A 131556-nucleotide genomic window follows, 5' to 3' on the forward strand; every position below is an offset into this window, starting at 1 on the left:
CCAAACTTTATTGGAGACAGCATGTTAATGGCTTACTAGATACAGAGAAGTTATTAGGGGACTATGCCAGTGTAACTTGCTAGTGATCTGTCCTCTAGAACTTTCGGGAAATCTACCCTCTAGTGCCAGAGAGAGCTGTTCATGGGGAAGTATCTCAATGGAAGGACACCTGAAAGGGGTGCCAGGGAAGTTGCTAACTGCCGGGTACTGGTGCCCAGCAGGCCCAGCTGGGCACTGGGGAGGCCAGGTGTGTGATAGGAACCTAGAAGGTGTGCACCCCTTCTGTAGGAGCCCGATTCCTCAAAAGTATGCCAGACACACCGGAACCAGGGAACAAAACCTTTACCTCCTGCAGTCTCTCTTTTCACCTTTTTATACAGTTCATGGGGTTCTCACTGCAAGTATACTGGGGTGGTTTGCATTCCCTCCTCTAAGGGATCATGTTTTGTCAGAACTTCCCACTATGACCCATCTGTCCTGGGTGACCCTGCACGTCACAACTCATAGCTTCACTGAGTTACACAAGCCCCTTCACCACGACAAGACAGTGATCCATGAAGGGATGGCATCACCGGTTGGATGGCATTACCAATTCAACAGACATGAACTTGCGCAAATTCTGGGAGAGGTGAGGGAAAGGGAAGCCTGGAGTTCTGTAGTCCACGGGCTTGCAAACAGTCGGACATGACTTGAAAACTGGATAACAACAACAATCTTTCTCTACTGTCCCCAACTGGCAAAGCTGAACATAGGACCACAGGCAAAGGAAAATTACTTAAAAGACCCAGTTCCATTTTCACAGAACAGAATGCTTAGAGGCAGTGGTTAATAGCATCAATTATTCTTGTCAGGGAATTCAGCCTGAACCCTGACCCACCCCTCTCCCCCTTTGCAGAAGCCTGCTGGTGCCTCGGCCAGAGTCTGGGCTTGGGCCTGTGAGTCCTAAGACGGGCATTTCTGTTACTCAAGGGATTATCCTTCAGTGGCGTCCTGTACGAAGTCATAGCCTGGTCTGAGCTGTCCTGTGAACAGCAAGAGAAGCAATCACTGATTGCACCCCATGGAGGTGTGGTACCCAGTAGGATGAGGGTGGGATTGTTGAGCTCAGCAGGATTAGCAGCCACATCCCGGTGACTAGAGCAGAGGGCCAGAAGCAAAGTCCAGAGGGATCAACCTGGGAGCACCCATGAGGTCAGCTCTTCTAAAGACTTCTGAATAATGGAGTTGGGGATTTTTCCAGGGTGAAGAGAAAGACTTAGCTCTAATCGTGTGAGTTTGGAAAGGAAGCAGAAAACAGTGACATGGGCCAAAGCTGGAGAAACGCAGGAAATACAGTGAGAAGAAAATAGCATTTGGATCTAACAGGTCAGTACAGTTATCAGAGAGGGAAATTTTTTTTTTTTAGTTTTTTGAATGTTGATTTTTAATTAATTAATTTTAATTGGAGGCTAATTACAGTATTGTAGTGGTTTTTGCTGTACATTGACATGTCAGCCATGGGTGTACATGTGTTCCCCATCCTCAACGCCCCTCCCACCTCCCTCCCCATCCCATCCCTCAGGGTCATCCCAGTGCACCAGCCCTGAGCACCCTGTCTCATGCATCAAACCTGGACTGGAGATCTATTTCACATATGATAATATACATGTTTCAATGCTATTCTCTCAAATCATCCCACCCTTGCCTTCTCCCACAGAGTCCAAAAGACTGTTCTTTATATCTGTGTCTCTTTTGCTATCTTGCCAGAGAAGGAAAAAATTTTAACTGTTTCTTTCCTTTCACATATCTGTAGTTTTATTTGTTGGTGCTGTGATAATCCAGGCTTGGAGCAATACTTTCAGAGTTGCCACATCAGACCACACTACAGAACTGAAAAAGGGAAGTGTTGCTTCAAATCATCTTTCTATCTGAGCCAGGAGCGAATTCCTGTGTGCAACACGTTTTAATAATTGCATGACATAATTATGACATAATTCTTGTGGATGGAAAATTTATTATTTTTATAAGCATCCTGGTTCTGTCACTAGCAAGCTTGTGATGTGGGCAACCTCTCTGAACCTCAGATTCTTTATCTATAATATGAGCAGAGGGATTAGTTGTGAAGCCTCCCCCACATCTATCACTGTTTTATCGTATTTCAGGGATAACTTGCAAACACTTAATTGTATAAATCAGATTAATTAAAGAGTAACGTATTTGCCTTACTAAACGATTTTTCATTTCTCAAGTGATTCACAATTGAATTTCTTCAAAAAGTATTTTATCTTTGGGTCTACAATGACTTAGTTGGCCCTGACATTTCAGAAATATGGGTATTAAAGAAAGAATAGGACAGCCTGTCTTAGTCTGTTTCAGTTGCTATAACAAAATACCACAGGCTGAACAGCTTAGGAACAACAGAAATTTATTCCTCACAGTACTGGAGGTTAGAAGGTCAAGAACAGAGTGACAACATGGTTGGGTTCTAGTCAAAGCCTTCTTTGGGTTACAGACTGCAATTTCTCTCTGTGTCCTCACTTGGCAAAGGCCAGGAAGCTCTGTCTAGCCAGCTTTACAAGGGCACGAACCCCAGGGCTCCACTTTCAAGATTTAAGCACCTCCCAATGGCCCCACCTCCTAACGTCATCACTTTGGGGATTAAGTTTCAACATATGAATTGGGGGACAAGTGCACAGACGTTCAGTATAGCACAGCCATAGTGTAAACAGTATAATGGCTTGTTTAAAATAGTCATGGATTCAGGATTCTGGCAGAACTTATTAAATTATCATTATTCACTTACACTTGCCTGGGGCCAGTGTTTCTTAAACCAAGAAAGTGTCCTTACCTGGTGAGATTTTATGGAGGATATTGAAGTCTCAGGCCCAGAGGAGAGCAAAGTGGAGATGCCCATTATTGCCTGACGTCACATCCTGAAGATTCACTCCTTTCACTTAAGGCGTTGATAGTTTCATAGCAATGTCTCTGGTGTGAAGAAAACTGTAATTTCTCCTCAGCTATTTACACCTCAGCGCGCCTGTGTTCATTAGCCGGTCCGGTGAGAAGTCTTGGAGAGCAAGGCCTTGGAGGCCTCTGCTGGAGTCTCCAGGTTGAAGAAAGACAAATGTGGGGGCACGCGTGGGTGAGGGGTGAAGTGGTATTGGGGCAACTACAATGTCTCTCCCGTATTAGACTACCTTAGGGCCACACACCCGGTGGCTGGCACTAGTGGTAAAAAACATGGCTACCAACGCAGAAGACAAAAGACACGGGGGTTAGATCCCTGGGTTGGGAAGATCCCCGCCTAGAGGAGGAAATGGGAACCGAACCGGGATCTTTGCCTTCAGAATACCATAGACACAGGAGCCTGGCGGGTTACAGTTCCTGCGGTGGAAAAGAGTCGGACACAACTGAGCGACTCAGCAGGCACGCACGCACCCAGTGGCTGACACGTGGTGGCGCTCAGTAGACAGTCCAGGAATGATTCTGGAGCTACATCCAGGCCAGCAGGAGGTGTTGGGCTGTGGGAACGCGCTCTGCAGAAAGGCGCGCCGCGGAGTGTAACCAAGTTTTGGGAGCTGGAGACCACGGCGGCTCCCACCGCCTGCCCTTGGTAAACTCGTGCAGATGCGAGCGCCCAGTCCCCCAAGGGACCCGACCCGCACACAGTGGGGTCAGGATCTGGCTGGGCAGCAGCCTTCGGGCTTTGGGAACTGGCTGGGTCCCGGGGCTGATGCGGAGGCCGAAGTCGAGCTGTAGACCGAGGGCAGCAGCGAAAGGGCAGGAGCGGGGACTCTGACGAGCGCCCCATGATCCGGCGCCCGGGAAATCGGCCGGGCGCGCTCTCAGTTCAGCGCGGCTGGGGACACTACGTGCAGCGGGTTTGCGCAGCGCGCTCTTCGGGTCACTGGGAGCGCGATCGATTCTGCAAAAATTTCTCGGGGGAACGGCGCGCGCGGCGGCGGGACCCCTTTAGAGCTCTGCAAACTTTGCCCAGCACGCTCGCCAGCTTTGCTCCGGGCGCCCTCCGGGGACGGCGCGCGCGACGCTCGGCCAGCGCGGCTAGGTGCGCTCTCCCCGATAGGGCGCGCGGAGGCACGGGTTCCTGCGCGCGGCCGACTGTATGGACCGCGGAGTCCGGAGTCGGAGGCGGCGCCCGCAGCCCCGCCTGGTCCGGGTCCAGCCCCGGGCGACTCCTCCCCCGGTTACGCTGTCGCTTTTAGTTTCGATTTCGTTCCAGCGGCCGCAGACCCTCGCAGCGGAGTGACGGAGACGTACGCCATCTCTGGCCGTCCGGTCGCCGTGGGAACGGTAACTTCGGCCCCCGTCTCCGCCGGGCGTCTCTCCCGTGGGCCGCCGCCCTTCCTTCTCCCGCTTTCCTCCCTTCCCGCCCGGCTGCCCTCTCGGTGTTGTTCCGAGCGCGTTCGTCGGGGGCCGGGTCCCTTCAGGCAAAGCAGTAAAACTCGGGAAAGAAGGCTCTCCCCACCCCCACTATCACCTACTTCGCTCAGTTTGTCCCCCCTTCCCTTCTAGCTCCCGGGCTCGGGACATCGGTGCTCTTCGGGATTCGGAAAAGAAGGAGGGATGGACCTGGGAGGGCGGGAGAGGACTCTCTGGAAGGGGAGAAGGCGGGTACCTGGGAGGGCGGGAGGGGTTTGTTCTCTCGTCTGGCTAACACAGGGTCCCGTGTCTGACAGCCCAGGGTTCCGGTCCCAGCGTCCGGCCTGTCAGCTGTGGGGCCTTGACCCTCTCTGTGCCTGTCTGTGAAATGGGTATGGTGGTGGGCCGGGAGGGTGAATGAGCTGATTGCAGTGCACAGCCGTGCCTCTGTCTGGGCTTAGCACACTACAGATAAACTTAAGCCGCTGTCATCCTGCGGAGCTCTTGATTCCTTGAGGAAGTGGAGAAAGGCAGGACTCTCCGTCTGCAACCTTTCACCCTTGTATGCAAGTTTGCCTTTTATGGGGCAGTAAAATTATTTGTGAGTGATTTTGAGTAATCCCCGGGCCTTTTCTGTTGAACTCCTGGGCTGGCCAAGGACGTGGCCCTAACCTTTGTTTACTTACAGGCCATTTTATTCCTTCAGGGTCTTATAGCCTGATGGCCATCCAGGTCGCCACCCACTGCCTGGTTTCATAGTCCACTTCTGCTTCCTGTTAGCTGTGTGGCTTTGGGCAGGTTTTTTAACCTCTCTGAAAAAACCAAAGTTTCTTCTGTAATAGGCTCCAGCTTCCTGGCAGTGCTGTGAGCAGCAGGGGACAGTAGAGTACTTCAGGGCCCAGCAGAAACCACTCCCCTCTCTCCTGCACAGGTGCTGGAGGTGAGCAGTGGAGGCACTCTGGGTGCCTTCTCTTTGAGCCTTTTAGAAAAATTGTCTTCATTGGGGCTAGGGTGAGGCACAAGTTAGATTATGTCACTTTTCAGGGGAAACAGCTGCAATAAAATTCAGATAATAGCTGGGAAATGATTTCTTACCACATATGTATGAGTCACTTAAACGTGAGTAGAAATAATCACTAGAGCAACTTTTTTTCAGTCTTCACAAAAGCTATTTAAAATATTAATGTGATTTTTTATTCATGCTTTGTAGCATTCTTTCTTTTTTAATTAAAAAAAAATTGTTTTTAACACCAAAATATTTTGGTGGGGTATAGCCAATTAACAATGTTGTGATAGTTTCAGGTGAACAGTAAACAGACTCAGCCATGCATATACATGTTTCTATTCTTTTTAAATACCAGTGAGAGTTGACAGGCGAGTGTTGTCTTAGTCTTGAGTTCTCCAGACAGTGGTGATAATAGGGAGTATTTATCGAACATTTAGACACCGTGAAATTAGAACATTTAGCATCTTACATGCATTGTTCCATTCATCCTCATAGCCATGTGTGACTTAGGCATCACTGTTTTCCCATTATACAGATGAAGAACTGAGGCTTAGAGACATTGAGTACTTTGTTCAAGTGCGTGCATCTGTGCTAAGTGGCTTCAGTCGTGTCTGATTCTTTGCAATCCTATGGCGCATAGCCCGCCAGGCTTTTCTGTCCATGGGATTCTCTAGGCAAGAATACTGGAGTGGGTTGCCATGCCCTCCTCCAGAACTTTGTTCAAGGTCCCATGGCTAATATAGGTGAAGGTGCTGATTTACACACCTGGCTTGCAGTTCACTGTGACTAGGCTCTCAGCCACCTTCCTGAGCCCCTTTGATTCCGTTGTCTGTCCCATGTCAACAATTTAGTCAGGGCCCTGAAGGATTTAAAATGTTTAAGTACATTTCAGTTGTGACGTTAATGAAGAAATATTTATTGAGTACCTGTTGTATACCTGGCACTTTTCTATGACTGAGTCAGAAAAAACATGATGATTAAGATAACTTCTCAAACGACAAATAAGAGTCCTAGTGGATAATACTAAGAGTAATAATAATAACTGAATGCCTGGCATTGCTAATGCTGTATGTATATTAAATATTAATTTATTAAAAAGAAGATAGATATGTTTGACAATTGAATAAGCTATATATTCCCCCAAATGACTGACTGGTCCTTGCAGCCTTAGCCTTACAGCAGGAATGAATACAAGAAAATGACTCCAGACATGCTCTCTCCAGTCATAGCCGACTGAGATAGGCCTGGATTATCTTGGGCTTCAAAGAGAAGCATAAATAAAAGGTCAACACCAAGCCTTGGCTTAACTGAAATGATGGGACCAAGAGCAGGCACCCCACTCGGTCACCACTCTCATTCTGGGTGAACTTTACTTCAACCAGAAATTAAGGCCCTCCTCAGAGGAATAAGACAGTCACTGAATGTTTAGCCTTACAGATGCAAGAATGAAGCTCCAGGACACCGCCTCGTTTTAGACACGTTCTAAATGTTGTTAGAAGGGTCTCTCAGTGGCCCCCTAGACAGTGTTCGGCCTCAGCCTAGAAAAATGCTATAGGTTTCAAACAGAAGACTTCCTGGCTTAAGTGTTTGCAAAGAAAACTCTGGAGATCTTCCTACCTCTGAGCTGTGGAAATCAGCCTGTCACTTAAGTCTAAAGCCCCTTTCAAGTGTCAGGGAGGGATGAGGGGTTTACGTTGCTCCCCTCTGTCGATGGAGCGTGTTGGGTGCTTGATGGGTATGCATTTCGATGCCTCCCTCACTTCCACCCTCTCTGCTTCCGCTTTTCAGACCTCAGGTCAAGAGTGAAAGTGTGAAAGTGTTATTCGCTCAGTCGTGTCCAGCTCTTTGAGACCCCAAGGACTGTAGTCTGCCAGGCTCTTCTGTCCATGGGATTCTTCAGGCGAGCCATACTGGAGTGGGTTGCCATTTCCTTCTCCAGGGGATCTTCCCGACTCAGGGAATGATCCCGGGTCTCCTGCACTGCAGGCTGACTCTTCACCGTCTGAACCACCGGAAATACCAGGTCAAGAGAACCCTCCCTGATTCCTTTGGGGCTTGGTCAGGTCCTTGCTCTGACCACAAGTGGCCCTGATCATGGTTGTCAACGTTCATGCTATGTGTCGATGCCTGTCTCTCAGCAAGGCAGGGCCAGGTCAGGTGTCTCCCAGACTCCTGGAACGCACCTGGTGCATTGAACTTCCAGGAACTTGTATCTATATACTGATACATAGATATAATGGTCTATATAATGGTCGCATTGTTTTATCATCATACATCCTAGGTTCATTCTTTAAGATTAGTGTTAGCATTAATATACGATTCTTTCTGACTTACTTCACTCTGTTTGACAATCTCTAGGACAAAAGACTTAAGGCTTCAACACCACATGTCAAAGGTATCTGTCTTTTTCTGGTGGATTTTGTATAACATTAACTTGTTAATTTTGAAAATATCTCCTTGCTTTACTAATAATGATCCACAAGTAACTAAGTCTGTGTGAAGGAGATGAAATACAAATGACTGAGTGTTTTCTACATGTCTATGCTGCTGCTGCTGCTGCTGCTAAGTCTCTTCAGTCGTGTCCGACTCTGTGCGACCCCATAGACGGCAGCCCACCAGGCTCCCCCGTCCCTGGGATTCTCCAGGCAAGAACACTGGAGTGGGTTGCCATTTCCTTCTCCAATGCATGAAAGTGAAAAGGGAAAGTGAAGTCACTCAGTCGTGCCCGACTCTTAGTGACCCCATGGACTGCAGCCCACCAGGCTCCTCCGTCCATGGGATTTTCCAGGCAAGAGTACTGGAGTGGGGTGCCATTGCCTTCTCCGACATGTCTATACTTAACATTAATTTCCTCTGGATATGGGTTTTCTCTGTTTTTGAGAAACGGTTTGGGTCCTAATCTGAAAAATCTTAACTGCCTCCCAGTCGGAAACAGTTTGGTGTCTATGGTGGGGTGTTCATTATGTGTTGAGGAACAAGATGGCCATCAGACTTCTCACTGTCTTTGTAGGGATCTGGTCACGGAACTCACTCTCCCTGTCACTTCTCACTGCCCAGCTGACCCCTAAATAAGCTGCAAGGTGACAGGATAATACCACTCAGGGCTACAGGGTCAGCGCTTTGCCATCTTGGACGCCTCCCCCCATCTAGATTCCTTCGGCCCCCTCCAAAAATCATTGCTTGTGCTCTGGGGCACAGTCAGATAGATGCCTTCTTATTTTCCAACTGGGTGAAAACTTCTGGGGGTGAGACTGATAGGAGTACAGACCTGCAGCTGCCACCTGTGACCCCATGATCGCTGAGACTGAAACCAGCAAGAATCAAAGTCTGGGGAGGTTTTGCTTTGTTACAAAAGGCCACGCCCTTTACAGGAAAGGACCCAGGACTTGGTATAGGAGAAAGAACTCTAGTACAGGCTCTGCTTCTGACCAGCTGTGTCTCTTTTAGCTAATTCTTTTCCTTGGGGTGTTTGTTTCTTCCAGCTTCCCATTCAATTAATATTTGTTTAGCAAATACTTTATGAGTGCCAGGCGCCTCTGTCATGGTGAACTTACATTGTTATGTTTGACAATGTCAAGCAATAAGTAGAGTGCTGATAATCAAGACAAATACAAGGAGTGTAAAGGGATTGGGGGAAGGGAAGGAGCTGGGGAGGTAGGTGTAATCAGGGAGGACCTCCCAGCAGAGGTCCCATTGAACCGAATTCTGAAGATGGAGAACTAGCCATCTGGCCAAAGATGGCTTGTCCAGCAAAGGTTTGGGTGATGACTTCCAGACTGAAAGAACCATAAGCCCTGATGGAGCATGGTGGGCCCAGGGATGCTCAGAGCCTGGGAGGCTGATTGGTATGTTGGTGAGGGCTGGGCTCTGAGTGTTGTTGCTGGCTTCAGTTCTGAGTTTGATTTACTAGTTGCTTAGCCTGGGGCCAGTTACTGACTTTTTCTAACCTCGTGTTCCTCATATGTCAAAGGCAGTGATCCTAGAGCTGATCTAATAGTATTTGTATGCACATGTGCTAAGTTGCTTCAGTCATATCTGACCCTTTATGACCCTATGGACTGTAGCCCCACCAGGCTCCTCTGTCCATGGGATTTTCCAGGCAGGAATACTGGGGTGGGTTGCCATGCCCTCCTCCAGGGGATCTTCTCAACCCAGGAATCCAACCCCCATCTCTTATGTCTCCTGCACTGGTAGGCAGGTTCTCTACCACTGGCATCACCTGGCAGATCCCAACATCATTTGGGAGAGTATTAAATAATACTTACAAAGCGATTAGCTCAGCAAATAATAAATGCGAGTTTTTATTTTTATTATCGTTAATTTTGCTTCTTAAAGTAAGGGAAGTAGTAGGTGAGTAGGAGATTCTATTGTTGTTTAGTTGCTTAGTTGTGTCTGACTCTATGCCAGTCCATGGACTGTAGCTCACCAGGCTCCTCTGTCCCTGGGATTTCCCAGGCAAGGATACTGGAGTGGGTTTCCATTTCCTCCTCCAGGGAATCTTTCCAACCCAGGGATCAAACCCCTTGTCTCCTGCTTTGGCACGTTGATTATTTACCTCTTGAGCCACCTAGGAAGTCCCAGGGGATCCTATTGGCTAGTAATTATCCTAGATCAGGGGTTAGCGAACCTTTTTTTAAAGGGCCAGGTGGTAAATATTTTAGGCACTTCAGGCCCCATGATGTCTGTCACAATCATTCAACTGTGGTTGTGGTGGGAAAGTAGCCACCAACAACATGTAAATGAATGGGTGTGACAGTGTTCCAATAAAACTTTATTTACAAAAACAGGTGGTGAGTACATAGAGTGAGATTTTTAGCACTGAACACCTGTATGTAGGAAAGAAGTAAAGGTCACAAATCAGTAACTTCAGCTTCAACCTTACACAATTAGAAAAAGGAAGAACAAATAAAACTTAGAATATCCCCAAACAAAAAAAAACAGATGGTAGACCATAGTTTGTCATCTATGCTAGTAATAGATGAGCTTCCCAGGTGGCTCAGTGGTAGAGTCTGCCTCCTGGTGCAGGAGACACAAGAGGCTTGGGTTTGATCCCTGGGTCAGGAAGATCCCCTGGAGAAGGAAATGGCAAGCCACTCCAGTATTCTTGCCTGGAAAATTCCACGGACCGAGGAGTCTGGCAGGCTACGGGACACAACTGAGCGACTAGTAAACCAGTACTAGATATTGAAGAGCCAAGGAGTTCAGTTTAAGATTTGAACTTTTAGATCGTAGGGATCTTGTGAAGATTCTCGAGCAGAAAAGTAAGTTGATGAAAATTTGTTTGGTAGAACTATGTAAAATCATCTGAAACAGCTTCATACTCCAGGTTGCTGCTGTTTTATTTATTTATTTTTTGGCTGTACTGGGTCTTCATTGGTGTGCACAGGTTTTCTCTACTTGTGGCAGCAGGCTTCTGATCACGGTGGCTTCTTATGTTGCAGAGCACCGGCTCTAGGGCATGTGAGCTAATGTTTTTTCAGCACCTAGGCTCTGTAGCTGTGGCTCCCAGGCTCTAGAGTACAGGCTCAGTAGTTGTGGTGCACAGACTTAGCTGCTCTGCAGCGTGTGGTATCTTCCCGGACCATGAATCAAACCGTGTCCCCTGCATTGGCAGGCGGATTCTTAACCAAGGAGCCACCAGGGTAGTCCCTGTTTTTTGAACTGGGCTTGAGGGATGCCAGGCAAAGGATGAACATCTTATAACCTGTCGGGAATTCTGGGGGAGTTCCTTGTTTTTACAGACCTTGATGAACTTTCCACAGTTTCTCCTACACAGTGAACATTTAACAAAATCATGAATGCTGGATTAGAAGCTCCCAGAGGGACAAGGACTTTGCTTTCTTTGCAGCTGTGTATCCAGACTCTGCAGGGAAGCCTGAAGTAGAGCTGGCACTCAAGCATTTGAATGAATTATTGGTACGGCAGCCCTGGAGCCCAGATAGGCAATACTGATCATCTCTAGGCTTAAATAAAAAATGTGTCACTGAATGAGTGTTATTTAAAACATCATGAGGCCAGTGATGCTACTGGGTACCAATTATCTGGTTGGTTTTTTTCCTTCCAGATGGCAGACGATCAAGGCCATATTGTGGAGCAGGGGGCTGAGGATCCCGCAAACGATGATACAGTTGATGCAAAGCCAGACCGGTCCTCTTTTGTCTCATCGATCTTGAGGTAAGTTTCCTTTCTCTCTGAGTTAAAGAGGAACCCTGGGTCACTTCAGCCTGTCACGCCTCTGTCATCTCCACTCACCCATGCAGAAGGGGGCCTTCAGGGGAGGAAGTCTGTACTGTGCATGGGAGATTTGTGCAGAATCCTGCTGCTGTGTATGACAACACTGGGGTCCCCCTGTGCACTCCCCTGTCTCCAGGGTAAGCCCAGGTGTGGGGGAGCCAAGCTCCCCATCAGAGGTAAATTGCAGCCAGCCTCCTTTGGGAAAAAGCATGGACTATTACTGCTGCCAGTTGGGACCAGGCTTGGCTGAAAGGCCGAACTGGGGACCATGGGATAGGAGATTTTACGGTAGCACCCTGCTGATTCCTACCATTTCCTTTTCCTTTTTTACTTCTTAAATCCTGAGCTTTACATTTAATAATAACAGCTTCCTTTATTAAGCCTTTGTATGCCAGCTCAGTATTGCATGTAATCCTCACAACCCCAGGAGATGATTCTGTTGTTACCATCACTTAACAGGTAGGTAAACTGAGGCATTATGAGATTTAGTAGCCTTCCATTGTGATGGCAGTGAATAAATGATAGAGCTGAGATTACAATCCAAGCAGTACCAGCACTGCTCACTTAACACCTCTGCTGTGCTTTCTACTTAAAAGTAGGGCTGCAGGGAAGTGGAGGAGCCCCTTACCTCCCCTCCTTAACGTTGGTTGGAGGGGCAGTGAGTGGGGCTGCCTGGCAAGAGGCAGGGATGGTCTGTGGTCAGAAGCATCAGCCTTCTTGCTAGCTCCTAAACCAAGCCCCACGTTGGAGAGACAGAGAGGGGGATAAAGTCTGAGGTTAGGGAATGCTCCCTAGAAGGGATCAGGAAAGGAACTGCTGGTGACAAGGGGCATGCTAGCTCCCTGCAACATCCCACAGAGAGCCTTGGGTCACATCATCCCAGACAAGGCTCAGAAAAGTGGGAAGACCTCAGCATCCTAAATCTGCATTCCACTGGCACTGGTTGCCATTTAGGGCCAAAGATATCCCATGAGATGACCAGAAAATACAGCTCCAATTGCTGAAAACTTTTCAAAGTCATGAGGTCAGGTGGTCCAGGCTAAACCATTCGCCAGTGCAGTGGCCTTCAAATGTTTCTGCTCACATACCCCCCAAATAATGTAAAACTAAGACACACACCTCCTCATACGCTTTAAGGTAACATATAAATTTCTTGTCAAAATAGTTGCAAAGGATGTAATAGTATTTCTGTTTTCCCATCTCCCTTGAGTATTCAGGTTAAGTAGATTGCCTCTAAGTAAAAGAGAAACTGGACTCGTGTAATAGTCATTTCATAAGTCTTAGTAAAGCCTTTTGTTATACTTCCCAGAAATTATGAAAATGAAAAGGGTGTTGTTAAGACTAACATTTAAAAATCATCCCTTTTAGTGTATGGAGTCTAATTCTTTAGTAATTTAACCCATTAGAAAGGTTCGTGAACAAACTGTCCTGCAACATCTGGAATTTTTCAAACCCTTTATTTCCACAGTATTTTATTCTGATGTAATAGATTTAGTTGCTTGAAAGTCTTTTATTGATCACCTCATCATACATTTCTTTAACATATATATGTATGCATATGTACATATACATAAGTTTGAAGACATTTTTCCAGGTTTTATGAGTATTAAAAGAAATTTCTCCTGAACTAAGTTCTTGGTTTTTATTGACAGTTGATCAGAACAAATAAATGTTGATAAATTGTTCAGTTCAGTTCAGTCGCTCAGTTGTGTCCGACTCTTTGCAACCCCATGAATTGCAGCATGCCAGGCCTCCCTGTCCATCACCAGCTCCCGGAGTTCACTCAGACTCACGTCCATTGAGTCCGTGATGCCATCCAGCCATCTCATCCTTGGTCATCCCCTTCTCCTCCTGGCCCCAATCCCTCCCAGCATCAGAGTCTTTTCCAATGAGTCAACTCTTTGCATGAGGTGGCTAAAATACTGGAGTTTCAGCTTTAGCATCAGTCCTTCCAAAGAAATCCCAGGGTTGATTTCCTTCAGAATGGACTGGTTGGATCTCCTTGCAGTCCAAGGGACTCTCAAGAGTCTTCTCCAACACCACAGTTCAAAAGCATCAATTCTTCGGCGCTCAGCCTTCTTCCCAGTCCAACTCTCACATCCATACATGACCACTGGAAAAACCATAGCCTTGACTAGACAGACCTTAGTCGGCAAAGTAATGTCTCTGCTTTTGAATATGCTATCTAGGTTGGTCATAACTTCTCTTCCAAGGAGTAAGCGTCTTCTAATTTCATGGCTGCAGTCACCATCTGCAGTGATTTTGGAGCCCCCAAAAATAAACCCTGACACTGTTTCCACTGTTTCTCCATCTATTTCCCGTGGATAAATTGTTAGTGCTGTTAAATAATTTTTCATAGAAATAATGATCAAATATGGGAGGGGAGGGCATTTAAAAAGCTAGTTTGTGATTAAATGGGCAAATAATACCTTTTGCTAGAATAAGAAAGAGTTTAGTATCATCATTTTTTCCTGTTTTTCATTTTTAGAGATAGACGTGCTGAGAAACTGTGAATAAGTACTTGGGATGGCAGCAGTTTTGTTATAATGTCACTTAATTCTTTCAGTTCCTTCTGAGTTCTGTGCCAAAAATGACAGCTCAATTAGCTCTTTCTTCAGTTGTATTGAAAATAAGGAATTGGAAAGTATCTGACTTACAAAATAAATTGTTATTCAACCCTTGAGACCTTTAATTTTTTTTCAGTTTCTGGGAAGTACACCAAAAAGACTTGATCAAAACTCCTCAAATAACTAATAATTCAACCCGTTTCTTTTTTACTTAAAGGCAACTTGTTTACCCCAAAATGCTCCAATAGATATAAGATAATTAAAATCTCATTAATAAATATTTGTCAGTATCATTTTGGTGAGATGTTTTTACACTGGATGCTATTTATTTATTTTTGAAAACTGGTCCTTTCTCCTCGTGAACTACTCTCCTTCTCTATTCTCCACCTGAGTTGTTGACACTGTTCTTCAACAGTCACCCAAAACCGAATGGAAATCAGGAAGGAAGGAAAGGGCACAGAGCCCAGTGCTGGGCTTTATTTATTCACTTATTTGTGATTAAGTGTTTACTTTGCTCTCCCAGGACTCTAGCTCAGAAGTGAGAGAGTCTTTGGGAATTATCAGGGTGTTAAAATCCTTAAATGAGAGTCACCCCCTCTCATTTCATCTTATCATGTGTATTTTAAAATATTTTTTGGTATATAATTGGATCTAAACAGTCCACTGTGGCCCCAAACAGCCCTGTTTCTAATGCCATCCTTCACCCTGATCAGACTCTTGTATGAGTGTTAATGATGAGCCCCTGCCTCCTACTTCAGCACACCTCAGTGCGAGCCAGGGAGACACAGGGACACTGGCGTTTGGCCCTTTGTTAGATCATGTGTGTGGCAGTCTCTCTGATCATCTCTCTGTGTCATCTAAGATTCAGGGTAGGTGAGAAGTCCACCCTTTCCTTCTGTTGGCGAGATGGGAGTTTGTAAAGGGGAGGTGGTATTGTACTCAAGCAGACCAGGTTTAGGAAAAATACAAATGGAAACTGAGGATCTGGCAATTCATTCACTTAAAAATGTCTTGTCTGCATCCCTCGGAAAGTCTTCGAGTACTCTGGTTGGACACCACTGCCTAGAAGACCCATCATCTTGCCCAAAATAGGTGTGGTCTTTGATGCAGAGGTTTTTTACCCCCCTAAATTCTTTGGAAAGGTAAATAAGCCTGGATATTACCTATATTCTAGTCTACTATACCTTTTTTATGTATTAATTTCTCAGTCGTGGTCAGACTTTTTGCAACCCCATGGACTGTAGCCCACCAGACTCCTCTATCCATGGAGTTCTCCAGGCAAGAGTACTGGAGTGGGTAGCCATTCCCTTACTCCAGGGGACCTTATCTTTTTTATAGTGTGGCTGATATTAACATCAGCCTTCATATTATCAAAATAAACAGTAAGTACCCTTGCAAAATATTTAAATTAAATTCCATCTTCTGAACTGCTTATTTTAGTTGTATGAATTGCATCCATAATTGTTGACTTACTAAACAGTATTCAAGCTACATTAAATGTCAATTTAATGTTGTCTTCATCCGGGTTGTGAAATAGTAGTTGCTTATTTTCTCTGCCTTCACTCAGATCTGACCTGTACCCATATGTTAGATAATACACGAGCCACCTACCAAAGAGACAGTTAAAATTCAAGTAAAATGTGTGACTTTTCTCCCTTTTTTGGTTTGATTTTTGTTGTTGTTATTTAACTTTAATAGGATAGATGTTTCTTTCATCTAGTAAAGTATCTTTAAAATTAGCCACTTGAGATACCATTTTGGTCACTAGTTGATTATTTCATTTGTTGATTCATTTTTTAAAAACTTATTACTTATTTTTGGCTGTGCTGGGTTTCCACTGGGAGGTAGTTCTGGTTGCAGTGTGTGGGTTTCTCCTTGCAGTGGCCTCTCCTGTTGTGGAGCACAGACTCTACACACGTGGGCTTCAGGAGCTGTGGCACACGAGCTCTGTTACTCCACCACGTGTGGAATCATCCTGGACCAGGGATCGAACCAGTGTCCCCTGCATTGGCAGACAGATTCTTATCCGCTGAGCCACCAGGGAAGTCCCATTCAGTAGATATTTATGGAGTGACTGAGAGAACGTAAGTCCCTTGTAGCAAATCCCATAGTTGACTAGTGGCAGAGCCAGGATTTGAACCTCTACTCACCTGCCTCTCAAACCGAGCTCTCAACCACCACTCTCAGTTGCCACCTTTACGTGCCAGGTCCTGTGTTTGGCCCTGGGTTTGCATCCGGCAAGCAGACCAACATGATCAGTGTGGTCTCTGCCTCAGACACTCACACTCTGGTAGGGAAACCACACATGGAACCAGTAACTGAAGTGTGATGGTGTCAGGAGTGGGCAGAGCAGAGATGGGGGACGGGGAGATTGGCTGAGCCGGATTTTAGAAGGAGTTGTCTACAGGTCACAGAAAGGATCTGGAATTGGTTCTAAGGATGGGGAGGTCACCAAAGGGTTTAAGTCATAGAGGGACTTGATCGATGATACCTACAGAAACCCACAAGATCACCCAAGCTGCAGCACGGAGAGGGATGCTCTGAAGAGGGGTTTGTGAGGAGAGGAAGCAGGTTAGGAGTTCCCCAGGCAGAGTGGATGGTGTAGATGGAGCGGGACGGGGTCCTCCAGAGCTTCTGAGAGGTAGAAGTTGTCAAACTTTGACTGAATGGAAGGAGAAGCCAGAGAAGAGGTTGACAAGAGGATAGTGACACCTGGGTCCCAGGGAGTGTTGAAGGTGGCTCATGCCCACTGAGCCCTCCAGCTCGGCAAAGGGGTAAAGCCCTTTCTATTTCCAGTGTCACAGTGAGAGCACTGTGGCAGCACTTGCTGCCTTTCAGTGCTTCCCTGACCATGCCTGCTGCCTGTGGCTTTGCTGACCAAAACCTCGTGAGAAACTTGGATGGTGTCAGAGACCTCGTATATGATGGGGTGAAACTCCAAGTGTGATTAAGACAGGATACTCTAAAGCAAAGAGGAGTGTCCCTTATCACACCTGGCCTATGGACACCCACACTTACCCTCTGTGCTTTACGGATTCTGACTGGGGTTGTAATTCTATAGCTGTAAATCTAATTCTGACCTGAACACAGCCCTGGATACTGGTTGTTTCCTGAAAGTCTGGCAGGTGTGTGGCAGCCCCTCTGTGGTTCCCTCTGCAGAATGCGGGGAACTTTGCATCCCTCATGCCAGAGGCGTGGGTGCAGCCTGCGGTGTGGGAGTGTTGCTGCTGCTCTGGGTGCTCCCTGCAGCTGATGGCAGGCACCTTCCCTCCTGGCCCATCCCCAGCTCCCTTCTCTAGGTGTCAGAATTGCAGGAAGGTAAGGCAGTGGACTCGATGGACATGAGTTTGAGCAAGCTCCAGGAATTGGTGATGGACAGGGAAGTCTGGCGTTCTGCAGTCCATGGAGTCACAAAGAGTTGGGCACAACTGAGCAACTGAACCGAACTGAAGGCAGTGGAAGGAGCAGTAGCACCCCATCTGTCTCTAATTGAGGACCCTCACCCTCCACTGGAAACCCCAAGGACTCCGGGAAACAAAAAGACCTCTCTTTCTCCCCCAAATGTCTGATGGGATGGACGCAGTGACCTAGGTGGTCCCAGGCCTAGACTTGTCTTGGTTTTTTTGTCTCACTGCCACTAGATGGCATGACAGCATCGTTTTATTTCCATTTCATTGCGTTCATGCTCAGTCATGTCTGACTCTTTGCAACCCCATGGACTATAGCCTGCCAGGCTCCTCTGTCCATGGGATTTTCCAGGCAAGAGCACTGGAGTGGGTTGCCATTTCCTCCTCCAGGGGAAATCTTTCGGACCCAGGGATCGAACCCAGGCCTCTTGAACCATTGGGGAAGCCCATTTTCTTTTTTTTCTTTTTTTATTTGTTGGGGTTTTTTTTTTTTTTTTTATGGGGGGGAAGCCCATTTTATTGGGCCCTGAGTAAGTGAAGTCGCTCAGTTGTATCCGATTCTTTGTGGCCCCACGGACTGTAGCCTACCAGGGTCCTCCTACCAGGTTGCCATTTCTTTCTCCAGAGTAAACCAGACTGTTCCTTAATTCATATTTCTTAAAATGCAAAACTTTATTAAAATGTCTTTTACTTATCTGATTACTGAAGTATACTTGGAAAAGAACGAGAACCTCAAAGTAAAAATATTTAGAATGTAAAATTTAAATTAGTAAAATGCTTGGACTTAGTAACTATATTCCAAGAAATTTTTAAAATAAAAATAGAAAAAGTTCCATAAAAAAATTGTTTTAAATGAGTTAGAAGAAGTAAGTGCTGTGTGCCCTCTGTTCTGTACCTGTGAATCTAACCAACTGTGGATTGAAAATATTGGAAGTTCCAGAAAGTTTCAAAAAGCAAAATGGATTTGTAAAGTGCCAGCAACTATTTACACAGCATTTATATTGTTTTAACAATGGCACCCCACTCCAGTACTCTTGCCTGGAAAATCCCATGGATGGAGGAGCCTGGTAGGCTGCAGTCCATGGGGTCGCTAAGAGTCGGACACGACTGAGCGACTTCACTTTCATGCATTGGAGAAGGAAATGGCAACCCACTCCAGTGTTCTTGCCTGGAGAATCCCAGGAACGGGGGGAGCCTGATGGGCTGCCGTCTGTGGGGTCGCACAGAGTCGGACATGACTAAAGCGACTTAGCAGCAGCAGCAGCAGCAGCAGCAACAGGTATTATATAAGTAATCTAAGGATAATTTAAAGTATAAGGGAGGATATGCCTATATTATATGCACACAGTGCTAAGCCGCTCCAGTCATGTTGGACTCTTTGCAACCTCCTGGACTGTAGCCCATCAGGTTCCTCCGTCCATAGGATTCTCGAGGTAAGAATACTGGAGTGGGTTGCCATTCCCTTCTCCAGGGGATCTTCCCAACCAGGGATTGAATCTTCATTTCTTAGGTCTCTTGCTTTGGCAGGCAGGTTCTTTACCACTGTTGCCACCTGGGAAGCCCTATATGCAAATACTGCTGCTGCTAAGTCGCTTCAGTTGTGTCCGACTCTGTGCAACCCCATAGACGGCAGTCCACCAGGCTCCCCTGTCCCTGGGATTCTCCAAGCAAGAACACTGGAGTGGGTTGCCATTTCCTTCTCCAATGCATGAAAGTGAAAAGTGAAAGTGAAGACACTCAGTTGTGTCCGACTCTCAGCGACCCCATGGACTGCAGCCTACCAGGCTCCTCTGTCCATGGGATTTTCCAGGCAAGAGTACTGGAGTGGGTTGCCATTGCCTTCTCCGATATGCAAATACTACCCCGTTTTAAACACCGAACTTGAGCATCCAAGGATTTTGGTATCCTCAGGGGTTCCAGAACCAATAGCCCTCAGATACGAAGGGACAACTGTGTGTGTACCATCTATGTTCATTATGAGCCATCATTTTTGAATAAGACTTCATGTCATCTGAGCACTGGAAGAAGGATCTCTGTTGATATTAACAGTAACCCTAGATCCTAGCCCAGGTTACCCGCCATCCGTGTTAACGATGTGGTCCCTGCTCTGGATATAAACTCAAGTTCTTAATGAATATCTAGGCACAGCTGAAATAGCTAGTAACCGGGAAGAGCTGTTCACAGAATTGTAGAGTATTGGGAGCTGCATGAGGCTGGGAAAGGAAGGATGGGGGCAAGCTGGAGGAGGAGGGACTTGTCAGAGAATTGACAGTGGGTTATCAGGGGACTGGAAGAGCCTGCCTGGCGGGGAGTGGGGGGTGGGGCGCAAAGCCGCAGGGGAGTGATGGTCAGGCTAGGCCACACAGCACAGGTCTCAGTGGAGGCCCTTGAACAGGGTGCGTTTTGTCCCAGTGGCACCCCTGGAAGCCATGTCGGATACAAAACCAAGCCCTGCCCAGTAGCCTGGAAGATACCCCCTCCCGGCAACACTGTAGCTGAGAAATCAAAGACTCCTTTCCGAGCTCTGCTCAAGGTCACTATTAAAGGAAATTAAAAACGCAGAAAACAGATTGCACAGGCTCTCAAATTTCCCCGGGGCCTTGGTGGAGCCGGGGGTGTCCCTGCCAAGGGGTGTGTTTATCCTTCCAGTTCCTGAGTGAGGAGGGCAGGAGAAAAGGTTTGTTTTTGAAGCTTGATAAACTCCCTACTTTTGAGGCTCTGGCTCAGATCCCATGGGCTTTCCCCTCTGTGTCATCTCTGTGGTCCAACTTTTGTCCTTCCTGGAGTATGTTTCATAAATAGCACTTGGTTGTAATCCTTCTTTCTCCTGGGCTGCAGCTTGAGTTGCTCCACCAGTAAGTGTTATATGTAAACAGGTCCCTATTTTGTTTTAAAAAAGTGTTATTTGTGTGAAAGATCCAGGTGGCCTGCCTGGTTTGGAGGGGGGATGGGCGGATTGGAGAAAAGAAGGGACAAAGCAGACATTAACTCATTCCAGAGACTGTGTCCCTAATTAAGCAAAAGTCATTCAGTCATGCTCGTTGATTGAAAGAGACCAGGTCCAAGCGCCCTAAGAGAAAAGGAACTTTAAAATAAACCCAGGCAGTTTACGTTTTCAGTAAAGGTAGCCTTCAAATTCAGACCCTGGAATACTGGAGGCCTGTCTCCCAATTTTTTATATAAAGAGTAATCATGGTTTAATGATGTAGTTGAAGCAGTGATGGTGTTGCTTCAAATGACAGCTGTGCTGGTGTAGAGTTGGACAACTCAGGTTCAGATCCTGGCCCTTGGTTCCCACTCTAGTTGAGCGACTAGAGCAAATGTTTTGGCTTTCTTGAGCCTCAGTTTCCTCATCTGTGTGGTAGAAATATCAATACCATCCACTGGGTTGTTTGTGAGAATTAAAGGACCTGATGAGGGAGAAATCTTAGAACCGTAATTTCAAAGCAGAGAACTCCTTGAAAGGTAATTTATCCAGTTCCCCTTCTGTAATGATCAAAGAAAGTGAAGACCAGAGAGGTAAAGTCTGTTCACAGTCACCCAGCAAGACCAAGACCCAGGTCTAACTTGGGGTCATTACATCAAGTGCCATCCACAAGTGCAGTGGCATCGAGCTATTCAACCATATTAATCCACCAGCGGGGCGGTTTTTTTCTTCCACCCAAGTGGGTCAGCAAATTTAATTCTTCATTGAAACTGCTCCCTTTCTGCTTCACTTCAGCTGAGGGATGGTATACAGACAGCATTTCAACAGGGCTAGCGATGGGCTTTCTGATAAAGGGGGCCATGTGACCGTTTCAGGAGCAGCGAGCCACACCTCTGAAACATGATCAGGCAGTCTAAAACTTTAAAGCCGTAACTTCTACATGTATAGATGATTGCTCTTCTAGAAGAGAAATAACAAAGCTATAAAGTTAACAGAAAGAGTGAGGAAGGAGTTTGGGAGAGAATGGATACATGTATATGTATGGCCAAACCCCTTCGCTGTTCACCTGAATAGCGTTGTTCATTGGCTATACCCCAAGACAAAACAAGAGGTTTAAAAAAAAGTGAGAAAGGCAGGTAAATAGTAATAGAACTTTTCAAACACCGTTAGCACAGAAGCCCAGTAATAGAAAAGTGCTATGAGAATAAGACCCATTGTTTCTCAAGGGAACTTGTAGTCACAGTAAGAAATATGCATTATGGCCTTGCATGATCAAACCCCAGCTCACTGGTGCTTAGGGCTTTCTATCTGGCCTACAGCTGGTAAGATGACTCTGTAAACTCCACGGCTGAAAGTGGAAAAGGTAGATGAAGTGCTTGTAAGAGAATCAAAATGAAGTGTCTGAGCTGTTCTCAGTTCTGGAGCCTGCAGCCACAATACAGATACCATTGTGTCTCCCACTTTGTTCTAGGCTATTTAAAGAGAATTCAGTCCTTATTTCCCCTGAATGATTTTTTTTAAGTCATTTATCAGTTTTTATTGCCAGAGGTCTCTATTCTTTTTTTAAAGGAGGAAGTTGGAAATACTGAGGCTGATAATTCTTCTCCTTAGCCTGACTTTAAACTGACTTTGTTTCCCAATGTAAGTGTATTTTTGCAAACGTAGTTTCACAGAAGGAATGGAGCCAGTTTCCTCTCCTTCACAAACCTGAGGATGGCAAGTGATTAGGAGGTTTGCCCAGGAGAGCAGATGTTGTAACTCGACTTCATCAGCTTCACACCTGTCACTGACTGTGACCTTGAACCAGGAAATTGAGAACAGCACTGCTGAGCTGTTTGCTTAATAATGTGGGTTTTTCCGTGTTCGCCTCTTCCTCATTGCATCTGGAGGAGTGAAATGGGAAAAGGGTAGTCATTTCCTGAACCATTTGCTCTTTTCAGGACCCTTGAAAAGTGATTATGTGCCTTTTTTGAAAATTAAGGTGCTTGTGGTCTTTTGTTTTATTACTTATAGTACTATCTTGAGTATCTTGATAAGGAAAAAAATAACCGTAATGAATTTGAACTCTGATGGAACACACATTCACTTCCTACTTTCACTCACTCACATAAAATTTTCCGTCTTTTCGCAGTTCGTGTGTGTGCTGTTTTGCCACCTTTTTGTGCATTTGGCACTTCGGTGGGTTGCCTGCATCTGCGTGCTCATCACTTTAAATAGCTGTGTAGTATTTTATTCTCCCTATCCTCTGTCCCTTGCTCAGCCATTGCCTCATCGTTTCTAGTTTTTCACTCTTATAGATGGTGCTGCTGGCTGCATCTTCGTGGAAGTGTGTGGGTTTTCCCTTGGGACCCCAAGTTCCTAGAAAGTCACTTTTTCCTCTAGGGAGCCGTCCGGGAATGGGGAGGAGGCAGCCACGTGGAGCCTGGGCATTTCTGCCGGTCAGCAGAGAAGGGGGAGGCCAGTGTGATGTTCCCAGCCCCAGTGTGAATGGTCCTGTGGAAAAGTCCAGCGTGCAGTTCACTGCTGATTCAGTCACAGGCCTTCAGGGCCGGGCGGACTGTGCCAGTCTCCTGCCCCTGCTGAGCTCCGAGCATGTTGAGTTTTTATTATTTCAGGGAAGAAGGAAACTCGCTGCCGGTCATCGCAGGGCGAAGCGTAGTTCTGATGCAGAGGGGGGTGCTTTCGGATGGAGACATGAGGTACCACCTTCACTCTTTTCCTTCCTGTCGGTCTTATTCTGTGCCTTGGTGTGTCCCAACCTGGGGATGCCCTCTCCTTAAATCTTGAAACATGAATGAATCATCGCAAAAATATTTAGACAAAGCAGCTATGAAAACCAGAGCTCTGGTTCCGATTGAAGCAGCCCTAGGGAATTGTGTGCCTGGTGGTGTGTTTACTTTGGTGCTGATGAATGTCTGCAAACAGAGCTACTGGGAATCCTATTCATGGAGACACTTTAGAAAATAAATAGGAGCGGGTTTGGGTGCTTATATATTCCCTTCCAAATATAGAAAGGTATAATTCACATTTTGAGCAGCCTAGGGGATCTGTAAGAAGATAAAACCTGTATTTATTCACTCCGGTGATGGGGAAAATAATACTTGTGCCGAGTGTATTATAAAAATTTATTGTGTGCCTTCTGAGGTTTTTTACTTCTTTGTAAAGTAGGCACAGTATTTTTATCCTATAATGTTTTCTGGTACGAGTGACTGTGGATTCTTCAAGGAAATCTTTTTGTATAAATAACCATCGGAGCTTGGTTGTAATTCTTTGCCTCTTGATGTTGCTGAAATGACTGAGTTGGCTGTGTACTGTGAAATTTGAGGTTCTGAAAAATGGCTCTCAATCTAAGAGGTTAGAATTATCTAGTTCCTTCCTGATAATCAGTGCTGGCATTAGCTGTGTTCCTCGCAGAGATTTGAGCTTACCAGAATGCATCTGGAAGTTGAAGACAGTGGTCCTTCCCCATATGAGCGAGGAACCACCACAGCAGGCAGCATGAAGGATGGTGAGGAAGCACCATAGTCAGCCAGCCTGCTTCTGTAAACTAGCTGCTCATCGTATCTGAGTGCGCACTTGAACGCACTTCCTAAGTCAGTCCTTCTGCGAGGCCTTCTTGGCTCTTGTGATCTTGCTTGTCTGGCCCCAATTAAGCATGGTGATTTTGTGGTCAGATTTGGGTTTTTTTTTTTTTAAATCTGCAGCCAGTTGTGTAACACATGAGCTTTTAAGAGGATTTTGGAACTTTTAATTCAATGGTTTATCAGAGCCTTGCACTTAACTGCAGGGTTCAAAACCAGAATCCGGTGTTTCTCCTCAGCGCAGTAATCTTGGCAGTGTGTTCAGAATGTAGAAAGGTCAAGTTAGAGACTAAGTTTATCAGCACAAAATCAGCAAAGGGAGGGGACAGAATGGGGCCTGGGGAGGGTAGAAGGGGAAGGCATAGAATCTGGCTTTAAAAGTACCCTGGCTGGTCTTTATTTGTTAGATCCTTTCATACCTCTCATTTGTACTTTGTAGAACAAATGTGGGTAATGATTATTAACAGACTTCATTAAAGCATTAAAACACTATTTAAAAATACTAATGGAACAACAAGGCCCTACTGTAGAGCATAGGGGACTGTATTCTTCCATAATGGAAGAACATATGAAAAAAAGAATATATATATATTTAGATATGTGTATCTGAATCACTTTGCTGCACAACATTGTAAATCAACTATAGTTCAAAAAAATAAATTTAAAAAATATATCAATGATCCTTGTTCCTGGTGACTTGGGGGATATCTGAAGTAGTTCCTCCACCATTTATGCCATTTGTCAGATTCAGGAGAAGGGTTGGTTTCCATTGATTTGTACTGGAACAAAGTGCAAGTGTCCACCTCTTGGGGTCTGTGTAGTAGCTGTTTTCACATGTGGTAGCATCTCCTGCAGAAAAGCTAAATAAACCTGAGAAGACAAGAACAGCCACTTTAGAAAATCTTATCTTCAGGGGAGGATAGTCAGCTGAAGAAGTTTTTAATCTGGATCCTTGAAAGCTTCTTATCACCCTATTTGTTCCCTCCCCGGCCCCCCACCTTTCAAGAACCTGCTGAGGTGTGGACCAGACCACCTTCATCTCTGTGCACTTGGCTGATGGATTAGTACAATCTCTTTGGAGCTTTTGAAGGTCTTATGATTCTGTCCCACAGCAGTTGTTTATCTAACAATCTGCTTGGGTCCGGCCATTGATCTCCAGACAGTAATTTTATGAGCTGCTAACGCTGGGATGGCAGAGCTGCCCTCCCCACACTGTGCTGATATGAGTTATGAGGCCACCAAGGCAGTGCTGGAGACTCGCTCAAACGTTGTGCAAACACGGGCACATCAGGATGGCCTTGCTTGCACAGAGGCGTTTCCTGGAAGTGTCTCAGTTGTTGCTGTTTATTTCGGTTTAATGTTCAGCTCAGCTGTCACCTCTGTCACCTTGCAGATTTCACGGAGAGCCATAAATCCCACACGTGAACCCAAATATAGCCATGCTGCTGGCCCAGGGTGCCTTCCACAAGGCGGTGCTCCCCCGAGGCATATCTCCTGTGACCTTCTGGCCCAGAGCTAAGGGGCCCAAAGGCTGCAGCCCTGTGAAGAGTGGCATTTGATAGGGTGGACGAGCTGGTGCTTCCTACCTTGTTTAGGAGGGAGAGGCACTGGTCTACCCCCCAGGACTGGGACCTCTGCTTCCACTGGCTCTGGAAGTAACCAAGAGGCTTAAAGCAAGAGCAGAGACAGGAGTGAAAGGTCAAGGTCAAAAGAGTCCAGACTAGTGCTGAGGCCCTCAGGCTTCAGAGGGTGTGAGTGTCTCCAAGAAAACACCCAGGCCTGGGGATCAGAGCCTGGATTTAGGGCGAAGCCTGGGAATCTGTTTTAACAGAGAAACCCTGGAATAAGGTGTTAGACCACAGAATAAACTTGGGCACTGCCACTGTCTAACTTTGTGATCTTGGACAAGTTAATGCAATCTCTTCTATGAGTTATGGGGTTAATGCCTCATAGAGTTATTGTAAAGATTACATGAGATATAATATGTAAAGCAGCAAGTGTTCAAAAAGTGGTACTTAGTAGAACTACATTTATTATTGTTGTTACTATTGACACATAGAGGAAGAAGTTTAAAAAGTTAGGGAAAGAGGTGAAATTGCAGTAGAAAACAGAAAAATGGGGTATTCAGGGACATCTCTCAACAATTGCACAAAAAAAGTATGAATCCAAAAATTTCAAAAAAGTGATGTTCAAAACAGACCCAATCTTGAAATTCATTTGCAGCAAGTGTTTTTAACTAGTAAATAATAACTTTTAAAAATCTTTGAATAGGTAACTTATTCATAGATACAAAAAGAGATATACAGTCAAAATTCTTCCTCCTTCCTACTATCCTACCCTTGGCCTCTAGAACACAGCTAATCACTTCTGATGCTACTTAATACATAACATGGACTTCCCAGGTGTCACTAGTGGTAAAGAGCCCACCTGGCATTGCAGGAGATGGAGAGGTAAGACTCAGTTTGGATCCCTGGATCGGGAAGATCCCCTGGAGGAGGGCGTGGCAACCGACTCCGTACTTCTGCTTGGAGAATCCCATGGACCAGAGGAGCCTGGCAGGCTATGGTCCATAGGGTCGCAGAGAGTCAGATATGACTAAAGAGACTTGACAGGCATACATGTGATAAATAACATGAGTAATAATAATGACATTTATTTACAGCTTGCTGCTGCTGCTAAGTCGCTTCAGTCGTGTCCAACTCTGTGCGACTCCATAGACGGCAGCCCATCAGGCTCCCCCGTCCCTGGGATTCTCCAGGCAAGAACATTGGAGTGGGTTGCCATTTCCTTCTCCAATGCAGGAAAGTGAAAGTGAAGTCGCTCAGTCATGTCTGACTCTCAGCAACCCCACAGACTGCAGCCTACCAGGTTCCTCCATCCATGGGATTTTCCAGGCAAGAGCAGGGGTGGAGTCGGGTGCCATACATGCCAAACACAGTTCTAAGTGCTTTGTGGGTATTAACTTGTTTACTAGCTTTGGGGCAGAGGCTGTTATTGTTGTTTTGACAAATAAGGAAACTGAAGCACAGAGAGGTTAGGTAAAGTAACTTGCCCACGATCATTCAGCAATGTGCTGGAGCAGGGTTTCCAACCCAAGCAGTCCAGTCCCAGAATCTGTGGATTTATCCTGTGTATCATCCTGCAGGAGTCTCTTTATGCAAATCCAAGCGAGATACTAATTTTTCCTGACAGGTAGCACAGCATTCTCACTGTTCTACTGCTTTGTTTTGCTCTTCCCTTAACGGTACTTATTGGAAATCATGCCACAGCAAGACAGAGAGAGCCTCCCTATTCTTTTTTAACAATACTGTTTGATTTGGATTCAAGACCCTCTCTTTTAGAGTCCATCCAGGAAGTAGAGACCAAATTGGATCTTGATACTTGCCCTGCTGGTTATTATAAGAGGGAGTGGCTAATTGAATAAACTTAGGTCTGCCAGCCAGGTCTTTTCAAGGAGACTTGCTATTATTAAGTTTCAAAATTGGAAATGGGAACAGTGGAGGGGAAAAAAAATGAAAGAGAACTTGTCCAAAAGTATTTCCAAACAATGTTAGGTGTCAGACACAAAAGAAAGACTTAAGCACAATGATTGTCCTGTGTCCTGCGGAATCAGCGACTGGGGCTTCCTAACATAAGCCCCTCTCAGGAGTCAGTCCCCTTCCTACGTGTGAGGCTGTGTTCAATTCATGTCTCTGCCACAGCCTGGCAGCAGTAACTGGCAGAGTGGGAGAGATGGCACAAGAAGGACAATGGGGTGGAAGGGAGCTAGATAATCCCCAGGAAGAGGGAGCCTGAAGCCTCACAACTAGTAGGTGGTAGACTCTAGCCTCTTGGACTCTTTCATGCAGAATATATCCATAGGCAACAGTCTTTAGTCCACTTGGGTTTTGTGTTTTAGTTTTTTGGTTTTTGCTTTTTGTTGCTTTTGGCTGGGCTGGGTCTTCATTGCTATATGAAGACTTTCTCTGATTGAGTCAAGTGAGGGCTTCTCTCTAGTTGCAGGGCAAGGGCTTCTCATTGCATGGCTTCTCTTGCTGCAGAGCACAGGCTCTAGGTGTGTAGGCTCAGTAGTCATGGCACACGGGCTTAGTTTCTCCTAGGAGGCATGTGAAATCTTCCCCAAGGAGGGATCAAACCCATGTCCTTTCCATTGGCAGGCGGAGTCTTAACCACTGGACCACCAGGAAAGTCCAGTCCAATTGGTTTCTCCCTGGCTTTTTTCCCCTGGTGACTTCTCAATGATCGTTTCTTCCTCTTACTTGTCTTTTGTTACATAGTCTAATCGTGAGGGTTTGCTTCCCCAGACTTAAGCTACAGGTGGAGTTTTCTCAAAGCCTGTGCCTCTTAGCGGGACTTCCCTGGTGCCTCTTGGCAAGATGAACTCGATGGGAGTGAGTTGATAATCAGTCTTTGATACACATCTTTGGTAGAGAAAGACCTGGGTTTCACAATAGGTTTTTTAACAAAAACCTGTTTGGGTTAGGAGGAAAATGAATAGGGACTGACTCAAATCCAGAAGGAGGAAGCAGATCTGAAGTTCATTTTGAAAATGAGATTTCAGTTTAGGGGAAGAATGTTGTTGTTCTTGTTCAGTCCCTAAGTTGTGTGTGACTCTTTGTGACCCCATGAACTGCAACACTGCCTGTCCCTCACTGTCTCCTGGAGTTTGCCCAGGTTCATGTCATTGAATCAGTGATGCTATCCAATCATTTCTTCCTCTGCTGCCCTCTTCTCCTTTTGCCTTCCATCTTTCCCAGCATCAGGGTCTTTTCCAATGAGTCAGCTGTTTCCATCAGGTGGCCAGATTATTGGAGCTTCAGCCTTAGCATCGGTCCTTCCAATGAGTATTCAGGGTTATTTCCTTTAGGATTGACTGGTTTGATCTCCTTGCAGTCCAAGGGACTCTCCAACTCCAAGAGTCTTCTCTGGCCACACAATTGGAAAGCAGCAATTCTTTGGTGCTCAGCCTTCTTTTTGGGGAAAGAGTAAGAAAGGGAAGTTGTCCTTACCTCCCTTAAGAGATTTAATTGGGATGAGAATCATATTTCATATTCATTTTTAAGGTACTTTTTAGAACCATGGAAAGTATTTTCTTTAAAGTGTGTATCTTTACATGCATACTTTTGTGTTCCTATTTTTAAAGCAGTTTATTTCCCAAATTCTGTTCTGAGAGAAACTGAGTCCTTTTCTTTATGTAACTTATAGCTGAGCCTGTTTTTCTTTTTTTCTCTTTGGCTGTGCTGTGGCTTACAGGATCTCAGTTCTCTGACCAGGGATCAAACCCCTCACCCTCAGCATGGATAGTGCAGAGTCCTAACCACTGGATGGCCAGGGAATCCCCAGAGCCTGTTTTCCTTATAAAAGATTCTTGCTAGTGTAGTTTTACTTATCACCCCTGAGGTTGGGTTAATGGCAGCCTAAAGATATCACAGCTTGATTATTATTTGGATATCATTGTACAGATTGCTTGAAAATAATCTATATTTTAGAAAACAAAAGTAAAATTTTATCTCTTAAAGGGCTTAAACTTGACCTCCAGCCTGTCAGACTTAATGCTTCTCTTGTTAGGGTCTTTGTTGTTTAGCCGCTAGGTTGTGTCCAACTCTTTTGCAACCCCATGGACTGTGGCCATAAGTTAGCTAAAGACCTGTCAGGAGTCAGTGAGAAAATGCAGATTCGAGAATTTTATCAAGATAGCAGCCCATGAGAAATACTGACAGACGCTAATTATTGTTATTATTACATGTAAAATGGGTGTGATTATATCCCATCCTTCTACCTCAGAGGTGTCAGTTGAAGACCAGAGAGTCTGTAAATGTGTGAAATATGGTGTAGATATTTTAACTTGCACAGAGAACACCATCCATGGAGGTCACTGACACAGTGGCAATAAGGAAACCAGTTCTGCTCCTCCCCAAATGGGGTGTCCTTGACCAGTACAGAAACACATTTGCTGACACTCATCTCTGAGCTTTTATGGAGGCTTTAGAGTGGGAGAAGACGCCACAGGAAGACCTGCTGTCACCGAAACTCCCCACTGTTTTGTGACAGTCACAGAGGCCCCAGGGAATTCAAGAGAGGAAGCCGATGCTCTGTGAAAGCAGAGACTCACCGACCCAGGGCACACGGGATAATGCAGACCTCTGTCTGACCCCAAGTCCAGGGCTCTTTTGTACTGCCTCTCTAGGGGAAATTGTTTAATCACTCAGTCGGGTCCGACTCTTTGCGACCCTATGGACTGTAGCCCACCAGGCTCCTCTGTTCATGGGATTCTCCAGGCAAGAATACTGGATTGGGTTACCATTTCCTTCTCCAGGGAATCTTCCCGACCGAGGTATTGAAGCCATGTCTCCCTCATTGAAGACGGATTCTTTACCACTGAGCCACCAGGGAACCCTGGGGGAAGTAGGATGAAGGAAGATTACTGTCACCCCTGTAAACACAGGAAACAAAGGAGAGGGGGAGTCTTTAGAAGGTAGGAGACCAGACCGAGGACATTTCTCTTTTAGAAATAAAATGATACAACAGAAGAAATTTGACCTTATAAAAGTAGAAGATAAAGTCACGTTGAAGCTGAAAACAGTGATAAGGAATCTGAATGTTGAACTTACAAAACTCATCTGTAATGTAGGCCAAAGTAGGAGGGGAAAGGCCACCTCCTTTCAGATTCTGATAAACTCAAGTAACATTGAGTGAAGATTCAGAGTAAATGACCCTTGGACCAGGGAACAAACTCAGCTTTCACTTTACTTATCCCAACTTAAAAAAAAAAAAATTTGTTTTAATATGAACCATTTTTAAAGTCTTTATTGAATTTGCTACAGCGTTGCTTCTGTTTTGTTTTGGGTTTTGGCTGCAAGGCATGTGGGAGCTTAGATCTCTGACCAGGAATCGAAACCTCATCCCCTGCATTAAAGTCTTAACCACTTAACCACCAAAGAAGCTCCTTCTTCCAACTTTTGATCAAAGTTTTGGGAGGATGGTAGACACATCACTCTAACAAATACTCAAGGGCATAGGGCTCTGGAACTCTGACATGAAGGAGACCTGGGATGGTCCCACTCTGCCGATATCTAGCTGGGTGACCTTGAACAACTCCCTGCCTTTCTGTGGACCTCAGTTTCCAGATCTGCCAAAGGAGCAAACAAAACCTGTTTCATTCATTCATATGACACTTTTTTAATCCTGATTGTCTCAACTAAAACTTTTCTTGCAGTATTTAGTAGAAGTGGCAAGAGTGGATGTATTTGACTTTTTCCTGATCTCAAATGGGCAGCATTCAGCCTTTTAGTTAACTATCAAGTCAGAAAAAACAGGAATTTTGAAACTTGAGAATTGTGCTGCGGGAAGCAGATTCACAGAAAGCTCTGAGAACTGCTCTACCTGTTAGAAGTCAAAGGCAAAATTAAATACATTTTTGAGACATAGGATCATACATCGAAATTGCATACTGGGGATTTTGGTGGTCCAGTGGTGAAGAATTCACCTTGTGATTCAGAGGACACGAGTTCAATCCCTAGTCGAGAAACTAAAGTCCCATATGCCGTGGAGCACCTAAGCCCTTACCCTACAACTACTGAGCCTTCGTGCCTCAACAAAGATTCCACATGCCACAACTAAGACCCAAAGCAGCCAAATAAGTAACTTAATTTTGTAAAACAATGACATACTGGTATTTCACATGAAGTTCACCAAAGACACATAGTCCAGGTTCAGTTCAGTTCAGTTCAGTTCAGTTCAGTTCAGTTGCTCAGTCGTGTCTGACTTTTTGCGACCCCATGAATTGCAGCACGCCAGGCCTCCCTGTCCATCACCAACTCCCGGAGTTCACTCAAACTCACGTCCATCGAGTTGGTGATGCCATCCAGCCATCTCATCCTCTGTTGTCCCCTTCTCCTCCTGCCCCCAATCCCTCTCAGCATCAGAGTCTTTTCCAATGAGTCAACTGTTCGCATGAGGTGGCCAAAGTACTGGAGTTTCAGCTTCAGCATCAGTCCTTCCAAAGAACATCCAGGACTGATCTCCTTTAGAACGGACTGGTTGGATCTCCTTGCAGTCCAAGGGACTCTCAAGAGTCTTCTCCAACACCACAGTTCAAAAGCATCAGTTCTTCGGCACTCAGCTTTCTTCACAGTCCAACTCTCCCCTCCATACATGACCACTGGAAAAACCATAGCCTTGACTAGATGGACCTTTGTTGGCAAAGTAATGTCTCTGCTTTTTAATATGCTGTCTAGGTTGATCATAACTTTCCTTCCAAGGAGTAAGCGTTTTTTAATTTCATGGCTGCAGTCACCATCTGCAGTGATTTTGGAGCCCCCCAAAATAAAGTCTGACACTGTTTCCACTGTTTCCCCATCTATTTCCCATGAAGTGATGGGACCAGATACCATGATCTTCATTTTCTGAATGTTGAGCTTTAAGCCAACTTTTTCACTCTCCTCTTTCACTCTCATCAGAGGCTTTTAAGTTCCTCTTCACTTTCTGCCATAAGGGTGGTATCATCTGCATATCTGAGGTTATTGATATTTCTCCCGGCAATCTTGATTCCAGCTTATGCTTCATTCAGCCTGGCATTTCTCATGATGTACTCTGCATATAAGTTAAATAAGCAAGGTGACAAAATACAGCCTTGATGTACTCCTTTCCTGATTTGGAACCAGTCTGTTGTTCCATGTCCAGTTCTAACTGTTGCTTCTTGACCTGCATAGAGATTTCTTAGGAGGCAGGTAAGGTGGTCTGGTATTCCCATCTCTTTAAGAGTTTTCCAGTTTGTTGTGATCCACAGAGTCAAAGACTTTAATGTAGTCAATAAAGCAGAGGTAGATGTTTTTCTGGAACTCTTTGGCTTTTTCGATGATCCAGAGGATGTTGGCAATTTGATCTCTGGTTCCTCTGCCTTTTCTAAATCCAGCTTGAACATCTGGAAGTTCACAGTTCACATACTGTTGAAGCCTGGCTTGGAGAATTTTGAACATTACTTTGCTAGCGTGTGAAATGAGTGCAATTGTGCAATAGTTTGAGCATTCTTTGGCACTGCCTTTCTTTGGGATTGGAATGAAAACTGACCTTTTCCAGGTGGTCACTGCTGAGTTTTCCAGATTTGTTGGCATATTGAGTGCAGCACTTTCACAGCATCATCTTTTAGGATTTGAAATAACTCAATTGGAATTCCATTACCTCCAGCTTTGTTCGTAGTGATGCTTCCTAAGGCCCATTTGACTTCTCATCCTAGGGTGTCTGGTTCTAGGTGAGTGGTCACACCATTGTGGTTATCTGGTTCATGAAGATCTTTTTTGTACAGTTCTTCCGTGTATTCTTGCCACCTCACCTTAATGTCTTCTGCTTCTGTTAAGTTCATACCATTTCTATCCTTTATTGTGCCCATCTTTGCATGAAATGTTCCCTTAGTAGCTCTAATTTTCTTGAGGAGATCTCTAGTCTTTCCCACTCTATTGTTTTCCTCTATTTCTTTGCACTGATCACTGAGAAAGGCTTTCTTATCTCTCCTTGCTCTTCTTTGGAATTCTGCATTCAAATGGGTGTATCTTTCCTTGACTCCTTTGCCTTTCACTTCTCTTCTTTTCTCAGCTATTTGTAAGGCCTCTTCAGACAACCATTTTGCCTTTTTGCATTTCTTTTTCTTGGGGATGGTCTTGATCACTGCCTCCTGTACAGAGTCACAAACTTCTATCCATAGTTCTTCTGGCACTCTGTCTATCAGATCTAATTCTTTGAATCTATTTCTCACTTCCACTGTATAATCATAAGGGATTTGATTTAGATCATACCTGAATGCTCTAGTGGTTTTCCTTACTTTATTCAGTTTAAGTCTGAATTTGGCAATAAGGAGTTCATGATCAGAGCCACAGTCGGCTCCCAGACTTGTTTTTGCTGACTATATAGAGCTTCTCCATCTTTGGCTGCAAAGAATATAATCAATCTGATTTCTTTATTGACCACCTGGTGATGTCCATGTGTAGAATCTTCTCTTGTGTTGTTGGAAGAGGGTGTTTGCTATGACCAGCGTGTTCTCTTGGCAAAACTGTATTAGCTTTTGCCCTGCTTCATTCCGTACTCCAAGGCCAAATTTGCCTGTTATTCCATGTGTTTCTTGACTTCCTACTTTTGCATTCCAGTCCCCTATAATGAAAAGGACATCTTCTTTGGGTGTTAGTCTAGAAGGCCTTGTAGGTCTTCATAGAACTGTTTAACTTCAGCTTCTTCAGCGTTACTGGTTGGGGCATAGACTTGGATTACTGTGATATTAAATGATTTGCCTTAGAAAGGAACAGAGATCATTCTGTTGTCTTTGAGATTGCATCCAAGTACTGCATTTGTACTCTTTTGTTGATTATGAGGGCTACTCCATTTCTTCTAAGGGATTCTTATCTCCATCATAGTTTGGCCTCAGGTCAAACAACAGGGAGGGAACACAGCCCCACCCATCAACAGAAAATTGGATTAGAGATTTACTGAGCATGGCCCTGCCCATCAGAACAAGACCCAGTTTCCCCCTCAGTCAGTCTCTCCCATTAGGAAGCTTCCATAAGCCTCTTATCTTTATCCATCAGAGGGCAGACAGAATGAAGACCACAATCACAGAAAACTAATCAAACTGATCACATGGACCACAGCCTTGTCTGACTCAATGAAACTATGAGCCATGCCCTGTAGGGCCACCCAAGATAGACAGGTCATGGTGGAGAGTTCTGACAAAACTTGGTCCACTGGAGAAGGGAATGGCAAACCACTTCAGCATTCTTGCCTTGAGAACCCCATGAACAGTTTGAAAAGGCAAAAAGATAGGACACTGAAAGAGGAACTCCCCAGGTTAGCAGATGCCCAATATGCTACTTGAGATCAATGGAGAAATGACCCCAGAAAGAATGAAGAGACGGAGCCAAAGCAAAAACAACACCCAGTTATGGATGTGACTGAGCATGGAAGTAAAGTCCGATGCTGTAAAGAGCAATATTGCATAGGAACCTGGAATGTTCGGGATATGAATCAAGGTCAATTGGAAGTGGTCAAACAGGAGATGGCAAGAGTGAACATCAACATTTTAAGAATCAGTGAACTAAAATGGACTAGAGTGGGTGAATTTAACTCAGCAGGGTATTGGGTTTTGTCAAATGCTTTTTTGCACCAACTGAGTTTATCACATAGGTTTTGTCATTTATTCTGTTAATATGATGGATTATATAGATTGATTTTTGGATGTTAAATTGACCTTGTGTTCATGGGATCAATCATACTTGGTCATGGTGTATAATCCTATTTAGAGATTGCAGAATTGGCTTCTAAGATTTCATCAAGGATTTTTGCATCTATATTCATGAAGGATATTGATCTGTAGCTTATAGCAAAATATTTATTGAGCAACTTACAAGCTAGGCATTGTTCTAGGTATTGGGGATTCTGCAATTTTTCAGAAGAGATTTTATTTTCAGAATATATATATATGATAAATATGTATATATATATGATGAAATATATATTTTCTCTCATGGAATTTACATTTAGGTGGGTGACTAGCGATGCAGCTCCCTACTCAATCTGATGTTTTTTTCCTCCTCTCTCTCATCAATGTCCCAGGTTCCAGCTTCAGTGCCTGTGTGCCTGACTCATAGAAAACTGGATGGTCAGTGTCTGGAGATTGGAAGGGGCCTACTTTCCGTTTTAAGTTACTATTCCTTTTTCCCCCTTTAATGGAAATGTTAATTGAATAATAGCATGCATATCGAGAAGTGCACACACTTATGTACCCTTTTGTGTCTAGGTTCTTTCACTCAGTATTATATGTTCGAGATGCATCCACATGGGCTCTGTGTTGTCATAGTTTATTCATCTCGTTTTTGTAGGCATGTCTTTTAATGCACTCTATTCATAACATCACAGATTTTTTCTTTTTACAAATTGAAGGCTGGTGACAAACCCTATGTTGTCAGTTGATGGTCAGAGTTTTTTAGCAGTTTTTTAAATTATGTATTAGTTTATTTGGCGGTGCCAAGCGTTGGTTGCAGTGGGATCTTTAGTCTTCCTTGTGGCACGCAGGCTCTTCTATTGTGGCATGTGGCATCTACTTCCCTGACCAGGGGTCAGACCCAGGCCCCCAGCATTTGGGAGAGTCTTAGCCATTAGGCCACCAGGGAAGTCAGCAATAAAGTACTTTTTAATAAAGGTACACCTACTTTTTTTTTTTTTTTAAGAAATAATGCCGTTGCACACAGTAGACTACAGTATAGTGTAAACATAACTTTTATATACACTGGGAAACCAAAAAAAAAAAAAATCATCTGACTCACTTTATTGTAATATTTGCTTGATTGCAGTGGTCTGAACCCACATCTCCATGTCTGTAGTGTTGCACTATACGAATATTCCGCAGTTAATCCATTCTACTGCAAATGGACATTTGGATTACTCCCTGTTTGGAGCTGTTACTAAATAGTACTGCTGTGCACAAGCGTGTGGCTCTGTCCTTAGATAAACATCTGCTCTCCTTTGGGCTGGATACCCAGGAGGGAAATGGGTCTCTCAAAGGATATGTTTAAGTTCAGTTTTAGTAGATTCTGCCAGTTTCCACAGAGGGATGTACAAAGTGGCCTCCCCCAGCAACGAATAGTAACTCCAGGTGCTGAACGCCCTGTAGTACTCTAAGGTATAGTCACCAACAGCCTAGAGCACTTGTAAGGAGCATACTGGTATCACATTATGATTGCAGTTGGCATTTCTGTAGCATCTAATGAAATTAAGCAGGAGATCCTACTCATTTTAAACATGACAGTTAAACAGAACAATCTGTCCACCCCAGGTCTTTTCTTTTTTTTTCCCCACAGACATTGCAGCTTTCTTAAGCATCCCTTGTATGCTAGTAGTAAAATCAAGAAGTCATTACTGTCTTGACATCTTCGATAGCCCCTGACCGGCTTTATATTTCCCCAGTAAGAAGAAGAAAAGTGACTCAGGGAAATCAGTCAACACCCCGCGGGACCGAGTGCCTACGTATCAGTATAACATGAATTTCGAGAAGGTGGGCAAATGTATCATCATAAACAACAAGAACTTCGACAGAATGACAGGTGGGCGCTGGGGGCACGGGCTCAGCCCTTCTGTTCCCTTCCAGTTCCTTCAGCTTCGTTCAGACTGGTATCAGACATTCGTCAGAAGACTGTCTACCTGCTATAGTAGACAGCCCCTCCGCAGGTGGCGTCACGAGTCCAGGAGAGAGGGATGAGGGGAAACTGGGAACTTTCAGTTTGAGATTCCCATCATGTGGATTGGCAGATGTGGGACTTGGACCAAAGGACTCAGGATGAAGGTGGGGGCGGGCTGTTTGGCGTTGGCCGAGCCAGGTGATGGGGCTTCCCAGGTGGTGCTAGTGGTAAAGAATCTGCCTGCCAGCGCAGGAGCCACAGGAGACGGAGGTTCGATCCCTGGGTGGGGAAGATCCCCTGGAGGAGGAAATGGCAACCCACCCCAGTATTCTTGCCTGGAGGGTCCCCATGCACAGAGGAACCTGGTGGGCTGCAGACCATGGGGCAGCAGAGTCATACATGACTGAGCATGAGTACAAGCCACGTGAAGGGGCTTACCTTTTGGTGGGGGAGTGGGGGGGCTTCACCTTCTGTGCATGTGGCGCCCATCAGTGAACTCGGCACTCGATTCCCACAGGAATGGGTGTCCGCAACGGCACAGACAAAGACGCAGAGGCTCTTTTCAAGTGCTTCCGGAGCCTGGGTTTCGATGTGGCTGTCTATAACGACTGCTCTTGTGCCAAGATGCAAGATCTACTGAAAAAAGGTACACTCCTGCCCCTCCTCCTTCAGCCATCTTCCTGCTCCCCAGTGGAGCCGGGCCCCACTTGTCTGAGAAGCTGCCTTCACGTGACGGGGGGTGGAATCTCAGCATGGGAGGCCTTTCCTTCCTCCAGGTGACTGCATACCTGTCTCCAGGACACCTGTCTCTCTTGGTAAACTTAGATTTCCCCCTCAAAGGAGGAAAGCAGCTTGCCTCACATCAATAGGTTCTGTAGCTACAGAACAGGCTCAACTTCAAAAGGCTAATAAAGTAGCAAATCTTACCTTTCTGTCCAGAACAGGGTTTAAATTTTCACTGGTGGCAGATAGAGAATAATAAATCCCCATACACTTCAGAACTACCTTACTTTTTACACAACATGTTCACAGAATTGTTTCTTTAGATCTTTAATGGAACCCCTGCTGTGTTGGCCAACATCATCACACCCATTTCATAAATGTAGGGACAGAGCTTTAGAGAGAGAATAAGGGTCATACTGAAGGCAGTTAGGAGGAGCAGAACCAAAATCCAAGTATTAACTAGTTCCAGAACAATTATGTTTTCTATTACCCCACACCTATCTAGTGGAAGCTACCTATGATATTCTCACATTTAGGGCAAATAATTGAAAGTAACACCCTCCCAACCTGTTAGACAGTGACCCATGGGCAGAGGGTAGACAGTTTCAACCACTGCTGCTTTTCTTAGATGTGCAGCTAAACAAGAAAAAGATCCCTCCTCCCACCTTATAACGCTCTCTCTTAAGTACCCATCTCTTACATTTTTAAAAACCAGGGATCTTTTCCTTACTTCTTCAAACAAGGATCTTAAGAGCCGACCTTCCGTACCCTAGTAGGCCACACGGTAGAGCGGACTGGAAATCACAAGTACACGTTTGGGGTCTAGTCCAAGTTTGAGCAGTCCAAGGGTGAGCAAGGCAGGGTGTCTATGCCCTCCTGGTTTTTTGCTTTCCTGAAATGTGGATCATGATACAGCAAGTCCTGCTTCTTGGGGTTGCAATTAGCGTTAGCTGAGGGAAAGCTTGTGAGCATGATTTGAGAAGGGTAATGCCCTATACAGATGTAAAGACTTGTCCCAATGGTAGTTTCTGTTCTTATGAAAAGTGAGTTATACTGGGACTTCCCTGGCGGTCAGGTGGCTTAAGACTGCATGCTCCCAATGCAGGGGGCCCAGGTTCAATCCCTGGTCAGGGAATTATTTCCCACATGCCACAACTAAGACTTCTTATGCCACAACTAAAAAGTTCCCACATTCCACAAGGAAGATTGAAGTTCCACATGCTGCTACTAGGATTCCACACAGCCAAATAAGTAAATAAAAATAAATATTTTTAAAAAAGCAGATTTTACCACCTAAGCCCAGGTCATGTCAGGATCACAGAATTCTCATTTATCGTCCTATTGAAATAGTAACGTGGTGATTTTTCTTGACAGGGCAAAGTTCTAGGACGTCTCTGAGATGCCATTTTTTATCAGTGAAATAAAAATAAATGAGGCCTACTTCAAGGGGCTCTTGTAGAGATTAAGTAAGGTAGCTCGGGCAAAGTACCTAGATCACTGCTGCAGTAGGTGTTCAGGAAATTCTTTTACTACTATTATTTTTTTGGCCACATCACAGCTTGTGGAATTTTAGCTCCCCAACCAGGAATCAAACCCAGGCCCTCAGCAGTGAGAGCATGGAGTCCTAACCACTTGACTGCCAGGGAATTAAGAAATTCTAAATCTTACTCTTCTCTCATCACTGATGAAGAGAAGAGAAGAAGAAAGGTTATAGTACATAGTTCTAGTTGGCTAGTTAGTTAGAACCGTGGAATCTTAGATGAGATCAAGCTAAGCCAACTTACTGGGGCTTCCCAGGTGGCGCTAGTGGTAAAGAACCCGCCTGCCAATGCAGGAGAGAGGTAAGAGATCCACATTTGATCGGATCTCCTGGTCGGGAAGATCCCCTGGAGGAGGGCGTAGCAAGCCACTCCAGTATTCTTGCCTGAAGAATCCTGTGGACAGAGGAACCTGGTGGGCTACAGTTCACGGGATCTCAAAGAGTTGGACACAGCTGAGCGACTAACACTTTCTTTCTTTCTTTTCTTTTCAGTAAAAGTAATACATTCACCTTGTTTGGCAACCACCACCACCCACCTCCAGAAGAACTCTTTTCATCTTGCACAACTGAAACTCTGTCCCCATTAAACCCTAAGGCCCCACTTCCCATCCCCTCAACCCCTGGTAACCACCATTCTGCTTCTGCCTTGGTGAACCTGATTACCCTAAGAACCTCATATACGTGAAATCATAGAGCATCTTTGCTTCAGTCAGTGTCTTGTTTCACCTAGCATGTTTTATTTTCTTTAACAAATACTTGCTTGATACTCATGTGGTCTGCTTTGCAAATATCAACCCATTTAATGGATAGCTCCATTTTACAGACAAGAAAACCAAGACACAAAATGGTTAAGCAGCTTGCCCAATGTCACAGACCTAACCAAGGCCCCAGCCTTTAGCAGCCCAATATGCTGTCCCAGGAGCTGCCTGAAGCCCGCTTGCCTGTGGGATTCTCTTCCACGTGAGGCAGCCTCGTTCTGGTTTCAGACTCAGTGGGAATTCTAGAATTCTCCCTCTAACCTCTCCTCAGGGTCATACAGGGGTGCTCCTCCACCCTCTGCCTGTCCCTCTTCGTCAGTGGCAGCTGCCAGACTGGAAGGGAATAGTACCTCTGAGGTCCCACACCCAGGAGTCATATTTTAACTTTTCAATGTTTCGATGGCTTGCAGCTTCTGAAGAAGACCACAGAAATTCAGCCTGCTTCGCCTGCATCTTATTAAGCCATGGAGAAGAAAATTTAATTTATGGAACAGATGGCAAGACAGCAATAAAGGATTTAACAGCCCATTTTAGGGGGGATCGATGCAAAACCCTGTTAGAGAAACCCAAACTCTTCTTCATTCAGGTAATCCCTTTGCGGAGTCTATAGAGAGACTTCCCTGGTAGTCCAGTGGCTAAGACTCTGCACTCCCAATGCCAGGGGCCCAGGTTCAATCCCTGGTCGGGGAACTGGATCCCACATGTCATAACTAAGTGCAACTAAGCTGCAGCTAAGACCCAGCACAGACAAATAAATTAATTTTCTTTATGAAAATAATTTTAAAAAAAGAAGTCAATAGAAATGAAAAAAGATTACAGAGTGACTTGGCTTGTATCATTTTTTACAACTCTACATGCTGTTTCCATTGGGGTATGCAAATTTAGGTTGTATTTTTCTACCTCTAATGCTTGGCATCTATATTTGCATTGGATCACAAATTATCTGAGTTTAAGACATTATAGTCTTTTTATTTGCTCTGCTTACTAATTCAACACATCTTCAGATTATCTTGGACATCATTGTGTTGTTGGTACATGCCAAGCACAGTTCTAGGACTGCATTGGGATACAGCTGTGAATAACACACGTGTTCCTATTCTCAGCTTCATGCAGCCATCTCTGCTTTGATTTTAGGCTTGCCGGGGGACAGAGCTCGATGACGGGATCCAGGCCGACTCAGGACCGATCAATGACACTGATGCTAATCCCCGATATAAGATCCCAGTTGAAGCCGACTTTCTCTTTGCCTATTCCACTGTTCCAGGTATCAAGTCCCTTGGCTGCTAACCACACTGTGCATCCCACTTTCGAAATGGAGACTTGGAGCTGTGTTAGTTTCCTATTGCTGCAGTGATAAATCGCGCCAAACATGGTGGCTGAACCCACACAAATGTATCCTCTTACAGTTTTGCAGGTCAGAATTCCAGAATGGACAGCAGTTCCCTCTAGAGACTGTAGGGGGCGCAAATCCACAGCCTTGCTTTCCCAGCATGTTGAGAACTGCCTGCATTCCTTGGCCTGTGGCCCCCTTCCCCCAGCTTCAAAGCCGGCAGCCTCATACCTGACCCTCCTTCCATCCTTACGTTGTTCTCTCTGACCCTTTTGTAAGGGCTCCTGGGGTTAGATTAGTCCCGTCTGGATAATCCCAGGATAATTTCTCCATCTTGTTTCCTTGACCTCAGCCCCATCTGTGAAGTTCCCACCTTTTTGGCACCAGGGACATGATTCATGGAAAATAGGTTTTCCATGGACCAGGGTGGGGGTGGATGGTTTCCAGATGAGTCAAGCACATTACATGTATTGTGCACTTTATTTCTATGATTATTACATCAGCTCCACCTCAGGTCATCAGGCATTAGATCCTGAGGACCCCTGCTTTATGGCATGAGCATTTCTGAGGGCCACTGTTCTGCTTACCATGGGGATATAGACACTTTTCTCTCCAAAAGAAAGCTGAATTCTCTCATTTATGATGATTATTATTATTGGCAATTATAAGAACAAGCATGCCTATGGTACCTATTTACTGAGTGTTTTTCATGTCTTTTACCCTGAAATAATTGTGTAGTAGTTAGGAAAGGTGTTACTTCTGTCCTCATTTTACAGATAGAAAAACAAATTGAGCTTGAGTAAGTTTAAGTGACCTGCCCAAGGTCCTATAGAGATTTTCATACATAATAGAGTTATATAGCTCAGACCAGGATTCCTTTAAACAAGCCTGTAAACAAGCACCAGAAATGCCAGCAGCAAGCAAGCCTCCCTCTTGTTTGGGTTTGCCTGAGCAAGTTCAGTGAAGCTCCATTGTTTGGGGTAAAAACCATCACTCAGACTTCTCCCACCCATGATAGTAGGTTGTCCAGTGCTTGGTATAGAAGTACTGGTTACAGTAAGTTGGCTGTTGTGTTTGGAAAACCAGCTCTGGCAAGATGTACAGATGGGATTTTGTGAGAATGAAAACTTCCCAGTTTTAAGAATCCTGTAAAAAAGAAATTTGGTTCCTGCCCTTGAGAGGAAGGCAGAGTCATAAGAGCATATAGTTGTATGATCCAACCTGTCAGTCGAGTTGGAGGGGCCCTAAGCCAGGTCTGGCAGAACTGAAGGAAGAAGGGTGAACTCTAAGGGTGACTTCTGGGGAGGCAGGTGAGAGAGGCTTCCGAAGAAAGAACTTCTATAACCAAGTCTTAAAAAATCAAATAACAGGAGGAAGGTTGAAATGGCTTATCAGACAGAGTGCCAGGGGCAGGTGGCTCAGTGCATTGGTAAAACTCAAGAGCCGGACCACAGGGTGTGTTAGTCTTTTCAGGCAGCTCTAACATAAGTCCACAGGCTAGGGAGCAGAAGTTCATTTTTCACAGTTCTGGAGGTTGAGATCAAGGTGCCAGGCATTGTGGCTTCTGATGAGAGCTGCTACCCTAGCTTGTAGACCACTGCCTCTTCATTGACGTGGCCCAGGGAGGGGAGAGAGGCCGTAGCATGGGGTATGACTGGGCATGTTGTTGTTGTTGTTCATTAGCCAAGTTGTGTCCAACTGTTCATGACCCCATGGACTGCAGGACTGGGCATGAACAAGGTTCAATCCTAGACAGGGAAATGGGGACCCAGTTGTGGTGGGCCCTGCAGGATGTGCTAAGCAGCCTAAATTTCACCCTCATATAGAAGGAACCATTTTAGGTGAGAGAGTGATGTCAACTTAAAAAATATTCACAACCTAAAACTTGAGAGTTATGTTTGATTACATGGAAATTTTTAGGACTTAAGCCCTGGAGATAGCATCTCAGGTAATCTTGGAAGAACTCCAAGGAGACAAGGGAAGGAGCCAGGTTATATAGAAGTTTTGCAACAAAAGGGCAGGTAGTTTGAACATCAAAAGGCTATTGTTAATTAAAGAAAACCAGATAACCCAAATTAATCTAATGCTTCTCTAAGTATGGGAAGATGCAAGCGTCTGAACTGCCTGAAATCACTGCTTTCGTCTGCATCAACTACTGGGGCCAGTATCCTGTGTTTTTCACAGCCTGAGCTCCCTTGAAGCTCACCATCAGGAGTGGCTGCAGTCTGATGGCTGCTAGATCACAGGGATTCTTCTCCTTCCTGAGTGCCCTTTGGGCTCACCAGCTTACATCGGAGAGCTGCAGTCACTGATGACTATGACATCCTCGTTTACTGAGCAGGAAATATTCCGTTTCTCACGGACAACATGAGATCTGTGTTTTAGAATGATTCCCTGTAGTACAGAGTTTGGAGGACACCTATCCAGTATGGGTAAGTGGGGACTGCTGTCATTTCAGAAGAGCACATGTGAAGGCCCCAGTCACAAACAGCTCCTTCTGGGTAGTGAGCAAAGCAGCAGCCAGGTCAGCTGACTTCATCTCCTTTCTCTTCTCCCACTGAAGGCTATTATTCATGGAGGAACCCAGGGAGTGGCTCCTGGTTTGTGCAGGCCCTCTGCTCCATCCTGAATGAGCATGGGAAGAGCCTGGAGATCTTGCAGATCCTCACCCGGGTGAATGACAGGGTGGCCAGGCACTTTGAATCCCAGTCTGATGACCCACGCTTCCACGAGAAGAAGCAGATTCCATGTGTGGTCTCCATGCTCACCAAGGAACTCTACTTCTGAAGATAATTCATTCCAGGGGTGCATTCCAGCTGAGAAGCTACAGATCATTTGTTGATGAATCAGAAAATTTTTTTTGGTAATGCTCTTAAAAGATCCAGAAATTCTAAAAGATTTTAATTTCAGGAAAATTATTGATTCAACGGGAAAGAAACTCTATGGTGCTGTCTTACGGTCTCTGACTTTTCAGAGACTTTTTTTTTTACATTGTTATCCATTTGATGACTTTTTCTCTTAAGATTCATTTTGTTTGTCTTTCTCCTTGTTGTTGCACTTAGTACATACAACAAAAATGACCTCTGCAGATGACTTTTGACTGTGTCCACCATGACTGGTGGTGACTTTGGTAGACTGTCAGAGTCATATTCGTACCTGGCAAAGAGAGTCCTTGACAAAAAACAGCCAAAGGAATATTCATTCGCCTGTATTGCAGAAAGTGGAATATCGAATGTGGTTTGAGTGAATTTTTCATTGACTTAGGGAAGATTCTTGTGCAAAAATTCCCAGATATGTTAAGGGGGGGGGGGAATAAAATGATTCTAATATGTAGTAGTCAGGATCCAGTCAAGAAAACGGAAACCATTCTAGGTATTTCAGTAGAGGGAATTTAATAGAGGAAATTGACATACGTAGATGATGAAAGATAAGATAAATGAAAGGAAGCTGTAACCCAGGTGGCACTAGTGATGAAGAACCCGCCTGCCAGTGCAGGAGAGGTAAGATCCCTGGGTCAGGAAGGTTCCCCTGGAGGAGAGCATAGCAACCCACTCCAGTATTCTTGCCTGGAGAATCCCATGAACAGAGGAGCCTGGTGGGCTATAGGCCACAGAGTCACAGAGTCAGACACGACAGAGGTGACTTGACGTGCACATGCTTAGGGTTATGAGGAGGTGTGGTTCCTTAAGTCTGGAAACTGGGATCCTGCACAGGAGCTGGAACCATGGTGGGGCTGCCTGGTGGGAGCTGGACCACCCGGGAGTTGTAGGAAATGAAGCAATGGCACGGACAAAGCCACTGCCCAAGATGAAGCAACACCAGATGAGTCAGACCTGGAAAAATTCCTGATTTTTTCCACCTCTCCTCCTGCCCTGTAGTCTTCCTTCAACACCTTACCCTTCCAGCTCTACCGGAAGCCATCTGGCAACGGTCCTTGGGAGTGTGATTTCCTGCAATACAGAGCCTAGCCAGGCATAGTGAGGCAGAGAAGGAACGAGAAATGGTTACAGGCCTGGCTCACAATGTGAACAGAAGGAATTCTATTCCCTGTGTTCAGCGATTCATCCATTCAGTCATTTATTCATTGAGTTGTCAGACAATCTGTGTATTACCTGCTATGTGCAAAATCATCTGTTTTAGCTTAATAATCTACCTGGAACTTTTTAGGTTATCCCAAGCCTTATTCTGAGTAAATTTTTGTTACCTCTAATTCTCTAAGTGGAGAAAGGTTTATGGTGAAAATGTTTGCCCTGTGTTTTCAAGGTGATGTTCTCTTTTGAATTCTTGATAAGTACTGTTTTATTTTGCCTAGTAACTTGTTAACAAGTGTTTATATTTATTGATTAAAATGTGGTTGTTTAATTCCTAATCTGCTCAGTTTGCTTTCCTTTTGAAGTTTTTGTTTGTTTCTTTTTTTATGGCAGTTGGAAAATGAGAAAACAGGATAAGAACTGACCCTATGACTTGACCTCAACACAAAACGTAATTCCATGATTTCTTTTGAAGCTAGGACACTAATAAAACAACAAGTAAATAATCACTTAGGAAGCTGCAAATTTTCACATAAACGGCTAATGAACCTGTAAAACTATTTGTGATGGACTGGCATTTATTAATCTGGCAACAAAATCAGATCGTGTAAAAGTATCTTCTTTCAATGAAAGAACTAATTTAAGGCCAGTTTCTTAGACCTGTCCCTGGTTTCCTGCCATCTAAAATATACCAAATGTTCACAACGTAAGTGGTGAACATGAATCAAGACAATCAACAACCATCTACCCCACTGTTCTCAGAATTCACTGGCTGTTCTTTGGGAAATAGGCCATCCTATTAAAGTTCCCTATGTTAGAATGCCCAAGTGCATTGTAATTTGAAGTAAATATCATAGCACTCTAGTTATTTGCCTTGTAATCTTCATTAAATAAGCAGACGTGATCAGCATTAATGTCAGCATTAATTTTTTTTTTTTTTAGTTCTCTGAGCAGTCATAGGTATTAAGTTTATAAATTATGAATATTACCTCATGCTTCTTAGTCCCAAGATATAAATCACCGTTAGAAAATAGCCTTTGTCTTGGAGTACGTCATGGGGTAGATGCTCTCATTTACCAAGATCCTATCTCAAGTTGTTTATGTATTCATACCCATCTCCATTCTTAAACTTTTTGATCTCTTTATAATCTGAAATTCTGATGAAAAATTACTCTTAAGGAGAACTCAATCCTGGTGAATACACATTCCTGGTTATTGTTACTTAGAGTCCGAGCTTCCTCCTTGCAAAAATAACAAGCAGAGTGCTGACGTCTATGAGGAAGATGCTTCCCTTGGCAACATAGGCTCAAGTCTGGGTTTCTATTTGCTTTTTCTCAAGATGCCACTGGCCTATTTTAAGTACCAGCTTTAGGCTCTGCCCTGAGCTTTTTCCTCTGAGCAAACTTCCATAAACCATCAGAAGCTGATGATATTTGTAAATTGCCCAAAATAGGTCTCTCTACTAGGATGCAGTGTATTCAGCATGGTTTAAGACCTCAAGGAAACCAAGAAAGAAGATAATGTTCACTGAAAGGACATGGACACTTGTCCAGCCTTGCAGTGCATCACCCGAAATCTTTGGTCTAGATATTCTGGGCACCGAGGATTGCCTCTTGACTTCCTAGAAACACCCTTCTGTCTGGCTTTCCATCTGGCAGGTTCTTTTCCATCAGATGTCTGGACAGGTGAGAAGCTGTGGTGGTCACCAATTTAAAGCAGCAGCAGTGCATCTGATCTTTAGGCAGGGACACAAAGAACAGTAGCCCCAGGTAGCACGCATTTCTGAAGGAAAGTTATCCTTTAGAGTTCTGCAAAGAACTTCAGAGTTCTTTGCAAAAATGTGCAAGGTCAAAAGGTTCTTTTACACTGTTTTGCCTTATAAATGTTTTTGCCTTGTAAATACAATGTCTGTGCCCTACAACATCCACATCCCCTGGGGGCTTGTCAGAAATGCAGAATCCCAGGCCCTGCCCCAGACATGTTCAACAAGAACTTAAATTTTAACCCAGAGCCCCAGGGGTCCACATGCATGTGACAGTTTGAGAAACTCAGTTTTGACGGCAAGGATGACTTGTTTACACCTTCCCCTGTGCCCTGAAGCTGGAGTTTCATAATATTTTTCTGTTTTTTGATCACTAAGTCGTGTCCAACACTTTGTGACCCCATGGACTGCAGCACACCAGGCTACTCTGTCCTCCACTGTCTCCCAGAGTTTGCTCATATTCACGTCCATTGAGTCAGTGATGCTATATAACCGCCTCATCCTCGGCTGCTTGCCTCTCCTTTTGCCTTCAGTCTTTCGCAGCATCAGGGACTTTTCCAATGAGTTGGCTCTTTGCATCAGGTGGCCAAAGTATTGGAACTTCAGCTTCAGCATCAGTCTTTCCAATGAATATTAAGGGTTGATTTCAGGGAATGGCTACTCTCCAGTATTCTGGCCTGGAGAACTCCATGGGGTCACAAAGAGTCAGACATGACTGAGCCACTTTCACTCTCATGTTCCCTTTAGGATTGACTGATTTGATCTCCTTGCTATCCAAGGGACTCTCAAGAGTCTTCTCCAGCACCACAATTTGAAAGCATCAATTCTGCGGCGCTCAGCCTTCTTCCTAGTCCAGCTCTTACATCCATACATGACTAATGGAAAAACCATAACTTTGAGTATACAGACATTTGTCAGGAAAGTGATGTCTTTAGTTTTTTATATGCTGTCTAGGTTTGTATAGCTTTCCTTCCAAGGACCAAGCGTATTTTAATGTCATGGCTCATGGATGATTTCTTTTAGGATTGACTGGTTTGGTCTCCTTGTAGTCCAAGGGACTCCCAAGAGTCTTCTCTAGCACCATGTGCCTAAAAAGAATTCATGAAAGAACATAACATGTTTTGGAGCTTTCACAGAAGACATGTTTCAAGCATGTTTTAATCTTCAGCAAAATCTTGGAAAATTATACAATGCCATTAATCTCCATGGTATTCTTTCTATGCCCATCTCCATTTTAAGTGCACCTTCTGCTGAATAATACAATAAGATTGTTTACATGTTCTCAAAGTATTTGAGAATGTGAATTGCAGGCTTTAAAATGTCTCATAGACTGAATGGGATTAAGGGAGCCATTCTTTGCATGGTTTTGTCACAGGCACAAGTTGTTGTGCACTGAAACCACAGATCCTTTCTCTTCCCACCTGTCCTCCCAGTCGAGAGAATAATTGCCTCTCCCTGCCAGTGTGCTCTCAGGCCATAGATCACCCTTGATAGATTTCAGTACTTTGCTTTGGATCAGATGGTAAATAATTCTGATTCATAAATCATTAGCACAGACACACTAAGCACACATTTGGAAGGTCCCAGCCAGCACCACAGTGTTGGTGTGGACATGGAAACACCATTAGCTTGCAAGTTCATGCTTGACTAACCATCTAAAAGCACACAATCAACACCTGAAAAGCCAAAAGCCAGATATGATAAGTTGACTTTAGCGTGAACTTTGGTTTATATAAATATTAATGACACCACAATTTTCTAATAAATTTGTTTTAAGCATTTAAAGCCAAACTGTCAAAGGATTTACGTTTGGAAGGCACTTGGGCTTATAAAAGCAGGAATACAAGCCAGGCATTTCTTGAGCTTTGATGGCCAGATCCAGGTAGATGGCATGAGGTTCAGAAAGAATTTGGGAGAAAGGGAGGTAGAAACAGTCTGATAGGTTTGGTCTAAACTGCTAGTTCCAGGGAGTTGCCAACTGGTCTAATGGTTTGCAACTCCATGCTTTCACTGCTGTGGCCTTAAGTTCAGTCCCTGGTGGGGGAACTGAGATCCCACAAGCTGTGCAGCACAGCCAAAGAGTAAAAACGAAATAAAATAAGTTGCTAGTTCCAGCTTCAGTTGTTTGAGGCATATCTCAGTCCTCACAACATCAAATTCTTTCTTATGAGTCAGCATTAGCAGAGGTGCTTTTAACCATCAATATTAAGAAACGGCTCTGGATGCTTCCCTAGTGGTTGAGAATTTGCCTTGCAATGCAAGAGACACCAGATCCATCCCTGGTCCAGGAGGACCCCACATGCCACAGAGCATGTGCCACAGCTACCAAGCCCACATGCTCCAGCTACTGAAACCCACATGCCTAGAGTCCGTGCTCTGAAACGAGAAGCCACCAAATGAGAAGTCCGTGCATCCGCAAGTAGAGTTGCATTCCAGACAAAACTTGTGTGCAGCAACAAAGACCCACCACAGCAAAAAAAAAAAGAGAAAAAGTAGGTAAATAACTAACTAACTAAATAATAAATAGATCTTTGAAATAAAGAAACTTGGCTCTGAGTCCCATTAAAAGATAAACTGAGGCAAACTAAAATTTTAGGAATTTATTTAAGCCAAAGGGGAAGTGGTTAGAAGTGCTCCCTAAAGGGAGCTGGGGCAAATCTTTTACAGGGAAAAAGTGGAAGCAAAGTAAGGAAATTCTTGATTGGCTGTAGCTTAAACCCAGGTTGGCTGTGATTGGTTGCCCTTAGCTTTCTCTTTCCTAAACCTGAGATGCTTATAGGCTTAGATTTTGATTTGCTTATGTCGGTGCAGCAGCACAGTTACTCAACCACTCAGTTGTGTCTGACTCTGCGTGACCCCATGGACTGCAGCACTCCAGGCTTCCCTGTCCTTCACTATCTCCCAGAGTTTGCTCAAACTCATGTCCGTTGAATTGGTGATGCCATCCAACCATCTCATCCTTTGTTGTCCCCTTCTCCTCCTGCCCTCAATCTTTCCCAGCATCAGGGTCTTTTCCAATGAGTCTGCTCTTCGTATCAGGTGGCCAATGTATTGGAGCTTCAGCTTCAGCATCAGTCTTTCCAATGAATATTCAGGGTTGATTTCCTTTAGGATTGACTGGTTTGATCTCCTTGCTGTCCAAGATACCAAGAGTCTTCCCCAGCACCACGGTTCAAAAGCATCAATTCTTCAGTGCTCAGCCTCCTTTATGGTCCAACTCTCATATCCATACATGACTACTGGAAAAACCATAGCTTTGGTTTTATGAACCATTGTTGGCAAAGTGATGTCTCTGATTTTTAATGTGCTCTCTAGGTTTGTCTGAGGTCTCCCAAGTACAGGCATGACACCAAACATTGATTTATGCAGCAAACATTTAAAGAGCACTGCTAAATCCCAGATGTTTTATTAGGGGTGCAGCTAAAAAGATGGCCAAGAAATGATACTTACCCCAGAGGAGGCAAAGAAATCACTCCAGTAAAATAGTGACTTATTTTTGTTTATTAATTGAGCTGTGCATTCATTACTCTGGGAGGTTGGTCCTGGGTGTTCATTGGAAGGACTGATACTGAAGCTGAATGATACAATAAGATTTTTTACATGTTCTCAAAGTATTTGAGAATGTGAATTGCAGGCTTTAATAGGCATAGAGGTATCCCTCTGCCTAGGAATTCAGAGGGGTTCCCAGAGGATATATGTAACTGTCTTCCATTTTAGCCTCCCAACAAGGCTGAGAGGAGGCAGCAGACACAGGAAACGAAGGTCAGTAGGTAGAAAATGTTTACTTTCACTTCAGTTCAGTTCAGTTGCTCAGTCATGTCCGACTCTTTGCAACAACATGGACTGCAGCACTCCAGGCTTCCCTGTCCATCACCAACTCCCCAAGTTCACTCAAACTCATGTCCATTGAGTCAGTGATGCCATCCAACCATCTCATCCTCTGTCTTCCCCTTCTCCTCCCGCCTTCAATCTTTCCAGCATCAGGATCTTTTCCAATGAGTTGGTTCTTCACATCAGGTAGCAAAAGTATTGGAATTTCAGCTTCAATATCAGTCCTTCCAATGAACACCCAGGACCAATCTCCTTTAGGATGGACTGGTTGGATCTCCTTGCAGTCCAAGGGACTCTCAAGAGTCTTCTCCAACACCACAGTCCAAAATCATCAATTCTTTGTGCTCAGCTTTCTTTACTGTAGTGATTCTCAAGTATTAGGTGCCTGAAAACCCTGGAGGATCTGTGTTTGAAGCGGTTTCTTGCACCCCTCTTCACTTCTATTGTAATTCAGCATTTCTGGGTTGGAGATCAGGAATGTGCACATTTAACAAAAGTGCCTGGAGATCCTGATGTAGGTGGTCCAAGGACAGTGTACTCTATACTGATATTAAAAGATTCCCTTGCAGATCAGCATGAGTGGCAGTAAAACCTCAATTAAACATCTAGGAAAAACCATGAAAGGTACAGCCATTCATTGGCTATAATCATATCTGGTGACTTAGTCACTTTGGACTGCTGACAAATTTCTATAGAATGAGAGGCTTAAACAACATTTATTTCTCACAAATCTGGGGTCTATAAAGTCCAAGATCAAGGTACCAGCAGATTTGATGTCTGGTGTAAACCTGCTTTCTAGTTCAAAGATGGCTACCTTCTCACTGTATCCTCACATGGCAGAATGAGCAAGAGAATTCTCTGGGAGTCTCTCCTATAAGGGCACTAATCCCATTCATGAGGGCTTCACCCTCATGACCTAATCATCTCCCTCAAAGCCCCCTTCCTAGAGAAGGATCAAATCAACAAAATTAGAAATGAAAAATGAGAGGTTACAACAGACAATGCAGAAATACGAAGAATTCAGTTCAGTTCAGTTGCTCAGTCGTGTCCGACTCTTTGCGACCCCATGGACTACAGCATGCCAGCCTTCCCTGTCCATCACCAACTCCCAGAGTTTACTCAAACTCATGTCCATCGAGTCAGTGATGCCATCCAGCCATCACATCCTCTGTTGTCCCCTTCCTCTCCTGCCTTCAATCTTTCCCAGCATCAAGGTCTTTTCAAATGAGTCAGTTTTTCACATCAGGTGGACAAAGTATTGGAGTTTCAGCTTCAGGATCAGTCCTTCCAATGAATATTCAGGACTGATTTCCTTTAGGATGGACTGGTTGGATCTCCTTGCAGTCCAAGGGACTTTCAAGAGTCTTCTCCAACACCACAGTTCAAAAGCATCAATTCTTCAGCTCTCAGCTTTCTTTATAGTCCAACTCTCACATCCATCCATGACTATTGGAAAAACCATAGCTTTGAGTAGACAGACCTTTGTTCACAAAGTAATGTCTCTGCTTTTGAATATGCTGTCTAGGTTGGTCATAACTTTTCTTCCAAGGAGCAAGCATCTTTTAATTTCATGGCTGCAGTCATCATCTGCAGTGATTTTGGAGCCCCAAAACATAAAGTCTGTCACTATTTCCACTGTTTCCCCATATATTTGCCATGAAAGGATGGGACCAAATGCCATGATCTTACTTTTCTGAATGTTGAGTTTTAACAACTTTTCCACTCCTCTTTCACTTTCATCGAGAGGCTCTTTAGTTCTCTTTCACTTTCTGCCAAAAGAGTGGTCATCTGTATACCTGAGATTATTGGTATTTCTCCCGGCAATCTTGATTCCAGCTTGTGCTTCATCCAGCCCAGCATTTCTCATGATGTACTCTGCATAGAAGTTAAATAAGTAAGGTGACAAAATACAGCCTTAACATACTCCTTTCCCAATTTGGAACCAGTCTGTTGTTCCATGTCTAGTTCTAACTGTTGCTTCTTGACCTGCATACAGATTTCTCAGGAGGCAAGTAAGGTGGTCTGGCATTCCCATCTCTTTAAGAATTTTCCATATTTTCTTCTGATCCACAGAGTCAAAGACTTTAATGTAGTCAATAAAGCAGAAGTAGATGTTTTTCTGGAACTCTTTAGCTTTTTCGATGATCCAGAGGATGTTGGCAATTTGATCTCTGTTTCCTCTGCCTTTTCTAAATCCAGCTTGAACATCTGGAAGTTCACAGTTCACATACTGTTGAAGCCTGGCTTGGAGAATTTTGAGCATTACTTTGCTAGCATGTGAAACAAGTGCAATTGTGTGGTAGTTTGAGCATTCTTTGGCATTGCCTTTCTTTGGGATTGGAATGAAAATTGACCTTTTCCAGTCCTGTGGCCACTGCTGAGTTTTACAGATTTGCTGGCATATTGAGTGCAGCACTTTCACAGCATCATTTTTTAGGATTTGAAATAGCTCAGCTGGAATTCCGTCACCTCCACTAGCTTTGCTCGTAGTGATGCTTCCTAAGGCCCATTTGACTTCTCATTCCAGGATGTCTGGTTCTGGGTGAGTGATCACACCATCGTGATTATATGGGTCATGAAGATCTTTTTTGTACAATTCTTCTGTGTATTCTTTCCTCCTCTTCTTAATATCTTCTGCTTCTGTTAGGTCCCTACCATTTCTGTCCTTTATTGTGCTCATCTTTGCATGAAATGTTCCCTTGGTATCTCTAATTTTCTAGACGAGATTTCTAGTCTTTCCCATTCTATTATTTTCCTCTGTTTCTCTGCATTGATCACTGAGGAAGGCTTTCTTATCTCTCCTTGCTATTTCTTTGGAACTCTGCATTCAAATGGGTATATCTTGCCTTTTCTCCTTTGCTTTTCACTTCTTTTCTTTTCATAGCTATTTTTAAGGCCTCCTCATACAACCATTTTGCCTTTTTGCATTTCTTTTTCTTGGGCATGGTCTTGATCACTGCCTCCTGTACAATGTAATGAACCTCTGTCCATAGCTCTTCAGGCATTCTGTCTGTCAGATCTAGTCCCTTGAATCTATTTGTCACTTCCACTGTATAATCATAAGGGATTTGATTTAGGTCATATCTGAATGGTCTAATGGCTTTCCCTACTTTCTTCAATTTAAGTCTGAATTTGGCAATGAGTTCATGATCTGAGTCACAGTCAGTTCCTTGTCTTGTTTTTGCTGATTGTGAACGTGAACGTGAAGTTGCTCAGTCGTGTCTGACTCTTTGCGACCCCATGGACTGTAGCCTACCAGGCTCCTCTGTTCATGGGATTTTCCAGGCAATAGTACTGGAGTGGATTGCCATTTCCTTCTCCAAGGAATCTTCCCGACCCAGGGATCAAACCCGAGTCTCCCACATCGTAGACAGACGCCTTACCATCTGCAATCTCAGCCAAAAGGCCGAGAAGCAATTTGCCTGCAAAGAATATAATCAATCTGATTTCGGTACTGACCATCGGGTGATGTCCACGTGTAGAGTCTACTCTTGTGTTGTTGGAAGAAGGTGTTTGCTATGACCAGTGCGTTCTCTTGGCAAAACTATTAGCCTTTGCCCTGCTTCATTCTGGACTCCAAGGCCAGATTTGCCTGTTACTCCAGGTATTTCTTGACTTCCTACTTTTGCATTCCAATCCCCTGTAATGGAAAGGACAACTTTTTTGGCTGTTAATTCTAGAAGGTCTTGTAGGTGTTCAGCATTACTAGTTGGGGCATAGACTTGGATTACTGTGATATTGAATAATTTGCCTTGGAAATGAACAGAGATCATTCTGCCATTTTTGAGATTGTATCCAAGTACTGCATTTTGTACTCTTTTGTTGACTATGAGGGCTACTCCAATTCTAAGGGATTCTTTGCTCACAGTAGTAGATATAATGGTCATCTGAGTTAAATTTACCCATTCCAGTCCATTTTAGTTCGCTGATTCCTAGAATGTCGATGTTCACTCTTGCCATCTCCTGTTTGACCACTTCCAATTTGCCTTGATTCATGGACCTAACATTCCAGGTTCCTATGCAATATTGCTCTTTACAGCACCAGACTTTGCTTCCATCACCAGTCCCATCCACAACTGGGTGCTGTTCTTGTTTTGGCTCCATCTCTTCATTCTTTCTGGAGTTATTTCTCCACTGATCTTCAGTAACATATTGGGCACTTACTGACCTGGGGAGTTCCTCTTTCAGTGTCCTATCTTTTTGCCTTTTCATACTGTTCATGTGGTTCTCAAGGCAAGAATACTGAATAGTTGCCGTTCCCTTTTCCAGTGGACCATGAAGGATTATAAGAGACTATTATAAACAGCTATATGGCAACAAAATGGATATCCTGGGAGAAACAGACAGATTCCTAGAAAAGTTCAATCTTCCAAGACTGAACCTGGAAGGAATAGAAATTTTGAACAGCCCAATTACAAGCAATGAAATTGAAGCTGTGATCAAAAAATCTCCCAAAAAACAAAAGCCCAGGACCAGATGGCTTCACAGCAGAATTCTATCAAACATTTAGAGAAGAGCTATTGCCTATCCTTCAAAAAAAATTTTTTTTTAATTGCAGAAGAAGGAATTCTTCCAAAGTCATTCTGCAAGGTCGCCATCACCCTGATACCAAAACCAGAGAAAGACAACAGAAAGAAAAGTAAACTACAGGCCAATATCACTGATGAATATAGATGCAAAAATTCTCCACAAAATTTTAGCAAACAGAATTCAGCAACACATCAAAAAGCTCATACACCATAATCAAGTTGGGTTTATTCCAGGGATGCAAGAATTCTTCAATATACACAAAGTAATCAATGTGGTACACCATATTAACAAATTGAAAGATAAAAACCATATGATAATCTCAATAGATGCAGAAAAAACCTTTGACAAAATTTAGCACCCATTTATGATTAAAAATCTTCCCATAAAATGGGCACAGAAGGAAGCTACCTCAACATAGTAAAGGCCATATATGAGAAGCCTACAGCAAACATTATTCTCAATGGTGAAAAACTGAAATCATTCCCCCTAAGATTGGGAACAGAAACAGAGTGTCCACTTTCATCATATTTATTCAACATAGTTCTAGAAGTCCTAGCTACAGCAATCAGAGAAGAAAAAGAAATAAAAGGAATCTAGATCAGAAAAGAAGAAGTAAAGCTCTCACTGCAGATGACATAATACTGTACATAGAAAACCCTAAAGATAGTATCAGAAAATTACTAGAGCCAATCAGTGAATTTAGCAAAGTTGCAGGATACAAAATCAATACACAGAAATCACTTGCATTTCTATATACTAACAATGAAAAATTAGAAAGAGAAATTAAGGACTCAATCCCATTCACCATTGGAACAAGAAGAATTAAATATTTAGGAATAAACTTACCTAAGGAGATAACTGTACACAGAAATTTATAAGACACTAATGAAAGAAATCAAAGAAGACATAAATAGATGGAGAGATATTCCATGTTCCTAGGTAGGAAGAATCAATATTGTGAAAATGACTATACTACCAAATGCAATCTACAGATTCAATGCAATCCCTATCAAATTACCAATGGCATTTTTCACAGAACTAGAACAAAAAATTTCACACCTCATATGGAAACACAAAAGCAGTCTTGAGAAAGAAGAATGGGGCTAGAGTAATCAACCTTCCTGAATAGCCAAAGCAGTCTTGAGAAAGAAGAATGGGGCTGGAGTAATCAACCTTCCTGAATTCAGATTATACTACAAAGCTACAGTCATCAAGACAGTATGGTCCTGGCACAAAAACAGAAATATAGACCAATGGAACAAGATAAAAGCCAGAAATAAACCCATGCACCCATGGGTACCTTTTTTTTTTTTTACAAAGGAGGCAAGAATATACAATGCGGCAAAGACAGCCTCTTCAATAAATGGTGCTGGGAAAACAAGACAGCTATGTGTAAAAGAATGAAATTAGAACACTTCCTAACACCATCAGTTCAGTTCAATCACTCAGTCACATCCGACTCTTTGCAACCCCATGAATCACAGCACATCAGGCCTCCCTGTCCATCACCAACTCCCAGAGTTTACTCAGACTCGTGTCCATCGAGTTGGTGAGGCCATCCAGCCATCTCATCCTCTGTCATCCCCTTCTCTGCCTGCCCCTAATCCCACCCAGCATCAGGGTCTTTTCAAATGAGTCAACTCTTTGCATCAGGTGGCAAAAGAATTGCAGTTTCAGCTTTAGCCTCAGTCCTTCCAAAGAACACCCAGGACTGATCTCCTTTAGGATGGACTGGTTGGACCTTCTTGAAGTCAGAGGGACTCTCAAGAGTCTTCTCCAACACCACAATTCAAAAGCATCAGTTATTCGGCACTCAGCTTTCTTCACAGTCTAACTCTCCCCTCCATACATGACCACTGGAAAAACCATAGACTTGACTAAATGGACCTTTGTTGGCAAAGTAATGTCTCTGCTTTTCAATATGCTGTCTAGGCTGGTCATAACTTTCCTTTCAAGGAGTAAGCATCTTTTAATTTCATGGCTGCAATCACCATCTGCAGTGATTTTGGAACCCAAAAAAATAAACTCTGTCACTATTTCCACTGTTTCCCCAACTATTTGCCATGAAGTGATGGGACCAGATGCCATGATCTTTGTTTTCTGAATGTTGAGCTTTAAGCCAACTTTTTCACTCTCCTCTTTCACTGTCATCAACAGGCTTTTTAATTCTTCTTCACTTTCTGTTATAAGGGTGGTGTCATCTGCATATCTGAGGTTACTGATATTTCTCCCAGCAATCTTGGTTCCAGCTTGTGCTTCTTCCAGCCCAGCGTTTCTCATGATGTATTCTGCATATAAGTTAAATAAGTAAGGTGACAATATACAGCCTTGATGCACTCCTTTTCCTATTTGGAACCAGTCTGTTTTTCCATGTCCAGTTCTAACTGTTGCTTCCTGACCTGCATACAGGTTTCTCAAGAGGCAGGTCAGGTGGTCTGGTATTTCCACCTCTTTCAGAATTTTCCATAGTTTATTGTAATCCACACAGTTAAAGGCTTTGGCATAGTCAATAAAGCAGAAATAGATGTTTTTCTGGAACTCTCTTGCTTTTTTGATGATCCAGCAGATGTTGGCGATTAGATCTCTGGTTCCTCTGCCTTTTCTAAAACCAGCTTGAACATCTGGAAGTTCACGGTTCGCGTATTGCTGAAGCCTGACTTGGAGAATTTTGAGCATTACTTTACTAGTGTGTGAGATGAGTGCAATTGTGCGGTAGTTTGAGCATTCTTTGGCATTGCCTTTCTTTGGGATTGGAATGAAAACTGACCTTTTCCAGTCCTGTGGCCACTACTGAGTTTTCCAAATTTGTTGGCATACTGAGTGCAGCACTTTCACAGCATCATCTTTCAGATTTGAAATAGCTCAACTGGAATTCCATCACCTCTACTAGCTTTGTTTGTAGTGATGCTTTCTAAGGCCCATTTGACTTCACATTCCAGGATGTCTGGCTCTAGGTGAGTGATCACACCTTCGTGATTATCTGGTTCATGAAGATCTTTTTTGTACAGTTCTTCTGTGTATTCTTGCCACCTCTTCTTAATATCTTCTGCTTCTGTTAGGTCCAGACCATTTCTGTCCTTTATCGAGCCCATCTTTGCATGAAATGTTCCCTTGGTATCTCTAATTTCTTGAAGAGATCTCTAGTCTTTCCCATTCTATTGTTTTCCTCTATTTCTTTGCATTGATCGCTGAGGAAGGCTTTCTTATCACTCCTTGCTATTCTTTGAAACTCTGCATTCAGATGCTTATATCTTTCCTTTTCTCCTTTGTTTTTCGCCTCTCTTCTTTTCACAGCTATTTGTAAGGCCTCCCCAGACAGCCATTTTGCTTTTTTGCATTTCTTTTCCATGGGGATGGTCCTCATCCCTGTCTCCTGTACAATGTCACAAACCTCCATCCGTAGTTCATCAGGCACTCTATCTGTCAGATCTAGGCCCTTAAATCTATTTCTCAATTCCACTGTGTAATCATAAGGGATTTAATTTAGGTCATACCTGAATGTCTAGTGGTTTTCCCTACTTTCTTCAATTTAAGTCTGAATTTGGCAATAAGGAGTTCATGATCTGAGCCACAGTCAGCTCCCGGTCTTGTTTTTGCTGACTATATAGAGCTTCTCCATCTTTGGCTGCAAAGAATATAGTCAATCTGATTTTGGTGTTGACCATCTGGTGATGTCCATGTGTAGAGTCTTCTCTTGTGTTGTTGGCAGATGGTGTTTGCTATGACCAGTGCATTTTCTTGGCAAAACTCTATTAGCCTTTGCCCTGCTTCACTCTGTATTCCATGGCCAAATTTGCCTGTTACCCCAGGTGTTTCTTGACTTCCTAATTTTGCATTCCAGTCCCCTATAATGAAAAGGACATCTTTTTAGGTGTTAGTTCTAAAAGGTGTTGTAGGTCTTCATAGAACCGTTCAACTTCAGTTTCTTCAGTGTTACTGGTTGGGGAATAGGCTTGGATTACTGTAATATTGAATGGTTTGTCTTGGAAACAAACAGAGATCATTCTGTCGTTTTTCAGATTGCATCCAAGTACTGCTTTCAGACTCTTTTGTTGACCATGAGGGCTACTCCATTTCTTCTAAGGGATTCTTGCTCACAGTAGTAGATATAACAGTCATCTGAGTTGAATTCACCCATTCCAGTCCATTTTAGTTCGCTGATTCCTAGAATGTTGACGTTCACTCTTGCCGTCTCCTGTTTGACCACTTCCAATTTGCCTTGATTCATGGACCTGACATTCCAGGTTCCTATGCAATATTGCTCTTTACAGCATCAGACCTTGCTTCTATCACCAGTCCCATCCACAACTGGGTATTGTTTTTGCTTTGGTTCCATCCCTTCATTCTTTCTGGGCTTATTTCTCCACTGATCTCCAGTAGCATATTGGGTACCTACTGACCTGGGGAGTTCCTCTTTCAGTATCCTCTCATTTTGCTTTTTCATACTGTTCATGTGGTTCTCAAGGCAAGAATACTGAATGGTTGCTGTTCCCTTTTCCAGTGGAGCACATTCTGTCAGACCTCTCCACCATGACCCACCCGTCTTGGTTGGCCCCACATGGCATGGCTTAGTTTCACTGAGTTAGACAAGGCTGTGGTCCATGTGATCAGACTGACTAGTTTTCTGTGATTATGTTTTCAGTGTGTCTGCCCTCTGATGCCCTCTCGCAACACCTACCATCTTACTTGGGTTTCTCTTACCTTGGACGTGGGGTATCTCTTCATGGCTGCTCCAGGAAAGCGCAGCTGCTGCTTCTTACCTTGGACGAGGGGTATCTCCTCACAGCCACCCCTCCTAACCTTGAATGTGGAGATAAATTAAAAATGGATTAAAGACCTAAATGTAAAACCAGAAACTATAAAACTCTTAGAGGAAAACATAGGCAGAACACTCAGTGACATAAATCAAAGCAAGATCCTCTATGACCCACCTCCTAGACTTATAGAAATAAAAACAAAAGTAAGCAAGTGGGACCTGATTAAGCTTAAAAGCTTTTGCACAGCAATGGAAACTGTAAGCAAGGTGAAAAGGCAACCCTCAGAATGGGAGAAAATAATAGCAAATGAAACAGCTGACAAAGGATTATTTTCCAAAATATACAAGCAGCTTATACAACTCAATACCAGAAAAACAAACAACCCAATCAAAAAGTGGTTATAAGACCTAAACAGGCATTTCTCCAAAGAAAGCATACAGATGGCTAACAAACACATGAAAAGATGCTCAACATTGCTTATTGTGAGAGAAATGCAAATCAAAAGTACAATGAGATATCACTTCACACCAGTCAGAATGGCCATCATCAAAAAGTCTGCAAACAATAAATGCTGGAGAAGGTGTGGAGAAAAGGGAATGCTTTTGCACTGTTGGTGGGAATGTAAATTGATACAGCCACTATGGAAGATGGTATGGAGATTCCTTTAAAAACTAGGAATAAAAGCACCATTTGACCCAGCAATCCCACTCCTAGGCATATACCCTGAGGAAACCAAAATTGAAAAAGATACATGTATCCCATTGTTCACTGCAGCACTATTTGCAATAACTAGGACATGGAAGCAACCTAGATGTCCATTGACAGATGAATGGATAAAGAAGTTGTGGTACATATACACAGTGGGATATTACTCAGCCATAAAAAGGAATGCATTTGAGTCAGTTCTAGTGAGGTGAATGAACCTAGAACCTATTATACAGAGTGAAGTAAGTCAGAAAGAGAAAGATAAATATCGTATCCTAACGCATATATATGGAATCTAGAAAAATGATACTGAAGAATTTATTTACAGGGCAGCAGTGGAGAAACAGACATAGAGAACAGACTTATGGACATAGAGAGAAGGGAGGAGAGGGTGAGATGTATGAAAAGAGGAACTTGGAAACTTACATTGCTGCTGCTGCTGCTGTTAAGTCGCTTCAGTCGTGTCTGACTCTGTGCGACCCCATAGACGGCAGCTCACCAGGCTTCCCCGTCCCTTGGATTCTCCAGGCAAGAACACTGGAGAGGGTTGCCATTTCCTTCTCCAATGCATGAAAGTGAAAAGTGAAAGTGAAGACACTCAGTTGTGTCCGACTCTTAGCGACCCCATGGACTGCAGCCTACCAGGCTTCTCTGTCCATGGGATTTTCCAGGCAAGAGTACTGGAGTGGGGTGCCATTGCAAAATAGATAGCCAGCAGGAATTTGCTGTATGGCTCAGGAAACTCAAACAGGGGCTCTGTATCAACCTAGAGGGGTGGGAGAGGAAGAGAGATGGGAGGGAGGTTCACAAGGGAGGGGATATATGTACACCTATGGCTGATTCATGTTGAGGTTTGACAGAAAACAACATTCTGTAAAGCCATTATGCTTCAATAAAAAATGAATAAATTTTTACAAAAAGCCCCCCTTCCTAACATTATCACATTTCAAGGGGTTAACATTTCAATATATGAATTTAGGGAGGGGCACAACATTCAGTCCGTAACACCCAGCTAGCCATCCTATCCCAATACCAAATGTGCTCAGATCTAGAAAATACTTGACCAGGTACTTCCTGAAGCTGAACAGGAACTTCAAGCCCCGGGTAACTTTTGGAGGAAGCTTGGGGAGTGTGAGGGAGTTTGCAGTGAGTGGGTCCAGATGCACAGGCTTCTCCAGCTGGTATCTGCAGGCACACCTCTTTCCTCTTCCTCTCAAATCACTTAGGCAGTCATTTCTAGGCAAGATGGGCCACTCGTGTTTCCCCTATCCTCTCACTTCTCGTAGGTACACAGTGAAAAATACTCCCTTTAACAACATTACTGACAGTTTAAAAGGAACTTTTCTCTCCCATGTCTTTCCTAATTAATGTCAACCAGGTTAATGTTAAGAAGAGGAAAAATTAATTCTCAAGCGAATGTTTTTCTATACCAGAGTGTAGGACCAACTCTTAAAAAACAGGAAAATCAGCTTTTGCAAATTATCTTTTCTGAAGCTTCCAGCTGTATTAAGTGCTGACAGTTTTTAAGCACTGAGATGAAAGAGACAAATTCTTTTGCTTTTGTGTTGCTAATTACGATTTCGCTTGGCGTTATGAAGCCTGCATTTCTCCTGAGACGTTTGCCAGCATACATTAACTACACAAATATTTACAGACTAAAGCATAGGGGCAGCTTATACCAAAAAAGATATGGAACACTTGAAAAAAAAAAGTCTCTCTGACACAGTATATTTGCAGCCCGTTACCCAGAATCAGCACAAACTATTTGCCCCTTAGCCTCAGCAAATGTGTTTAAAGAGCGGAGTCCCGGGTTGACCGTTTACTTTGCTGGCAATGGATGCTGAAGCCTTTCTTCAAGAGCCTTGTGGGTGACACATTTTTTTTTCTAGAGTTAAAAATAAAGTTTCCCAAAATATGTATGCATCTTATGGATTGCTACATTGTCAACACTTATCATCTCCTAGGCCACCCACGTGGGGCGGAAGAGGTTTATCCAGTGGTTGTTCTAAATCCCAGGAGCTTCAGAAAGCTAAATTGAACAAGCTGGAAAATTGGAACAGCAAAGCCACAAAGCTCTCTGTACCTTTTCCGTTTCCTAGTGTGCTAGTTGAGAACAAAGACTCTGGAGGAAGAGCCCTGTTGCATAACCTTGAGGAATCTTTCAAGCTCTCTAAACCTCAGTTTCTCCATCTTAAAATGGAAATAGCCACGTGTAGGTACCTAGGCTATGTGGAAGAAGGGCATGGCAACCCACTCCAGTATTCTTGCCTGGAGAACCCCATGGACAGAGGAGCCTGGCAGGCTACAGTCCATAGGATCTCAAAGAGTTGGACACGACTTGAAGAGACTTAGCATGCATGCACACGCATAGGTTCCTAGGAAATGATGTCTACCTTGAAGAGTCTTGTGAGAAGTAAATGGAATAATGAGTATAAAGCCCTTAACACAATGCCTGACACACAGAAAGTACTCAGTGAATGTTTAACTATGTTTTTAAACCGTGGGAGTTCCCTGGCATTCCAGTGGTTAAGACTCTGAGCTTCCAATGCAGGAACTAAGATGCCACATGCTGGACAGTGTGGCCAAAAAATAAAACAAACAAGCAAACAACCCAACCTGACCTTATTAATAATTTAGGACACAGAAAGGAGATTAGGAATGGGGAGAAAAGGAAGTGCAAATGGACTCTAATCTACAGAAGAGGCTTTCTGAGAATTATGGCTACCCATGCAGAGGAGAGGAAGGACAAAGGCAGGAGCTGGCTGTCAAGGTCCTGGGACAATACAGGAAGGCAAAAGAATGGCGGAGCCAATAGCCTGAGCTTCAGAAGAGGAATGGGCACTGAGTGTAGAGATGCCCAATAGAAAACAAGGTGTCAGTTACATTGGAATTTCAGATAGAACAATTTTTTTTTTTTTTAGTGTAAGTATGTCCCAAATATTCCATGAAATAAACTTATCCTGAAAAATCATATGTGGCTGATATAGACTTCCAGTTTAACTGGGTATCCTGTTTTTATGGGGTTATTTTTTTATTGTATTTGTTTATATGTTTTGCTCAGTCTGCCTGCCCCAGCCCTAACTCTGAAGATCCTCGTTATAGCTGCCGTCATCTCCTCTTGGTCCTGAATACCCACCTCACCTGGATGTTAGGAGGAGTTAGAGTAAAAATGTGTGGACAGCGTTTTGCAAGCTCCAAAGAACTATAAAATCAAGTAAGGAGACATTTCCTTTGGTGGGTGTTGTTATGAATCATCAAGCAAAAGCCACGTCTTTGGGAATTTAAAGAGATAAATGGAAAATTCCAGGGAGTTTAAGTAGAAGCAGGTGGGTTGGGGGGAGTTCTAAAGACCCTAATGAGAGGGACTAGATGTGATGGTTCTCAGTGGTGGCTACATCCTAGAATCATCTGGAGATCTTTTCCAGTCCAAGAGCCTGGGCAGCATCCCAGACCAGTTCGGTCAGGATCTCTGAGGGTGGGACCAGGAATCAGTGCTGTTAAACACTGATTCCAGTTTGCAGCCAAACTTTAAACCAGTGGTAGAATGCACCCTAGGAAGAGGTGACAGTTGAAGTTGAACAGTTTAGAAATTTTGGAGCCCAGAGAGGGTTCTAAGGCATAGCTACACTCTTCAGTGAGACTGAGAGTAAGAAGGAGAGGAGGGAAAAAAAAAAAAAACAGAAAAAGAAGACAGGAAGGAATTGTAAAGATAGATATATTCTATCTGCTAAACTGTTAAAAAATAATATAAGTTCCAAGAGCAAATGCATACGCTAATTTTAAAATCAGAAGATTTGGGTGTGTGCTGGAAGCAGGGATTAGGTAAGAATACCAAGCAAGAATTTTCAGTAATTAATCAACCAGTGCCTAAAAGCCACATAGCTGATGTGAACAGCGGTCCCTCTCAGTTGAGAGGGCAAGACGGTCCATTTGTGACTGAAGAGGGTAGTTGGAGGATTTGTATTTTCAGCGAAGTCACAGCTAGTTCACAATTTTTCTTCCAACTTAGGACTTGTGGGAACTGAAAACCGATTTCTCTTTCAGGCATAGAGATCTGGAAGGTGTGGGTGGATATGTAAAAATGCACGACTTTGTGTTCTGGGTAAACTGCAGCTATATAGGAAGCCACCACTTGTCTTTGACTAATCATGATAGATACCAAAAAGGAAATAGCCTTTTGTATACTTTTTTTTCCCCTCAATCAACTGATATTTACTGATCTGTGCTAAGCACTGTTCTTAAAATTGGGGAAAGAACAGTCAACAAAACAGTCTTTGGCCTCATAGAATTTATATTTTAGTGCAGAAGAGAGATGGTTAATATGATTTCATGCAGTGAAAAGTATGAAGAAATTAAGCAGGATAAGATGCTCAGGAGGGACTTCCATGCTGGTCCAGTGGTTAAGAATCCGCTTGCCAATATAGGGGATGCGGGTTCTATCCTTGCTCTGAGCAGGCTCCACATGCCGTGGGGCAACTAAGCCCAGACACCACAACTACTGAGCCTGTGCACGCTAAAGCCGGTGCTCCACAACAAAAGAAGCCACTGTGATGAGAAGCCTGTGCACTGCAACTAGAGAAAGCCCACATGCAGCAACAAAGACCCTCTGCAGCCAAAAATAAATTAATAAATTAAAAACAAATTTTTTTAAGCAGCTCAAAAATGGTGAGGTAGGTGAGAAGAAGGTTGATTTAGGTAGAATGACTGGGAAAGACCTCTCCCAGGCCTATATCCGTGTAGAGTGATGGGGTAGGCCTTGTGGACTTGCAAAGAAGGAATTTTTTTAGGCAGAGCAAGCAGCGAGTGCAAAGGCCCTGAGGCAGCTACCACCTGGGCCTATTTGAGAAACCAGAAAGCCAGTGCTGCAGAGTGGGATGCTGGGAAATAAGGATGAAAAATGGGCAGGGCCTGACTGTGTAGGACCCCCAACCATGGTGAGCACATGGATTTCATTCTAATATAACAAATGGGAAGCTGTTCAACGGATTTGAGCGGGGAAGTGATGGGATCTGATGAACGATTTATTGTCAAAGATACTCTAGAGATTAAACTGAAGAGTAGAAGCAGGGAGCCCAGGTTTTCAGAAGCAGCCGAGGTGAGAGATGATGGCACACTGGCATGGCCAGGGATGTCATGTCAGACGTGGGCTTTATCTTGAAGGCAGAGGCAGAAGGATTGGCTGGCGGGTTTGGAGCAGGGATGTGCAAAAAGACAAAACCGGGTTGATTCAGGTTTATAGGCTAAGCAGGTAAATGAAATGGTGCTGTTTCCTGGGTCTGGAAAGAGGAGGTGGGAGGCGGGGAAAATGTGAAAATCAAGGTTTCCGTTTCGCACAAGTTATTTGAGCTACCTACTGAACTTCGATGCTAGACCCTGGGGTTAACCCATCCAGTATCCATTCTCTCTGCATTAGTTTCTAATTACTGCTGTAACAAATTACTATGAATGTCATGGCTTAAAACAATACTAATTTATTCTCTTGGAGTTATGAAGTTCAGAAATATAAAACTGAGGCATCAGCAGGGCTGTGTTCCACCTGGAGGTTTCAGGGGGAATCTATTCCCTTGCTGTTTCCAGCTTCTAGAGGCTTTATATTCCTTGGCCGTGGGCGCCCACCCCTACCTCCCCAGAAACACTTATTGCCACCTCCAGACACCACACCCTCTTGGATTTTCACTTGCTCCTTTTCACTCTCCTCTTTCACTTTCATCAAGAGGCTCTTTAGTTCTTCACTTTCTGCCATAATGGTGGTGTCATCTGCATATCTGAAGTTATTGATTTTTCTCCCAGCAATCTCGATTCGTTTGTGCTTCATCCAGCTCAGCATTTCGCATGATGTATACTCTGCATATAAGTTAAATAAGAGGGGTGACAATATTCAGCCTTGACATACTCCTTTCCCGATTTGGAACCAGTGTAACTTATCTGATATCAAACATTTTTTATCAGCTGCCTTCCCTTCTTGGGAATAATACCTGCCCTGCTTCTCTCGCAAGATTTTTATGCAAGCAGAAGGAGACTCTGCATAAGTATTTTGTAACTGGTAAACCAAAGAATCAGCTTAACTGGTACATACCCCACTCCTCCAGAGGGAAAAAGGGGACAAACCCAAGGTCTTCCAGTAAATTGAAGCAGACCAGAAGCATAAACTTGGTATCCTGATTCTAGGTCTGGCAGGTTTCAACTCTGTCATGATGTTTATTACCAGATGACTCTTAGATGATTACTGAGCCTCCTGTGGCCTCTATTTACTGATGTGAAACATGGAAAGAATGACATCACACCCCCAGTGCCACTATAAAGTGCTTTGGAGAGTCTTTAAACCCAGAGGGGAGGCTTCAGTTCAGCTTAGTTCAGTTGTTCAGTTGTGTCCAACTCTTTGCAACCCCACGGACTGCAGCACGCCAGGCCTCCCTGTCCATCACCAACTCCCAGAGTTTACTCAAACTCATGTCCATTGAGTCAGTGATGCCATCCAACCATCTCATCCTCTGTTATCCCCTTCTCCTCCTGCCTTCAATCTTTCCCAGCATCAAGGTCTTTTCAAATGAGTCAGTTCTTTGCATCAGGTGGCCAAAGGATTGGAGTTTCAGCTTCAGGATCAGTCCTTCCAATGAAAATTCAGGACCGATTACCTTTAGGATGGACTGGTTGGATCTCCTTGCAGTCCAAGGGACTCTCAAGAGTCTTCTCCAACACCACAGTTCAAAAGCATCAATTCTTCTGTGCTCAGATTTCTTTATAGTCCAACTCTCACATCTATACATGACTACTGGAAAAACCATAGCCTTGACTAGACGGACCTTTGTCGGCAAATTAATGTCTCTGCTTTTTAATATGCTTTCTAGGTTAGTCAGCTTTTCTTCCAAGAAGCAAGTGTCTCCTAATTTCATGGCTGCAGTCACCATCTGCAGTGATTTTGGAGCCCCAAAACATAAACTCTGTCACTGTTTCCACTGTTTCCCCATCTATTTGCCATGAAGTGATGGGACCAAATGCCATGATCTTAGTTTTCTGAATGTTGAGCTTTAAGCCAACTTTTTCACTCTCTACTTTCACTGTCATCAAGAAACTCTTTAGTTCTTTGCTTTCTGTGTAAGTGTGGTGTCATCTGCATATCTGAGGTGATTGCTATTTCTAGCCCCTCCCATTAGAGGTGTGACTCCTATGCAAACTCATTTATAAGTTAAATTCCACACACTATGCCCCTGACTTATTTGACAAACACATAAAGTGCTTACTGTGGGCCAAGCACTTTGCAAATAAATATCTGCTCATTTTGTTCTTGTAACAACTCTATCAAGTTGGTACTATTATCGTTCTCATTTAAAGACAAGGAAACTAAGGCACAGAAGAGCTAAGTGACATCTCCAAGAGTACAGAGCATTAATAATGAACTCCAGAACTCTAGAACTCTGACTCTATGCTTGAAAATACTATGCTAGGACTTTCCTGGTGGTCCAGTGGTTGGGAGGCTGCCTGCCAGTGCTGGAGACACAGGTTTGATCTCTGGTCCAAGAAGATCTCATATGCCTCGAGGCAACTAAACCCAGAAGCCGCAGCTACTGAGAGCACACACCTAGAACCTGTTCTCTGCAACAGGAGAAGCCACCACAATGAGAAGCCCAAGCACCGCATTGAGGACCCAGTGCAGCCAAAAAATCAAATCGTTTTAAAAAATAAATATTACCTTAAAAAAAGAAAGAAAGAAAATACTATGCTGTGCTCAGTCATCTTCTTTTTCACCTTGCCTTTCCGATCCTTTTTCTCCTATAAACTCTCTCCTTATCTCTATCCCTAGGGAAGTTCCACATCTTCAAATCATAACACACCTCAATCAAAATGACTTCCATTTGCACAAAACAAACAATTTAATGCAACCTGATTTCAACAGTCAAGGGAATTTCCGTTTCTTCTGACAGGAAAGTCCAGAGGAAGGATGAAATTCAAACACAGTTTAATCCAAAGTTTACCAAGCCATCAAGATAGCGGCTCTATCTCTGTGATCCTTTCAGCTCTGCCCTTTCCCTGCGTCATCTGCATTATCAGGCTGGCTTCCCCTCGAGGAAGCAAAATGCTTTCCTTTCGACACACTGTGCTGTCCAGAGAAAGAGAAGGAGCCTTTGGCCCAGAATCCCACTCACAAGCCTTGAGATTCCCTCAGCCTCTGAACCAGCAGCTGAGGCTATGCTGGAGCCCAGTGAGTCCATTATCCAAGAGTCACATGGGTCCCAGAGACCACTGGGAAGTGGGAGAGGGGGCAGATTTTAAGACCCAGCTGAAGTATCACCTCTTCCGTGAAGCCTCCCTTGGTTTCCTCCTCTTCCCTCTCTGGAAGAACAGCTGTTTCCTCTGAATTCCTGTGACTCTTGATCTGCAGCCATCACTCTGCATAATCCTCACTGGACTCCTCCTGGCCCATCTTCACTTGCCCCTCCAGGGCCCCTCTCCACTATTCTGTTCTTTTCAGCCCTGCTCTGGGCCCAACCAAATGAACCCTTTCTCCCTGTCTCACAATAGTGAAGAGGAAGGGACAAGCAGAGTAGAAAGGAGACTCCCAAACTGGGGACCCCCTGCAGGAGTCTCTTTCCCAAAGCCCGTCACGTGCATAGTGCGTGTGTGCTAAGTTGCTTCAGTCGTGTCCGACTCTTCATGACCCCATGTACTGTAGCCCGCCACGCTCCTCGTCCATGGGATTCTCCAGGCAAGGGTACTGGAGTGGGTTGCCATGCCCTTCTCCAAATGTATAGGATGGGGTGTAATTACTGATGCCTTAAGTTTGGAGAAGGAAATGGCAATCCACTCCAGCACTCTTACCTGGAAAATCCCATGGATGGAGGAGCCTGATAGGCTACAGTCCATGGGGTCGCAAAGAGTCGGACACAACTGAGAGACTTCATTTAGGTTTGTCCATTGGTCTGTAGTGGGGCTTCCCTGCCACTCTAGATCTCACAGCTGCCCACTTTATTTGTACTGGATCTTCTATTGTAATAGAAGTGACCATCTTTTATTTATGGAGCTGGAGAAGAAAGAGCATGTTCCACATGGATTTTGTATGAATAGTGAATTTGAGGAATCAGGTGAAGCCCATAAAATCAGCATTGAATGGCATTTCATTCTTCTGTCTTTTGTCCTGGAGGATGCATAAACATTTAAAATGCTTTTATCCCTTTCCCCTCCTATTGAAGTTGAAGGCAGTTAATAAGAAAGAATATTTTATTTCAGCATTTATTAGTACCAGTTGCATAAGGGTTCCTATTAGGAATTAAAAAAAACAAAACTTAAAACTAAGATGCCATCAGACTTTCCCCTCGACACCACTCTCCCAAGATAGCTCTTGGCAAGGCCATGATGACCTCCGTGTTGCCCAATCTGGCGGTCAGTTCTCAGTCTTCATCCTCCTCCTCCTGGCAGGGTTGGGTGTGGCTGATGCCTCCTGCCCCCTGAAACACTTACTGCCACTTCCAGACACCACACGTTCGCGGCCTTTCACTTGCTCCTCTGACTGCTCCCTTTTGATCTCATTCGCCGGCTTCTCTCCATCCACCCCTATCCATCCCTGTTCTCTGCATGCAGAACCTTGGTTTTGACTGTGGCTATGCTCTGTCCCCGTCCTACAGCCAACTGCTCCTGTACCATGGTGTCTCTCCAGTAGCTACAGCCTGGAGGAAGATCTGCTCACACTGCTCCCTCCTCATATCCCAGCAGGGCTAGAGGGGGTAAAAGTTACTGCTAGACCCTGTGTGCTTCACCAACTCTTGGGCTCTCTTAATCCAGCTGCATGCATGCTAAGCCACTTCAGTTCTCTCTGACTCTTTGTGACCCCATGGACTATAGTCTACCAGGCTCCTCTGTCCATGGGATTCTCCAGGCAAGAATGCTGGAGTGGATTGCCATGCCTTCCTCCAGGGACTGTTCCTGACCCAGGGATCAAACCTCCATCTCGCGTCTCCTGGATTGGCAGATGGGTTCTTCACCACTGCGCCAACCTGGGAAGGCCCTTAAGCCAGCTACACCTCTGTAAATAGTCCCTTTGGTAACTCTCTTCCATAAATCCTTTGAGTGTCCTGTTCCCCGCTGGGACCCTGATGGACACACTGCTTGCTTTTGTATGTTGCTCATCTCCCATATTAGCTTGTAAGGTCCTAAGCGCAAGGACTTAGTTCTCCCTTTATTCCTAGAGATGACTGTTATACAATTGGTACCAATAAATGTCAAAACAAAATATTCTTTCATATTAACTGCCTTCAACTTAAATAGGAAGTGAAAGAGATAAATGCATTAAAAATGTTTATACAACCCCCAAGACAAAAGGCAGAAGGATGAAAGAATGCTAGTTGCTGATTTTATGGGCTTTGCCTGATTCCTCAAATTCACAGTTCATACAAAATTCATGTGGAACATGCTCTTTCTCCTCCAAGTCCATAAATGAAAGACGGTTACTTCTATTGCAATAGAATTGAAGTACAAATAAACTGGGCAGATGATGAAATCCAGAGGGGCAAGGAAGCCAGCAGAGGACCAGCGGAGGGATCTCACCTAGGGTGCCAGTAAATACGCTACATTCTATACATGTGATGGGCTTTGAGAAACTGGCTATGCATGGGGTCCCCACTTTGGGAGGGGTCTCCTTTCTACTCTGCTTGTCCTGCCCTCTTCACTGTTGTAAACTGCACTGCCACTCCTTCCCTACCAACTCTGATCCCACTGCCCCAGTGCCAACCAAGTGGGCAATATAAGGATTCAGTGCAACAAGAGGAAAGTAACGGAAGAAAACAGAAGCAGCTCTCCTCATCTTCCCACTGGCCCCAGAGGTGGTCTTTTTGGCTCTCCCCAGCCTACAACCTTAAGGTAATCTTCTATCACCTATACACATTCCCCAATCCCTAGAAACTGGACCCAAATGTTCTTGTGAAACAAAGAAGCTTCGGACTTCAATCATCTATGGATCCAAGGGTCCTCCTTGTAACAAATGTTTCAACATTTGTGTCTACGTTTGCTTTGACAAATGAATTCAACTATTAAAATGGACACTGATGTATGTATGTTAGGGGAAGTGGGCAGAGATGATTAACTTCATTCTGTTTTTAATTTCTAAAAAATTTAGAGAATTTCAAAAGTATTTTGTTCCATAAACTAGACATTCATGTGGATGATCAAGCATCTTAGCCATTAAGTTCCTTGACCTCCTCATTGCCAATGACCTTCTTATACACTGTAACTCAGCCATCCCCTCCCTGCAACTGTTCTCCTTTTAAGATCATCAGTCAATCATACTCTCTCCAAGGATCACCTCGTACCCTTCTACCCAGCTTATTCTACCTGTCTTCAGTCTCACCTTTACTTCCTCTCCAGGAGGCCCTCCTACCTTCTCTTGCCTCCGTATGCCTCTCTGATTGTGTGGTTCATCATTTTGGGCACCCTTTTGCAAGTAACCTAAGCTGCCCTGCTCTTTTGTCCTTCCGTGGCATCTCCCCAGCAAAAATGCTAACCCAGAATGAACCTCAGCACCTGGCTTCCCCACATCTGCTACTAAACAGCTGGTGCTGCTGTAGAAAATCACACATTGGGCAGATGGGAATCTTGCCGGATTTATGGTCACCAACCTCAATGAACCCTCAACAGTTCTAGCATCAAAAAGTGCTTGAAGAGTGGGTAAATTTCTAGGGAAGGAATGCTGGGGATTCTGAAATGTAAGGATTGCACAGGGAGAGAAGTGAACAAAAGAGACGAATTTAGATCCGCAGAGATGAGAGCCAGAAGAAAAAGTAGCTTGGAAGTAAGGGAAAGAGATGTTCAACAAAGCTTCACTAACTGCCATTTTCTCTTTTGAGCACATCTCTTTGTGTCACCAGCCACTAGCCAACCCAACAGAAGGGTGGCTCTAGGATCACCTGCTCACCTGATCCAAAGCCCGGGTTGGCTCATCTCCTTTGACAGGGAGTTGAGGAATGTCAGTTTCAGCTAGAAAAGGTCACTGATCACAACAGACGTGTGGAGGTATGAGGAAAGGTCAAGAATCTTGAGGGTTTGGAGAGGCTGGATAACAGGTTTGGTTGAAGTAAGAAATGGTAGAAGGATGGGAAGTTACAGTCAGAAGACGGGATACCAGAATTTTAATGTGATCAAAGGCCAGACAGGTATGGGTAATTACAAAGTTCCAAGTGTGGCCGTGGGACTAGGGTATGAAAGTGGAGCAGACATATCACTGGAGTATTAGAGCTCGTTGTCTCTGGCCTCCACGGCCATATTAAGAGCTCTCAAAAGACATTCATCTTTTAACCCATAAAATAACACCTTGCATATGGTAGGCCCACAGTAAATGAAGACTGGGAGAAGCTTCTAATCTAGCTACTGGGGATGCAGTGGTCAGCAGAAGTCAACGTGATACTAATAATTCTCATGGATTTTGCAGCCCTGTGGAGGGAGAGACAGACATTAATCAAATAATCAGGCAAATGAAGATAGAATCACAAATGGGAAAGTGTGTTCTGAAGTTAACACAGCACCATGATAATGTACCAAGAGAATCTGGCCTTATCTAGGGGAAAGAGGGAATCCCTGGGAAGTGGAGAAATTATCCAGGTGAAGAGATGAAAGAAGAATGAATCAGAGAGAGGGAACAGTAAGTACACAGGTAAAGATGCCTAGAGGGCGGGGAGCACAAGTGGGAATTCTCAGAGGTAATCTTGGAGAGGGAGTCAGGGACCAGGTCAATATCAACAGACATTCTGCATCCTCTATCTTCCTGATAACTGTTCCTCAATTTTGTTCAGATGCTAAGGAAAAGGATCATGATTGGTCCAAGCCAACCCAGGAAATCGTATTTCCTCTTGGTCCACAATAGACCTTGAGGAGACACAAGACCTATTTTGCACAATTTGATGTAAGGAGAAGTCTTCTGCAGGTTTTGTAAGAAATGTTTTTCCTCCTTAAAGTGCAAGGTACATAAAAAGAATCTTCCTTTTCCCTCAACCCTTCTTTGCTGCTTGAGATGCTGTCTTGTGAAACTGTGATGCTTCTGACAGCAAATGTATGGCCATATAGACAAAAATCAAGAAAATCAGAGGCATGAATTCAACCATCTAACATCACTGAATCATCAAACCAACTCTGAGTCTGGTTCACTTCAGACATCTTACCTGATATATGATAAGCAAATTATAAGTCACTATTGTTGACTACTTTTTTTTCACTTGCAGCCAAAAGCAATCCTAACTGTGTGGCAATTCTCAGTCATAGAAGAGAATGATAGAAAACACTTTATATTATTGATCCTGTACTCTTTGCAAGTTTAAGATGATTTAGATTGCCACGAAATAGGCTGTTAAAAGTAGATTTTCATCTATTATCATTTTAACACAATCTAAAAGGCACCCGAGTTGTTATTCTTTTTTCCTGTGTACAACTTTCCCCTTGCTTCCCTTGGAGTCCTTGTTCTAAAGAAGAGGTACAGCAAGGATATCCTTAAGTGATGTGATTGATGTCACTCCTTCACTTGTGACGTCAGCAAAGGCATATATACTATCCGCTTGGAGAACAAGCATGTAACATGCAATGAGACAGCCTGCATGTTGATGAGTCATTGGCATTGGCTCAAGGGCATCATCATAATCAGAACTGAATGGGTACTTGGAGCTCCTTAACAAAAGGACAGCAATGGGGTTAGGAGGCCCAGAAAGTATCAGCCTATGTAGGGTCACACAGTTGGTGGAGGAACAGGCCAAGAGTCCGGGCTGACTGATCCCAGCCTAGGATTCAACACAGTAGAGGGTACAAAGGGCACATATAAGCTTAATAATCAAGACAGTCTTATTTCTTGTGGTCTACATGTTAGCTGTATGACTTTGAGCAAGTTGATTTTTTCTCTCTAAATTTCAATTTCCTCTTTTCAAAAATAAGGCATCACAACACTTATCTTACAAAATTGTTGGGATTAAATAATATATTATATGTAAAAGAAAAATTCCCAAGTGTTAGGTCATATAAGAGAAACTGTTCAGTTGTGTTTTGCTTAAAAGGCAGCAGAGATAAGCACCTCTTTCATGATAGAAAAGCACAACTGGCAAAATCAGGAAATAATTTACCTGATATTTCAAATGAACAAGTGAGTGGCCTTTTGCAACAAGTATTTCACTGATCTCTTGTTTACAGGTCACTGAAGATAATGAAGGAAACTATACTTGCTTTTCATAAGTATGGTCAGTTTTTACAAGCTTAGTATTTGGTGTCTACTTGCCATTTAAAAAAATTTTCTAGATGGCATCTACAGTACAAATAGCTCTCATAGGCACCTGTAAGATATATTGAGCCTTTTCTTCAAAGGGCTTTATAATACTGTTAGGAAAATATGATGAAAAAACCTAGAACAAGGTGAACTGGGTGGGTAGATATTTGAATGGATACACAGATGGATGAATGGATGGATGGGGAGTTCCTTTGTCTGTTTAACTGGTTTTATAGCCTTTCCAAAGGAATGCAGTCTTAAAGTAATTCTCTCTCCTCTGCTTTTTGTTAAGTCCCTGGATTATGAGGTACTGTCTGTAGCTTTATAGTTCTGAGTAAGTAGAGAGCAGCACAAGATTTTCAAGAGCTGCTTAGAGCAAAAACTAATGATATCTGGTCAAAAATCAAATGTAAAGAGACTAAAGACTATTTTTAGAGTAGTCAAAACCTGGCCTAAGGAAACATCTAGAGAAATACATTCCAAGAAATTATTTCTTCTCACTCAAGCAAAACCTGTCCCATGCAGGAAGTAACCTATAAAATACTCACTTCTGCATTTCTGAAATTCATCTGTTTGCTAAATGAAGTATTACCTGCATCCTCCATAAGGTACCAAAAGGGAAAGCAGAGAAATAACTACTGTTGAATGCTTACCATGGATCAAGCACTGGGCTATAGGGTTTTTATGGTGAAATCTTCATTTTTAAAAGATCCTGTGATGTTAGCATTATCGGCCTCACTTTTCAAATGAGGAAGCAGACTCAGAGAACTTGAGTAACTGGCCAAAACCATTCAGTGAATACCTGGTAGAGCTGGTTCAAATGCAGCTACACTAGTGAAGACAAAGATTAAAATTATGTACTTTTACTTCTGAAGGTGTTATAAGAAGTTAAGTCATTTGCCACTTCCTCTTTCCCCTAAAAACAATTTAATAGAAGTGAAAATATATCTAGAGCCCTTTGGTGACCAGATATAACTAAGAATGACCAGTCATGGTGGCCTGCTTTTTTTTTTTTTAATAACTAATAATTATTGAAGGTTATAATTGTACAATATGGAGAAGTATAGAACAAAATACAATTATTGGGGAAAAGTTGCTCTACAATATTCTGTTGGCCTCTGCTATACATCAACACGGATCAGCCATGGGTATACATAGGTCTCCTCCCTCCTGAACCCCACTCCCATCTCCCACCCCATCCTATGCCTCTAGATTGTCACAGAATACTGGGTTGAGCTCCCTGTTTCACAAATTCTTTTGCTGTCTGTTTTACATATGGTAACGTACATGTTTCCATGCTACTCGCTCAAGTCGTCTCACTCTCTGCTTCCCCCAAGGTGGCCACAAGGCTAGTCTCTATTTCTGCATCTCCATTATTTTTAAGAGTTGTTGGAGGCTGTGCAAGATATTCAAGACAGCTTGCCCAGTGCGATGCTGTCGATGACCCTCCGTTAGGGATATATAAGCAAATCTTCAGGAAGACCCTTGGCACGTGCAAATGTGTTGGAGAAGCCAGGCTTTTGTTTCTTCATCTGGTATAAAAGAACCCTTCCTAACTTCCCTAGGAGGTTTGGGGAGGGTTTGGATGGGTGGGTAGCAAAGGAATTGTTTCACTGGTGGTCGCCTCAGGAGGTCAAGACTGAGCTGGCACTGTTTTCAATACCAGCCATTGTGATCATGGTCCAAAGTCTGGCAGGAACTTTTATATGTTTGCTTTCGTTTTGTTGTTAGACACCTGGAATGCCAAGGGCAGTTCTCTGCCAAACCACAAGAAGAATGAAAGCTCAGGACTTCCCTCAGGTCACCAGCTTCCTTCAGCTTGGGGCAAGAGTAAAATCTGCCCGAAGGTAGAAGTTTGGGAATTTCCCGTTGGCTCACATTTCAAACAAAGCTTGTACTTAATCCTCAAAGCTCAGAGTGAGCAGGGGTGAGTTCAAGAGACACAGGAACAGTGCACTCTGCTGAGAAACACACTAGCGACCACCTGGCTTCTAGTAAGTACTGCTTGACATGATGAGTTTGGGTTCTCAAGGCTGTGCCAATCTGGGCTGTCATGACTTTTTCTTCATAACCTTCTTGGGCTGGGAAGGAGGGAAGTCAGAGGGAAATAGGACCTCTTGGGATCACACCATCAGATTTCATTATAATGAACAGGTTAGGCAACAAGACTGGATCGAGTCTCCTGAATAAGATCAAAGAGCTAAATCTGAAAAGCTTTTTTGTTTGGGGTCAATGACAAGAAATAAAAGCCGAACTATGAACAGATTTAATTCTTTTTTTCTCAGATAAAAGGAGGAGAAAAGTAGTTCAGACACCAGCTCTCAAGTTATGATTCTGACTCTGCTTTTTCTTAGTTATGTGATCAAAAGCAAATTAATCTCTCCGGTAACAGTTTCCTAGTCTGTAAAATGGATATTGTATCACTGTAAGAATAATGAAAACTTTATAGTATTGTTGTATCTCATTATTACGTTATGTTGAATCTCATTAGATTTCATATATGTGTAGATAATATTAAAGTTTTGCTTATATAAGCAGAGTTTATATAATAGACTTTATGTTTTCATGTGCATGTAATAGTAGATTTCATATATATGTATACATATGCTGGATTTCATAAAAATAATTTGAATTTGATATAATAGAAATTAAATTGCATGTATATAATATGCAATATATGTTATATGAAATCCAGATATGTATACATATATATGAAATCCATTGACATACATAAACATATAAAATCTGTTTTACAGGTTTTGCTTAAAAGTGCTTGGAATGTATTAAACACTTAGTACATGCCAGTCATTATGAAGCAATCATAGACTCTCTGAACTGGACATGACCTAACAAGCAGCACTTGTTAAGCACCTATAAATTACTGAACGCTCCTTGCCAGATTATCTCAAGTAATGCTGACAAATCCTATGAGGGTGGTGATAGTATCACTTCCATTTTATAGATGAAGAAACAGAGGTGTAGAGAGGTTAACATGTACATACGTACACACATATAATACACATCCATACATATAGTATACTATGTTTGTTTGTATATGTGGAGAGTATAGTATACAGTACATAGTATATAGGATTCCCCGGTTGTTCAGCTGGTAAAGAATCAGCCTGCCAATGGAGGATCCACAAGAGAGGTGGTTCTGATCCCTGGGTCAGGAAGATCCCCTGGAGGAGGAAATGGCACCCCACTCCAATATTCTTGCCCGGAAAATTCCATGGACAGAGGAGCCTGATCGGTTACAGTCCATGGGGTCGCAAAAGAGTCAGACATGACTGAGAACACACACACACAGCAAGCAGCACACAGGGATGGTAAGGGACAAAGTGCTTTTCAAATACGTTCATCCTTCACCCGTGAGTTATTTAATGAATAACTGCGTGTGTGATATGAATATATATCTTTCCAGAATTTCTATAAGTCATTTATATCATTTATACCCTGGGAGGAATGAGAGTTTATGCTGGAGAAAGGGAGCACTCAGGAGAGGAGGAATGATCTGATGCCAACCAGATAGTAAAGGACCCTTTGCCTCCTCCCATTTACTGGGATGACCCTGGCACCGCCCTGTTCAGTGCTTCCTCCCATTTGAGAGTCCTATGAATTCAAGGTGAAAATTTGATCCCTGATATAAAGATCACACCTGCCCCTTGGGCTTTCATCCTGTGGGACCCCTCTACTCACAGGGCCTCATGTCAGTCACAGGATTGCCAGCAGATGTGTGCAGGAAAGGACTTGACCTCTAGAGTCAGGTTGATCATATCAGCCTGAGCTCCTAGGGCTGGGCAGCCGTGGGAACAGGCCTCTCGGGTGGCAGAGGCAGTTTAAGGACAGGGGTGTGCCCTGGTTCTTGCTCTCAGGTTTCCCTCTAGAGAAAATGAGTTCCTGGCACAGAGAAGAGCTTATCTTGGGCTTCCTTTCAGCCAGGAATGCTTTATCCGCTGCATTTGGTCTATAGCATCCTGCCCTCTGCCCTTTTCTTGTCTCCCTTGTTTGGTGTTTCTGTCTCCAGGGGCTCTCTTGTCAGAGCCACTTAAGAGGCAGAAATGGAGAAAGTCCAGGGAAGATGCTTCTTCAGTCATCCAGCAACACTCCCACAGAACTGCCACTTGGTGAGCACAGGCCACTGGGATGGTCCTCGTTACCATGACTGCTATCAGCCTCAAGGGCAGAATGGGAAGAGGGGCTGATGACCCATCTCACCAACATTCGAGAGCGCCATTCTGGCACTTGGTGACTGAGTGGCTATCAGTGAAGTATACTGTTGTTTGGGGACTAACACTTAGTCCTTTTTCGCAGGTGAGAACAGACAGCCATAATGGAGCGCAAACCTCAGAAGAGTTCAGGTAAAGGGGCATACTCTCAGAAGGAAAAACCTTTTTATTGGAAATAGTTATCAATTCCCATAAAAGTAGACAGGATACAGAAGATGGTTTTAGTAAGGATAATGGGTGGCATTCTAGGGTAATGATTGTTGATATGGAGAATGTAGCAGAGACTGTTAGATTCAGTTAATTATTTTATAAGAGCTCACTTATCTAGAACTTTGGCATTTTCCAACTTTTATGGATCAAATGTTTTATGGAGATGGTATTGATATTAACAGCACACTATAGCCCTGAGAAGACTGGAAAATATTTCCTTAATTTTACAGGAAACTCTCACTTGGACAGAAACTGCCTAAATTGTTACCAAAGTTTATTATGTGGATAGATTAAGAGGCATCATTCAGATGTTCTTGCTTCACGCTCATATGCCTCACCATGTAAATGACTGGACAGAAGAGTCAGATTTAGGATGAAGTAACTTAGAAATCAAACTATCCAATTCAATTAAAAAATACATATTAATGAATAATTATTCAAAGCACCTATTATTAGTAAGTTACAGTACTTCCTATTGCAGAAGGATGTACAGCCTAGTTAGTAAGAGTCTTTGCTCTCAATGAACTTGTAATTTCATTTGGAAGTTAAGATAAACACATCTGAGTAGCTATACTAAGACGTTAAGATAAGCACATACAATCAGGATCAGGTTATGAAAGGTAAGAGCAAAATGCTGTAAAGTTTGAAGACAAAGGAAAAAAAAAAAAAAGCCACACACACAGTTGTGGCAATCCAGAGGTTTTATGGAAAAGGCATTTGAATTGGATCCGAAACGATCCAATCGAGTTTCAAAAGAGATTGGGAAAGAGAGCATAGCTCCGCAGGAAGGGATGGTTTGACCAAAAGCAATGAAGTAGGTTAGAGGCAGGTTGTGTTCAAGGAGAATATGGCTGTAAAATAGGACGGGAGAGAATAGACTGGTGCCAGGAATTGACCTCGTAGAACCCTGGCAATCCTTGAAGAATTTCAAGCCCGGAAAAGGTATCATCAAATATGCTTTGGAGATTGCTCATATTTTGAGAAAGATAGCTTTACTGTGGTATAACTGACATACAATCAACTGCACATATTTTAAATGGTTTGTGTGTATATGCCTTGGAAATGATCACCACAGCAAGAGATGATCACCAGCATCACTCCCAGTAATCTTCTTGTGCCTTTTATAATTCTTCCCTCCAGGAACCAGTTCTACTCCCTGCAGTTCCGTTTTCTGTCATTCTAAGTTCATTTGTACTTACTGGAGCTTTACACAAATGGAATCTTACTGAATGAATTCTTTGGTTTCTTTCACTCAACTTAATTCTTTTGAGATTCACCTATATTGTTGTTACATATATCAAGTTTTTTGTCTAGACAGTCAATTGAATTTTTATCTTTTAAATACTAAGGAAAATATTCCACATATTTATCCTTGCCATTACCACTTCAACGTTCATCATTCACTTGTATAAATTCAGATTTCCATCTGGTGTTATTTTTTCACCCGAAGGATTTCCTTTAACATATCTTATAAAGCAGTCCTCCTACTTCTTTCAACTTTTGTAGGTCTGAATATGTCTTGAAACTGCCTTCATTTCTGAAAGATATGTTTGCTGCATATAAAATTCTAAAATGACCTCTTTTTCTTTCAATAGTTTAAGCATCTTGTTCCACTGGTTTTTGTTATTATTGTTGCTTGCTTGCATTGTTTCTGATGAGAAATCTAATGTCATCTGTATTTTTTCTTCTCTGTGCATAATGTCTTTTATCCTCCTCTGATGGTTTTTAAGATTTTTCCTTATCACTGATTTTGAGCAATTTGATATGATGTTCCTTATCAGTTTTCTTAATATATTTTGTGTTTGGAGTTCCTGAGCTGCTTAGATTTCCGAGACAGTTTTCTTTAAATTTGTGAAATTTTCAGCATTATTTCTTCAAATATTTTTTCTTTCTCCCCTGCTTCAGGGACTCCAGTTACTTTAAATTGTTGTTGTTATTCAATTGCTAAATTGAGTCTGATTCTTTTCAACCTCATGGACTACAGCACACCAGGCTTCTCTGTCCTCCACACTCTCCCAAACTTTGCTCAAATTATATCCATTGAGTCAGGTCACTTGAAATTGTCCCACAATGCACTGGTGCTTTTTTAATGTTTGGGGTTCTTTTTTTTTTTTTTTTTGCTTTTCACTCTGCATTTGTTTTGGTAGTCCTGGTAATCTCATCTGGTATTGCTGTTTTTCTGAGACATTGTAGTTTTCATCTCTAGTTCACTTTGGATCTTTTCTATATCTTCTGTATATCTAATTTATTGAATGTGCAAAATGCAATTAATAATGCTGGTTTTAATGAACTCCTCTATTAATTCTCATATCTGTGTCAGTTCTACACCTGGTTTGAAGGATTGATGATTATCCACATTATGGATAAGGCTTTCCTGCCTCTTTGCATAGCTGGTAACTTTTGATTGGTTGCCAGATCTTGCAAATTTTACCTTGTTGGGTACTGGATATTTTTGTATTTCCATGGAAAAAAAAAAAAGATCTTAATGACCCAGATAAATGTGATGATGTGATCACTTAGCTAGAGCCAAACATCCTGGAATGAGAAATCAAGTAGGCCTTAGGAAGCATCACTGCAAATGAAGCCAGTGGCAGTGAAGGAATTCCAGCTGAGCTATTTCAAATCGTAAAATATGATGCTATTAAAGTGTGGCACTCAATGTGCCAGCAAATTTGGGAAACTCAGCAATGGCCACAGGACTGGAAAAGGTCAGTTTTCATTCCAATCCCAAAGAAAGGCAATGCCAAAGAATGCTCAAACTACCACACAATTGCACTTGTTTCACATGCTAGCAAAGTAATGTTCAAAATTCTCCAAGCCAGGCTTCAATAGTACGTGAACCGTGAACTTTTAGTTGTTCAAGCTGAATTTAGAAAAGGCAGAGGAACCAGAGATCAAATTGCCAACATCCACTGGATCATCGAAAAAGCAAGAGAGTTCCAGAAAAACATCTACTTCTGCTTTATTGAATATGCCAAAGCCTTTGACTGTGTGGATCACAATAAACTGTGGAAAATTCTGAAAGAGATGAAAATACCAGACCACCCTGACCTGCCTCTTGAGAAACCTGTATGCAGGTCAGGAAGCAACAGTTAGAACTGGACGTGAACAACAGACTGGTTCCAAATAGGAAAAGGAGTACGTCAAGGCTGTATATTGTCACCCTGCTTATCTAACTTCTATGCAGAGTACATCATGAGAAACGCTGGGCTGGAAGAAGCACAAGCTGGAATCAAGATTGCTGGGAGAAATATCAATAACCTCAGATATGCAGATGACACCACCCTTATGGCAGAAAGTGAAGAGGAACTAAAAAGCCTCTTGATGACAGTGAAAGAGGAGAGTGAAAACGTTGGCTTAAAGCTCAACATTCAGAAAACCAAGATCATGGCCTCTGGTCCCATCACTTCATGACAAGTAGATGGGGAAACAATGGAAACATTGAGAGACTATTTTCTTGGACTTTGAAATCACTGCAGATGGTGACTTCAGCCATGAAATTAAAAGATGCTTGCTCCTTGGAAGAAAAGCTATGGCAAACCTAGACAGCATATTAAAAAGCAGAGACATGACTTTGCCAACAAAGGTCCATATACTCAAAGCTGTGGTTTTTCTGGTAGACCTGTATAGATGTGAGCGTTGGAGCATAAAAAAAGCTGAGCGCTGAAGACTTGATGCTTTTGAACTGTGGTGTTGGAGAAGACTCTTGAGAGTCCCTCGGACTGCAAGGAGATCAAACCAATCAATCCTAAAGGCAATCAGTCCTAAATAGTCACTGCAAGGACTGATGCTGAAGCTGAAGCACCAATACTTTGGCCACCTGATATAAAGAGCCAAGTCATTATAAAAGACTCTGCTGCTGAAAAGATTGAAGGCAGGAGAAGGGGACAACAGAGGATGAGATGGTTGAATGGCATCACCGACTCAAGGGACATGAGTTTGAATAAGCTCCAGGAGATGGTGAAGGACAGAGAAGCTTGGCATGCTGCAGTCCATGGGGTCACAAAATATTAGACACAACTGAGCAACTGAACAAACAAAAAATAAACCTTGAGCATTTTTATTGGGATGCAGTTAAGTTTCTTGCAAGCAATTCAGTCCTTTTAAGACTTGCTTTTCTGATTTGCTAGATCTGGAGCAGTCCTCACTACTGAGGAATGACTTTCCTGAGTACTCTTCCCAAAACTCCATAAATGATCAGTTTTGCTAGTTTAGCTGGAGGGAACAAGCACTTTCTCTGGCCCATCAGAACACTGGGCATTATTTCCTCTAATTTTTTCTAATGGTTCTGCGTCTGGCCTTGGGTAATTTTCCCACACACATATACTGATAAATATTCTTGAATCTTGAAAGTGAAGTCACTCAGTCATGTCGGACTCTTTGCGACCCCATGGACAGTAGCCTGCACTAGGCTCCTCCATCCATGGGATTTTCTAGTACTGGAGTGGGTTGCCATTTCCTTCTCCAGGGAATCTTCCCGACTGAGGGACTGAACCCAGGTCTCCTGCATTGTAGACTAGATGCTTTACCATCTGAGCCACGAGGGAAGTCCTATGAATATTTGAGGGGGACCTTATTAATGTCTCTGGGATTCTCTCTCATGTAGCTCTTTCCTCTGTCTTGTGAGCTCTAGCTGCCTTTATCTCCCCGAACCCTCATCTTTCTTCCCCCAATTCAGGGGCCCACCTGGTCCCACCTCAGTTCCCCTTTTCTGTGCTGTGGGCTGGAAACTCCATCAAGGAAATTGTGGGGCTCACCTAGTTTTTTCCTGTCTCTTAAAGGTCCATTGACTTTTATTGCCTATGACCAGTGTCTTGAAAACCACTATTTTATATATTTTGTTTATTTTAAACAGGAGAGTAAATCCAATTTGGTCAGATTTGGCATGGGTTTGATCCCTGGGTTGGAAAGACCCCCTAAAGTAGAAAATGGCAACCCACTCCAGTATTCTTGCCTGGAAAATCCCATGGACAGAGGAGCCTGGTGGGCTACAGTCCATGGGGGTCACAAAAAATTGAATATGGCTGAGCACAAGCACAAACAGATTCTTTAGTAAAGGCTATCTTTTACCAAACCCATGGATGAAATAGAATTTTAGCCTGGATGTAAAAGCAAAGTCAAAGTCTTCTTTTCAAAGTAAATTCTATTTTAGCAACATTAATTTTTTTCTAAATAATGAAAGTAGTTCATATTTCTTGCAGACATTCTCAAAAAATATAGGAAAAATCGAAACTGCCTCTACATTTCAATCCTTACAGAGAAGTAGTTAACAATTTGGAAACCTCTTATTTAATGACTTTGCCACCTTATTTTCAATAACAGGTCATTTTGCTTTCATTTGGTAAGTCAAAGGGCAAGGCAGAATTATCTGGCTGTGGCTGGTGCTTCAACAGAAATGGAGACAAATCTTTGTTCACATCTAGAGAGCCAATAGCCTCCTCCAGAGACGGGGAGCCAGACAGGTGTGAGCTGAATTAAAGAGCTTCTAAATGTCATCTGAATGAAGGTCCTAACCGTGGATGAATAAGTATCACACACGTGGTCCTGAGGTTTTTGTTCTCTTGGCCTATGATAGATGTTCTTTTCCATAACTGAATAATTTGAAGACCTTTCCAGAGGTAAACAGTGTTTTTCAATTGAATCATTTCTTCTCAGAAATTTATAGAGAAGAGATTGAGTCCTGTTCACTTTCTTTTATTAGGCAAACAATTTACATTCTATTATGAAAATGAAGTCTGCAAACAAGATTACTTTATTAAATCACCACCTCCTCAGCTTTTCTTCTCTGCGGTAAGTATTCACAAAAATTTAACAGGCCTCCCACCAGCCTCATGAGCATTTTTTAAATCCTTTCTTTTCCTCTGAGATTTAACTGAGATGCAAAGTGTTTTCATTTTTCAGACCTCTTGGAAAAAGCGGCTTTTCATTCTGTCAAAGAGTGGGGAAAAGGACTTTAGTCTTTCGTATTACAAAGACCATCACCATCGAGGTTCTATTGAAATTGACCGGTGTGTATCCAATCAAGAAAATGTTTATAACAACAAATACTAACACGTTGCATGCAAATTAGAAAAAGAATTAGCAAACGTTAATTTGTGGAACCAAGACTCAAACTGAAATATGAATTTTTCAGTTAAGTTTTAAGCTGAACAAAGTATTTTTAATCAGTGATAAACCAGATCTAAACTTATTTTCTAAAACTATTGGACAATTTTCAAAGCATTGATTAAACAGATCTAAAGTTTTATTCAGCTGGGATCTTAACAGTTGAAAAATATTAGCCAGTTTTCTTCCTAATTTTGTATTTGCATCTGTTTAATACTTTATATCTACTAGAAATTCCAGTGTAGAAGTTGGCATCAGAAGCCATGAAAAAATGCAGTCTGTACAGAAGATGTTTAAATGTCACCCTGATGAAGTGATGTCCATCAAGACCACTAACAGGGAATACTTCCTCATTGGCTGTGACAGGTAAGCAGTAAGATGACACGGAGTGTCTCTGGTATGTAGAATAAAAATATTTTAAAACAATAAATATGCCCTGAATAGAAACCAACGGCCATAACCTTATAATCAGCTATGCATGCATGCATTCTAAGTCGCTTCAGTCATGTCTGACACTGTGCGACCCTGCGGACTGTAGCCTGCCAGACTCCTCTGTCCATGGGACTCTCCAGGTAAGAATACTGGAGTGGGTTGCCATGCCCTCCTTCAGGGGATCTTCCCCACCCAGGGATCGAATCCACATCTCTTACATCTCCTGCATCGGCAGGCATGTTCTTTACCTCTAGTGCCACCTGGGAATACAAAATAAAATACAAAAAAAAAAAAAAGAAACCCATGACCACAACCCTAAAAACCATCTTGCAGTCTTTTTCTTTATTGTGGTTTACTTAGGCTGTGCTGGGTCTTCGCTGCTGCACGGAGTTTTCTCTAGTTTCAGTCTGCAGGCTTCTCGTTGCCATGGCTTCTCTTGTGGAGCACGGGCTCTAGGGTGCGTGGGCTTCTGGGCTCTAGAGCACAGACTCATAGTTCTGGCTCATGGGCTTAGTTGCTTCGTGGCATATGGGATATTCCCAGACCAGGAATCAAACCTATCTCCTGTACTGGGAGGCAGACTCTTCACCAGTAAAGTCCCTTAGCATTCTTTATTATGATTTTAGTCTTTATTATGCCCCTTGACACATCACAGTATTCATTTCCTACGGCTGCCATAACAATGTGCCATAAACTGGGTGGCTTAAAACAACAGAAATTTGTTATCTCACTGTTCTAGAGGCTAGGAGCCTGAAATTGAGGTGTCATGGGCCACAACAGTTCTAGAGGTTCTAGAGAAGATCTGTTCCAGGCCTAATTCCTAACTTCTGGTAGTTTCTTGGCCTGCGGCAGCAAACCTCCAACTTTTACATGGTGTTCTTCCTATGTGCACAACTCTGGGTCCAAATTTCTCCTTTTTATAAGAACACTAGTCATCTTGGATTAGGACGCCCTACTCCAGTCTGACCTCATCTTCACTAATTACATCTAGAACAACCCGACCTGATTTCCAAATAAGGTCACATTCCAAGGTACTGAGGACTGGGATTTCAGCGCATGAATTTAGAGGGGAACAATTCAGCCCATAACAATCACCATCACCTCAGAGGCACTTTATTGCAAGAACCCAGTATACAAACGTCTGTGCAAGCTACATATATTAGGGAGGGGGTGTGCTCATCCCTGAAGGAGTCTTCAGTTTTTAAGAGGGGCTTCTGGTGCTGGCAAAGATGCCTAATGGATCCTTTGTAGATGATTATCTGCTGGACAGAGAGGCTAAAGTCGGGGGAGAAAGAAGTATGGAGGAGGCAGCGAACGCTCAAGCCAGCGTATGAAGAAACTTGATCTGCTGTAGATCAACCCCAAGGCGAAAAGCTTTCTTTTCAACCATCCCAAGAGTCAACAGAAAAGGAGGTGTGATTGATATACATTCGTTCAAACACATCCGTCATAAACACACGCACTCCCTAACGGGAGACACACCTGGAGAGCTACAAAAAATGGCACGGACAGATTAAGGGGCCGCTTGAGAACACAAAAGAAATACAAGTCAAAGCCCAAAGCTCCAAACCCTGTGATTACACTGCTACCTCCCACTTTTCTCCCCATTTCTCTGAGCTTTCCTCACAGAGGTGGCATGAGGGTTAATTCTAGTGTGTGAGTGTGGAGGTGGTGAGGAGCCGGGGCTGGGCATTTAAACTACTTGGGGAAAAAGTCCTTGTCTGCCTGGTACCTACCCCCATTGCCTGTTCCAGTGTTCAAAAAAGACTCATTCTCTGGTTCAGAAGGAGTGCAGGCACCACTGTTGCCACATGCCAGCTGAAAGTTTATTTCTTTCAACAGGGAGAAGATTAAAGACTGGGTCTCCTTCTTGTCATCACTCTGCCGGAATATAAAGGCAGCGCACCAGAATACAGAGGTGACTCCATATCACTAATAAAATCGCAGAGCCCCTGAACACAGCCCTCTTTCCCAAGGGAACAATGCAAGCTTTTTTTCCCCCGCTTGGCAACTGGCATTCACAAGGAATAAATAAGTGAGAGAATGTACATCCTTGTAATTTTTATGATTAACAATCGAAAAAAATTCTTTTGTGTTTTACAAGAAAGCTAAAATACAGACACTTCAGATTTTCATTACTGGAGTAGGAGGGGTAAATTTTAACTGTGGCATTTTTTTAATAGTAGCTGAAACTACAGTATTTTCCATCATTGTTATTCAAAGTACATAACAGCTACCTTTGGAATGACTAAGTCCAGGGTGGTTTCTATAGAAATGCGTTTCACCTGTCTTGCATTTTCAACAGAATGTTTCTGTGATGTAAATGCTAGCAATTTTAAGTTGTTTACTTGCTTCGTAAAACCTTTGCTAAATTTGCCTAAGTCCTTTCTTAAGATAGGTTCCCCTTGTGGCTCAGCTGGTAAAGACTCCACCTGCAATGTGGGAGACCTGGGTTCGATCCCTGGGTGGGGAAGATGCCCTAGAGAAGGGAAAGGCTACCCACCCCAGTATTCTGGCCTGGACTATACAGCCCATAGGGTCTCAAAGAGTCGGACATGACTGAGCAACTTTCACTTCTCAATTCACTTTTCTTAAGTCAGACCTTTATTAATGAAACTGGCCTCTAGGTACCATTTTGACATGGTTTCTAGGTTGTCCTATGCTTACAGCAAAAGCAGAGGCCAAGGAGAAAGGAAAAGCAAGGGTGTGTCTGTAAGTACTCAGATAATTAGAGAGAAGGGGCTGGGTACAGAAGGATGCAGGGTTGAAAAGACAGGGAAACTCAGAGCATCTCTGAAAGCCAGGCTGGAAGTCCTCAAGGGTTTGGGAACAGGAGAGGGACAAGATCAGCTTTAATCTTAATGGGAGCAGGCTGACCAGCAGTATAAATGCTAGTGGTCAAAGACTGGGAGCAAAGACCCCAAGACCAGGCTGTTGTTTCATTCTAGACCAGGGATCAGTTGTGCCCTGATTCCAATATTCCTTTTCCATAAGCAGGAGAAACTCTCATCAGGTGATAAAAGGCCCTCTTCAGACCCTCTCCTTGGACCTTTCCGCATGCCAGAGGCTGTCAGCGCCACCATAACAAGAAACAGTCTTCCAGACATGGTAATCAGATTTACCTCTCTTTGTTAGGACACCATGCCTGGAGCTAGCTGATTCAGAAGTCAATTGTATTTGACATCTTCCTCAAAGCCTAACCCGTCATGAATGATTCTTGGTCCTAGGATCTATCCTATATTTAGTCTGTTTCACCTACCATGATAAGCCTCACTGCTTGCCCTGCCTACCTCTAAATCTATTCTTTCATTTTGGATGCTCTTTGATACACATCCAGGTACCTATCCACATTGGGTGGAGATCCTTCAGCTAAACAAAAGCCTGGCTGGCAACCTCCTCTTTCCTTTCACCCACAGGGCAAAGATTACTTCTGAAAAAAAAAAAAAAAAATCTCCAAACACCACTTGACCATTTGTACTCCTGAGGCAAAATCAGATTCTTATTAATTTTGTGTATTCACCCAAATCAGTCTTACTTCTGTGTGTGTGTGACTTCAACTTCATTTCTAATGAAATCCACTTGAGAAAAAAATTATACTACATCTGCCCCTTGAAAGTGATTTGTAATTATGCCTCAGCTTTCTTAGATTTGCAGGCTGACTAGTTTTGGATATTATTAACAAACAGGCTGAGTGTTTTTTTCTTCTGCCATGGATGCTATTTTGCGCCTTAGAGATGTAACCATTGGCATTCTCTTTTTTTCCCCTTTTTTACCCCTGGGTACCAGGCACATCTCAACAGGGCCTAGCTTCCTGTTTTATCTAGTTGGAGGCTCTCCAACTATTTTAAAAGCTTTTTGTAGCATATCAAATGCACCAGGCAAAATATTTCACTTGGGATTTGTAGTAAGGGTGATAGGAATCAAGACTGAGAAGGATAACTCTTTTCCAAAAATGCCTCTTGCCCTCCTGCTTTTCAACTTCCATACCCTTCTCTCTAAAGATAATGTTATTGGTCATTTTGTCTGTTCATGTGGTGTATTCCAACCAGTTCCCGTTAAGGGTGCCACCTACATTGTTGGGAGCTGCTGTGGTTGTTGTTTCCAAAATAGAATGGGAAACCTTCCTCATCCTCAATTCAGCATGGCCTGGCTCCATGAGCTTAGAGCTAGAAAAATGGACCCAACTTAAATACATCTTTTTTAAAAAAAAGTCACTTTCTTTCAAGGCCTTCCTAGAGAACATTCAGGGCTTTTTTTTTTTTTCAAACCCACCTCCCCCACTCTTGCTCTAAGGCATTGTTCTTGAAAGAACTGAATTATACTTATAACAATTTTTCTGCCAGGCAAAGCAGCTTCTTTGCAGAATGTCCTGTATCTATGAGGAAGGGAAGCAATAATCGGTAGAACCTAGATCACCTTGAAACCTTATAATTCATACTATCACAAGATCAAAGCTAAAAAATTGCATTGGAAACAATAGAGGTATAGAAGCAGAACACAGAAGAGGAATATTGAGCAGAAAGGGAAAAGATACAGTATCTTGACTCTAGGCTGCTTACCTTCTCAGATGGCACTGGGTGAAAGGCAGGAAAAGATAAGAGTGAGGATTCTGTGGCAGAGCTTAGTGACCTAGAACACCAAGCACCAGAGAGAATCACTTGTTCTGAGTTCCAGGACCCAATAGTAGAGAAAAGCCTGAAAGATGAGCTTATAATTTTCTATCAGTGGTGACCCAAACTCAAGAAGCAGATTTAAGTCATATGGGCTTCTGGATATAACCCCGGAAGATCCTCGGATGTTCTCAACCCAATTACTCTATTATGCCTTTTCCAGAAAACATGTGGTTTAATTCCATCTCTTGCAAAGAAAAAGAAAACGCATTAATTCTGTCTTGATCTCTTGATTCAGCGTTTAGTGAAAGAACATTCTCCAGGACTCAGAGAAGCTCACCTATCGCATGACTTCTCATCAGAAATCTCTCAAGATTCAGAAGAAGACAGCCATTATATTAGTCCTCGGAGCATTCTTTTAGAGGTAACCTCTCCCACCCATTAGTCATTTATTCCTTTTACAAATATTTACTGAGCCCCTACCAGGCACTCAGACTAGGTTCTGAATCAGACACAGGTGACGCGCTCATAGCGTTGACACTTTGATAGGCGCTAACCAGGACACACAACAGAAAAGTCTCCATGCTGAAGAGAGATGCTTATAAAATGCTCAGGGGCCTGAGGGGTGGCAGGCAGGGGGAGCTGACTTTCAGACAGAGGCCAGGGAATTTCCATGGAGATGACATTTGGCCTAATATACCAGGTGAAATTTAGACTTGAGGGATTGACCTGAGGAGTCTTTCTGGATAGAAACAATAAATACGAACAGACACAATATTCTTGGGTGAGAAACTGTGTGGTATGTGCCAATCAGTACATTGATCATTCGGAAGCCCCTACTGAGAGCCTTCTGTGTGCTAATTCAGTCCTGTGCTAGGCATCATGCCTGCCCCCCTTCCCCCGCCGAATTCACAGTCTTACCAGTCTTGCAGAACGATGCTTCAGCAGAGGTGTGGTCAAAGAGCTCTGGAAGCAAACAGCAAGGCCCTATAGTAGAGCACAGGGAACTGTATTCAATAACCTGTGATAAACCATGAAGGTAAAGAATATGAAAAAGAATGTATTTATATAATATATAACTGAATCACTTTGCTGTCCAGTAGAAATTAACATAACATTGCAAATCAGCTATATGTCAATAAAAATTTTTTTTTAAAAAAAAAGAGCCCTGGAGGCAATAGGAAAAAAAAAAAAGATTTTCTCCACTGGCGTCAGGGAAAGCTTCAAGATACAAAATGGCATTTGATATGGGTGTGATGAATAGTTTAGCTGAGCTCTAACCTAACACTAACAAGTGACCTATTAGGGGAAAACACACAAAAACCAGTAAAAAGACTCAGTCAGACCATGATGGATTATGAATGCCAAGTTGACTTCATGCTACAGGCAACACAGGGGGCAGTAGCAGCTTCTCAGTCAGGAAAGAGCAAAACTGAATTATCTTCTAGGACTGCTAACCCCGGGCTTCCCAGGTGGCTCGGTGGTAAAGAATCCACCTGCCAATGCAGGAGACACAGGTCCAACCCCTGGGTCTGGATGATCCCCTGGAGTAGGAAATAGCAGCCCACTCCAGTATTCTTGCCTGGAAAATTCCATGGACAGAGGAGCCTGGAAGGCTACAGTCCCTGGGGTCGCAAAGAGTCGGACACAACTGAGCACTCACTATTAAGCTAGCAGCTATATTCAAGGTGGACAATGGAGAGAAGAGAGTGGAAACAGAAGGTCGGAAGACAGAACTGGGGGGAGGGGGCAGCAGTTCTCAAACCAGGGATGATGACATGTGTTCATATGAAGGAAGCATTCTGAGCTCAAGTAAGTTCTAGAAACAGTAAAGTTAATTTACACAAGCTTCTTTTGCTGTAGAATTCTCTGCGCCTTTAGTATGCACTGGTGGATTATAAATAGCCAAGCAGAATACAACACATAGCATGTGACCACAGGACTCTGCTTTACCCCAGATTTTTTCACAGCCGTGTTCTCTGGGACACAGTGATGGCAACTAGTCTTTTCATGACAGTTGATCCAACCAGTCAGGTGATATGAATACTAAGCTATAATGTCCGGCATTTTCTAGGTACTTTATGAGATGCAAGGTCTAGTAAGGCAAATAAAACTAAGCTGGTGACTTCCCTAGCAGTCCAGTGGTTAAGACTTCACCTTCCAGTGAAGGGAGTGTGGGTTCTAGCCCTGATCGGGAGCTAGGATCCCAAGTGCCTTGCGGCCAAAAAAACAAAACATAAAACAGAAACAATATTGTAACAAATTCACCAAAGACTTTAAAAACAGTCCCCCTCAAAAAAAAAAAAATCTTAAAAAGCAAACTGGAAGACCTTTACAAAAATTAAGTGCAACACTGTGCCATAGAAGTTTAGAGAAGGGAAAATTTGGCAGCGGCTAATGTGGTCAGAAAGACCTCAGGGCAGGCCTGAGTACAGCATCAGTAGACAGAAGGGAGGGCTTCCCAGGTGGAGCTAGTGGTAAAGAATCTGCCTGCTAATACAGGAGATATAAGAGACTCGGGTTTGATTCCTGGGTTGGGAGGATCCCCTGGAAGGGGGCATGGCAACCCATTCCAGTATTCTTGCCTGTAGAATGCCATGGACAGAGGAGCCTGGCAGGGTCTCAAAGATCAGACATGACGGAAGCGACTTAGCACGCACACGGACAGAGGGGAAAGAGGGGTGCTCCAGGCAAAGAAAACAGCATGAAATGGGCACTAGAAAAACACTGTAAGGGGCATAGTGGGAAGACTGGCTTGTCTGGAATGAAGTGTTCCAATAATGGTTGATAGTTTTTCAGGTAGGCCATCGGAAGCCCTTAGGGAATTTTGAGAAACCATTGCCCCAAATGACTCAGTTCTGACCACCTTGGTGGGAAGGCCCCAGAGGGCAGTATTTTCTAGGACCTTCACAGCCCCTTGAAGCAATTTGCCTGCCTGTGAGCATAGTAGCCTGCTCTCTACAGAAAGAGGCCAGCCCTGCATTGTGTCAGAGCCTTTGACCCAGGTGATATTATTCTATAATAGCACTGGTTGGGAGAAAAAGAGTTCATGTCATTAACTGCCTAGTGATGAAATGAAAAAATAAATAGCAATTTAGTCCAGTAGTGCACTTGTATCAGGAGCGTGGGGAACCCAAGAGAAGAAAACAAACTCTGAGTCTGCAGAAACAGTGCTGGTTCATTCTCCCAGAACAAGCACCGCTGTTCATTGAATGGTAGACGTACTTACGGTTTCAGGGACCAGAGCCATCAAGGAGGGGGCAACAAGGTACCTGGCTTATTGGTAGACTTGCGTCCTTACATCTCTGCCTCTTTTCTATAGTTGGATAATATTATTGCTCCCAATGATTCTGGTGAACTCACGGACCCCATTGTACCTTGTAGTCCAGACACGGTCTCCAAGACAGCTGAGGGTCATTACTTGTCAATGAAATCCTGGTAAGTAAAACTACCATACTCTAAAATTTGCTCTTAGCTAATGTACTGTTCAAGAACAACTACTGTCAGTTCATTTCAAGGGTTGATATAATAACACAGATGCACTACTGTGGACCAAGCTCAGCATATTATTCATCTCAAAACAAGAAAAAGTGGGAATGGTGTCCCTACCTATAGAAAACAGTTAGTGACATCCTTGGGACATTTTCTGTCTTGTGGGGCAGTTCTTTCCTATTTTGCATTTATATCTCTCACACTCTGACTTCTGTCTCCAAACCGTCCCAATATAAAGAGCTATTTTGATTCCATATCCATTTTTAGAAGGAAATTCTATTGGATTTAATTCTGACTGTGGTTGGGATTCTGCTGGTTGGATATACTTCAAACACTTAATTTTTACACGGCTGTGAGCTACTTAAATCTGATTCACACACCGTGGAAATTTGTAGACAGACATGCTGAGAAAGCTTTTGTGTTAACTTCTTATGCTCTAGTCTTCTCAAAGAGCTGTCCCTTGAGTCTGTTGATGGCAAAGAGGAATTTCAGCCCCTGGAAGAGATCCAGAATGGGGAGCTTCATCAGCAAGAACAAGCCTCAGGAACTCACTTTTATCTTCCACCTGCCAATTCCGAAGCACAGACCACGAATGACACAAAGCAGTCGGCCTCACTAACTGTTGTGCAATTGTCTATATTAATCAAGTAAAGTCTTCATCTCTAAAACTTTATGGGCCCATAGAGCAAGGCAAACTTTCTTTTGTAGTCAGAACTCACATTTTCAAGCAGTTCCTAAAAATCTCCAACTCAACCAAGAATCTGACCTTGGCCACTGAAGTGGTGGCTAAGGACAGTAAGTACCAGAGCTAGGAATACAGTGGTTCTTGGGCTGTGGGTGGTGGTTTCAAATACTTAAAAAAATTTTTTTGTTAGCTGGTTTTTCAGATTCTGGCATTTTGGATCATTCTGATCAGGTTAGCACATCACCCAGATTTTACTATTAAAATTATGGGCATGCAAGCCATGTCAGGTTTGGTTATAGACTAGGAGGGGGGATCAATTAGGTTTTAAGTGATGCCAAGAACAATTTGATGAGATTGCTCTCAATTTTAACTCTTTTTGGTGTCTCCTTCAGTGGAAAAATGTGCAATCTGGTGTGATATGTAATGAATTTAGTCCAATTTTTACTTCTTTTTTATTGTCTACCATCATGAACCCATTCCAGGAGGGATGAGGGAAGGCATTAATGAGGAACTTAAATCTATGTTCTTCTCCAAATGTTTTAGATAATCTTTAACTGGACAATACCATCTCAGGTGTCAGAGGCCAAGTCCACTCAGAAAGTACAGATCAGAGCCTGTGATAGCTGCCTGATTTTTGCAAACATCTTATCTTACAGTAATATCCCAGATGAAAGCCAAGTGCAGAAACTAAACGTGTTCCTTTCTCTTCTTGACATCAAAAATTATCTTGTTCTCAAAGAAGCTGCAGGACAGATATGGTAGGTAGGAGATGTGAGGGTTATTGGTTATAAATGGGGTTGGATGATATGAAAACAAGAATTATATCTTGAAGTACTGGACGTGGCAAAACTGACTGGAGAACTTGGACTTGTGTCACTGTTGTTGTGCATGAGCGCTGAGACCCTTCAGTCATGCCTGACTCTGTGCAAACCTGTGGACTATTGCCTGCCAGGCTCCTCTGTCCATGGGATTCTCCAGGCAAGGACACTGGAGTGGGTGGCCATGTCTTCCTCCATGCTATTGTCATAAAGGGCCTTTGATTGAGAATATGACTGTATAGGAGAGTCAGCTGAGGGTGGGTGGGTATAGAAGGACCCAACGTTCCAGGAAACAGTAAATGTCTGCTGTTTTGAGTAGGCAGGGATATGTATGGTCCAAGGAAATCACTGTCAATCAATGACCAGTGATCGTTTTATGAATGAATGAAGTTACTGAGGTCAACAAGAATCTAAGATCTAAAAGAAAACGGCATGCCAGGGTAGAAGATGTCCAGACATCAGCTAAACACCTGCTGGTCAGGAAACTCAGACACAGAAGACTGTGTGGCAGAGAATTTCCTTAGAATGGCCACTGTTTATTTGACTCTATATTCTTTTTAAGACTTTGTAACTCATTTTGATGGAAGATGAGTTTTATAAGAGAAAAAAGCTTGCTAACGTAAACATCACATGTCAACTGTCTTATAATTTTATTAGAGGGCAGGAATCATAGCTTGCCATTTTTCCAGACGTCCCACAATCCAAGGCTCAACACAGTATTTGACAGGAACTACAGACTTCTCTGTGTCTGAGCTTGCTCGTCTGTTAATTCATTTACGTGTTCATTGGCCATTCATTGTGTAATCATTATGTGCCCACTTTCAATAAATACTTAGCATCTTCTGTTTATAGGATTATAAAAATATTTTAACGGTGGTACCACATGCCTAGGGTCTCAAAGCCTGGTGGAAAAGACAGCTACATAAACAAGTAAATATAAAATAGCATTTTATTTAAATATAAAATAAGTGAGGGGCTCACATGATACAGTAGAAACCCAGAGGCAGGAGAGATTAATTAAGCTAAAGGAAGTGTGATGAGGGCTTTGTAGAGGTAGCATATTTTGGAGTAGGACTTTGGAAGAAGGTTCAGGCTGGTAGAGTAATGATAGAGGAATAAATATTCCAAATAGAAAAAGGAGTTTGATTGTTTCAGATATGGTGAAACACAGCTAAAGAAATTAGTAACAGTAGTGGTAGAATAGACTAGAGTGAGGAGCCCAATCTGTGTCCCCATCTGTGCCCGGCATTCCCAGCGGGCACCGTCTCATACTTGTGTTGGATGCTGTACCTTCATTGCAGTGTGGCTCAGTGGGATGCCCCCCCACGTCTGGGATGCTTATTTTTTCATGGAGATCACCTTTTGGCCGTGAATGACCTGAAGCCCCAGAGCCTGGAGGAGGTCTCCTTGTTTCTCAGCCGGTCCATCCAGAGGGAGGTGAGTGTTGCTGATTGGCTCTGGGCAGGGCAAGAAAGAACAAGATCAAGGCCTCGGTTGACATCTGAACAATACTCTGAAGACAAATGTGATGTTTCAGTCCTCAGCCGCCGAATGTAAATAAGAGAATCAGAAGTGTAAATAACACTTCATACTACACATCTAAATAACAAGAATGTTATTTTAGGACCCTTTTAAAATTCTTTCGTATAAAGGAGTATTTGGAGGGAGCCCTGGGCTAGGAGACTGAAACAGCTGGGTTCAAGACCTCAGACTCAGCATGACCTGGCAAAAAAGAGTTGCAGGGAAATCAGACAGGCCTTACATCCCACATCCTTCAACCAAATGGTGCTTCAATTTTCTCTTCTGTGAAATTAGGGATAATGATAATACTAATTGGGCTTCCCAGGTGGCACTAGTGGTAAAAAACCCACCAGCCAGTGTAGGAGGTGCAGGAAATGTAGGTTCAATCCCTGGATCGGGATGATCCCCTGGAGTAGGAAATGACAACCCTCTCCAGTGTTCTTGTCTGGAAAATACCATGGGACAGAAGAGCCTGGCAGACTACAGTCCATGGGGTCACATGTACATATGTTTTTAAAAGGCTCATCATGTTTCTGTCTGTTTGTAAGTCCCAGTATTGTTATCCCTTTCCTGGTCTTATTTGATTTCTCATGAGCCACATGACCTTGGGAAAGCCACTTCCTTCTCTGACAAGTGAATTTGAGTTTCTTCTCTCTGAAGTGAGAGAGGGTTGATTTTCAAACTGTACTTCTTGAACCCCTGAGAAAAAGACAGGAGGAGAGGAGAGGAAAGGGACAGTGTTCAGGACCTCAACTAGAGAGAGTAGGGTATATTTGCCAGAGTCCAGCTCCAGCAGCCAGGAAATCAGCCTGAAGGGGTGAGCGGTGTCAATGGCAGATGATGTAGCCTCTGACTCAAAGTATGGGACTACATGTTTATTTCAAGCTTCAGGTTTTCTTTTATATTTTGACAAAAGCATTAGATCAGAGGTTTGACATTTTTAGTTTCCCCCACCCAGATTTATTGTCTCCAAAAATCATTGTTGCCCTACAAACAGAGTTCCTGCTTCATCGATTGGCTTTACTATCTATTATCTACTTCCTCTTATGTGTCCTATACTTAACTTGTGATTACATTGTAACTCATGCTACATTCCTCAGTTTATTTCTTATCTTTCTAAATCCTGTTTGCCCTAGCATCTTAAGATCACTATCTCCTAAAAAGGCTTCTAGCTATTCTTAATTATTCCTAAACCCTAAGCTCAGCAAACTTCTTTTGCCATAAACATTCCCCTCACAAACAGGTCTCAGAAAACAATCCTTCCCATGGCCTCAAGCTGTGCTCATCCTGGAACATTCTTTGTAAAGATCCTTGAACAAATGTCAATGGTTACTTTATAGATTATTTTCTGGGCACAACTGCAAAAGGCTTTGTGCCTTCTCATACTCCTCTCAAGAATAAGCATGTTGACATTCTTTCCAGCCAACTCAACCGAAGAAAGGAAAGAACAAGTCAGAATCTTAAGGCCTAACTCCTTCATCCCTGGTCCGTGCCTGTGGGACAAGGAGAGGGGGTTGGGGGCCATGCCTCCATTTTGTCAGTAATGCCTAATGCGGCTCCTGACATATATTTATCATTATTTTTTCATGTTTGAATTTCCTGTTACCTTACTTTGAGGAAATAGTGACTTGGCTTAAAATTTCTAAAAACTGCTCTATTGGAAGATCTCTCAAATTTCTTCCAGCTCTGAGAGTTATGATTAAATATGTCTTATCTCATCTGCATCACACAATAACTTTGTTGGTTAGACAAATTGTACTGCCCCTACTGTCTAAATAGGGAAACTTAGTAAGAATGAGTAAGTTGTTTACAATGCACAAATAGTTAGAGCAAGGACTCATTCGTTCCTTCATTCATTTCCTCAGTCACCATTTATTGAACATCTATTGTATGCTAGATTCTCTGCTAGGTCCTAGAGCTACAAAAATGATCTTTGAGTTTAAAGAGCTTGCAGATTAGTGGATAAAACAAGTATGTGCTAGTTACAGGTACAGTGTGTGCCTTGAGATATGAGCAGAAGGCCATGGGATCACAGAGGAAAAATGAAGTTAATCTATTTGAGGGAGTCCAGAAAGGTGTCTCAGAGAAAGGGATGCTTGGCTTGAGTTTATGAAGTTAATCTATTTGAGGGAGGCCAGAAAGGTGTCTCAGAGAAAGGGATGCTTGGCTTGGGTTTTGAAGCCTAGGATAGGAGTTTGTGTGGTGGAAAAAGAGGGAGCTTTCAGGAGTCCAGCCCAACAATATAGTAACTGTGATATATTTCCTCTGCCAAAAACCCACACTGAGGCCACGTGTTTAATATAATCTTCTGAAAGTTACCAAACAACACTCTGATCCAGAGACCCAGGCATCAGCTCCGAAGCCAAGAAAAAGGTTTTTGTCTGGGAGCAGATCCAGGAACTCCACCTGGGCATCGCTGACTGCAGTTTATCAAGACTGCCTTCTACACTATGCACTCACTTGCAGAAGAGTGGCGGACAATGTTTGTTTTGGGCCCGTTCTGCCTCCTCACTTTCTCCTGTGTGCTATTGAGAAACACAGGGTGTTCACTGACATGATTATTGGAAGGTCAAAAAATTCCCCAACTTGCTCACCCCACCATTCCTTTATGTTAAAAATGAATACTGGGTCCTTTTTAAAATTCAAACAGCTGGTCCCTGGAAGGAAAATAACTTTGGAAGAGGGGAAATGTGGAACCAAAAGTGTGTGTGTGTGTGTGTGTGTGTGTGTGTGTGAGTCTCTCAGCAGTGTCTAACTCTTTGGAACCCCATGGACTGTAGCCCACCAGGCTCCTCTGTCCATGGAATTCTCCAGGCAAAAATACTGGAGTGGCTAGCCATTCCCTTCTCCAGGGGATCTTCCCAACAAGGATCAAATCTGGGTCTCGTCCACGGGCAGGCAGATTCTTTACGCTCTGGGCCATAAGGGAAGCCTAGAGAGGGAGGTCAAAGACTGATAATGTCTTAGAATAGTTGAACCAAGCAGATGCGTATTCCATCCTTGAGACATGAAGTTGATGGAAATAGGAATTTGGGGTGAGCAGGGGCTGGGGTCAGGGAGGGGAGAGAATATGTGAGTGTAGAAGGGGAGGACGTGCTAGATTGCAGGAAAAACACAGAGAGATTCAGTTTCCTCTCAGTTTTGTCAGAGTCTGGTCCTGTCCAGTGCTCTGGTTTCAAGAGCCTTTTTAATTCTTGGTACAAATGGGCCTTTCTGGGCAGGATTAATGTATTCTGATTGTGTGTGTGTGTTCAGTTGCTCAGTCATGTCTGATCCTTTGCGACCCCATGGACTGTAGCCCCCAGGCTCCTCTTGTGGATGGAATTTTTCAGGCACTAATACTATAATGGGTTGCATTTTCCTCCTCCAGGGCATCTTCCCAACCCAGGGATCGAACCCGCATCTCTTGCATCTCCTGCATTGGCAGGCAGATTCTTTACCACCAGCACCACCCAGGAAACCCCAGTGTACTCTGGAATCTGCCCTGAAGTCTCAGGCCAGTGGAGGCCAGAGAATAAAAACCCACCTTCCCCCTGGCTTTTTCCTGCCCAGATTTTCTTCAAAACCAGCTTCACAGGGTGTGAATGAGGACAGACTGAAATTGAGAATCAACAGTCCTAAGGATAATCTTTAACCATTTAATGTTCCTCTCTCTTGTGTTTTAGAAAGTAAAACTCACCATCGGTCGTATCTCAAATTCAGAGAAATTTCACACAACAGCCTGTACATGCTCCTTACAAGACCAAGGTGTTAAACCTCCTCAACTGGTTACATCTGTACTGGAGGGGACACTGAAAAGGACTCCAGCCATTAAAAGGAGTCAGCAGAAAAGATCTGGAGAGTAGCGTGCTGGGGCCCACCTCCACCAAGCCAGGACGGGCTTTGGACTCTGTGCTGGACTCTGGCCCTCACCACTGTGTGACACCAGGCAGCCAGCACACCTCTCTGAATTTCTCCATCTGCATCTTAACAATGGAAATAACCCTCCCCTCTCTGGCTTTAGCATCAGGGATGCTGAGAGGGCCAAATGGAATAATGTCTATGGAACCCAGTGAACATGTAAGACCTTATTATCTCAGACTTTGTCCCAAACACCACAGACAGAGATTGGGTAAGTTTCTCATCTAAAATGCGCTGTGTGTTCTGTGAGGTCATGATCCACACAATCTCTTCTTTGTTAGGGAATGGACAGTTGGAAATACTCATTCCGGGAAGCCAAGATTCCCCGGGGAGATGTGATACCATATCGGCCTTCCCAAACACCTCCTGTTACTCATCATGTCCAGAATGTTGAGACATCAGTGGCCTCTTGGATTCCATGATTGTCTTGTTTTCTTAAAGACTCAGGAAGAATTTTAGAAGTCAAAGCAGTTTGAAGGTTATATCCAGCAAAGTTTGCTTGCTCTACAAGTACTAAGAGAACTGCTTAGCACTTGAAAGTTTGAAGGGTCTAAACTAATTGATGGGCTTCCTAGGTGGTGCTAGTGGTCAAGAACCCACCTGCCAATGCGGAGACATAAGAGACTTGAGTTCAGTCTCTGGGTCAGGATGATTCCCTAGAGGAGGGCCTGGCAACCCACTCCAGTATTCTTGCATGGAGAATCCCATGGACAGAGGAGCCTAGTGAGGTACAGTTTATAGGGTCTCAAAGAGTCAGATATGACTGGAGCGACTTAGCACGCATGCAAGTAATTGATGCATTAAACCCACTGATCCTGAAAGGTGGGAAGTATTTTTTCTCATAAATAAGAAAACAAATTCAGAGGACTAAAAAGGATGAATCAAGTCAAGGAATGGTAGAGCAAAAGAGGGCTTTGGAAAATAGATCTTACTGGGTTGCCGTTTTACACAGGAAGAAATAAGGCCTCTGACCGTTTACTGATGTATTTTTTCGTGGCTTCTGGTTTCGTAGCTATTTAGTGGCAGAACCAAGAATCTAAAAGCAGATATGGCAGATGTCCTGATCCTCTCTTTGGATTGGGATTTAGATTTGAAAAGACCTTCTTTCTACACATAGATAGACAGCACTGGTAGCTCAGACAGTAAAAATCTGCCTGCAATTTGGGAGACCACAGGTTTGATTCCTGGGTTGGGAGGATCCCCTGGAGAAGGGAATGGCAACCCATTCCAGTATTCTTGCCTGGAGAATCCCATGGAAGAGGAGCCTGGTGGGCTGCTGTCCATGAGGTCACAAAGAGTCGGACACAACTGAGCAACTAACACTTCCAGCACATAGATGAGACACTCAAATACAGTTTATTTTCTGTCATCTAGATTGTACAGAAAAGTATTAAAATGTTTATTCATATGCCCTGTTGGATCTGTTTCTTTCTCTATTTTTGTAAAGATCTATTGGAACTAGGGCTCTGCATTTTACCCAGTTTTACTGAGATGTAGTGGACGTATAACATTGCGTTAGTTTACGGTGTACTCTATAATGATTTGATATGTGTATATCGACCTACTGTTTCCGCTTCTAGAAATTTATCCTACGGAAACACTCACACAAATACACAAAGATATCCGTTAAAAAGTTGTTCACAGTAGCATTGTTTGTTACAACACAACAGAAATCCTTTGGGAATTGCTCAATTATAACGACTTCATTTAAGTGAACGTTCTGTGGATGTTCGAAGTTTCACATTTATGATTAGGTAAGATGTGCACAATGCCTTAAGAATGAAAGGAGCAGGTTGCCGTACAGTAAGTGGAGTATCATCACACTTTTACAAAAATGACTGGGGTTGGTATGTATGAAATTTCCCCAACCCTAATTAGGGAAAGAAATTCTCACCCCGTGGGGGTTGTTGTAAGGTTGAAATGGATGGTCTGCACATTGCCTGACAGGGAGTGAGCACTTAGCAAAGATTAGCTCTGCCACTGCTGCTCAATCTTTTTTTTTTTTTGGTCTTCTTAGAACATACATCTAATTGTCAATAAGAATCACCTCTGAGAAGTGTGATCACAGTCGGCCTTCGGGGGGAGGCATTTCTGTAATGTTTGAATTGCTCTCTCTCTCTTTTTTACTAAGAGCATATGTCATGTTTATAATGAAAAATAAATACAGGTGTAGTAAATAAATAATATATGTATTTTAATATATTTATGTATTAAATCTTCATAAGTAGAAATCAAGCCATCTTATTGAAGGAATTAAAAAATCATCAAGATAAAACTGTCTGGGAATCCACAGTAGGGGTGGATACACTGCTTTGAAGCCCAGAAGGCCTCCTTCTGTTTTGCCCAGACATTTAAACTGAGATGAGATGGATGGACAAGCCTTAGCTCACAGGCCCTTCAGCCTCCCCACACTGGGGGAAGAAGAGCCTGAAGACTTAGACACTGAAGTGTCTATATGGCTCCCGGAAGTGCTGTGAGGACACAGGACTCCTGGCTCCCAGTCCACGCTCTTCCCTGTACCATGAGGGAGGCGAGCCTGCTCCCAGCCCTCTCTTCCTCCCAAAACATTCCATCTGAAGCTGAACCAGCTGGGGTACTTGTCATGAAGATTCTGCTCTAGGGGTGTCTCCCACATGAATGGCTTTGTTCCCCCAAAGGAAGTCTCAGGGCAGATTTCAAGGTGTCCCCCAACCCAAAGATTCTGATGCACTAGTTCTGGTGTGGGGTCCTGCAATCTGCCATTCTTGGCTGACCGGATGGCTGTTGGACAGGGGGAGCCCTTTGAGGGAGCATAACTGCCCTGGGTCACGGGGAGAGGCCTGTGTATCTTCTGAGAGGCTGCAGAACATGGAACCTGCACAAGGACAACATTAAAGGGAAAATGACCTTCATTTTCGATAGCTCTGGAAGAGGCTGATGATAATCCCCCATCTCTTCCCCTCCAGAAAAGAACCTGTTCCTGAGCAGAGAAGCCTGGTTTCCACTCTTGGCTCTCTGCCACTGGGGAGTGTCAACCAAGGCCTGGAAGAAGCAGCCTGTCCTGACTCTGAGTCCCTGTACGCCACTGGGAGGCGGGGGAGGTGCGGAAGCTTTAGGATGGAGAGGAATGTGGCATGGGGCTGCAGGCTGCTCCTCATCCAGTCTCATTCCTTTCCAGTGCTGAAAGCCAGCTACTCTTTCCCAGGACTTAATCTAGGTCCAAACATGGCTCTTCTTCCTCCTAACAGTGGTAGTGGTTCCACGGAAAGCTGGTGACTGAACTGGCCCAAAAGCCTCCTGATTGAGGCTTTTGTCCCAGAGCCCACCTTTTGGAGTCTTCTGTGACTCAACAAAGAGCACTGTACGACAGCCTGCGGATGGGTGGGGGCAGGTCTGAGGCCAAGGCTGAAAGGACATGTGCCTCTGAGAAATATAATTCATAAGAGCAGGGAGGGGAGGACAGACCCTCCTCCCGCTGTTCATCCCCAGCCACATCCACAGCCATCCTGGGTACACAGAGCCCTCTGTGACCTTCCCCTTCCACACCTGCCCTTGATGTTCATGCCACCTGATTCCAGGGGGATGACCAGAGTTAAGGTGGAGTGGAGGGCTGCAGAGTGATGGAGCCAACTGTCCCTGCAAGGGAGAGCCCTGTTCTGGGCGTGTTTCTGGAGGAGAGGTGGTAACAAGAATGGATTATAAGCTAGCCTTGGAGACTTTCCTGATGGTCCAGTAACTAAGACTCTGCACTGCCAGTACAGGGGGCCCAGGTTTGATCCCTGGTCGGGGAACTAGATCCCAGATGCCAAAACTAAGACCTGCTGCAACGATATGTTTGTGTGTGTGTGTGTGTGTGTGTGTGTGTGTGTGTGTGTATAAAGTTAGTCCTGGCCATCATACAATCTAGGCCCAAATCTGGTGCAGTCTTGCTGGGGAAGAAACCAGAGCTGGCCATGCAAAGAGATTTACCTGAGTGCCCCAGCTCTGTGCAGTGCCTCCAGCTCCCAGGGCAACATCTTTTCTGTGCTTGTTCAACTTTCCAGCAGGGCATTTGGAGCTGCCACCTCTTGGCCACTCCATTTTGCTAATGGTTGCCTCATGTCTCTAGAACAAGCCCCAGAGGGTGCCCGTCTCTTTCCACTTTGTTCTTTCTGCTGAGGACACAAACTATTCAGAGTGAAACCTAAACAGCAGCTGGTAAGATATGCAATAAACGTGCAGGGTCAAATGCATCCATTCCGACATAAAGCTGCTGACACGTGAGCATGGATTCTAGAAAAGTGTTCATCATTACGTAGAGGGTGAACCGCTATGCTCTTCAATAGATGTGCGTGTGTGTGTACGTGTGTGTGTGTGTGTACGTGTGTGTGTGTGTGTGTGTGTGTGCGCAGGTAGATGGCAGGGATGGAGTCGACAAGAAGGGAGCAATAATAATTCTTTAATCAGTTGAGAAGCTACAGCACTACAATAGCCCCACCCGTCCCCTTTCTCCTCAAAACTTGTGTCAAATACTTTCATTGGGATGATAAAGAGAATTTAAACTATCATAAACAGGCCCAAGGGAGAGGGCTTTCAGATTCAGAAGCTGGATTAACTCAGGGTTCTTTGGTGAAGCTGAATTTACAGATAGGCAAAACATGTGCTTGTTGATGAAGTATTTGTCTAATGAGCAAGGATCTGGAAAGACCTTGGGAGCCATTCTCAATATCAACTCTGGCTAGATGGTTCTGGAAATCTAAGGGTATAAGTGAACTTTGCACTCACAATACTGAACTTGGAGCTAGGCTGCCCAATTCAGTAGCTGCTAGCCACGTGGGACTTTAAAGTTTTAAACTAACTAAAGCAAAATAAAATTAAAAATTTGGTTTTTCAGTTGTACTCGCTATACTGGAATTATTTAGTAGCCCTGCATGGCAAGTGGCTACAAATAAGTACAGAGTGTTTTCATCACTGCAGAAGGTTCTAGTGGACAGCCCTGATCTAGAATGTATGTTAAACCCCTCAGAGGGGAATGATGCATATTTGCCTTGCTCGGGACCATATTTCTAGCACATAAATACAGTGCACTGTGCACAGCCAGTGCTAATGCATTTATATTAAGGGACTTCCCTGGTGGTCCACTGGTTAAGACTATGCTTCCAGTGCAGAAGATGTAGGTTCAATCCCTAGTCAGGGAACTAAGATCCCACATTCTGGGGCAACTAAGTCACAGGCTGCAGCTACTGAGCCCTTATGCCCTGGAGCCTGCACGCTGCAACTGAGAACTGACCCAGCCAAATAAAAATTTAACATAAATAAATGATGTTATAAAAATATGTTGACAGAAGGAATCACTAAATATGGGGTTATATACCTTTTCTTTAGCAAGAAAGAAGCAAGGTCTATACCTTTTCTTTATTCTATTTTGATAATGTTTTCAAATAAAATATTCTTAATGATTTTTAATAACCTTTTTTTTTTTTTTTTGGTGTGAGGTCAGATCCAATTAACTTAAAAGCCCACCTACAGACCTTTTCAATATAAGCTATTTTCTCAACAGGTTTCTATGGACTACTCAGTGTTATCTTGGGAACTTTCATGAGGACACAAACAATATACAAGATCTAAAACTCTTTAAAAAAGAGTTTATGACATGGTATAAAAGAGGAAGATGACCAAACTGTGATCTTCTGTTTACCTGATGTCATTTGCAAAGTCACTCATCTATAGTTTATATTTTAACTTATGTTCATCACAGTCTTTCTGAAATTTGATAACATTCTCTCACCATCTTAAACTCCTCTTACTTGGAGTAATGGTAATGGGCTTTATTTTACCACACTCTTAAGTATTTTCTAATAAGTACTGGGACATGGAAGCCTTTTTTTTTCTTATACCAAATGATTTTGGACTGCTTTTGTTCATGCTGTAGGCTGGGGAGGCAGATGGTGCCTCATGTTCTCACTATATATACAGTAAGAGTTAATAGGCTATGATTGTGGGTATAAGGGGTTTCATGAGTAAAGCCTATTCATTTTTATTTTATTTTATATTATTTTCAAAATTCAAACTTTTTATTCTGTATTGGGGTATAGCCAATTAACAATGTTGTAGCAGTTTCAGGTGAGCAGCAAAGGAGCCCATTCATTTTTAGTATAGGTATTCTGTGACATTAATTTGGGGTGTGCAGTTATCTTGATGGTGGTAGTGGAGCTATTGTTATTCGCCTGCCTCTTGGCTCTCAAGTGTGTTCTGGGAAAATGACTGAGGGACTAAGTAAAATTATAATAAAAGTTAGAGGACAATTATCACATACCAAACTGCATATGATAGAAGAGGTGGTGGTGGAAGGGAGTGCCAATGATGACTAACGTTCAGTGAGCTCACGCACACTAATGAACCAACAACAGCTTTGTAAAACCAGGACTGTCACTACCCCCGTGTTTTGGATGGGAAACCAAAGCACATCAGCACTAAATAATTTGCTCAAGGCTATGGCTGCTGCATTCCACGGGGTTGCAAAGTGTCGGACACGACTGAGCAACTGAACTGATGACTGATACATGACAGAAAGCGATAGTGATACTCGCTCAGTTGTGTCCAACTCTTTGCAGCCCCATAGACTGTATCCATAGGATTTTCCAGGCAAACATACTGGAGTGGGTAACCATTCCCTTCTCCAGGGGATTTTCCTGACCCAGGGATTGAACCCAGGTCTCCTGCATTGCAGGCAGATTCTTTACCATCTGAGCCACCAGGGGAGCTCCTATCCATGACAGAGCCAGAATTTATATCAGACCGATTGACTCTGGAGGCCTCAAGTCTAACTCTACATCACACTGCAAGCTTCTTGGAGAGAGGACTTGAGCTCGGCAAGGAATCCACAGGCAACAGGGGCACAGACAGGAGTGAGCACAGGGCGTACTTTCCAAGTGCAAACAAGAGCTGTGTGGAATGACTCAGATTTTTCATACATCTCTGATTGCAATAATATCCACTCATTGACTGGGCCTCTTGCCCAGGAGAACCATAAAAGTCACACCTTCTGTTCCAGGAAGCAGGGGGATTCTACAGAGGCTCCTGTTATGATTGGTTAGCGTGTTTTACACCCCTCCTTTTAGATGGCCATCTGGCTCCACAGGACATTCAAGTTAACACGCAATGCACATCTCCAGTGGCACAAGGGTATGAGGCTGGAGCTGTGGACAGAAGAGCAACGAAGCCTCTTTGAGTCTGTAAACCTTTCCATCAAGTGGAGGAAATAGAAACGCATGGATAGATAACAGCAAGACAAATCCAATAGCCCTGAATCCTTTGTTAAAGTATAAATTCAGTGTTAAATGAGTAAAAGACTTAAGGATTAATCCTATTTGGTTGGTTTGGGAAGGGTGATTTTTATTTATTCATTTTTATATTATTTATCTATTTTGAGAGGTGAAATTTTACCTATGGAAGAATGCATAACATTTACTTTATTTTCTAGAACAGGCCAAACCACCAGTGCACTGACATCAGAATGTGACTGGCAGGACCAAAGAAATTCTCTAGGCCCTTACACCACCCAGTTCAGTTCAGTTGCTCAGTCGTGTCCGACTCTTTGCGACCCCATGAATCACAGCACACCAGGCCTCCCTGTCCATCACCAACGCCTGGAGTTCACTCAAATTCACGTCCATCAAGTCGGTAATGCCATCCAGCCATCTCATCCTCTGTTGTCCCCTTCTCATCCTGCCCCCAATCCCTCCCAGCATCAGAGTCTTTCCCAATGAGTCAACTCTTCGCATGAGGTAGCCAAAGTACTGGAGTTTCAGCTTTAGCATCATTCCTTCCAAAGAACACCCAGGGCTGATCTCCTTCAGAATGGACTGGTTGGATCTCCTTGCAGTCCAAAGGACTCTCAAGAGTCTTCTCCAACACCACAGTTCAAAAGCATCAATTCTTCGGCACTCAGTTTTCTTCACAGTCCAACTCTCACATCCATACATGACCACTGGAAAACCATAGCCTTGACTAGATGGACCTTTGTAGGCAAAGTAATGTCTCTGCTTTTAAATATACTATCTAGGTTGGTCATAACTATCCTTCCAAGGAGTAAGCATCTTTTAATTTCATGGCTGCAATCACCATCTGCAGTGATTTTGGAGACCCAAAAAATAAAGTCTGACACTGTTTCCACTGTTTCCCCATCTATTTGCCATGAAGTGATGGGACCAGATGCCACACCACCCAAGCCCTTTGAATTGTCACCTTAGGCACGTTTTAAGCACATCTTGGGTTCAGAAAATGATACCAAACACTGGTGACATCAACAGAAATGAAATATGTTCTCTTAGGGATGTGACAGCCTAATTAAGGATATGGGTATAAAAATTGCTTAGGGATAAAACTTTTGCAGATAGAATTAAATATATGTTCACACAAAAACTTGTACACAAATGTTCATAGCTGCATTATTCCTAATAGTCAAAAAGTGAAAATGTCCATCAGTTGATGTATGAATAAATAAAATGTGATATACCCATACAATATAGAAAGTGAAAGTGCTAGTCTCTCAGTCGTGTCCGACTCTTTGCGACCCTGTGAACCATAGCCCGCCAGGCTCCTCTGTCCAGGCAAGAATACTGGAGTGGGTAGCCATTCCCTTCTCCAGAATGGAATATTATCTAGCCATAAAAAGAAATGAAGTACTGACATTTGCAACAACATAGATGATCCTTGAAATGATGCTAAGTGAAAAACAAAAAGTCACATATTATATGATTCTGTTTAAATGAATTGTCTACAATGTACAAATCCACAGACAGAAAGTAGATTAATAGTTGACAACAGATGGGAGGAGGGGATAATGAGGAGTGACTGGTAATGGGTTTGAGGTGAGAATGTTGTAGACAGTGGTGACTGTTGTAAACTTTGTGGATATCCTAAAAACCACTGAACTGTACACTTTAAAAAGGTGAATTTATGGTATGTAAATTACATGTCAATTTTTAAAATATAAAAGAAAAATTTCCCTCATAGACTCTAACCTGGGGAAGGGAAACTGGATTATCAAGGTTATCTCCCCAACCTTGAACCTTGGGTTCATTTACAGTTGATGAAGCAAAAAGGCAGGAGCAGCCTTTCCTGTGGCTGACGAAGCAGTCTTTCTTAAAACACTTCGTGTGAAGATGATAAGAATATCCCATTGTAAGAAACAGTTGATCACCTGATTAACAATCATCTTTAACTCTTTTATAGGGGTAATTCTTATTACCATCAAATCTTAAGATATAAGTACCTCAAGGACATGGGATCCCATTTAAAGTCTCGTTTAGACTAAGGTATGCTGCTGCTAAGTCGCTTCAGTTGTGTCCGACTCTGTGCGACCCCATAGACGGCAGCCCACCAGGCTCCCCCGTCCCTGGGATTCTCCAGGCAAGAACACTGGAGTGGGTTGCCATTTCCTTCTCCAGTGCATGAAAGTGAAAAGTGAAAGTGAAGTCACTGAGTCGTGTCCAACTCTCAGCGACCCCATGGACTGCAGCCCACCAGGCTCCTCCGTCCATGGGATTTTCCAGGCAAGAGTACTGGAGTGGGGTGCCATTGCCTTCTCCTAGACTAAGGTATAAATGACTACAAATCTTAGAGCAGAAGGATGGTGAGAGAGGACAAGGATGTACTCAGTGCCTGGAAGGGCAGGATGTGCAGAGCTAGATGCCAAAAACAAATGAGGAAATATACCAATAAACATACTTAGACAAATAAGATCCAGAACAAATAACATTATTAACTTGTCAAAGTAGATATCGACACTGGGTAAAGTGGCCAGAAATTATATTCCCTCCTCTGAAGCCTTCTTCTAGGAATTGCTGAGTAAACCTAATTGTTATTTTTAGTTCAGAATCATATATACTGGCAGAATTTTCTTGTGCTCCAAAGAAAGTGCTCCTTGATCAAATGTTTTCTGCCTTCTATGCAAATCCAATCCCACTATCTCATAAACTACTTTGCAATCACACTTTCTTGCCACCAAAAAAAAAAAAAAAATCACACAAAATTTAACACTGTAGTAAAAAAAGTCTTCCCAAAGCCCCCCATAATTTAACACTGTGGTAGAAAGGCCTTCTCAAAGCCCAAATCAAGAGGATCCAGCTAGGAGGTCAGAAGCTCTAGCAACGAGCCAGAAGGAGGAAGAGTAAGACTTTAGTTCAAGAAGAGGGAGATTTAGGAAGAAATTGGTCTTTAACCAATTACAGATGGCTAGCAAGATGCTGCCAGCTCAACTCAGCCTGGATGCTATAATCCAGCTTTTCTTTAATTAATATCTCACACTTCCAAACAAAGTGGGTGAGATCACAAATGCTGTGCCAGGATTCCTCTCAGCTTACATAAGCCCAGCTTGAGCTGGGCTGTGGGTTTATTAGGCGCTGCTGTGAACATTGTTAATGCAGGATTTATTTACTGAGCTGTATAAATAGGCTCGATACTAGTGTCATCCTCAGTTGAGAAAAGATGCTCCTCTTCACATGTTGGCTGTAAGACATCTGCATATTACTCATTATCTTCAAAGTATCTTCCACCCTCCCTTCCTTCTTGCCATTTTTCTCTCCTAACTTGCTGAATTTGAGAGTACAGATGACAACCATATCAGGATTGCCTGGTTAACTCTCTACGAGGCAGGAGTTAAACAAAAAGTTAAACGCTAATCACAGCACTGTGAACATTTTTAAATGCTCATATTTAAAAGTAAACGACCCCTAAGGTCCATCTCAAATGTCATCCTTTATCTCTTTGCCTCGCTTTCTCAAGTAGAATGAATTGCTCCATCCATGTTTCCACATCAATTTGTATTCATTTCCTCTGTAGTATGTAGATCTATTCATTTTTTTTTTTTTTTTGGTTAATATGTCTGTTATTCCGTACAAGTCTGTGGATTCTTTGCAAGCAAGGCCATATCTTTGTCACTTTTATATTATTAGGATATGTAAGAGTGTTCAGAATAACAAATGCATGTCGAATTAAAGTGAAATGTGGGGTTACAATCTCACAATATGGGGCCTTCCCCAAAGTGCAGCTACAATGCCCATTGCACACCATGTCTCCACTTGGTTTTAATAATGAAGATAAGTTCTTAGATCTGTATACTTCAGAGATGCTAGGATGATACAGTTCTAACGTTTGTCATCAGCAAAACTCCTCTACTTTTAAGTCAATAAGAGTATTTATTCAGTGGTGCTTAGTAAAACTTGGAGCTTAGAAGTTGTAGAAGATGTTCTTTAAGATGTAGAAAAGAATGAACAGTGGTCTTTTTTTTTTTTGAGCATCTATTCAATAACACTAGGCATTATTTTCTGTGCATTATTCCATTTCAACTTCTCAACAACTTTCCAAGGTAAGTACTACTAACCTCATTTTACAGATGAGGAAAAATGAAGCTCAGAGAGGTTAAGTAATTGTCTCAAGGTCACAGATTTAAACCTAGGTGGTGTGGCTCGAAAAACCATGCACTTCCTTATGAGGCTTTGGGGTCCCACTCATCTATCCCCTAAGTGCCATTTGACCTTGGGCCTGGAACATTCACTTCATCTTCTAGGCCTCAATTACTGCATCTGTAAAATGGGAATGATACTACCTTTTTTGGACAAATGACAGCCTAATATTATAAGAAACCCTTGTAACCCTTTCAGGCCTGTCATACTAAATCCATTAGAGGACATGTGTCTATCATGAAACAAGTATTATGTAACACAAGAAAGAATGTATCGAAGTGCTAAAATCTACCATACACACAAGGAGTAATGCAGGAATTCACAAGAAGATCACGTGCACGTAAGCTAATGTTCTCTGAGAAGGCCACTTGGAACAGAAGTGCGATAAACTAGAACTAAAAGGATGAATGAGATTTGGAAAGACAAAGGAGGGAGCAGATTGAACAAAGGAAGAAAAATGAGTTTGAAATGAGCATGTTAGGGAAAAGAGCACTCCACATTATGATAAAGAAAACTTCCATTTATTGTGTGCTTATTATTAACATATAGCAAGAAGTACACCAAGCAATTTGTAAGCATTACTTTATTTAATCCTCACGCTAATCTTGTGAGGTTAGCTGTTTGAGAAACCCCATTTCACTGATAGGAAAACTAAGGATCAGAGAGGTGAAGTGATTTTTCCAGGGTGACACAGTTTCTAAGTGGTAGAACCAGAAGTCTGGTTCCGTGCTCTTGACTAACCGGGAAAGATGACAATGCGTTAAAAAGAGGTTATTCAGAAGAGTCTGGAATATCATATGGTTTCTGTAGTCACTGAGATTATCAGTCTATATGGATTAATTTTCCCCACAAAATAGTAAGAAATCTGACACCCTAAAGATATCTTCCCTAAATTCCTGTAATTTTTCCTACCTTTTGATGGACCAACAAACTCAACTTATTTGATTTGGACTTTTCTGGATATTCACTGCACCATTGTATTTTTGTCATGTCAATAGATTTTGCTTTTGTTTGTTATATTCTGATGTCATTATAAAATCAAGGTGGTTTCTGTTACCTACTTTTCTTCCCTTTTGAAAATTAGCTTTTCTTCCTCTTTTCAAAATTAATATCTAGTAACTTTTTACTTAATAACTGGTCTATTATCCCATGTCGAAAAACAACAGGGAGAGGTTGGCAATGAATAAGCAGATTTATTTCTTTAATTCCATCTGATAGATGGTAACCAGATGAAACTCTTTACAGAGACACATTTCCCAAGGGTTCTTTAGGAGAAAATAGTTCTTTGAGATCTTTGTAGTCCAAATTTCTTTTAATTTCATTTAAGAGTGCCAAAAGTTGTTGTTATTGTCATAATTTCTAGATTTGTTCTTCATGTGTCTGTTGATATTTTTTTCTTTCTCTTTCTCCCAGGCTTTTAACTCTCAGTTCTTGTCTTTGAGCCCTTTGACTAACACAGTTTTTTCCTACACGTTAGTGTATCAGAGAATTTGGCTCTCTAGAAGCTCTGGTTCTATCACATATTTAGTCCTTGTGTTCTAAGCAATTCAAGAATTTAACATCTGACCTCTAATATAGAAGTGATATCATATAAGAAGTCACTTTCTCACTGCACTGCACAATGGGACAATCAAATATGCCTATGTGACTTCAAGGGTCAAGAAGTGATGGGCTTCAAATTAAGCCCCCTTTGACCACTGGCCCTTTTGGGTTCAGCGAGAACTACTCTAGAGGACCACCATGCTTTCAGGCATCCACATTTGTTTTCACTCATCTGCAGTGGCAAAAACTCAGTCAACCTCTCGGCCAACTTCAAGCCACAAATGTTCAAGGCATAACCTATCTCCCAGCCTTCAAGGCTGGGGCCCCCAACACTTGGTGGGAATTTGTGCCCAGAATGTGTGGCAGTCTTGAAGATTCAGTGACCATCAATTGAAGCTGCTGTTACATATTGCATTGACTTTCTCAGGACACCAATTATTAAAGACTAAAATGAATACCTAGCAAAGGATAAAGTCTTTCCAGAAGGGAAAACTCTGGATGTCATGGCACTAGATGTAAAGATTACCATTTGGAAGGGAAGTTGTGTTGAAGTGAAGAAGTGTTAGTCACTCAGTCGTGTCTGACTCTTTGTGATCCCATGGACAGTAGCCCACCAGGCTCCTCTGTCCACGGAATTCTCCAGGCAAGAATAGTGGAGTGGGTTGCCATTCCCTTCTCCAGGGAAGGTGTGTGTGTATTGAAAGCTGGCTTTTAATAATAACCACCGTTGTCACTCTGAGGAACATAAATGGACAAAGGAAGAAGGTGTGGTGAGGTGGTGGGGAAGTCTACTCCTGTACCCTCTCCTGTGTGCCCAGCTCCCCATGGTGTCTCATGTGAAAATTCAGCTGTGCCGCCCCCCTAACAGTGTGTCTTGATTAGGTGGGGGTAGCATAGAGCAAGCTTAGCCATATCCTGTCAACCTACCAGGTCTTGGAGGGGGCCTCATATTGGAATACTTAACCAAAGTATCTTAATATAACGTAAATTCTTTGGAAAACCACATGGAGAATTAAGGCAATGGCACCCTACTCCAGTACTCTTGCCTGGAAAATCCCAGGGATGGAGGAGCCTGGTAGGCTGCAGTCCATGGGGTTGCTAAGAGTCGGATATGACTGAGCAACTTCACTTTCACTTTTCACTTTCGTGCATTGGAGAAGGAAATGGCAACCCACTCCAGTGTTCTTGCCTGGAAAATCCCAGGGATGGGGGAGCCTGGTGGACTGCCGTCTATGGGGTCACACAGAGTCGGACATGACTGAAGTGACTTAGCAGCAGCAGCAGTACTTTCTTTAAGAATGACTGGCAGGTGGAGAGGAATTGTGCAGTGGGTTCCCATATGTGAACTGCTTTTCATTTCAGGTTGGAAATAAGACCAAACTTAATCATTGCAGCAGGACTGAATAACAGTATGTCTACGTGCTCAGTCCTTATGTCGATTTTTACCCAGATTAACATTTGTCAAAAGAAATAGAAAGCTACACTTAAAACTGAAATTGCATAGTTCAATGCAAATCTGTAGATGTGTATTGAAAACCTAGTACGTGCAAGACATCCTGGAGATACAAGATTAGATGAAGTATAACTCTTCTTTCTATTGCCACCACAGCCAGGCATTGAAAATTATCACAGTGAACACGTGATGGCCAACACATGGGCTGAAGATTTGAAAATATAAATCAAGGTCAAAGTGGAAATCCCTTCTTTATCCCCAAATCAATGACTAACCCCAACCTGAAAGTGGGAATGGTGGTAGCGGTGGTTTAGTCACTAAGTCGTGTCTGACTCTTGTGACCCCAAGGACTGTAGCCACAAGGCTCCTCTGTCCATGGGATTTCCCAGGGAAGAATACTGGAGTGAGTTACCATTTCCTTCTCCAGGGGATCTTCCCAACCCAGGGATTGAACTTGTGTATTCTGCTTGGCAGGCAGATTCTTTACTGCTGGGTCACCTGGGAAGCCCAAAAGTGGGAATAATATCCTAGTATTAAATTCTCCTTGGTCTTAGTAAATCCTCCAGATTTCCAGTCCTGGTTACTTGGTGGCCAAATTGTATCTGTTTAAGAAAAAGCCACCGGTTCAACAAATATTTCCAGCACCTCTTATGTTCTAGGGACTATTCAAGGTACCAGAATTGTGGCAATAAACCCAAAAAGCGTTGCTTTAGAAATTGGTGTCACTATATTCTCTCCCTAAAGATTATCAATCTGTTAATATCTACATTTTTAAACTGTTGGAACTGGCCTAAGTATGGAATAAATACCATAGTGACTCAGACTCAAGGAAATATTTTCTAAAATCAGTTTCATTAAATTAATTCCTACTTCCATTTCTGGATCTGGTATCTCCTAAAATGTAAGAAAGTAGTTACTATTCATGATAAATCATCTGCTTGTTACAAATGTGAAGTTTAACAAGTAAGTAATACATGCTATATTTATCGCCGTGTCTACTGCTTAACTGTTCACTGTGAGCAGATTATTAAAGATTACTCTATTTTCTGCAGTTTATTACACAGTAAGTCTTTGAATAAGTTGAAGTTTAAGTGTGCAACAAATTTATATTAGAATACAATTTATTTCTTTTAACACTTAAAAAATTTTATTTTAAAATAAAGATCCACGGAAGTTGAAAAAATAGTACTGGGAGTTCCTGTGTAGATTTTCACTTAGTTTCTTTTAGTGAATTTTTTTTCTTTTTTAACTTTTTCTTTTTTAATTTTTCATTTTGTGTAGGGATATAGCCAACTGAAAAACTCTGTTGTGAGAGTTCAGGTGAACCGCGAAGGGACTCAGCCATACGTATACATGGATCCATTCTCTCCCAAACTCCCTTCCCATCCAGGATGCCACATAACACTGAGCAGAGTTCCATGTGCTCTACAGCAAGGTCCTTGTTAGTTATCATAGCATACGATTTAAAGTGTTTTTCTCTATAGATTTTTGGACTGGGGAAGCAAAAGACAATGTCGATTAGTACATTTTTTAATACATAGCTGTGTTTCTATAAGACATGTTTCTGCATGTCCCAGAGAGCTAGAAAACTTTGTTCTTTGCTTCCATTTGTGGGTTCTGTTTTTGTGGGGTTTTTTGGAGAAATGCATAAAGGAATAAAACCTTCCTTACTTGTTTTAAAGAAAAAAAGCAGCAAAGTTGCTGCTTTCATAGACCTTATATTTTGGTAAAAACATCATCTCCAATATAGAAATTATAATAATGGATGTGTTTTCTATACAAAATTGACAGAGAGTATGTATTTTCTGCCAATATTTTTAGGAAGAATTTTCATTGACTGACATCTGAACTGAACATAAACTTTCCTGATTTTCCCTCTGTGTGTCCCATGGACAACACCTGAGGTATACAAGTTAATAAGCTTCTGTTTGTTTTTCTCTTATTAAAAAAATAAACTCTTCTAAATAACATTGTTGATGAAATACTAATCAGATGATCTAAGAAAAAATGGAAAATTTTATTTGAGCCAAATTTGAGGATTATAACCAAGGAAGAGCATCTCAGAAAACTCTGAGAATTGTTCCACCTGTTAGAAGTCAAGGCACAGTTGTATAAGTGTTTTGGGACTGAGGGCTATATGTTAAATGTCATGTCATTGATAGTTCACACAATCCAGATCTAAGTGGCATCATGGGCCCTTACAAGGTCAGGAAGAAAGGTTATCTTGTAAGGAGTTGCTTACTGATGCTGGGAGAAAGTTGCTCTTCGTGGTTGAGAGGGTGTTTCTGCCAGTGGGGAGGTCTAATTGTTGTATAATGCAGATACACAGTGCACAGTGGCAGGCAGAGAGGAGGCCAAAGAGCAGAGAAAAATTTTTACATCTAAATCGTTCTTGTCTTGCCATAAAATACGAATTTCATGTCACTATGAGAACTGGTTACTATTTAATTATACCCTTATTTGAAAAATAAGGTATTTTAAAATTTAAGTATAACTGTGTTATTGATTGGAGAAGGTGATGGCACTCCACTCCAGTACTCTTGCCTGGAAAATCCCATGGATGGAGGAGCCTAGTAGGCTGCAGTCCATGGGGTGGCAAAGAGTCAGACACGACTGAGGGACTTCACTTTCACTTTTCACTTTCATGCATTGGAGAAGGAAATGGCAACCCACCCCAGTGTTCTTGCCTGGAGAATCCCAGGGACAGGGGAGCCTGGTGGGCTGGCGTCTATGAAGTCGCAGAGTCGGACATGACTGAAGTAACTTAGCAGCAGCAGCAGTGTTATTGATTAATATGCATATTTTAACTGACTATTTAAACATTTAAATACACTTAACATGCTGACAATATCAAAACACTTTCATGAATTTGCTGTTATTTCTAAGATCCTAGGTCTTGCTGGAATGTGGTTTTTGGCTTTCCCCTCCTGGCAAATGTAATCTCTTGAATAACTGTTTTGTCCTAAGAAGTAACAATCCCACATGTGTACCCTTGAAAAGGCCTCAAATATTTTTCACTTCATAATTTTGCTACATTTGCAAGGTAGTTGGAATGGATCAGACATTTCCTAGCAACATCTTTTAGATATAAAAAGTCTGGAATTTAACATTCCAATGAGAAAGTGCACCATTTGGAAAAAGCAAGAAATTGATTAAGAACTTGCAGAGGTTTGCATTTATCAAAAGAATTAAAAAGAGAGTAATGTTAACAGTGCATTCAACAGTGGGGTTCCCAAGGCGGTGGGGTGTTGGTGGACAGCAAAATACTTGGATATAGTCTGACCTTGACCATGACTCACTGTGCAACCTTAGATAAGTGACAAGTTCTCTTCGTCCCCAACACTCTCCAGTTTAAACCCATACCTGGCCTCCAAATAAACAGTCTTCCCTCCCAAACAATTTGATGGAGTAGATTGGGTCTCTATGAGCAATCCTGTTTAGTTTAAAATAGAACCAAGTGGAATAATCCATCTTAGTGATAACATTTTGACTGATATTGACACTAATCTCAGGAATTTAGAACTGGCTGTCTATTTTGCAGTACGAAAGCGTGCTGAAATTATTTCCTTCCAAAATGATCTTAACAGAGATTTAAAAATCACATTACCTCCCCTAGATCTATTCTGGATGATCAGAATTGGAATCTTGGCTAAATCGAAAATGATAATGCTGGGAAATTCACGGGACTATAATCCTCTAGATAAAACAAGTGTGAGAGGATGAGCTAGTGGGTTGTTTTCAAATAATTTCAAGACCACATCTCCCTAGTTTTGTAACTCATTTCTTCAGCCATGAAAATAAATAATTGCACAATATTTTCAGAACTTTAATCAGGCAATAAGACTAAAAACAAATGAATTTACTCTGCCTCCCTTTCATATGTCCTTATATTTTGTAAGGCTATATTTATTGGAAATTTTTTAAGTTCAGTGAAATTTTCAAATTCATCTTGTTAAATAATGAGTTATATTCTATTGCAAAATGTTTTCCATAAAAATTGCACTTGAGACTGGCAATTCTCCCCCATCAGACTGAGAAAGCACTTAACAAGACTGTGAATTTTTTGTGTGTTTATAAAATTTTTGAAGCTAAGGAAAGGCCTAAAGGCCAAAAGATACCAGATGAATTTTTTTGTTGTTACTTGTGGTGGTTCAGTTTGGGGTTTGGCTTTTTTTCTAGAAAGCTCACACAGTTAAAGAAAAATGCCACAGCTGTAGTTTCCTAAATGCCATGAAGTCCAGCAGGTCGGAGTGTCAGGGTCTCACAGGTACGGGTGATGGATAGATTCTGACATTCTGTCCTGACAAGATACAGAGCCTCTCGACCATAATGAGGATGTATAGGATAAGCAGTCTGATGCTGCTTTGTCAATTCATCCCGCCCTCTCCTTCTCCCACTGTGTCTACAAGTCCATTTTCTACAAGTAGCAGTGACTCGCCTTGTGCTGTGGTGTGCTGTGCTTAGTTACTCAGTTGGACTGTAGCCCATCAGGCTTCTCTGTCCATGGGATTCTCCAGGCAAGAACACCAGAGTGGGTTGTCACGCTCTTCTCCAGGGGATCTTCGCAACCCAGGGATCAACCCCAGGTCTCCCTCATTGCTGGTGGATTCTTTACTGTCTGAAGCCGCCAGGGAAGCCCCAAAATACTGGAATGGGTAATCTATCCCTTCCCCAGGGGATCTTCCCAGGAATCAAACTGGGGTCTCCTGCATTGCAGGTGGATTCTTTACCAGCTGAGCAGCAAGGGAAGCCCATATATACACTGCTGCTGCTGCTGCTGTCACTTCAGCTGTGTCTGACTCTGTGCGACCCCATAGATGGCAGCCCACCAGGTACCCCCGTCCCTGGGATTCTCCAGGCAAGAACACTGGAATGGGTTGCCATTTCCTTCTCCAATGCATGAAAGTGAAAAATGAAAGTGAAGTCGCTCAGTTGTGTCCTACTCTTAGCGACCCCATGGACTGCAGCCTATCAGGCCCCTCCATCCATGGGATTTTCCAGGCAAGAGGACTGGAGTGGGGTGCCATTGCCTTCTCCGAATATATACACTACCATGTGTAAAATAGGTGGCTAGTGGGAAATTGCTGCATGACACAGGCAGTTCAGACCAGTGAGTGCTCTGTGATGACCTAGAAGGGTGAGATGCGGTGTGGAATGGGGGGGTGCTCACGAGGGAGGGGGTGTGTGTACACATATAGCTGATTCACGTTGTTGCGTGGAAGAAACCAACACAGCACTGTACAGCAGTTATCCTCCAATTAAAAACAAACGTTTAAGAAAAGGATAAACATGCCATGTTTTCCTTTGGGTTGTTTGAGACTGGGATTGCCTAGGGTGTTAAAAAGCTTCCTGACCTGCAGCCGACACAATACCTCCTGGGAACACAAGATTAACATTTATTTATTCTGATAGATGTTCTTGGGATCATCTGTCAAATTCACTTCCAAGGAAATCAAACCCCCTTTCCCATCCATTTGTAATTTTTGAAAATATGTAAGATTTGTACATGATGCAAGGTGTGTGTGTGTGTAAAACTTATATTATTTTCTCCTTTTGAATTGTTCAGTTTTCCTCATGACCGGATAGAAATTCAGTCTCGAATAAACTGCCTTTTTAATCTGCCTGCTTATAATAGTAAGAAAGCCTCTGACTTAGTCTAACACTGACTCATGTGTTAAAAGAATGCCAAGCTTACAGGAACATTAAAATGAAATGCAAGCCACCTCTTTCTGAATTATACATTATCATAGCTTTTAATAAGAAATGCAGTAAAATAATAAAGCTAACTTAATTTAGGTTGGATTCCTGTTTAGTCATGAGGAAAATCCTAAAAGTTTACAGAGAAAATAATTGATTTCTATTTTTTTAATCCATAAAAATCAGCTAGAGTCACAGTGAGTTGTTTTAATGGTATGAAATAAACAGGTCTAGATATGAAAAAATTGAATGCATATTTTTCACAGCTACATTACCCTTCCTCTTATCTGTACTAGTGAAATTTGATTGATTTAGGTTGCTGTCTCTCAATACTGGCTACAGTTTAGAATTCTCTGGCGAGCTTTTCAAAAAATACCAATGCATGGGGTCCTCCCCAGACTGAATTGAATCAGAATCTCTAGGGGTGAGGCTTGGGCATGAGTACTCGTACAGCAACTTCTTTTTTGTGGGGGCGCAGCGTGTGGCATGCAAGATCTCAGTTCCGTGCCCAGGGATCAAACCTGCAGTAGAAGCACGGAATCCTACCCACTGGCCCACCAGGGAAGTCCCAGGCATCAGCACTCTGGAAAACATGCCATGTGGTTCTGATATGCAGGTGAAGTTGAGAATCATTGATTTACAGAGAATCTGACCCTAGAAACAAATGATTGCATGGTCTATGTCCTAGAAGGTGCCATTGCAGATTTACTACCAGCAGGTAGCACTAGAGGGAAATAAAAACCCCGGCCAGGTGCCAGCCCTGGTTAAGAGGCCTGACCCAGTGGGCCCCAAAAGGAATCTTTAAAAACTGGAGGACTTCTTGAAAATTATTCTCAAGGTTGTGGTTTTTTCATTTCTAAAACTTATATTTGGGTCTGATATTTGGAAAGTTCAACACATTTATCCAAGGCAAAGATGTATGGAAGCCTGGAAAATGGAATGGGGAAGAAAAGAAATCACAGAATAAAAGATGTTTCTTTTTCAAGGACTTCTTTGCTTCCAATAACGCAAAGTTATTGAGAGAAAGAGCTGAATCTGTCTATATTTATGTCTGTATTTATATCCTACATGTTCGGGATTTGGAAAGAATCATGGAATTTAAAATTAAAGGTAGAGGAATCCTGATGCGACGACAATGAGGTCTTGAGAAAATTAATCTGTATAACCCCCAGTTTTCTCATTTGAAAAATATAGCTTAGATGGAAAAACAATTGAAATGCAAACCACATACAAAATTTTCAAGTGTGCAAGTACTAATTATTTTCTTTAAAGTTGGCTTTCAGGTATATTGGAATTTCAAGGTCAATCCCTCAGCAACCATTCTTTGACAGTCTCCCATGTACAGAGCTCTATACTAGGGGCTTATTCTAATGATGACCCTGACTTGTTACCAAGTATGGTTAAGAATACTCATCACAGGAACTTCTCTGGTGGTCCAATGGCTAAGACTCTGTGTTCCCAATGCAGGGGGCCTGGGTTCAATCCCCAATCAGGGAATTAGATCCCATACGCCACGACTGAAATTTTGCATGCCACAGCTAAATATCACGTATGGTGCAACTGAAAGATCTTGCATGCTACAACTAAGACTCAGTGCAGTCAAATAAATAAATAATATTTTTTTTTTAAAAAAGAGAAGAGTTCCCTGATGATACAGTGGATAGTAATCAACTTGCCAATGCAGGGGACACAGGTTTGATCCTTGGTCCAGTAAGATTCCGCAGATCACGCACAACTAAAGCCCGGGGAGCCACAACTACTGAACTCTCACTCTAGCACTTTAGAACCCTCTGCTGCTGCTGCTAAGTCACTTCAGTCGTGTCCGACTCTGTGCGACCCCATAGACGGCAGCCCACCTGGGTCCGCCATCCCTGGGATTCTCCAGGCAAGAACACTGGAGTGGGTTGCCACTTCCTTCTCCAATGCGTGAAAGTGAAGTCGTTCAGTCGTGTCCTACTCTTAGCGACCCCATGGACTGCAGCCTACCAGGCTCCTCCATCCATGGGATTTTCCAGGCAGGAGTACCAGAGTGGGGTGCCATTGCCTTCTCTTTAGAACCCTCAAGATGCAACTAATGAGCCCACACGCCACAAACACTGAGCCCATGGGCCTGGAGCTTGTGTTCCACAAGAGAAGCCACCAAAATGAGAAACCTACACGCTGAAAAGAAGAATAGCCCAGCTCACGGAAACTAGACAAAGCCAGTGTGCAGCAACAAAGACCAGTGTAACCAAAAAATAATGAACGAATTAAAATATTTTTTAAAAAAGGATATTTATCACAAAAGTAGCCATTGTTCTAAATACTTGTACATGCCTTGACTTTTTCTTGGTGTCTCAAACTAGCTAATAAGGAGTTAAAAATTCAATTAAAGTTACTTAAGTGTGACTAAAATAGGACATTCTCTTCTCAGCAACTGGAAAGAGTGCTGGCTTCTGGAGAACAGCCGAGTTTTAAAATGTTTATATCCACAAAAGGCTTAATAAAGATTCTGGTTGGAATTAAATTTACAATACGGTGACTAGACGTTTCATTTTTTACTGAGATGCAGTCTAATCCCCTTAGAGTATTGCATTTCATCTATGTAAATATCTACAATTTGCAGATGCCTGTCCTTCCTCTAATAAATTGCAAGAGACTGTTGATGATATTTGGCCTCCCAAGAGCTCACAGATTTGTTTACAAACTGTATCCAGTATTATTTTCAAGCTTTGCAGTCAGAATTGTGAGCCTCAGCAGTCAGCTGCTTGGGCATTACATAACACATAGCCTTGGGCTGATAATTCGACACTTGTTTGAAGGCCGTAACCCCTCAACTGCACTGTAGTTACTGAAGGTCAGATACCAAGACCTCGGTTTCCTGTCCCTTCTCACAGTCTCCTATACATCTCATTCAAAGATTCTCCATGATACAGAAAGTGCTGGAATTGGATGGAGTATGGGAGGACATTTGATCTAACAGTTTCATCTTCTGAGTAAGGTTGAAACACTCCAGAAACTCCAAAGACATGTCAATGGTAACTCAGTTGCAAAATGAGAACGGGAACCTAGCACTCCTAACCTCTAGATTCATTGAATGAATTAGTAAGAAGCATTAAACATCACACAGCAGATCTGGTGGTCTGAAAGGCTGCCAGAAATAAGGAAGCAATAAAAAGTGTGGAGTCACTCTGTTCCCCTTAGCTCCCTGCAGGTCCCCTACGATGGAATGACACTAGGTTGCCAGTCTTAGTGGAACTCCTGAAAGCAGGAGCCATGGCATTTGGAGGGATATAAGGATGTGGAACAAAAGTGGAAGCGGTCTTCCGTTCCAACCTGCCTCCAGGAACTTTCCCAGCTTGTCCAGACCTGGTTCTTAAAAGAGCACAAAATGATAACTGAAGCTCTAAGTAAGGACTTTCAAGACATCTGCTTATATTGGTCTGGATTTAAGTAGGTGAGATGAGTGGGAAAGAGATTTGTAAATAACAAAGCACCAGACAAGCAAAAAGGAGATTATTGTAAATCATTTATTTTAATCCAAAAAACACATGACTTTCATTTGTACTGTCAACATATGGAATCACAAGAAAAAGTACTAAGAATGTTACAAAACTCAGACTCAGCTTTTACAATGCAGAGTGGCCGTACTTGTTCACTCCATCACAGGAAAGCCTCAGCTTGCTACAAGTGAAGTTCTCTGACGATACTCTCATTCTAAGATACATAAGAAGCTCGTATCTTTCATTGGATTCAATTCCATACATGCCTAATATTTCTAAGGCTGACAAAACACAAGAACATAAGGACAGCTTTTGTGAGTAATCCTTGCGTAATATGATTTCAGGCATTCCAGAATCTGACGTTTACAAAATGAAATGTCAGTTTCAGCTCTTGCTACTTGATTCATGACAACAAATCAATGACATATTGTTACAACTCAGCCAATGAAAAGTCACAATACTTAGACCCTCCAGGTTTTCCCAGTGGACTTTCTGTTTATAAATAGTCCCTTCCAACTTCCCCTTCTCCTCTATAAAAGTTTCCTTTTGTTTTACTAGACTTACATATGGTTCACCATAGTTGCATGCCCTGAATTGGAAGTCTTTGCTGCTCCCAATAAACTTGTTTTGTTGATCAAATAAATAGCTGTTCTATTGTTTGAGGTTAACAAGAGTCAGTAGGGAAGCAGTATTTGTCGAAACCTGTAAGGACTGTATAAAAACGGAAAACTTCATAATTTAACAATATAAGCCTTTATAAATATAAAACAGAATTTTTTTCTATCTTATTCATCATTCCACAAAATGTTCATTTAATCAACGCAGAGTGGATTACTGACAACCGAAAACCTTTAATTATTGACTTTTCTTCTTCTTTTTAAAATATTTTTTTCTTTTTTTTTTTTTCTTTGAATTTTCTTCTTGGAATGTTCCATTCTTCAATCCCACTGTTTATTTGGAATGATCCTATTTTTGACAGAGTGATTTTGCTGTAAGTGTTTATAAAAATTTCTTTCTTCTATTCCTATCCATGAAAACCAGTTTAAGAGGTGGGTCATTACAGAATTGAGTCTCCCCTGGTGGCACAGTGACAAAAATCTGCCTGCCAAGCAGGGGACATGGTACATCCCTGGCTTGGGAAGATCTCCTGGAGAAGGGAATGGCTACCCACTCCAGCATTCTTGCCTGGAAAATCCCATGGACAGAGGAGCCTAGCAAGCTACAGTCTATGGGATCGGAAAAGATTCAGATGCGACTTAGCAACTAAACAACACCAATGTTACAGAATATAACATGGATAGCACAGGTGCTTCTCTGGTTGTTGTTTGTTTGCTTCTGTCCTGGCTTATTCTCAGACATCAGGTTTTCAGGGGTACCTGATGTTTTATCTAACACCGTGAGGTGGGTTGTCTTCCCTCCCCTCTGTGTGTCATTTCTGATTCTCTTCGGGAAGCTCCTGCATACTGAGTTCACAACAGAGAAAACCCAGAAACACGGGTTTGCATTTCAGGGATGAGCCAGCCACCTGGCCAGGCACTGGATCTCAATGTTTTTCCGCCTCAGATTATAGTACTATTCTGTCAGCTGCGTTTCCTGGCTCCACAGCGTGCAGACTGTGGGTAATGAGCCATTGTGCCCACCACGAGGCAGGGAAGAATGCCCCCAGCACGGAGAGTTGGCAGTAAATTATGCTGGAACTTCACTGCAGTACAGTGTGCTGAGATCCCTAAAAAAAGCCACTTCCTCATTGAAACTTCGTTTTCAGGTATGTCATCTCTTACCGTATACATAGTACGTATTATTCTTCAGCCCCCTGCAGATGAGCTTCCTAATTCGTTTTCTTTTTGAGACTTATGATGTTGGTATCTTTTATGATATCTGACTATGTGTCATAGCAATGCAGCAAATGTTTTCTCTTACAATATTTGTACACACATCTTTCTTTAGTGTTTCAGGATGCTTAGAGCTATACAACACCCACATTTCTTGGCTGGTGATGCAAGTTCTAGACACTGTTAAATTTTATCCTTCACAGGGAGAAAATCAGAGCCCTGAGTCCTATGGATTAAAGCACTGATTCACAAAATTTTGGTGACATTAAGGATCATCTGAGTCCTTCCTCTTTAACTATTAAAAAAAAAAAACCAAAAAAACAAAAAACATAAAACCCTGCTAACCCTGCATAAATTCCCAGGTCAGCCCCGCTAGCCCCCTTGGAGATGCTGATTTAGGTCCAGAAATTTGTCTTTTTTTAAAATTAGGGCCCCAGGTGATTTTAAGAAATGCTCACAGATCATGCTCTGAGAAACCCTGGAATGGAGGAGAGCGGTCTTAGGTTTACTCACCTCCTTATTAAGCTCTTATCTGAGGGTTCTCTAAGCTGAGAAAGAAACCCATGAGGAGCGAAAAAAGTCCTGGGAATGAACTGCACATTCAACAGTGGGAAGTTTCTGGAGGCCTCAGAAGAGAAATGCAAATGCTTTGTTTCAAAAAATGGTCTCGTTTCATCACCTGGTTGACTTCTTCTCCTTCCTGTTCTCCCCTCCCCCCTCTCCTCCTACTTCCTTTCTTCCTCTTCTCTCTCCTCCTTCTCTCCCACCCTCCTCCCTTTCCTCATCCCGCATCTCTCCTCTCCCTCCTCCTCCTCTTCCTTTTTTGGTGCATTTAGGCACTATATTCTTTTCTCCTTTCACTCTCCAACCCCTTTTCCCACAAGCTATTGCACAGTCTGTCAGGCGACTGTTTTTAAGAAGATGGAGTAGGTAGAAATTATCAAATGCTAGCAGAACTGAAAGACTTCTGGGAAGCTAAAGAGCTGCTCTCTGCAGAATCTTGGCATTGGTTGGGAATAAATTACCTTTCTTATTTTTAGGGTGAATCAGATAGGTGTGTAAAGTGGTGGAGAAATTCAGCACCACTCCATTGCTCAGATCCGAGCAAGGGAGAATTCACCACCCCACCCCTCCCTACTCCACACAAACACACCCATTACCAGGAACAGGCAAACACAGAGCCCAAGTTCCTACCAAATGCAATGCCATCACACACAGGCACTAAGACTGCCACAAAGAAAATCTCCAGGAACTGATTATTAAGATTAGTCACCAGGGTGACTCACAGCCTAAGAATGGGCAGAGCATTTGAAGTAGCCCTTGGGGAATGCGAGGGTAGCAAGGCTAATTTAAGATGTTGCTAACACAGACAAAGCTATTTACAAGCAAGGCCTTTCATTCTTTTATCGGTGAAGCAAACCAGCTGCCCGGTTAGTCTTGACACTGTAATCTGACCAGTAAATGGCAGATGGTGAGCAACATCCTCTCTCACCAGGCCAGGATATGGCAAAAATAAATTGTCTCCATGGACCCTTTTAGGGATAAACAACAGATAATGCTTAATATCTTTTGATCATGTCTCTGTTGGGAAGATAGGCACTGCCAAAATCGGTGAACAATTGCCAGTGGGGTTTGAATGCTGGTGGGTTTGTATCTGTTTTACTTATGGTTGAAGAGCTGGCTCCAAAGACTGAGAGAAAGAGAGAGACAGAGACAGTGGAACTTTAAAAAGCTACTTTTTTTCCGAAAGCAGAATAGCTCTGTCCTCTACTGCTCCAACTAGGGGCCAGACCTCTGTCTTGGCTTGCCTCATAGGAGAATTAAACCATCTTCCATCTGGGAAGAGAAAGGGGTAGAGAAGGGAAAGGCTGCCCACTTCAGTATTCTTCCTGGGAAATTTCACAGACACAGGAGCCTAGAGCGGCATAGTCCATGGGGTCGCAAAGAGTTGGACACGACTGAGCATTAGCTCCATAGCCATCATAGGTCTTACCAACTGCTTGTCTGACACCTTGCTTATCAAGATGAATAATCCGAGTTTACAGATTTGTTCTGCTCTCATGTGTTCGCTATTCCCTGAGAATGCAGAAGAATAAACATACTCTTCTTACTCACTCTTTCAGCTACTTACCGATGGGCTAGTCTGTTACTATTGGCTCCTAACCAGGAGCCGAAATAGTTAACACAATTATTTTGGTTAATAACACTATGAGAGATCAATTCTTCCATTGCTTTACCTCCAAGGCCACAAATCTAAATGGCAGGAAGTTCTGCTTTAATATATGTTAAACAAAATAAATTGGTTGAAACCCTTTTTTCATCTGACATATTTTAATGTTATAGAATGTATATATTGTGATAAGAAGCTTGGCCAAAACCATCATATCCAAGTCCTGGAAAAGCATGAAACACTCTGAACAAAACAACAACTGAGCTAACAGGACTTAGAATTATAGAGCCACAATCTAGAGATCTATCAGCTCTCCCATTATAGTGGGGGAAACAGACCTCATTTCAGTAATTCAGGGAAGTGAATTAATTTGCCCAAGGTCACAAAGTTGGTGGCAGCTGCTGCAGCAAAGTTGCTTCAGTTGTGTCCGACTCTGTGCGACCCCATAGATGGCAGCCCACCAGGCTCCCCCGTCCCTGGGATTCTCCAGGCAAGAACACTGGAGTGGGTAGTTAGTGGCAGAACCAGGAGTAAATTATAGTCTCTGGACACTAAACCAAAAGTTTTCATTACTATACCTCCTACATCAGCAATGTCAGCTTCTCAAAAAAATTTTGTAAATTAATTACAGGTTGTATATGATGATAAGGCCTTCCCTGGTGGCTCAGATGATAAAGAATCTGTCTGCAATGTAGGAGACCCAGGTTTGATCCCTGGGTTGGGAAGATCCCCTGGAGAAGCAAATGGCTACCCACTCTATTATTGCCTAGAAAATTTCAAGGACAGAGGAGCCTGGTGGGCTACAGTCCATGGGATCATAAAGAGTAGGACATGACTGAGCAACTAATACTTCTACACGATGATGATACTGACCGTCTTTTTTTGCAGAGCTAACACCTTTGAGCAACATGAAATGAAGTTAGTATTCCTAGCTCACTTGGCTAATTCCACCATGTTTAAATGGAGCTAGAAAAATTTCCCTCCTCCTTTGGTTGGTGGTCATTTCAACCAAAAGGTTTTCATCGTCTAAGAGCCATGAGGAATGAGATTGCTTGCCCATTCACATTCATCTCTAAAAGGGACTCAAGACTTGCCATCCATCTCTTGATCTGCTTCTTTGTGGGCTGCTACAGCAAGGATGACCATAGCTGTCAAGGCTTTATCTACAGGGTTTTCCAAGTGTGAGGTCTAATCTCATGTCATACTCTCTCCACAAACTCCTGGATGTATCAGTTTGAGGTTTCTCATTCATTCACAGACTTATCGAATAGCTGCTAAGGCCTGTATTTGCCACTGAAGTTTACAGCACATACATGGAGTCTGCCCCCAACAACGTGCTGAGAAGTAACGTTAGTAACCTGAGTAAATGTTTTGATGATAAAACAAGTGGCTTATAATTAGAGACATTTTGTTTGAACAGAGTACAAGCTACCACAAAACAATTAGGCCCTTAATATTCTTGTATAATTTGCCAAATCACTTATTGTCTCCAAGAGTTATTATAAAGAGAAAATCATGAAATACCATGGAGGAGAGAGACTTCATATTGGTTAAGCAGAGGCAAGAAGTATGGCTGGTTAATTATAAAGGAAAAGTAATACTATGACAGAGCTGTGTTAAAAGAGAAATAATGGCTTGAGGAAGAAAGAAGTGGGTGAGGGAATGCCATATTAAGGAAATATCCATGTACTGAGAATATCCTAGTTGAGAAAATTTGGAAAAATACACACTCCAAATCTCAATCAATAATCAAAAACACGGCAGCAGCAGCATAATTTGTAATTTGTGAAGTTATAGAATCTGTTATCTTTTCTGGATCTTGAGTGTGTGTATGTAGTTATAGCAGGAAAGGTGAAAAAGACAGGCAGAAACTGTGACCGTGACCATAACGCAGGAAAAGCCAGGCATCTGGAGCACCGGCTTTGTAGGGTCACGTTCTGAACCAGCACAAACAAGGCGCTGTCAGCTTGCTGATAAAGCACTGATTACAACTGCGACCAAGTGGAAAAACCCTCCTGCTGCCAAATTAGTCATTGGAAACTTGATAAGAAAGTGACAATTTAGCAGTGGGTGCAAGTCCAGAGAAGCATGAACACCCTAAAAAGGAGGGAAAGGTGGTAGCTTTGTCAGTCTCCTTAACACACAAAAAAACGGCCCCCAGTCCCTATTTCCTCATATATTTCTAAGCTCCCCAAGTGAACATCACTCACGACCTCTTGGTTCTAAATACAACGGCCATTTTTTCAGATCTGAATTGAATGCTCTATTGGCAGCGTTCTTCACTTTATGTCAGTGACTCTCAAAGCTATTTCTAGCCAAGATCTTCTAGCCCTGGAAAGTCAAATGTTCCCCAGCTGCCTTTATGTCCGTCAACACCAGGACTCTTCAAGTTGCTCGCTGGTCTCCCTCTGTCTATGCTGCCCCTCATGTGATTGCTCAGCAAACAGCAAGGTTACCCAGGTCACCTAGTCAGACTTCTGAGTTCATCCTTGATTCTTTCCTCTTCTTTGCATGCATG

The 131556-nt window shown here is 42.9% G+C and overlaps 2 protein-coding genes and 1 non-coding gene across 8 annotated transcripts; all 3 read left to right on the forward strand.

The window, feature by feature from the left end:
* The first annotated feature begins 3420 nt into the window (after nt 1-3420).
* On the forward strand, nt 3421-45960 carry CASP7 (caspase 7). 5 transcript variants are annotated; one of them, XM_040255028.1, is made up of 9 exons: nt 4193-4290; nt 5202-5299; nt 11430-11539; nt 23115-23198; nt 37029-37165; nt 37758-37886; nt 40672-40847; nt 41396-41525; nt 44155-45960. In XM_040255028.1, exons 3-9 carry the CDS (start codon nt 11430-11432, stop codon nt 44376-44378), a joined length of 990 nt encoding a protein of 329 aa, XP_040110962.1. In that variant the 5' UTR covers nt 4193-4290; nt 5202-5299; the 3' UTR covers nt 44379-45960. The 5 variants fall into 5 exon arrangements, with proteins under 5 accessions (XP_040110961.1, XP_040110960.1, XP_040110963.1 ...); XM_040255027.1 differs by lacking the exons at nt 4193-4290; nt 5202-5299 and adding an exon at nt 3421-3592; XM_040255026.1 differs by lacking the exon at nt 5202-5299 and having other exon boundaries at nt 4185-4290.
* TRNAG-CCC lies at nt 40879-40951 on the forward strand. Its single transcript has one exon. It is a non-coding gene; the product is annotated as a tRNA-Gly (tRNA).
* A 31274-nt stretch (nt 45961-77234) lies between the features above and the next one.
* Nucleotides 77235-103052, forward strand: PLEKHS1 (pleckstrin homology domain containing S1). Of its 2 annotated transcripts, none has more exons than XM_040255032.1 (13): nt 77235-77428; nt 79749-79795; nt 85575-85663; nt 85775-85881; nt 86210-86344; nt 88253-88328; nt 89405-89518; nt 91319-91444; nt 94343-94458; nt 94953-95159; nt 95854-95955; nt 97317-97452; nt 101202-103052. In XM_040255032.1, the coding sequence occupies exons 2-13, from the start codon at nt 79768-79770 to the stop codon at nt 101379-101381; spliced, it is 1416 nt and encodes a 471-aa protein (XP_040110966.1). In that variant the 5' UTR covers nt 77235-77428; nt 79749-79767; the 3' UTR covers nt 101382-103052. The 2 variants fall into 2 exon arrangements, with proteins under 2 accessions (XP_040110966.1, XP_040110967.1); XM_040255033.1 differs by having other exon boundaries at nt 89408-89518.
* Nucleotides 103053-131556: the final 28504 nt, after the last annotated feature.

The sequence above is a fragment of the Oryx dammah genome, unplaced genomic scaffold (genome assembly GCF_014754425.2).
Source record: "Oryx dammah isolate SB20612 unplaced genomic scaffold, SCBI_Odam_1.1 HiC_scaffold_14, whole genome shotgun sequence".
Taxonomy (NCBI): Eukaryota; Metazoa; Chordata; class Mammalia; order Artiodactyla; family Bovidae; genus Oryx; species Oryx dammah.

Bases quoted from the DNA above. Each gene is read 5' to 3' on its own strand.
- CASP7 (XM_040255027.1), top strand. From the start codon at position 11,430: ATGGCAGACGATCAAGGCCATATTGTGGAGCAGGGGGCTGAGGATCCC. The intron at 37,166-37,757 runs GTGGGCGCTGGG...CGATTCCCACAG, and splicing joins GAACTTCGACAGAATGACAG to GAATGGGTGTCCGCAACGGC. The intron at 41,526-44,154 runs GTATCAAGTCCC...CTCCCACTGAAG, and splicing joins TGCCTATTCCACTGTTCCAG to GCTATTATTCATGGAGGAAC.
- PLEKHS1 (XM_040255032.1), top strand. From the start codon at position 79,768: ATGGAGCGCAAACCTCAGAAGAGTTCAG. The intron at 95,160-95,853 runs GTAAAGTCTTCA...CTTATCTTACAG, and splicing joins CAATTGTCTATATTAATCAA to TAATATCCCAGATGAAAGCC. The intron at 95,956-97,316 runs GTAGGTAGGAGA...CCTTCATTGCAG, and splicing joins GAAGCTGCAGGACAGATATG to TGTGGCTCAGTGGGATGCCC.